A 125,577-nucleotide genomic window follows, 5' to 3' on the forward strand; every position below is an offset into this window, starting at 1 on the left:
AAAGGTTTTCATATAAATATTTTTCATACTATATCTTGCATGAATTCCACAACTGCACAATCTATGCACTCGGTCACCCTAGAAGGAAGGTAACAAAATCTGTCTAATTGCAATAATTGGCTTTTCTTGTCACACATACAGCATAGGTATCATTATGTATAATTTGTGCATAGCTGACAAGGGTAGACACTTGGAAGTAAAAAATATTACATGTCATGGCATCTTATGATTTATTGACTTTTTTTCTGGTCTTAAGTAGTATCTCATTTAGATCCTCAGTAAGGTCTGGTGGTTCGCAAGGATAGGTTTCTCGTACCGTGTTTAATCTATTGACCTGTTGCATGACCTTTTCTATTATAACAAAGAAAGTCGAGAAGGATTATTAATATTATTATATTTTCTACGATCGAATGTGTTGATTATCAGATGGCACACAATTTCTTTCATTGTAAGGACTTAAAAAATAGAAAATCTCCGCCTGTAGTACAATATAATACTGGCGCCTTCATTTTATACTAGTAGTATATCACTTATCATTTTTTTCATATTCATATACTAGTGTCAGAATAAAACAATGCGAACGTCTGTGGATTTGTCCGTATCAAGGTTTTTGCTTATTTTCTAACAATGCGGTCCCGAATCAGCGTTTTTCTTGACAATTAAAGCAATTAAAACAAAAATTATCTAAGATTTTAGGATTACTACTGAAAACAACTGTACCATTTTAGGTAAAATCAAGCATTGAAAGAGTTTCCATTGTGCTTTAATACAAAAAAAAAAAAAAATAGTTTAAACAAAAATTTTATATAAAAAAATAAACAAAACAAATAGATAAATATTAAAAAGATAATTTTTTTTTTTAAATACGAGCCAAAAAACCAAAAGCAAACATTTATATATATATATACTTATATATTTTTTATTTTAATAACATGTATATGGAGCAAAGATTTAAGATATTAGTGTATATAACAGAATCCAATGACAGTTTCTGGATCAATAATGACAGTATTACAGTACTTGGAAAAAACTTGACGCTAGTGCCATAGAGTGTGTCGTGCTTATGAATATGAGCATGCATTGTATTGCGGCAGTAATTTGAGAATAAAAGTTCTGATATTTTTTGTTTCATTTTGTTTCTTTACAAACATTAAATAATACCATCTACCTTCACATTTTATACAAGTTTTGTCAATTCAAAATTCTCTTCTAATGAATTATTCTCTATTAAAGAGTTTGTTTTCCTTCCTTCAGTCATTGTTTCAGTTATTTAGGAGATAACTGTATTGTATTTTAAGCTCCGACGGCACCAATTGGGAATTTGATGGTCGCAAATTAAGTTTACTGGCGACGCGTTAGATAACTGTAAATGTATTTTAAGCTCCGACGGCATCAATTGGGGATTTGATGGTCGCAAATTAAGTTTACTGGGGACGCGTTAGCGGAGACAGTAAACGGGTATTTGCGACCATCAAATCCCCAATTGATGCCGTCGGAGCTTAAAATACAATAAAGTTATCTCCATTCTAATGAAACTGACAGAAAACAACGTTAAAACATGTATTAAAATCTGTCATATGCCGTCTGCGCTTGCGCGTACGTCCCATAGCATTCACGGATGCCATGTAAGAAAGAGACGTTATCCAATCAAAATGAACGTTACAAACGTTGTTGCATTAGAATACATAGTTTATACGATATTTACTTCTGGAGCACTTGAGTGATCACCCCCAGTTTTTGGTGGTGTTCGTATTGCTTAGTTTTTAGTTTTCTATATTGTGTCTTATGCACAAGTAATTGTCTGTTTGTCTTTTTCTGGGGTTTTTTTCTGGTTTTGTCAGGTGTTTTTTTTTTCAATCTATGAGTATGATTGTCCCTCTGGTATCTCAACTCCCTCTTTTACAATTAATTAAAATGTATTTTGTAATTTTCATGGAAACATTTTTTTTTGTAATTTTAAAGAAACTTGTATATTATAATGAATAAAACAAAATTGCGACTTGGATAGTCTAATTCTATTGAATCATAGATATAGGAAGATGTGGTGTGAGTGCCAATGAGACAACTCTCCATCCAAATAACAATTTAAAAAAAGTAAACCATTATAGGTCAATGTACGGCCTTCAACACGGAGCCTTGGCTCACACCGAGCAACAAGCTATAAAGGGCCCCAAAATTACTAGTGTAAAACCATTCAAACGGGAAAACCGACGGTCTAATCTATATAAAAAACGAGAAACGAGAAACACGTATAAATTACATAAACAAACGACAACTACTGTACATCAGATTTCTGACTTAGAACAGGTGCAAACATATATATATGTATAAGTTTTAGAAAAACATTTTTTTTTTTATAGTACTGCGTTTCTGTTTTTCCATTCTGTTTTCTGTAGTTCTGTTTGTTTTTTTTTTCTTTCTCAGCGTTTTTTCTTCCAATTATTGGGTCTCTACAATATCGGATAAAACACATAACGAGACTCAAACTATTTTGATTTGTCTTTTTTTTGTAACTGCGCAATTCACTCGACAACGAACTAGAGTCACACATTCAAGTGGATACTGTGGTTAAGAGAGAGAAAAAAATTCACCATATGCGAGTATGGTCTTGAGAAACGATGATGCACAAATGGCTGGCCCGTGTTAACTAAGAGAGAGCCATATCTTTTAAACGTAAGAGACACCCTTGTAGATTTCGAAAAAAGAGCAGGCTAATGCCGCTACAAGGCAGCTCTTGCACCCGCAAAGTGAAAAGGGATTGCTATAAGTTGCAATAACTTGTTTCCCAATCCACTATAAATAAATATGTTTAAACTAAGAAAAGAAAAAACAAACAAAAAAACACGTGACAATATCTTTTATCTTAAATTTACAGAAATCGAGATGAAAGATGACGGATCTCTTTTGTTCTTATATTACTCGTGTGGGTCATTCTCGTCTAATCTTATTCTCAAATGGTTCCTCCTTTATCCTATGATTGTCATCATCTTGTTTTAAATGAACGTACCAGGAAACCTCGCATAAGACTATTTTTCTTTAATTCAAAATGCATCTTCAAAGAGTCTTATCTAAGCTTTGATGCAAGTTAACGTCAGTCAAAAATAAAAAAAAATAAAACAGAACTAGAAAATCTCTACAACCTGACGGAAAAAGACACTCTTCCCTTTTGTTTCTTTAACACGTTTGAAGTATTTCTAAACATCCTTCTTCAGAAATCTTTTCATTGAAAATCATACTAATTAATATAAAATTTCTGTGTTGTTATAATTATGCTAAGAACACGTTCCATCATTTTATACAGGGTTTTAGCGACATCCTAAATGCATCAAACAGAGCATTTGCATATTTTGTATTTGATGCTTTGGTTTGAAGACGCGAAACCCTTCCCAACTAATTAAAAGGATTAGGTTATAAATATGTTCAAAGTCTGTCATGCATTTTACAACAAAAGATTTTTTTCTTAAAATATAAGAAGATGTATTAGTATTAGTTCTAGGTTTAGATGTTTCTGAGAATTAATAGCAATCTAAGGATGTAATTTATTGATCAATATAGGATCATATACAGAGAGCTCTTACCACAATGGCACACGTCCTTAAAAGGTTTGCAACATTATGCGGTTTTTACTTTAATGGTAAAGTAGACATAATAGGAATTGTGGTCATTGATAGAAACAGATGTACGACGAGGCTGAGGTCTGAGGTAGTCTTCTACGTTCTCTTGCTTTTCCTTTCTCCCACCTCTATTCTCGGTAAAAAACACAAACACAGAAATATTTCAGAAGATCTTTTGAAAAAGACATTTTCAAAGCAAACATTTGAACTTTAATCATATTTTCGACTATTTTATTTTATTTTGTTCAACATGAAATATTCACACAGATGTACGACGACGATGAGGTTTTGGTTAGTCTCTTTCTTTCTCCCACCTCTATTTCATTATAAAAAAAATGACCAGAAATATTTTATATAGCATCTTTTCAAAATTGCATCTTAAAATTTAGCAAACATTTGAACTTATGTTCTGTATGGACCAGATCATTCATTTTTTTTCTTCTCCAAAATGAAATATTCTATTCCGACACATAGCTTTCTTCAGCTTAGTAGTCAATACTTCGGTACTGACATGATTTAACAAACCTCTCTAAAATTGTCCGTTTATAAATTTTGAAATTATTAAGAAACTAAGGTTTCAACTCACTCAGGCAAAGTTGACTTTAAATGAATTTGGCTATTTATTTTAGGTATTTTTTACATATAGCTCTTCAACGGTTTCGGTACTTACACATCCTCGGATTTCATTTTTTTAGCTTTGCACGTTCCTGATAAATGTAAATCTAGAAAAGAACTTCGGACGCATGCAATTATTTAACGTATTGTTTTCAATTTTCTAGATAGAATGCCTGAAAAAGATCTAAAAAGAGTGTTCATCAACACAGTAATTTTGAATTCTACACGCTTCCTTTTTCCCGTATCTCTGAAAAACAGAAACAGAAATATATCAGAACATCTATTGAAAATCATTTTTAAAGCAAACATTTGAACTTTAATCATATTCTTCACTAAATCTCTATCTATTTCAAAATGAACAAGATCGATCGAATATGTTAAACTAAAAAAAATATTTAGTTTTCAATTTATACTTTTTTGTTTTCTTTTCGACTGGCAGGTATGTTTTGAAAATTAGACTTCACGCAAAACATGATGCTTTAACCTCGTTATCATTCCCCTGTGTTAAATCCTTCATGTTATATATCAAGAAATCTCACTGAAGACACCTTGACGATCTTTTAAATTTCAAATTGGCCTTTTTTTTAAACAAAAGGAAAGATTTATCTTCTACTATCATGCATTAAATTGCAAAAATATCTTTGCACATGCACATTTCTATGTGGAATGAATCTCACTTCATAATTACTAAATTGCTGGTTTGTTTTTTGACCTTTATATGGAATATCTCCTTCTCAGATAATGATCATGGATATTCTCCAGTTTGTCGCAACCACAATATTGACGTGTACATGTACCCCCCCTAAAAAATCGAACAAAAAGCGGGGATGGTGGTCTGGATGTTTATGCAGGTCAGTCAGTGTTTGCTCAACGTGTGGCACCCTTCGTGTCACTTTTATTAATGGTGTTGCGTTGGTTAGAGCTACATGTCGTTTAAGTTAATTTAGACATCATGTCTGGTCTGATTCACGCATGCTTTTTGTAATAGTTGAAGCAAAAGGCACTTGTCTATGGAAAGCTATTTACTATTTTATACTTTAATATAACCCATTTCAGTGTATAGGTATTTTTCAGGGGCAAGGGCCTGTGTTTTACTTATATTTCCATTTATTGATATTTACTTTTCAAGTTTTGGTACTGGTTTCTTAGGTGCTGCTGCAAATATTACTCTGCTGTGGTAACTCATTCCAGTATGACTAATATATATTTCACTTACCTCCAAGGTCTTGCATGGGACACATGTATACGTAGTTCTAAGCAGTTAGTTGACCATAAATAAGACATTGGGTTTTATCCGCGGCGCCCGGAAAATTGAAAGTGTGTACGAATCCTGCAAAAGCTGTAGCATGCATTGTAAAACCGTTTAGACCGTTAAAATTAGTAATTGTTCGAGTTTATCAAGCCAAAAGAAGATCAAATTGAAAGAACACGTTAAAAAAAGTAAAAAAAATTAAAAAGAATGAGTAGCGAGGTCTGTCCATAAAAATGACACAAACGGAAAACCAACCTCTGCTACACATAAAAAGTTACAATAAGAAAGCATGGACTCGAGGAATAAATATGTAAAAAGAAATACATACCAGATGTGGTGTGAAGTTACCAATGAGACATCATAACACCAATATCGTGTACTTGGCTGGGGGTGTCACGGAACAGAAGTTCCTTCATAATATAATTTCCAAACGGAACAAATATTCTGGAATATTATTTCCACAGGAATAAATATTACAGTAGATGTTCCTAACGGAATAAACAGTATAGAACATTTGTTCCATCAGGTACAGGTATTGTGACCTTGTTTATAACAAAGTTTCCACTGGAACTTCTGTTAGGTGGAACAAATATACGTTGACAGGGGACTATGGTAAGCACAAGTAACGAGAGACGAATAAACTGTTCTTTAAATCAATTCTTTATTACATCTCCATGCTACTGCATTGGCAGACGACAACTCAACGTAAACATAATAGCTAAAACATGTTCCACGTTTTCTGACATAATAGTATAAATTGTGTGAGGCAGTCCCGATAACCAGAAGACCCAAAATAGGAATATAACATCCCCGCCCCAAATTATAAAATTTGGAAAATTTTGTCTGGTTATCGGAAGTGCCGAACACATTACAATATCATTTAAAAGACTGCTTTCTTCCTTAATCCATTATATATAGGTACCGGGATCGGTGCCCGGGTCCTCCACCATATCGTGTACTTGGCTGGGGGACTATGGTAAGCACAAGTAACGAGAGACGAATAAACTGTTCTTCAAATCAATTCTTTATTACATCTCCATGCTACTGCATTGGCAGACGACAACTCAACGCAAACCCAATAGCTAAAACATGTTCCACGTTTTCTGACATAATAGTATAAATTGTGTGAGGCAGTCCCGATAACAAGAAGACCCAAAATAGGAATATAACACCAAAACTTGAACCAAATGATATACCGGTTAGAAGTTAACAACTATGGATCACCGTATATGCATATTTACTATTACAGATACAACATGAAAAATAAATATGGACAGACAGCAATACTTCATCCCCCATCAGAAAACTAGTGAGGGTGCACCCCCCCCCCCCAAATTAATGACCGTGAGCCGGAACGAGCTTAATGACTTTTCTGTTAAGAAAGAACAAGTACCCTATTCTTTTAAAAGACCACCAGGGATAACAGTCCACACAACTGAAATATTAAAAGTATTTGTTATAAAAAATCAAACACAGAAAACATAATATGAAGTTGAAAACTTGGGTCCATGATTTCCCAAACCATGCCTGATTAACCCCTGTGGTTATTTTAGTTTCAGATCGGATAGTTTGTAATTTATTGATGTAGAGTTAATTTAATATCAGTTGAATTTGTATTGAACCATTTTTATTCAATTGCTTCTTTTATATCATCAAATACAGATAGTTTTCTCTAAGTCAAAATCAGAAAAAAAATAAAAAATTGTTATGTACAAACTTGATATACTTTCACTTTCACTTTGAACACGTGCATTTGTTTACATTTTTCCTACTTCCGGTGTGAGACGCATGACACCAATTTAATATGGCGGTGCTAGGCAAACCGCTAACTTCCAAAATAACATGCACCTGTTACGAATTGGGACATACATGGACACCGTCATGCAAGAAGGCGTCACTTGATGTGATGTTAGAAGTATTTAAGCAAGCAGTAAAGGTCTATGGATCACTGTACGCTGTGAGTTTCACCTCAAATTCGTCATGCACAGATCAAACTAAATTATAAACTTTGAACCCCAAAATAAAAATGATCAAACAAAAGATAAATTATTATTTATAATGTTAACAGTTTGGCAAGCAAATAAAAGGCCCCTCTAAGTTCATGCTGCCAATATTTATCAATGAAGACAACATGATAGTTCAAGTCATTTTTGGAACATCCTTCTCAAGCCAGTCAAGGCCAAACACAAATACATGCTGCTGACCCTTTTTCAAGGTTGCATTTCCTATGCCAGAAAATACGACAGCTCAAGGTCTGTGACGTAATATGCCAAACAATGACTTCATTCGATAAATGACGTCATGACATATTAATGACCGTTACATTTGGGAACCATTGGAGAAAAACATAACATTGTTAAATCTGCGTTCTTTTAATTGAAAGAGATGCAATAATGATGAGAAGCTTGCATAAATTTAACCATGGACATATGTGTCCCTCCGGCAGCAAGAGGGTTAAGAAATAATTCTTTCATGCCATGCTCTATGCTCATTTTAACATGGGTAGGCAAATTATCTTTGCTAATAAAAATCGAGTGTTCATGCCAGGCTCTATAAAATTGAGAATGGAAATGCCAATGCGGAATGTATCAAAGAGACGACGCAGACTACAGCCGAAGACCCATTGGTACAAGATACTCCCGCACCCGGAGTCGTGTTTCAGCTGGCCCCTAAACAAAAATGTATGCTAGTTCAGTGATAATGGATGTCATACTAAACTGTGAAATATACACTAGAAACTAAAATCTATGCTTATTATAAGTTATAACATGGGTTGGCATTATATTCTTGATATTTGTCAAACACTTGGTATTTAAAATGTTGACAAATATAATGCCTACCCATGTTAAAATGAGCATAGAGCATGGCATGATAGAATTGTATCAATTATAAAAGGAAAATTTTGAACTTTTGTACTTGGAAACTGACCTATAATCTGATAATACATGCTCGAAATACAATGTATCACCATTTTGATTAGAAGAACCAAAAAACGTAATGGAAAATCAACAGTTTTTAAAACATAACAAAAAAGAACAGACACATTAAAACCTACTTTATAATGTTTTTATTTCAATTCCTAGCGAGCAACTCCAACAAAAATGTCAATTTTGATATCCAGTGTTGTTCAAAATATATCTGACATTTCAATTTGGCCAAATAAAAATATATGTGTGGTTCCAGTAACCCGACCGACCCTAGTTTAAACCCCCCGACCCTAGAACTTTTTTTTCATTTCTGAAAAATAAATTTCAAACGATCTAATTTTGAGGATAGTGAATTAAAATAATATAAAATTTGTAGATTTCTGTCATTTGAATTTCCATATGAAGTATATGTTATTGGTAAAATGCAAGAATTCATAACAATTTGTTGTCAAAATGCAACAAAATTAATGAAAAACGTAAATGACTGTCTTTATTTTGCAACCAAACACTTTTAAAATGGCCGACTTCCGGTTTTGATGTGTGTAATACTGGAAACAATTTCGGTAAACACGATTTTTTTCCGGATTTTGACAATCCTAAATAAAATTTAGAAAAAAATAAATAAAATTTGCCGACCTACCGACCCTATTTTTCAAGAGTATGTAACTGGAACCACAAATATATTTTTATTTGGCCTTTCATTTGTGATGTCAATCACGTGCAGCCCATGTTTTATTGGAATTAGAAAATGGCTTTGTTGCCAAAACTAAAGAAGAACATCATGTTTGCTGCTTAATATCCACTGTCAAACATTTATTGGTGTTATGGACAAGTTAACAACAATATAAAAGATAAATCCTGTAACAGAGGGTGTACATGTATGTGATGAAGGTGGAGGAAATTTTAACTGTCACTACCATTTGAAAATGAGAGCATATTGGATAGGGACAAATATTTTGCTTTGCAACATGACACCTATGGACCTCTCAGACTGTTTTTGCAAGGGTTGTTGACGTTCAAAGAGTGTGGTACTCTTGACATGATTAAACATCCAAATTATTGCCAGGCATAGTTGCAAAGTTGTATATCCTGCACAGCCAATTGCAAACAGATTCACCATTAAAAGGTTTAACTGTCTATCTGACAGACTGGAATGACCTTATTTTATTCCCAAATCACCATTTGGCAACATGGTGCAATCATTGATATGAATGGTTTCAGTATGTTTAAAATTTATCAGTACAACTCCCTGGAAGGGATATTGTATGAGTTATATGAATATGAAAATAAGGAGATGTACATGTAGTATTTTATTGCCAATTACTCAACTAATCACCAAAGTTCAAATGAAGTAAATGTAAGCAATTATAGGCAACCATACCTCTTCAAAATGAGGTAAACCCATGTACCATTTAGTGATTATCAGCTGTCAAAAATATTGATCTACGCATCCTATCGATTTATTGACATCAACTCCCGGTTAAGTTTCTTGTCAAAACAATGGCTCAAAACAATGTTGAATCATAAATCTTCTAGGCAAAACAATGTTTCTGGGTCTCAGGGGGTACAATCAGGACGCTTCCCAGGGACTCCCGGGTTTCTAAAATGATGCGTCCTGCTCGATTTCCATGTGTCCAGGACGCGTATACGCGTCTTAACGAGAACCCTGTTAGTATGCTATAAAAGAACATGAAACAATTCCATTGTAAAGAAGTTTTGTCGAGTTCACTTCAGCAATTTATTTTTATAACTGTTGCTTAAAACTGATGCAGAGTTTTCTGGAGATACCTATAAGCTAGTTGACACAAAACAACTGAAATCTACATGTATTTGAATTCGTCAAGAAAAAGGTTCATGTAAAAAAGATTTGGTTCAAGGTCATCACTATGCATAAAAACCAAATTAGACACTCTATGGTCAATGCTTTACTAAGCATGCTAAGTGACTGAGTAAAATTGAGCAGGAAATCATATATTATCTGAGAAATTGGGTGATGCTGGAGAACTAAAAAAGGGCTTTCTGTTCAGAAGGCTAAACTCACTGCTAAAGATGAAAAAAAGGTGAGAGTTTTACAGGAGAATAACATATACAATTACATGTAACTGAGAAAAGATAAACAACACAAACAGATAAAGTTTCAAACAAACAGTTTCAAATAAAACTTGAGTATTTGTTTTAAAAGCTTGTCATGAAGACTTGGTCTAAGGTACTCCTGAAATGTACATGTAAGGTGTTCTAGCTCCACTAGTGGTTATGGTATTTAGATACCAGTAAGCTAAATTCTAAAACTATTTTTAGAAAGGATTTTCATATTTATACAGTGGTACATTTTTATGCCCCACCTAGGGGCATTATGTCTTTTGGTCTGTGCATCAGTTCATCCCTTGTCCGTCTGTCCATTTGCAGGTTAAAGTTTTTGGTCAAGGTAGTTTTTGATGAAGTTGAAGTCCAATCAATTTCAAACTTAGTACACATGTTCCCTTTGATATAATCATTCTAATTTTAAAGCCAAATAACAGTTTTGACCCAATTTCACGGTTCACAGAACATAGAAAATGATAGTGTGAGTGGGGCATCTGTGAACTATGGACACATTCTTGTTATCTATTAGTTTTTAATTATAGCAGCATCACAATAAATAAACTCAATAAGGAACACTTTGTTTAAGGAAAATTGATTTTGCCCAATGATTTATAATTTATTTCTTGACAGATTGCTGGTATTATCCAGAGGAAAAATAAGGATTATTTCCTTAAGTCATTCCCAGCACAGTTAGCAAGATCTACAATTTTCTTGACAACCAATGGAACCTTGTTTATAACATTTTTCTGTTTATGGAGGTAGGTACTTGTAAATAAATATAACAATACGTGAATACAGTTTATAATCACTGTAAAAAAATATATCAATACAGTTTATAATCACACTTTGGCTCAGTTGCAATTGGTTGTTAGTATAGGTACTTGGAGCTACATGTTAACGAAACTTTGAGATAAGGTTTGTTTTTTTACCCTTGAATATGTTGAATTTGCAATTTTTTAAGAACAAAAAATGCATCAAATAACTTTCATGTTTAGAGTTTAGTATGACGTTTATTATCACTGAGCTAGTATACATATTGGTTGAGGAGCCAGCTGAAGGATGCCTCCCGGTGCAGGATTTTTTCGCTGAATTTGAGAACTATTGGTGGCCTTAGGCTGTTGTCTGCTCTATGGTTGGGTTGTTGTCTCTGACACATTCCCCATTTCCATTCTCAATTTTATTCATTTGTTCACATGATCATCAGTATTTATCCTGAAATCAAATAACTGCTGTGGATTCATTTATTGTTATGGGTACCAGCTTTTACTGATTGGAAAAAATGTTATTCGAATGAATGTTTTATTTTGTAGTTTTGCATATATATATAAGTGTAAATATAAGATAATAGGAAATTTGTACTTCATTGTACATTTAAAGGAGTAGATTCAGTATAAGAACCCTTTTTGGCCCCAAAATATAGCAGTTTTACAAAATTGTGAAAATGTAATGTTTAAGCTATTTATTGGGAAGCAGAATGCGTATGCTACACAAATATGGGTTGTTTTTGACAATACAATACACATATATCAGGTACTACTATCATTAAGTCATGTTAAATTACTGGTCTTCACTATTTTAGCATTTTAGTTAAATTTTAGACGGTTTTCGTCTTAAATGAAAGTGGCCGCATTCGTGTTCATTCATAATATTGAAATGTAACTTGTATTTGATGATAATACATAACATATATAAAGGTTGAGGATAAACACGAGTGCGGCCACTTTCATTTTTGACAAAAACCATCTGAAAAGTGACAATTTTTTGCATATTTGATGAATTTTCATATTTAAGCTTGAATCGGAGTGTTTTTAATGACTTAATCAGTTAAAATCTTTCACATAAACTAATCGAATCAATTGAAATAGACACTAAAGTGTTTAAAAAGTGTCTAAAATATGACGTTAGATGAACCTGAAATTTGAGGCCAAAATCGGCCCTTACTGTACCTATATAGCTACTCCTTTGTGATTCTAGACTCGAAACATCCCTAAAAAGTTATTGGTATCCAACAAATAGTAATGAATCCACAGAATTGTAACTATATATATTTTTGCTTGTTTGTAAAGGATACAAATAGTATATATCTGGCATCCAACTTTTATTTTAGGCAGTCAGCAAGATTAGAAGTAATCCCCCAAATGGTGCATCTCTTTGTTTTTCAGATTAGGTCTATTTTTCAGATACAATAAGCATTGGGCCACTATATTCAAGATTTGGAATGAATGTAAGGTGTACATATCCTTAATTAAAAGTTTTATCTGACCTTGACCTCATTTTATGGTTTATTGGTCAATGTTAAATTTCCATGGTTGTTTATGTTTTGCAGATCTATACCAAAACTTTTAAAGCAATTATAGGTCAATTACATTTGGTGTATAGAATGATTGCTTTGTGTGCATGTTGTCTGGCAGGGTTCATCAGGCCTTGAACTAGTTTTTATGGTTCATTGGTCCATGTTAAATTTTCATGGTTTTGCAGATGGTTATCAAAATAGATTGTTGCATGTGAGGCATCTTTATCAGGAACGCTTAGAACCAAAATTGGCAGACATTTGTAGATAATCTTTAATTTTTGTTCATGAAATAGTAACTTTACTACTAAAAAATGTTGGACTCTAGTATAAGTTTCCTTCTTTTAGGTTTACAATTTGAGATAAGATTGTTTGTAATCCAAAATGAAAATAATATCAAGTTATTGGTTGTATTTAAATTGTTTTGGACATTGTAAGCCAATCACAGTGTTTTTGTGTATGCTTTTAATATACAAAAAATGTATTCCCAAGAATGCATTAGATTCTGGAATGACAAATGAAAAACAAACAAAGATTATAAAGATTCTTATACTCATTTTTGTCGTAAAGTTGCAGAAAGCTTGACATAGGGAAAGTGATCCGGCAGCGGCGTTAGCTCAATTCTTAAAAGCTTATATTTTAGAAGGTGGAAGACCTGGATGCTTCATACTTTGTATATAGATGCCTCATGTTACGAAGTTTTCGTCCGTTACATGTCCAATGCCCTTGACCTCATTTTCATGGTTCAGTGACTACTTGAAAAAAAAGTTAAGATTTTTTGTAATGTTAAATTCTCTCTTATTACAAAAAAAATGTATAAGTGATAGGATAACTATATTTGGTATGTGCGTACCTTGCAAGGACCTCCTGAATGCCCATCAGACAGTTTTCACTTGACCTCAACCTCATTTCATGGATCAGTGAACAAGATTAAGTTTTGGTGGTCAAGTCCATAACTCAGATACTATAATCAATAGGTCTTGTATATTTGGTGTATGGAAGGACTGTAAGGTGTACATGTCCAACTGGCAGGTGTCATTTGACCTTGACCTAATTTTTATGGTTCAGTGTCGTGAATGGTTATAGTTAAGTTTTTGTATTTTGGTCTGTTTTTCTTATACTGTATTCAATAGGTTTACTATATTTGGTGTATGGAATGATTGTAAGGTGTACATGTCTAGCTGGCAGATGTCATCTGACCTTCACCTCATTTTCATGGTTACAGTGATCAAATAAAATTGAGAATGGAAATGGGGAATGTGTCAAAGAGACAACAACCCGACCAAATAAAAAACAACAACAGCAGAGGGTCACCAACAGGTCTTCAATGTAGCGAGAAATTCCCGCACCCGGAGGCGTCCTTCAGCTGGCCCCTAAACAAATATATACTAGTCCAGTGATAATGAACGCCATACTAATTTCCAAATTGTACACAAGAAACTAAAATTAAAATAATACAAGACTAACAAAGGCCAGAGGCTCCTGACTTGGGACAGGCGCAAAAATGCGGCGAGGTTAAACATGTTTGTGAGATCTCAACCCTCCCCCTATACCTCTAACCAATGTAGTAAAGTAAACGCATAACAATACGCACATTAAAATTCAGTTCAAGAGAAATCCGAGTCTGATGTCAGAAGATGTAACCAAAGAAAATAAACAAAATGACTGTTTAGTTTTGAGTTTTGTTCTTTTTTTCTAATTCTATATGAAATAGGTCAACTATATTTTATGTATGAAAATATTTTATGATCTATATGTCAATCGTACAAGTTTTATTTGACCTTGACCTGCTTATCACAGTTCATTTCTCAGTGTTATTTTTTGTGTTTTGGTCTGTTTTTCTTAATCTTTAAGCAATATATCTGTCAACTATATTTGTTGTATGGAAGAATTGTTAGCTATTCATGTCTGCCTGGCATTGTCCATCTGACCTTGACCTCATTTTCATATGGTTCATTGGTCAATGTTCAGTTTTCTTGGTTAATGTTAAGTTTATGTGACAGCTTTATATTTAGGACTATCAACATAATATCAATGATTAGCAAAGAAGGCGAGACATTTCAGTGTGTGCACTCTTGTTTATAGAATCTTCAGTGAAAATTTTTATGACAATTATTGTTTTCAGAAAAGTAGCAGGTTCTTTCTGTTACCTAGCAACCTTTGTTACAGGGATACCAGCTTGTGCTTTAGCTCTTAATATAGAAAGAAAAAGCAGGTACAGTTGTGTTTTATTGTCCTGACAAATGTTTTATCTCACCCCTACTTCACAAAGTGTTTTGATTAGTTACCATGAATGCAGATACAGAATTTGAATTTTGAAAGTACATGTATCTGCCTAAGAAACGGAAAGTTGAAAGCAATTATGTTTTGTTTTATATTTGGGTCTTATGCAAAAAGTTACTTTTCAAACCAGGGTTGAAAAAAATAAAAAACTTTATAGTATAAATTGAAAGTAATTCTATGCATTGGAAACTTTCTCTATTTATCTTAAAAATTCAAATCAATCATTTGCACTCTTTGAGGTGGGAGACGAGATAAAAAAATAAATTCTAATTTTAGCCCTATTATTGTTGTACCTTACATGTAGTAAAATGTACATTTGTATAAATGTTGTTTTAGATATAGAAATGTACATATATTTGAATAACAGATCTAATGACTTACATTTATACAAGGGTACATGATAGAAAGAGAGCCTTACAAAATCTTCTAGAATATAGATGATAAATTAGGAGGGGGGTCAGATTTTCAAAATGACCTTTTTTTTAGGGGTGGGGGTGTTAATTGCTACATCAATATCTTGAATCTGCTTAAGCTTTCTTTAAAACAGCTAACCTTCAAAATGCTCAATCATTGTATTCTAGGAGCTTTAGAATGGCTGTCACACTATTATGATCTAAAACATATTACTGACTATGATTCTGTTCTCTCCTACAGGAAACTGATTGGTCATTTTTATTACCTCAGTATCTCATTTGTCCCTGCATTGACAGCCTCTTATGTTGCAATACTTCTCGAGAGGAAGTCCAGGTATGGACCAATCATCTTCATTTATTCAAATTTATGTTAATTAACATCCTTCATACATATGCATTATATATACAGATTATTTGATGTTCGGTTTGAAATTTGCTGTACTAATGGGTATGCTACTGGCTTGTATTTATTCAGAATTATGGTAAGTTTTCAAAGCTTCTGATACCAGTATATATTCATTTACGATTGTGGAGAACTCATTTTGATTGGATTGATTGATGACTGTATACAGGAGCAAATATTACAAAAATATTCAAAACTACAATTTGGTAGTGTGATTCACATATTCTTTGTGACAGTTACCACATGTAGAGCAGGATCTAATAACCCTTCAAACTAGAAATATAAGTCCTCAGTACGTTTTACAAGGATAAAGATTATGCAATGAAAGTTCATTTATGTGATTCTTGAGGAATGTCCCCTGAAACTAATTGAAGTAAAATTTGGACTAGATTTTCAGATCTTATATATTCTAATCTTCATTTTTAATGGGCCATATCAGTCAAATCATGCAACTACTGTCTAGTAAAATTTTGCATTTGTCCTTCAAAGTCTGACAAAGATGTAAAGCTCTAAGTAATTATATACAAACATCCTTCATCCCTTGCTGTTACCAGAAATAATGTTAATTATTGTCTAGAGAAAAAGTTACTAAAGCCCTCAAAATCCTAGCTAAAACCCTGAAAGTACTGCAGTAGGATGTTTCATGCAGTTTGAAAATGAATGCATGTACCACAATATATACTAGTACATGTACTTCAAAATATTATTTGTTGCTTCGGTGTAACAAGTCCAACAGCTATTTTAAAGATTTATTCTTATTTTTAGCAAAACTTTAAAAGCCCTTAGTCCCTTTACAGATTTTAAAGATACCTTCTGGACATGAGTAAAGTTAATTGGTTTTCTTGTTTGTTGCCTGTCAACAGACATGCTATATGTATCTTGTGCATGTTGTCACATTTAGATTAGAAAATTTAAAATGGCAAAATATTGTAACTTTTGTTAATAGAAAGTAAGTTTTAAAAGGTGATTGATACATGTATAAGATAAAACTTCACACATGGATTGTTCTTTCTGGGGAAGTAACTTGTACTTGAAGGAAATTTCAATTAAAATATAGAATAAAACCCACCTTCTTTTTTTTTCTTGCATTATTTATCATTCTCCCATGACATCATTCTATTACGTAAAATTACTCAATAACGGAAATAATTTAAGCTCTAAAAAAGACGTGATTTCTCATGACCATATAATAAAGTATGTCTGGTACGTCTTTATTATTATTAATTATGATTACATCATAACATAATCGCTTTAGGGATTATTTTCAGATTCTTTATGAACAGTTTAATGCTGATATTTAAAGCTAATTTTGCATTAAGTAGGAAAAACTTCCGATAAATTTGATTATTTAGGGTAGAAACGTCTTTTTATGTAATTAATAGAACAATTTGCATATGAATGAGTTTGGGTAAACAGGTGTACTTGGTCATTATTTCGTAAATAGTTTAATATATTTTTTCGGCATCATGAATTTATTTTCTGCAGAATTGCCTCTGAAAATTTTCTTGTTATAATGATTGTTTAGAGTAGAATCTAAATACAGCATTTTATTCATTATTGTAGTAATTTGATTTAAAATGACATCCTAGAAATGAGAAGAAAGTATTGTCAACATGATTATAAATAATTTTAGGGATAATATAAGATTCATGGTGATGGCATATTTCTGAAAGAGGGTATACAATAATTTTGAAATATTTATGCCCCCGCCAAATGGGAGTTGGCATCAAGATGTACCCTTGCCTGTCTGCATCCGTACATCTATACATCGATACATCCTAAATTTGGTTTCCATTCTCTTACTTTTCTCTTCCTCTACCAAATGTTTTGAAACTTTAACACAATGCTTTTTACCACAAAAACAGATAAAGTTAGATTTTGGTTGGTGTCTATTTTACCTTTCTAGAGTTATGTCCCTTTACAAATGGAAAAAAAATAAATTTTTGTTGAGTCTTTCATTTACTTTACCATGACTCAACCAAATGTTATGAATCTGATACACAATGCATATTATCACAAAACACAGATCAAGTTTGAATTTTGGTGGCGTCTCTTTTACCTTTCTAGAGTTATGCCCCTTTACTTTCAATTCTGTTCACTAAACTTTAGTTTAATTCAAACGAATGTTATGAAACTTATACACAATGTTTATTACGACAAATTACTCAGATCGGATTAGAATTTTGGTAGCCTTACTTTTACCTTTGCATCCCTTTAAAATGGGGCATGCATCTGTGTCCCATGTACACATTCAAATTTATTTTAGAAGTCCTGATTTTGTACTAGAGGGTAGATAAGCTTAATAGAAGTGTATGTATTGTGAAACTTCATATCGTCGGCCCATGTTGTTATTTTATCCAAGCCTGGTAGATTCAGATTATTCATTTTAGTTGTATCAACAATAAAATCATGTGTGTTCAGATAGCATGCTTTCTGTAATGTTTACAATTTTTCACGACCTTAATGGCGACCAGATATCGATGACCTCGTGCGGACATTTGCAATACTAAGGGAGATAATTAGAAAGACCTGTCTATAATGTGAAAAAAATCTTCAGAATTATACAAATCATAATGATTGAAACTCATGATCATTGATGAAGTTATTAAGGATGTACTTAGGTGAGGTTAGGTGAAAATTAATAAATTAAGAAGTTAAAATTAATACTATAACCTGGAAGAGCATCAATTAAGGATAAAAATAAGCTAAAAATATTAACAGGTCATGGACCTCCTTTTCGAGATATTTGAGATTTAAAATATGGCGGGAAAAGGCTGACTCGGACTTTTACCTTATATTTGCATTGGTATTATTAGTTCTCAAAACAAAAGAAAGAAAATTAAGAATCTTCAAAAATTTTGGTAAATGACCTTTCATGAGCTATTAAGTCTTATATGAAAAAATAAATGGGTGTTATGGGGCAAAATATTTTACATTTTATTGTATGGAAAAGCACCAAGGAGTCCGAACATTTGACACAAATTCCAAAACCTCACTTAAGTACATCCTTAAATGTCTCAAAATCTGTAGTCAAGTCATACAAAACCTCACAAATACCCCACCATTTTGCTCTGTAAATAAAGGATTAAAGTGGGCAGTTCTGTGGGTTAAGATTCTGAAAATTGCCACAGGTGTATTAGCTTTTATAGGTTTCATATCATAACTTTTTGTGTAATTACTTTTTATGAAGCAATTTATACATCCTGGAAGGCCATACTTTTAGTATTGAATGGAATTAATTAAGTATAGACTGTTCCCGCCGATTACAACATCTTAATAAATGACAAAGATTATTACGCATTAAATACAGCACTGTATAGTGACTAGTGCCTGAAAGCTTGTGCAGAACTCGAATAGCAGGTGTTCCATGAACAAAATTTTGTCGATTAATTGAATTTGATGAAGATTTCCATTTATTTTGTACCTGCCAGAGGTATTTATAGCTAACGAGAAAAGAAGTAATTAAATATAATAACAATTCAAACACCTGATCCCCGGCAGATAATTAACTATTGTGGACAAATCAACGAAGAATTTTATACCATCAATGGCGGTATTGTTCCCATGAAATAATGCCTTTCTGGCATTTGATTTAAAAATTAATTGTTTGTGTATTTTGATTCAAAAGGCAAATTTCAGTTGACGTTTTGAATTACCTGTTGCTGTCAATATTTTCAATTCCGTTAAATGATAAGAAATGACTTACGAATTTAACTTTTTTATTAATTTATAATTGGCTGTTTTCAATTTTAAGTAAACTTTTGTGTTCCTTTTTCTAACTGCCAGCTTTGTCAGAATTTTTTGAGTTTTGTATATAACATCACTCCACCCTGTAATGACTAACAAATTGCCTATTAGTAAAGAATCAATTATCCTAATTCATTTGGTCAAATAAGTTAATTACTTGTCTCTCAAGTTAATTTGTAAAAGAACAACAGAAATTAAATTTTGTGAGAAACTAATTTAACTACATAGAAAATAAATAATGTAAAGTGCATAATTTTCATGGAGTTAAAATTTTGAAACTTTCAGTGCAAAATCTACTTGTGAAGTTTTAGTTTAGATTTTTTTCTTGGTCCAAGATTGTGATCATCTAATTCCAACAAATTTACATAAAAGGATATTTCACAATTTTGTCTTGCTCATGAAATTAGAAATAGTAAACCTCTAGCAACTTACTTTCACTAAATAAGTTGCTTTATGTCCAGTGGCAAATATTTCATGCATGTGCAGAATTTTTCTCACTTTACAGTATTGATTGATCCAGTCACTCTAGTTATCTCCCTTTAAGGGATTTTCATTAGAATTATCTCCCTTTTGGGATTGATTGATTGATATATTTTTCTTGCTCAACATCGAGTGGAAAATTTTTAGGAAAAATCTTATCATATGCAAGTTTGAGCACATTATCTGTATTATGTAATGTCCATCCATCTCTATGGCAATCTATTCTAAATTGACAAGTTTTTGAAAGATTTTACAAGATATATACATTTTTGTAGCTTGACTGTTGGCTGTGGTAACCTCATTCTGAATGGTTTAACAATTCCATTTGATATTTAAAGTGTTTAAGACCCAAAACTAGAACAAACAGTCTTTCACATGATTTGATTTCTACCTTTTCCACTGTATTCAAAGATCATGATGTAATTTTCCCTGTCAGTGAATTCAAAATTATGCTGCAAAGTGTACATGTCCTCCCTATAAACCATAATACCTTATACTGATCATTTTTTTTATATTGTAAACAAGTCTTAAATGACGTCCATCAACGAAGATTCATTAAGATTAATTTCTGGATGTCTTCTGATCACGATATTATTATGTCAATTACCGTGGTAACATTTCCTATTCCCAGAAAGCTTTCAATTTTACCGTTAATCATAGGATAATTTTTCAAATTTAAAACCTTTGTTTGATGTTCATTCGTCAGGTATAGAAGACATTTTTTAGAATATAGATTTGATAGCATCATCGTTTGTAATTAGCTTCATCATTTGATAGTGGTATCTGCAGAGAGTCCATCAACTACTAACAACGCTGACAACCATAATAGCTCAATTTTCTCTGATTTTTTTAATGTTATAAACCATTGATATTAAAAGATAAGTTTATCATTTGTATTTCATATAAAAAAAAAATGGTATAATAATCCTCATGACACGGAATTATATTGTCAACCATGTGTTATTGTATTGCTAGTAACAGCAGCTAAACTTCATTTTATCGGGACTATTATATTGTCAGAATTATCGTGGACAGATTCAAAATTATGGGTAATGGTGCGTTACATATTGATACGATCGGCGTTCATGTAATACTACAGATTTCTGATATGATAAAGTCTTTATTACAAAACAAATAAATACCACGGTTCATTATTTACAATATTTGTCGACAAAATGTGCCGTTGAAATTGAAGTCCTGATATCACACTTTTTGTTAAGTGGCAATTTGGTTGGAGTTTATTTGCTGAAAAAGGAAACCGATTTCGTCCATTTTGGGTTTAAATTGATAAATTTTCAGCTAAAATTATTTTATTCATGATTTGTAATGAATAATATTTCAATGTAGTTCGACATGAAATAATTGACATGGGATTAACTTGGCTATTGGGTTAAGTAGCATGACTGAAAATCAGAGGCAACAATTTAATATTATGTGCAAATTAATTTTTTTTAACGCAAATATTTTAAGTAGAGAATAATAAAAAATATGAAATAGCTATCAGCTATATTGAAGTTGAGAAATTTTGTAGGAATTTATGAATTTCTGTTTAAATCAATATACTTAGTAGTAGTAAAATATTATGAACATTTTGTGAAGTCTTTTTTCTCCCTCACTGATTAGTTCGTTAATAATAGCATATATTTTTGAGGCCCCTCATGGGGGGGGGGGGGGGTCCTAGTAATCACATAATCACCATTTTTTTGCCAATATAATCACATAATTATTAAATATTTGCTTATCTTTAGTAATCAAATAATCATAAACTAAAAATAAAGTCCTAGGTAATCAAATAATCATGAAATATTTGGCTTAATAATCAAATAATCATTAAAAAAACGGCCAAGTAATCACATAATCAAAAACCCCATGAGGGCCCTCATTTTTAAAACCTACCAATAAGCCAATACAGAGCACTGAATAATTTGAGTGAGGCCCTTTCACCTGTTGAGTTTTCTAAGTACATGTAGCATGGACTTAGACTACATGTATCTGGTTGCTTGCTTTTAATATAATTTTCTGGACAGCTTTTTTTATCAAATGGTCCATCATTTATTTTGTCTTTGATCAACCTGTCCCAGTGTCAATGGTATTGGGACAGGGTAGGATACCTTTAACTTTGACTTATTATAAATAAGAGAAGAGAATAAACTTTTTCAAATAATTGATGTCATTATTTACATCAAAATTAAGTTGTATTAACTATTTCTACAATGGATCAATTTACATGATTTATAAAAAAAAATTTTTTTTTTTTTAGAAAAAATCTGACATTCATTTCGGATCACTGTTGACATTTGACAAGATGTCTATTTCTTATCAGTGATTTATTTAGAATTAAAATATCGTTCTGGTTCCCTGGTGTGTGTAAAACAAATGTTAAGCTAGGATATCATATGGTCCATATTAGAAAATACATTATAGTCCCAGCAGGCAGCTTAGGTCATTGAGGAAACTTATGTTCCAGTTACATTCTCCATTAAAAAGTGTCAGTGTTTAAGCATGGATCTCTTGTGGTTTCATGGAATTGACATGTTGGATACAATATATATATTGAAAAGTATTTAATATATAGTTGTTTTAATTATTTAAAACAAAATTGACAAATATTTAATGCCTCTGATTATATTGGATATTATCCAGGGAGTGAAAAGTAAACATTGTTTTCAAGGCATGTGTTTTTGTCCATGTTAATTTTACATTGTACATATTCAGTGAAATACAAAGTCTTTGTTTGTTTTGACCCATTGTTCAATGATAATATATCTTAACAGTTTTAAATGTATTTCTTTTTTGTATCACTGGATCCTTACCAAAAAAAAACCAATTCCACGTAAAGTTTGAAAAATTTATGTAGCATTTTTTATGTGTACATTTCTTTTGTATTTCATAGCAATTCAACATATGGCAAAATGAAAGACTTAATTTACCTCAGCAAAGTAAGGGACTAATTTTTGGATCAAACGTGGTTAAAAATTCATTAGACTTGGGGTATTTTGCAAGTGGCCTTAGGAGCTGAACTCAAATTAAAAGCATCTGTGACTTTAAAAAAAAATTAAACCAAGTTGAGAAGATGAGTTTAATACTATGTAGTTTGCTTGGAGGTGACCTTGTGACCTGAGGTAATTTTTGAATGTGACCTTGTGACCTTAGAGAGTGTACCCTATTGGAGCTTCAACTATGCTTCCATCAAACTCTGCCTCATTTCCTTTGGTTAATTTTATGTCCTATAATTTTTAAAATAAGAAGATGTGGTATGATTGCCAATGAGACAACTCTCCACAAGAGATGATTTAAAAATTAACATTTATAGGTCACTGTATGGCCTTCAACAATGAGCAAACTAGTTTACATTTCAGTTACTTTATATATTACTTGGATGATGGTACATAGTGTATCATTGTTAGAAAAATTTAGCATCTTACTGCACTGTTAAAGTAACCTATATGTTCTTTCATTGACTCCGGGAAAGAAATACCAAATAGGACCATTCATACTTTTGTTAAATTGCCATGTTTGGATAAAATAAACACTCTTGTATGTACAATGAGCCTATAAACTAAAAACAGTATAAATTTTATTGAAGAATTTCTTGATTTACAACACCTGGGTTGTACCTGTTCAAAATCAAGTTAAACAAGGCGGAGTTGTGGTTTTATAGTTTGACTTTTTTTATGATTAAGGAGGGGATTATTTTACGGGAGTGTAATTTGAAACCAACGTTTTAATTACCTGTCTTAAAGGTTAACAAATCGAGTGGAATTTGGAAACCGAAACTTGAAACGAGCATCAGTCTTGATGTCCTCTTTGGAAATTGAGACTAGAACCAGATATCGAGCACATTTAGAAATTACGTGTCACTTATTAAAAATGGACATCTGATCTAATATTAAGAATGAAAAATGAAATCTCATGGTTTCGATAATAAGTAACTGTAAACGAAGCTGGTAAAATGATAATCATGGTGATAATGTCAAAACTTTTGACCCATTCAATTATGGGCCACATACCCTTAAACAATCTCCCATGCCAACTTATAAATGTCATAATTGATTTAACTACCTGGGATATCATCACATTGTATGACAGGAAAAAACTATAGTCCCTTTAAATATCATCTCACACCTGTGAATGTTCGACGGGGATTAGCGCTTATCTATTTTTATCATATTTTGGTGAAAAAGTATTTAAGGAATAAAATTGATCGACCTAATTTTTTAAATGTCACCAAATTTTATGTAAATTTTTTACCGATTATATAAATCTGCAGTCGTTTGCGTTAAAAAAGTAGATAAACATAATTACAACAGCAGGTTCTTTAAATATTTTTTTAAAGTAATTAAAAACCTTTTGAGTAGTTTGAAATGGCATGTGTCAGCTATACAGATTAAATTTTATGCAATAAATGTTAGTTTAAATATTTGAAATGAAAATTTATATATACATGGGAGACAACTCCTTTTGTCACAAACTCATCTTTCAGGCCGTGTCATTTCTCTTCTGAGTGCCGTTTTAAGTATCTTAAAACAAACTGTTTACCAAGATGATTAAACATTTATTATTTAAAGCAATATTTGTGTTTCTGAACAAGATGGTTCTATTTAATACCATAAAAAATACAGGCACATGTTTTTTGGTCTTTTTTTTACCTCCTTACCTTTATTTAACACTGATATCTTTGCAAACTTGGTTTTACTTGCTTATGTTAAATTAGTTGAAGAAGGCTCAATTATTAATACACTGCAATGAAGTGATTGTTGTTAGTTGCTTTTAGTTGCTGTATTCATGTGTTATTTTATTGTTTTCCGGTCTGTGTCTCTGTTCGTCCGTCTGTCCCAATTTACTGTTACAAATTGTGATTCAAATGAAGAGGTGTCTCGTTGTTACTCATACCACATTTTCTTACATCTATTATACCGGTAGTATAGCTTGTAGAATATTTTTGCTATAGCACCTTTCTAAGAACTGTCAATGATGAAACTTGTTAATTAAAGCAGATCAATACATTGCATAACACACATTTATGCATACAACTATTAATATTTATTGCAAAGTATAATGATCCTGAGCGTATGTTTTATAAAAAGACTAACACAACGAAGTTACAATGTCTTTTTTTCTTTCAATTACTTAAATTCTATTCATTTTAAAATAATCAGTAATATGTAAATTACTTTAAATTATTAACACATAATTATTTTACAAAATGTTTTTTTTCTGTTATAAATCCTAACCCTTTAGTACTATAAATTTTGTACTCTTTTTCAGGAGAGGTCTTTTAGCTTTATACATGGCAAATATCGTAAGTAAAATTTATATTTCATTTTTCAATCTATATACAAATTAATCCTGACAGGTACAGTATACTGAGTGTTTTGCAATAGTCTCTTTACTTTAATTAAGAAATAATTCTTTCATGCCATGCTCTATGCTCATTTTAACATGGGTAAATGTCTACAAATATAATGCCTACCCATGTTAAAATGAGCATCGAGCATGGCATGATAGAATTATTTCGATTCTAATAGGATTCTAATAGGAATATTTTGACTTTTGTACTTCGAAGCAGACCTATAGTAGACTCTCGAAATGTCGCCATTTTGATTTGATGAACAAAAACGTTATAGAAAAATCAACAGTTTATCAATAAAAAAAGAACAAACACATTTAAACTTACTTTTAAAAAGTTTTTTATTTAATTTCCTAGCGAGCAACACCATACAAAATGTCCATTTTGATGTCTGGCGTTGTTCAAAATCCATCTGACGTTGCAATTTCAATTGTGACGTCAATCACGTGCAGCCCATGTTCTATTCGAATTAGAACATGGTTTTGTACCCAAAGCTAAAGCAGAACGTCATATTAGAATATGGAATTTAGTTCTAATGCAATTAATTCAGTAGCAATGATGTCTCTCAAAACTCTTTTTATGTCCCAATTATTATGCCCCATTTATGGGAATTATGTTTTCTGGTCTATGCTTCCTTTCGTTCATTCGTCTGTCTGTTCATTGTTCTTTTCGTCTGTTTGTCTGTCCATTTGTCTGTCCAGGCCACTTCAGGTTAAAGTTTTTGGTCCAGGATGTTTTTAATGAAGATGAAGTCCTATCAACTTGAAAATTAGTACACATGTTTTTTATGATATGATCTTTCTAATTTTAAATGCCAAATTAGAATGTTGACCCCAATTTTACGGTCCACTGAACATAGAAAATGATATTGCGATTGGGGCATCCATGTACTATGGACACATTCTTGTTTACATTCAAGTGGAAGCAACCCCTTTGGAGTCATTATTTCATGGGTACCAAATTTTATGGTTTGAGGAAAAATCATATCTTTTGGGGAAGTATAATGTCCTTGTTTTGACAAAGTCTGCATACATAGGGGCAGATCCAGCCATTTGAAAAAAGGGGGGGGGTTCCATTCATCTAACCAGCTAAAGATTTGATGTAAACAAATTCCAATCTAATACTATGATCATATGTATGTTGATTGAAAGATGAAATTTGATTTATCTATTCAGGGTGGTCTTAATTACATTAGATGGATAAACATATTTTGGACACAGGGAAACGCTTTTTAAAAAAATATGTTTCAAATAACATGACATAATTTGCACTCCTAAGGGAAATTTCATAAATATACGTCAAAAGTAAGGAAATATGACATTTTATAAATATATAATAAAAATAAAAAGATGTGGTATGATTGCCAATGAGACAACTCTCAACAAGAGACAGAATGACACAAAAATTAACAACTATATATAGGTCACTGTATGGCCTTCAACAATGAACAAAGCCCATACCCAATAGTCAGCTGCAAAGGCCCTGAATTGGCCTGAATGACAAATGTTAAACAATTCAAACGAGATAACTAACAGCCTCATTTATGTACAAAATAATGTGCCAAAAAAAATATGTTAAAAACAGTTTATTATTAACAACACAAACAAATTATGAGTTGTAATTGGAAACAAATATGTTTTTCAAATCGGCAAAGTTTATAAAAATGTGACAATTTATATGATAATACCAATTACATTCTGATATGTATGTTTGTGTTTATTTTCTTGAGTGTTACAACCATTAGAAATGTTGATTTACACCCATTTACACATTTGCAACAATTAACAATTATATTTGTCTATTGTAATAATGCAGGAAGTTGTTGGGCTAAAAAAAATTGTTATGAACAATCGAATATGGATATTTTAATTGTGTAAAGTGCGAAATTATCAAGTTTAAGGGTTGCATGTACTTTATAAAAAAATTGCTTCACTCAGTCTGTGATCTAATCATAAAGTCTATCTGTCCATCCTTCCTTTAGTCTGTCCAAACTATCATTTTAAGATTGCAGTGCTAAGACAGCTTACAATGAAGTCTTGGTCACTCACATCAACTTTACTCTTTGTTCACATGTTCATTATGATCACAACTTTTCTATTGTCATGCAAAATTTCAGTTTCAGCCTCAATATGACAGTTAATTGACCTTCAGCCTCAATATGACAGTTAATTGACCTTCAGCCTCAATATGACAGTTAATTGACCTTCAGCCTCAATATGACAGTTAATTGACCAATGACAGATGCTAGTATAAACCTGGATTATTGTTTTTTCCTGAATACTGCATTTCATTTTCATTATTGATAGAATAGTATAATTGTGCTCTAATCATATCTTAATTAACTTTGTTTTAACTTGTTTTTGGATTCAACTAGTTTTCAGATTTGGCTAGTTTTCGGATTTGGCTAGTTTTCAGATTTGGCTAGTTTTCCTGCCAAAGGTTGATACTTTGATATCCTCCAATCTCCTTCACCTGACTGCCAGGATCTAGCCAAGTGTTCTAGGTATTACTATTAAACACTAAAACTAAATTATTTTTTTTTGGTGTTGTGTCCATCCCTATTTTCATAGGTCGGGTGTGTCTATTTTTCTGTATTGGTCTTTGCATTATGTATACGGGTTTTGCTTTTTGTAATTAGTTAATACTTCAGCTTCATTATGTATATATCTTATATTCATTTGATAAAATTTACTGTTTGCATAGCATGAATTGTTCTTAATAATGAGGATGTTCTTATCCCAAGCATAAAAACATAGCCGTATTTGACACAACCTATTTCAACTTTTGATCTTCAGTGCTGTACTACTTTGTACTTTTTTTCACTTTCGATCTTTTATATCTGGGCGTCACTGGTGAGTCTTGTGTGGACGAGGCGCGTTTTTGGCGTATTGAATTTTAAACCTGATGCCTTTTTGTTATAGATCTATTAATCATGTGTTTCTTTGTCTAATACGTTCTCCTATTTATTTGTATTGTAGTCCTGTAATATTATGTTGTCATTTCAATGTTATATTTAACATTGCCATTAAAGTGCGAGGTTTGGCATGCCACAAAACCAGGTTCAATCCACCATTTTTATCTTTTAAAATGTCCTGTACCAAGTCAGGAAAATGGCCATTGTTATATTATAGTTTGTTTCTGTGTGTGTAACATTTTAACGTTGTGTTTCGGTTGTGTCTTTTGTTTTCTCTTATTAGCTCACCTGGCCTAAAAGGCCATGTGAGCTTTTCTCATCACTTGGCGTCCGTCGTCGTCGTCGTCGTCGTCGACGTCGTCGTCTTCGTCGTCGACGTCGTTGACGTCGTTAACAATTTTTCAAACATCTTCTCCTCTGAAACTACTGAATGGATTTGAATGAAACTTAGCATGATTGTTCCTTAGATTATCCTGCACAAAGTGTGTGCTTCGATTTTTGATCCGTCAAAAAACATGGCAGCCGTTACTTAAAATAGAACATAGGGGTCAAATGCAGTTTTTGGCTTATATCTCAAAAACGAAAGCATTTAAAGCAAATCTGACAGGGGTTAAAATGTACATTAGGTCAAGATCTATCAGCCCTGAAATTTTCAGATGAATCAAACAAACCATTGTTGGGTTGCTGCCACTTAATTGGTAATTTTAAGGAAATTTTGCAGTTTTTGGTCATTATCTTGAATATTATTATAGATAAAGATAAACTGTAAACAGCAAAAATGATCAGCAAAGTAAGACCTACAAATAAGTTAATATGACCAAAATTGTCAATCGACCCCTTAAGGGGTTATTGTCCTTTAATGACAATTTTTCACAATTTGTTCATCACATTTCCTAACTTTAAAAAATCTACTCCTCTGAAACTACTGAATGGATTTGGATGAAACTTAGCATGATTGTTCCTTAGATTATCCTGCACAAAGTGTGTGCTTCGATTTTTGATCCGTCAAAAAACATGGCCGCTGTTACTTAAAATAGAACATAGGGGTCAAATGCAGTTTTTGGCTTATATCTCAAAAACGAAAGCATTTAGAGCAAATCTGACATGGGGTAAAAATGTTCATTAGGTCAAGATCTATCAGCCCTGAAATTTTCAGATGAATCAAACAAACCATTGTTGGGTTGCTGCCACTTATTATTGGTAATTTTAAGGAAATTTTGCAGTTTTTGGTCATTATCTTGAATATTATTATAGATAAAGATAAACTGTAAACAGCAAAAATGATCAGCAAAGTAAGATCTACAAATAAGTTAATTATGACCAAAATTGTCAATTGACCCCTTAAGGGGTTATTGTCCTTTAATGACAATTTTTCACAATTTGTTCATCATATTTGCTAACTTTAAAAAATCTTCTCCTCTAAAACTACTGAACCAAATTCAACCAAACTTCAACTGAATGATCAGTAGGGTGTATAAAAAAAAGTTTGTGCTTTATTTTTTATTTCGTCAAAAAACATGGCCGTCATGGCTAAAAATAGAACACAGGGTAAAATGCAGTTTTTGGCTTATATCTAAAAAAACTCCAGCATTTAGAGCAAATAAGACAAGAAGTTAAAGTATTTATTAGGTCAAGGTCTACCTGTCCTGAAATTTTCAGCCGAATTGGGTAACTGGTTTTTCAGGTATAATGCCCCTGAATTGATGATTTTAAAGAAATTTTGCAGTTTTTGGTTATTATCTTGAATATTATTATAGATACAGATAAACTGTTAATAGCAAAAATGTTAAGCAAAGTAAGATCTACAAATTAGTCAATTTGACCAAAATTGTCAATTGACCCCTTAAGGCGTTATTGCCCTTTAAAGACTTTTTTCACAATTTGTTCATCATGTTGACTTACTTTAAAAAATCTTCTCCTTTGAAACTGCTGTATCAATTTCAGCCAAACTTAGGCTAAACAAGTACACTCCCGTGATATCGCGGGTCCGTGACTGAATTAAAGTATATAACTATGCCTTTAGCCTTATTTTAGTAATTGGTATTGTCATCTGATAAAGTCATGTCGATTATAAGATACACAGTTTTCTCTGCTTTCAAATCTTTCTGTTTGAACCCGTCGACCTGGAACTTATCAATTATTGGAAATATTAATTATTTGGAAAACAAAAGGTCCAGGCTATCCAGGAATGGGGTATTTTTTAATCAACAGCATTGTCCTATATTAGTTATCTTAGAAAGTCTTGCTGATTGCTGAATAAAGCTACAATAGGGAACAATTTGACGGTGATTGAATTTAGTAGTGTCAGCCCTTTGATTATGACCCGTGTATATATCAAAATCCTAAATACACCGTTTGGTGGTGCGCCTGTCAAATGCGGAATGTACAGATAAGGCTATAGCTAACAGGTGAATATACTATTGGTATCGGTATCGGATTAGACCCGGAACTTGTTAATTATTGGCAATATTAATTATGTGGAAAACAAAAGGGTCTGGAGTGGTGTAATTTTTAATCTACACCATTGTCCTATATTAGTTATATGTAGAGTTGAATTCTTTGATTTGTCATTTTTACCCGATGACGGCTGACAAATTGGACCTCGTAATTTTAGTATTATAGATGAGTTTCAGAGTATCTAGTATAAATTTTATATTTCATTTCCTTGTATGTCAGAAACATAGCTCCTATGGCTAAAATAGAACATAGGAGAAAATGATTTTTTTTTGCTTTTGAAGAAAATAGGACGATTCAAAGAACATTTAAATAAATTGAAAAGCCAAAATAATCATTGATGAGAGATTTAACCAAAAAAATTAAGGTGAGCGATTCAGGCTCTTGAGAGCCTCTTGTATTTGAGTGTGAATTCACATTACTATAAGACGTGTCACGGTACTTTTCTATCCAAAATTCATGTATTTGGTTTTGATGTTATATTTGTTATTCTCATCGGATTTTGTCTAATGCTTAGTCCGTTTCTGTGTATGTTACATTTTAATGTTGTGTCGTTGTTCTCCTCTTATATTTATTGCGTTTCCCTCAGTTTTAGTTTGTTACCCCAATTTTGTTTTTTGTCCATAGATTTACGAGTTTTGAACAGCGGTATACTACTGTTGCCTTTATTCATCAGGAGTTAAATACCAAAGCTACTTGATATTTGACACTGTCGGATTCAATGCAGATGAAAAAAATGCATTTCATACATGTACCATAATACTTCCCTAATGATTACATGAATTTCTCTCTTAAATCATTTTAAAAGAATTGTTCACAGTTTGTGTTGTTCGACTTGCTATCTCGTTGACATATACCTCACACCCGCATGTTTGGTAATTCATTGTTGTGCAGTAATTTGTTCTTAACATTAAAGTACATCTTAAGCACAGAGTTTCAAGTGTGAGCTGCATTCCTCGTGTGGTGGTTGCTTGATAGGAAGAAATAGTTTATTGCTCTGTACCAAATGTAGTAACATCACAACGACTTATCTTTTGTCGTGTTTAATACCATTTATAATATATAAAAGGTTTTATCTGTTGCAGATAAATCGGTAGACTTTATATCGCCATGTTTGTTTTTGGTGAATAAACGATACTGAAAGAAACGACAATAAAAGGTGGATGAAAGTCCGCCCCTCACATAATCGTCATTTCACATTATTACCGATTTTGACACGGGTTATACATTGTCTCCTCGTCTCTCCTATGTGTCACCTCAGCGATTTAAATGGAAAAGTAAATTTGTCATCTTATAAATAAATTATTAGTGAAGATTATACGTCTTAACTGAGAGGTATTAAAGAATAAAGACATCCAGCAATTTCAATTTACGATCATGTATAGGTGAGAGATGCCCTTGGAATGAGACAAAAAATCAACCAAGATGGTTACACATGAGAAGTTACGCTTACACATTTATAATTGCTCCTTCACAGATTATTTTAGTGAAATTCATTACCTTTTTTTCATACAAACGACAGGGTATTTTTCGAATCTATTCTACGATAATAATTGGGGGTTAGACAGGAGAGTGATTCTTAACAATCGTCCCACAAAATCTTATTTACACCTTGGCCAACCATGTGAAAATTTTTTGTAAATAACAATAATCTGGGTCCCACTGTCACTTAATCAATGGCACATGAAAAGACTAGTTATAAGCCTTTACAGGATGCGGTAGTTCGTTAAGTTTCCTGTTGATAGTGTCAATGGTGTCATAGAGTTTTTTCGGTGCAGTTATTGAATTTTAAAATTTTCACAAATGCATTATAATTACTAACAAACATCTCTCTGATTTCAGTATCAATGTAAATTTCAGCATTTATATTTAATTGAGTATTACAAATTGAAAACTCGGTGGTAAAAGAACACCGTTCCAAACGTGATTGAATTGAAAATTTCAGAATTAACTACTCATACATAATTCTTATCAGATTCATACAGAATTATAAAGAAAATAATTACAAGATTTTTGTACATGTATTATTCTTTAAAATTGACATACATGAAGTTTTTAAATTACATAAAGGATAATTTTGAAATTTGAAATTAAAATTACGCGTTAATTGATACCAAAGGATCTAGCTAACTGTGCAATAGATAATGCATGAAAAAAAAAATCAATTATGAATTTAATTTGAAGATATATACAACTTGAACTTAGACAAATTTACAAGGTTTTAAATTAGCATTAGAATAACATTGCCAAATCCAGTTAAATTGACCCATGGGACTTCATATTCTTAGACAGATGATGGGTGTCAACCAGTTAGTGAGAAACAACTGTTGATGTTAGAATTAATTTAAAAAAAAAATTAATTAATGAAATATAGAAGCTGAGACAGCACCCTGCAAGAAAAGATCACAAACAAAATCTTGAATAATTCATATTTATATAGAAATTAGCCTTAATTAGGACATGTTGAATGGTTGCTAATGAAGTAACTATCCATCAGAGTCTAAATGACATTGATGTAAGTACCTATAGGTCACAGTACTGCCTTCAACAATGAGAAAAACCCCATACCACATAGTTAGCTAAACAAAGGTCCAGAACTATATATTCAAACCAAAGATCTAATGGTTTGATTCATGTACAAAACAATAAGTTAAGGTGGTACCTAACACTACAGGGAGATAACTCTGTAAAATCATCTAAACGTTTTAATTACGTTGTGTTGTTAAGGGAATATTAAGCTTTTCAATGATCAAAATAAGTGTTTGTCAAACTGCTATATAACCAGTGTAATTTTTCTGATAAAACGGTTGGTTCAAATTCTTTGAAATTTTTATATTTTTGTAAAAGGGTCAAAGTAAATACTTTGTCAAAATTTTTAGAAAATTAAACGAGCCAAATTAATTTTGATTAAAGTGTTGGGTACCACCTTAAAATCAAATATGATAAACAAATGACAACCACTGAATTACAGGTTTCTCACTCACAGAAATTGATACTACAGGCAGATATAATATGTTGCAGGGTTAAACATAATAGTTGCAGGTGCAAAACACTCCTTTTAACCCATGACATTAATTTAACAGTAAAACATCAGAACAAACAATACAAAAAATCAGTTGATAAGGAAAAGCTCATTAGATCAATAAAAAGCACAAAAACCTTAATAAAATGTACAGATCTGAGAGTACTCTCAGTTACTGATAGCTAGTTCAAAGCCAATAAAAACTATTAAAAAGATCTGTTATTGAAGACTAAAATATCAATCTCTACACATCCAACATCCAATGAATTTTGAAGAAAATGGTGGGTTAAACTTGGTTTTACAGCTAGCTAAACCTCCAACTTGTATGACACTTGATTATATTTTCAAATTATTTGTGAAATTGTGTCAAATACTGAACTTAATAATGCAATAAAGTCTCAGGACTTATGTGTGATAACCTTCTCGAAACATTTTCAAATTACTAAACCCCCCTTTTTTTATTCAGGCTACAGAAACACTGTATAGAATGGTTGTAGCCCGGGGGTGGTTTAAACCTGTACCACATGGTGAGGTGAGTAATACATATGTAATACATCTGTGATGTGTATTTGTGTATAGACTATAGATGTGTGAATATCTTTTAATGTGGTGATTAATTGGATTTTATGTGTTATGGGACCGAACTAAAGTCAATTGGTAATGATTATCAAGCATTACCAAATAAGGCATTATTCTTAGATTGCTCTGACATACCATAATCAGTTTTGGGGACTAGTTTGTGTTGGGGCTGTAAGATGTTAAGGGGTATGCTTAGGAAACATGAAAATTTCAGATGATTACTCTGAAAATACACTGATCCTTAATGATGCATATGTTTTTATGTGTGTTTATGGTGTATGCCTGTATAAAAAAGAATCTGTCATGGTTTTTTTTCTTTTGGCAAAAGGAAACCGGCTTGATCATTTAATGAACTAGTTTAACCATGACCCTAATGTCATCATATGTAAATTTGTATTTTACTAGTAATACTGTTGAATTTATCTTAATTTATTTTACTTATGTTGCAGTTTCAGAAATTTACCTTACAAAGATAGATAACTCCGTCTTATAATTAAAAGATGCTTACATAACTTCAAATATTTACTCTCACAATAAGTTTACATACAACAGGCTATTATTTGAACTTGGAATTATTTTTAATTATAGAATTTGCATTATTTCTTGTGTTTAAATTTTTTAATAAATTCTATGTTTATTTGGTGTTATGATGTTTTGAGCGGTTCATAACACTTTCCATAAAATGTATTTTGGTTAGATCGTGTTGTGCGCGGCACAGTACATTCTAGTGAAAATATACTATTTTCTTTGTAATAGAAAGTGTTGTGCGCAGCACAGAACATCATATTACAAAATAAACATGGAATTTATTAAGAATTTCAATAACAAGAATTTAAGCAAATTCCAAAATTAAAAATAATTCCAAGTTCAAATAATAGCATGTTATACATACTATTTGCATTGTCACGATTGTGGAGTAAAAATAACTATTTGTGTATTCATTGATAAAAAGCATTTTTTTTTTTAGGAAAATTGTTATAAAAAGAATACCAAATAAAAAGGGTTAAATTTAGCTCAAACGTCAGTGACAGAATTATCAGTGAAAGTGATTAAAATTAATCTTTTTCTTAAATTATTTGTCTCAAGACATTAAGGAATACAATGGGAAAGTGACTCATTTTCTTTGTTTCACTGTTTTGAGGAATTAGACAGGATTTTTCAGGATATTAGATGTCCAATTTCCCATTTTAATTTCGCCCAGATGTTTGATATTTGTTGTGAACTGAATCCCCCTATAATTAATTGTAAATTAACCATTGTTCCTGTTAGTAGTCATTCTTCCTATGAGTAGGCATTGGGACATTTCAAGCTTAAATAAGTCATTTTAATGATTTTTTACAATTGTGTGGACTCAGTCATATGGTTTCTATGTTATTTGCAATTTCAAAGTCTAGCAACTTATTTCAGCAAAAAAATTTACTTAATAATTTAAGTCAGTAATGATCAATTGAATTTTTATGATAAAATTTTATGTGATTAGATCTCCAAGTTCTAAATGTCATATGTTATAAATAAATTATACAGATAGTTAAAAAGATATGCTGTAACAGCACCAAATTGTCAACATTATTATAGATATATGACCATTTTTTTTAGCCTTAATGGAAACAATATTTTGAAAAGTGACTCTCCTATACATTCTTTTTAAATCTTACGTTCAGAAAATAAAAACTCTGGTTGATGATTTTCATTGTTAGAATGCACTGACAATGTATCTTTCTGTGGAGAAAAGGGGAGCTTGGGCACAATTTTTCAGAGACAATTAAACATTTTTTATTATAACAAAATCAAAATATTTTTTCCAGGAACAATACATTCATTTTGGAAGTCAATTTGTTTAATCAGTTCAATTACTTTCAACAAAAACTAACCATTATTTCCTTCCCCTTCTAAATTTTATTTTCTCCTCAATGAATTTAGAAATGAAACAATTTATTAAACACAAACATGCCCCCATAAAAGACAAAATGTTTGGTGCCTAACATTGTGTTACACAAGATATTAAAAAAGAACATCCTATGCCTTCTAACTACAGTATTAATTTGTGTAATGCAATAATGCAGATTACCGTTTGTTCCTGATTGGTTGGTTTGACTCCGGAGACCCCATTAATAAAAACACTAACTTTTCCCCATAAGGATGAAAAAAGGGAAGCTAACATCCCATAAATCATGTATGGCAACTTAGAAAAAATCTTGACAGCTTCCCCCATGGGTCGTAAACTAGACTTTTGAGATTGATTTTATTAGTATTGATAAAGTGTCATGGATAAACAAAGTCATCCCTGATTGGTTAGCTGTTGTTATATTTCCGACTGCCGTGGAGTTATTGTAAATCCTTAAGATTTGTGTTCAATATGTAATCTTGTATCTTAAAGTTAGTTTGCTTAAATTGTGCTACTGGTGAAATTAATCAGCCCAATTTAACCAAACTATTTACAGACTTTTATTGTTACCCACGGCAGCTTGATTCAATACATTGGGAAGTTTTTATAAAGTTACATTGATTACAGAAAAAACAAATAAATACGTGTCAGATGTCATGCTGCTAAAGTCGGAAATACTTGGCATGTTTGATTTAGTTGTAGGACGAACCGATACCTAAAGCCCATAGGTTATGTATTGTCTAATGTCTGCGATATTTGTGAAATATTGATGTTTTTTAATTAAACCTAAGTTCGTTTAGAAGGATTAGACTGTTTGTCAAAGAAAATTAACAAAATAGAATCAAAATCTATATAGTAGTTTATCTTACTTAAGTAGAATCAATAATTAAATACAAGACTTCCTAAATACTATTGACACATTGACTTGTGCGATTTATCAACACATATTACGTGTGACACATTGATAGCCTATCGTTCATTAATTATTTTGACATGTTGAAATCCAATTTTTCTCTTAATCAAGGCCATATTGCAGAACATGATAGTCTGTTTTCTGGTACATGCAGAACAAACTTGTGGTTTTCAATAGATGTTTCAATTTATTAAACAGGCTAATATTTATTAGGTCTTATTTATAAAATGTGGGCTTTAAAATGTACTGTGTGTGTTCTTATAGAGTATGAAAATCATTATTACAACTTAAGGTGGTACCCAACACCTGAACTAAAATTAATTTGGCTCTAATTATCTTAAAATTTGACAAAGTATTTACTTTGACCCTTTGACAAAAATATAAAAATTTCAAAAAATCTGAACCAACCGTTTAATCAGAAAAAATACACTGGTTGTACAGCAGTTTGATAAACACTTATTTTGATCCTTGAGAAGCTTAATATTAACTTATCCATACGTAATTAAAACATTTTTCTCATTTTACAGAGTTATCTCCCTGTAGTGTTAGGTACCACCTTAAATGGTCTTGTTCTGTGCATGAAAGTGAAAATTAGTTGTAATGCAAAAATTTGATCTGCCTCAGATGAAAATTGACCTTTTGCAAAAGCACAATATGTATGTACCTATATAAGACTTTGATTAATTTTGGAACAATCAAATATGAAATAGAAGATGAATTATTGCCTATTTGTACAGTTCTTAAGGTGGTACCTAGCACTACAGGGAGATAACTCTGTAAAATCAGCAGAACGTTTTAATGACATTGTGTTCTTAAGGGAATATTAAGCTTCTCAATGATAAAAATAAGTGTTTGTCAAACTGCTATATATAACCAGTGTATTTTTTCTGATTAAACGGTTGGTTCAATTTTTTTGATTTTTTTTATATTTTTGTCTAAGGGTCAAAGTAAATAATTTGTCAAAATTTTATGAAAATTAAACGAGCCGAAATTAATTTTAGTTGAGGTGTTAGGTACCACCTTTATTATGATACATTAATTTGCAAACTGTTACATACTTTCCATACAGATTTTTTTCAACCTGGAATAGGTTAACAGATAAATAGAAAGAGTTTCAGACATTATATTCAGAACCTTTGACTCATTTTACAATAACTCTAACGAGAAAAATACTTGTAAGTCTACATAAAATGTATTACTTATGATCAGTTTTTATTGAAAGATATTTTTTTGTAAAAAGGGCCCCATGTGTAATAGATATTCTGTTATATAGTCTTTGTTGTAAATGTTCATGCTATACACTGCATTCAGACTACATTAAAACGGGAGTATTGTTCCTTCAACGAAGAGTAAGATTTCAAATAGATTCTAAGTAATGTAAAAACATTTAATGCAGGTTTAAATGAAAATTCTTGATGAAGTGTCAAATTAAGAAATTTCAATAAGAGCTGTTGACAGTATTGTGAATGAATTGATTAATTAAAATCTCCAATTTAAGTGAAGTTTAGCGTATGTCACATATGTTTTGGGTTTCACGATTTGAATTAACTACAAAAACTCTAGCATAATTTATTGTGAAGTGTGTACATAGTTCACGTAAAGTTTTTTTTACAATTTTTATAAAGAAAAGACTATAGTACAGTAAAAGCAGATATTTTTGGATTGGTTTATTTTATCTTAACATTACTGAAAAAACCTCTTTCTAAAATTTAATCGTTCGTGGCGAACAGAATCAGGTGTAACAATAGGTGAAAAATAGAATAGGGCAATCAGGTTGACCTTTAAGAAATATTCTAATTTAAATTAAGTCTACCAAAAAAAAAAAGAAGACCACTTTACTATTAACAGGTTGGCCCTGAAGAAATATTTTAACTTAAACTGTATAAGTATATTTCTAAACCACTACTTAGAGTATTTTGTTTTGTTGCACTGGAATACAATTGAGAATGGGAATGAGGCAAATGTGCCAAAGAGACAACAACCCAACCAAAGAGCAGACAACAGCGGAAGGCTACTATGGGTCCTCAATGCAGCGAGAAACTCCCATACCTGGAAGCGTGCTTCAGCTGGCCCCTAAGCAAAAATTTATACTTAAGGTGGTACCCAACACTTTCACTAAAATTAATTTGGCTCGTTTAATTTTCATAAAATTTTGTCAAAGAATTTACTTTGGCCCTTTGACAAAAATATAAAAATTTCAAAAAATTTGAACCAACCATTTTATCAGAAAAAATATACTGGTTATATAGCAGTTTGACAAACACTAATTTTGATCATTGAGAAGCTTAGTTTTCCCTTAACAACACAACGTAATTAAAACGTTTAGCTAATTTTACAGAGTTATCTCCCTGTAGTGTTAGGTACCACCTTAAGTTCAGTGATAATGGATGTCATATAAATAACATTGCTTAGGAAGCCCCCTTCCTCATCCTTTACTTCCTATGGATCAACCACTGATATCCACTTCTTACTTTGACTGAGGAAAGAAAAATCCTAATCTTCAAAAGCTAGGAGAATGCATGATGTCTTCATATTTAAGAACCAAAGCAAGTTTTCAGTTGCCTTGATTTGACAAAAATTTGCATATTCTTTAAAAATCTAAATTTTCAAAGGGTGTAACTTATCCTAACACAAAATATAGCAAAAAGCCAGTATATATAAAAACAGTTTTTATCAAATTTTAGATTTTTCATTCACAACTTTACTGTAATGAAGCCAGGTGTTGCATACCTGTTATGTTAAAAAATTGAATGAAAAAAATCTCAATAAAAAGAGTAAAGTATAAGATAACATAATACTGTAATAGATTAACAACCACAAAAGGAGGTGTCCAATTTTAACGAAAAAATTATACGCTCAATATATCACTATGACAGTACAGTTATTTCGGCTATAAAAGAATTAAACAATTTTCTTAAGGTTCTGTGTCAGTTTTATTGGGTATGACACTTTTATTTCCACATGTTTTTGGTAGAAGGGTATTTAGGCCACTTCAAATAATTTTTAGTGTTATAGCGTAGAATTTTGTAAAATGATGCCCTTTATGGTTTCTTAGAAAGTTTGTTTTCGATCTGTAAGTTTGACTGTCCCTCTGGTATCTTTTGCCCCTCTTTATGGGTTCTTAAAATGATTATTTTAGAACAGCTTTGAGTATTTTTAATGAATTGCTTCACTTCTTAAACTGAAAACAGGAACAAAGCAATATATTGAACAGTTCAACTGACCACACCAACCATCATTCAATAATGTAGAGAGGATTTTTTTGTTCTGCTAATTTTTAGCTCACCTGGCCGCCAGCGGGGGACTTAGTTTAACATAGGACCCTATGGGAAATGCATACAAATGACTTCTTCTAGAGAACCACTGAATGGAATGAAATCAAACATGGCATGAATGTTCCTTATGAGGTGCTGACCAATTGTTGTTACTTTGTAGCCGATCCATCATCCAAGATGGCCGCCAGCCGGTGACTTAGTTTAACATAGGACCCTATGGGAAATGCATACAAATGACTTCTTCTAGAGAACCACTGAATGGAATGAAACCAAACATGGCATGAATGTTCCTTATGAGGTGCTGACCAAGTGTTGTTACTTTGTAGCCGATCCATCATCCAAGATGGCCGCCAGCGGGGGACTTAGTTTAACATACATGTAGGACCCTATGAGAAAGGCATACAAAAGTCTTCTTCTAGAGAACCAAGGAATTGAATGAAATCAAACATAGCATGAATAGTCTTTTCCTTATGAGGTGCTGGCTAAGTGTTGTTACTTTGTAGTCAAATTTTATCTGTTTTTATATGATTTCAAAAAACCCATGTAGAGTCAGGTGAGCGATACAGGCTCTTGAGAGCCTCTAGTTTTATTAATCGTGACTAATGAATTGAGGACTATTTGCTACCAAAAGTGTCCCCCTACCTCCCTCAAAAATGAAGTCCCCCTATTCCTCCCTCAAAAATGAAGTCCCCCTATTCCTCCCTCAAAAATAAAATGGGTAAGTATCTTGACACATTAAGAAAGGGTAACGTGGGAAGACTCCAAACAGATATACATTTTTATTTTGGTCTTATTTATTTTGGAACTTTGATAAATGCAGCACTTTTTAGACTCTGAGAGCTCTGCTACCTATGTTCACTGTACAACTTTTGTTAAACTACTTTTCTTAATGTTAGACTTTCATGTTTGCAAAGTATTATCAAAAACAGGCTATTATTTGAACTTGGAATTATTTTAAGTTATGGAATTTGCATAATTTCTTGTGTTTAATTTTTTTAATAAATTCCATGTTTATTTGGTATTTATGATCTTTTGAGCGGTTCCTAACACTTTCCATACAATGTATTTTGGTCAGATAGTGTTGTGCGCGGCACTGTACATTCTATTGAAAATATACCATTTTCTTTGTAATAGAAAGTGTTGTGCACAGCACAGAACATTTCAGTACAGGATAAGCATCGAATTTATTAAAAATTTCAATAACAAGAAATCAAGCAAATTCCATAATTAAGAATAATTCCAAGTTCAAATAATAGCCTTTTCAAAGTACTATCACTTTCTGTCCTCTATGACTAAATTATTGCTGATCAGATGTAAAGGACAAGGTACAATAAGGCCCATTTTTGGCCCCCCTATTTTGTCATTTAAAAAAAAATTGTTTTTGAAAGCTACTTGTTACGTTAAAATATTCACTTAGGTTTGAATTTTGTTTGGATGAACTTATTTTAAACATAATGGAAATAAAAGCAAAAAATGGTTTACAGGATAAAAAATGAAAACTATTTTAGACAAGAAAAAAATATATGAATGCTGCATTTTATTAATGAAAATCATGACAACCTATAAAAACAGGATTTATTTAAAGCATATGTTAAAATGTGAAAAAAGTCACATCTATAAATGAATTCAAAGGTTTTATTAATGTGATATATACTTATCTTGTATATTTCACATGAAATTGAAGTAATTTCTGAATTTTCAGTTATTTTTGAAATATTATCAGTTATTTAGGAAAATATTTTATCAATTGGCCTTAAATTCATCCATTTTTTAAAGAGATTGAAAATGTCTTGAAAAAAGGTTTTTATCTCAAGTTTTATGTCATAAACAGGACCTTTTTCTAAATCAACCTTGACCCTTTTTCCCACTAAATGCACTTTGGTTTTTCATTGTTATCTTAATTTTCACTGACATTGCATGCATTACACATAAAGTACATTTTTTATAAGTTGATGCATAATCTGTGCTAGAATAATTGATTTTATAATAAAGTCACAATTTTAAGGGAGTACCCAAGACTTTGATATGGGTTGTTTAATTTTCATAAAATTTTGACAATTTTGCACTGAACCAGTGACAATAAATACTAAAATTATCACAAAATTTTAACCACACATTTAATGTTTACAGGATCAATTTCATTAGTATATATTAGTAATATAATATTTTATTGTTATAAGATTTAATATAATATTAGTTATATAAAACAAATGTTGTGTTAGGCTCTGATCCTGTCCATAACGTTATAGTATGGTATTAGTTTTCTGTTTTGCTTTTTCCAATCATATTGTGTTGTAAAATGATGCCCTTTATGGGTTCTTGATTAGGTTAATAAAATTCTTATGCAGCAGATTGGCAAACACTAATTTTGATCATCATCTCTTTACTAATATACATTTTGTTGTATGTGATAAAAACTTTTGTGCTAGTTTCAAAGAGTTAACTCCCTTTTTTGTAGGGCATATTTGTGAAAATGTTTTAAAGAAAGAAAAAGTATCAGAGTTATTTGTTGCCTTTGGACTAAATAAATATATGCGTTATAACTTAGTGATTCCTCACTTTTTGCTTAAATATAAATAATGAAGATTGAAATATCACCATAATATTAATTTTTGATGACAATGAATTTTTGATAAAGTATAAATATTTCATGAATTTTTCCGTAGGCAATTATGAACTAATCTCGTCAAGTAAAGGTTATATCGATAATTAGAGTACAAGAGATTATTAGCTAAATGAATATTAATTGATTTAACTAATAACCAATTAGTCAAATTCTATTATCGATGGTGTTGATGTCAGGTCAACATTTCTTTGTGGTTTGTGGACATATTTTTCTTTCTATTTAACCAGGCTTTTGTTTCAAAGCAGGTATTGTCAGCTTGAAGGCGAAGTATTAAAATCCTTTCTTTGTGGACATATTTTTCTGACTATTTAACCAGGCTTTATGTCATATCAACTTCAAGACTGAAATATTGAATCCTGAACCAAATTTACAAATTTTTAGATTGGCTAGGGTACACATGTCGAATCTTTCATTTTTAGCTCACCTGACCTGAAAGGTCAAGTGAGCTTTTCTCATCACTTGGTGTCCGGCGTCCGGCGTCCGTCGTCCTGCGTCCATCGTCCGTCGTCCGTAAACTTTTACATAAATCTTCTCCTCTGAAACTACTGTGCCAAATTTAACCAAACATGGCCACAATCATCCTTGGGGTATCTAGTTTAAAAAATGTGTCCGATGACCTTGCCATCAAATCCAGAATTTTTTAACTTGATTTTACTTTTTTCAACTTTGCCTAATAACTAGGATAAAAGGGGAGATAACTCAGATAAAGTGATTCTTTTGTGTTGTGAATTTACTATTGTGTTGCAAGAACACAGATTTACGCTTGACAAAAGCAAGCTAGATAATGTATCCTCTTGCATTGTGAAGTCGCTGATAACTTCTCCTCTCACATTGTGACGTCGCTGATAATGCCTCGTCTCATTTTGAAGTCTTGATACGAGAATTACAGAGCAACAGAGCAGGGTGATATAGGCAAAGGGAAGGACGATAAATATTATTAGAGCTATTTTCTCATATTTTATCTGTAAATTCTATGGTGTTACTTAATTAAGTTTTCTTTTTATCCCAAAAGATTGGGTTTTCCATGCATAATCTATACAAAATCTGAATATTTTGCACAACATTTAGGAAGAAAAGCTGGATGACCGATACTTTTTATTATATTTAAAAAAAAAAGGCACGATAAGTATTGACCTACATAAATTGGACAAATATTTAGACAATTCATAGGTTTTTCTCCTATTGCAAAAGACAAATACCTCTTGTCATCATGTCCATGTGTGTTCTCTGTTGTTGGATTGCTATCCTAGTAGCAAAAACCTGACATCTCTTTTCATTTATATGGTACATTGAAGTTTCCTCCTTTTTTGCACATTATTCGATCTTTTAAGACAGAAAAACCCTGCCAATCTAATTCTAGATTAATAAAAAAACGCTAAGAACATTAGTGCATTTTGTATGCACAATCTTGACAAGCGAAATATAAATTTTAAGCTTATCGACTTTTTCATGAAGTAAACATTATCGGGGAAGACATAAATTGCAATTACAGTTTTCTGTCGGTTTTGTGAATGTAATTGCATAATATGATTATATCGATGGATATTAGATAATCAACGCGGGACAATAGTTCCTTCAAATTACAGATGAGAACGAAGATAATCGTTGCTAGACCATAATTCTTTTTGAATTACTGCCTATTTTATATTTTCTGCTGTTCCAATTATTTTTCAAATTAACAGGAAGTTTTCTGAAGATTACGAAAGTAAAAAAGTTTCTGAATAACTGGTAATGACAATTAATGCAGCTATATGAATTAATATTTGGAAAACCAGTTTTACTATGTTAGATTAAAAACACTTATTTTATCAATAAGAGATTGCATTTAAAAGGACTAAACTCCTCAACAGAGATTTTAAGGGAGCTTGCTTCTCAGTTTCAAAGCTATAAACTTTTCAAAACACTAGCATATATTGATAGGGGATTAATAAAGGAATCAAAAGAGCAAAAAAAATATATAGGTCACCGTGCTTGTTTTCGAGATATTAGCCATTGAAATTTTGGCGGGAAAATGTTCTCTCTTGACTTTTCATAGCTTTATCATTGACAAGTTTAAGTCTTCAAAAACTATTAAAAAGTAGTTAAAATTTAATAAGACTTTAACAGACAGCTTATCATTATACATGTAAAAGAATTATAAAAAGAAAAATGGGGGTCACCGGGCAAATTTTGTTAAGGCATTCAAATGGATAAAACCAGAGGATTCCGAAAATCTGACCAAATTTCTAAAACATGACAAGCGAGCTTCCTTAAGAAGTTTACATTTATATGAGATTGCTACAAAGTTTTATTATATCTTGATTCTGATAAAACTTTGTCATTACAATGGTACACAGATGCTGAACTTGTCCACATTTATTTTGTATACTGTAAATTCAGAAATTATTGCGAGGTTTTTATTCTTGCGAAAAATGAGAGAAACTTAATTGTGAATCCAATATTTTAAACTCGCAATTTGAAATACTTCATATAAATTAAACAGGATTTTTCTTAAAATCGTAAAAATTAAATCACATTTCAGTCTAAAATGACAAAATCCCAATAATATATGCACGCAATAATTTCTGAATATACAGTACCTTTTAAAAAATAGTGTTCTTTCCAAGAGCATTAAGCATCATGATAATTTAATGCTAGCACTGCTTGAATTTGTTTCTATATGAAATGATTTTCTTGTAAGACAAGTGTTATGGATGTGATGCTATAATTTCTAGTTACAAAATGATATTTCAATTTTCCGTGTTTACAAAGATGCTTATGAAATTTGTGTGGACATTTTTATTTTTAGTGCATCATAGAGGTCGTTGCAATGTGATTATTGTCTTAGTTAAAATTTACTTGTAAGTCTTCATGGAAATGATATTTTTTTGCTGAAAAATTCGTTAACAAAGGACAATTATTATATGCTATACATGTATATCATAATAAAACAACCGTGGTTTTCATGCACCTTTAAGAGGCGCAAAGGGATGAATGTCTTAGTAATTTTTTGGTAAGTTTTTGTGGAAATGAAGTTTTTTTGCTGAAAATTGGTTAGAATAAGACGATATGCTCTATACCTTAATAAAATAACTTTGTTTTTGTGCGCCTTAGAGTGATAATTGTCTTCGTAATTTTACTTCTTTAAAGTCTTCATGGAAATGATAATATTTTGCTGAGAATTGGCCAGCAGATGGCTTAATATGTTGTATACAGTAAGAAAACATTTTAGTTTTTTTCCTGCACCTCAGAGGTGCAAAATGATTATTGTCATTGTAGTTTTAGGCAAATCTTCATTGAAAATTGGTATGTGGTAAACCTTAATAAAACAATGTTGTTTTTGTGCACTGTGGAGGTGCTAAGTGATAAACTCTTAGTCGTTTTTTCGGTGTATAGGAGGGACAAATATGGAACAGGAGAATTAGGTAGAAGATTGATGGTATAGGTTATCTATGATAAGGTCTCTGACAGGCTATAATGTAATCTTTATACACCATCAAAGACTGGAGCCGAATGATAAACATAAAAATGGGAAGCCATAAGTCAGACACTGACAGAATCCAATAGTAGCTAAATCTGATAAAACAACAGCTAGTAAAACTGACGCAGATATTTATAAATCCTGACAGTTATCTTAACAACAAATTTCTTCTTGTTGCCAGAAATGCTTTCAGCTTGACAGGTTCTATATCTGTGGAAAAACACCAAACTGACTTTGATTCATCACACTAGCAGACGCACGATAAAACAGCTGATTTTAAACTTTGAAAAACAAAATGTGAATTATTTCAAATTTTTGCTAGGAAATGTGTTTTCTTGAGTTTTTTTTTGTGATTCGGTGCAGATTTCTAATGAAAAACCTGGTTATTTTGTCGATGGTAATCAATATGAAGAAAAGCAAATGTTGCTGTAATTTTATCTAGACATTTTTTTTATTAAGAAATTTGAACTGTAATGCATACAAAGACTTTGTTACTTGTGGTATTTCTTAAAGTGGAAAAGCTTCCTTCACCGAATTTGAAATGCTGTTCAGAAAATGCAAAAGAGTTAAAAACGATCCAGTAAAGTTTCATTGGTCCAGGAAAAGCTAAACAGGTTCTCACCATGTAACATGGACGGTTGAATATATGATTAAATCTTTAGTTTTCTTCATAATTATTAAATGTATCTTAGGGATTCATATCAATGAATTAAAGTCAGATGAAAGTTAGGAAAGAACAATTGTTTATAATCATTCCAAATTCATGAAATAGTGACTAAAATCTGTTTACTTTTTTTTTTAAAACATTTGAAAAAAATTATCAATTAGTGCCAATTTCTTACATTTTGAAGTAAAAAAAAAGATTTTTCAAATTTTTAACAAAAACATAAATCTTGTTTCTTGTCTGTAATAATTTACTCTTTTTGAAATGTTTGTGAGGAGGAAAAGAATTTTTACTATTTCAACCAGTTGCCCTTCAACTCCATTTTACAGAAATCAAAACCTAAAGAAACTGCATTGTAAATGTGTGTGCAGCAGGTCAAGTCTTTATACAGAATGTGATTCTGAAATTAAGACAAAAAAACAACATTAGGAAGTCTTTACAAAGCTTGATTACTGTCAAAGTGAAACCAGTCTGAAAAAATATAGATCCTGAACTGCACTCAATTGGAATTATTACATCAGCCAATGAATTTCAGCCTTCTCATTTTTGAAGGTGTAGATCGAATCAGATTATCGCAAGCAAATCTTTGTAGTTTAAAGATTGAAGTAAAACTTATTTGTTGATATCTGAAGCACAAATTGCAAATGTGCAGTATAGCTGTGTTTCACAAGCTGGTGGAAAGGTATTATCTGCAACATAGAAGATGAATGCAGTTCACCTATGCTTTACACATGCCGAAAGGCTGCTAGTTTGCTGCATGCAAACTCCCTCAATTTTTATTGTAAAATCCCTGTCACAACCTCAATCAGATAGTGAAACCTTCTGCAAGGAAACTCATAGCTGGACATACTAGTTTAAGCAAGCCACAATTTCTTTATGTTCCTGTCCCATTTAGTTGGAAGAAAGTTCAGTGGTCGTCTCACGGTCTGCATGAACCTTGGTGGATAAGTTGGTCTCACGGTCTGCATGAACCTTGGTGGATAAGTTGGTCTCACGGTCTGCATGAACCTTGGTGGATAAGTTGGTCTCACGGTCTGCATGAACCTTGGTGGATAAGTTGGTCTCACGGTCTGCATGAACCTTGGTGGATAAGTTGGTCTCATTGGCAATCATACCATGTTGATTCCTGGTAGCTAGTATATGTATTTCACTAAACAATTTGGCTTTAATACAAAATATATATATTTCAGATTAATTTTTTATGCCCCACCTACGATAGTAGAGGGGCATTATGTTTTTCTGGTCTGTGCCTCCGTTCGTGCGTCCATTCGTCCGTGCGTCCGTTCAGGTTTTTGATGGTTGAAGTCACATCAACTTGAAACTTAGCACACATATTCCCTATGATATGATCTTTCTAATTTTAATTTCAAATTAAAGTTTTGACCCTTATTTCACGGTCCACTGAACATGGAAAATTATAGTGCGAGTGGGGCATCCGTGTACTATATGGACATATTTTTTTTAATTATGTGGTGCAGCCTTCCATATTTAAACATGTTACTCACTGGAAAACAAACTGTTGTCAAATAACTTTCAGCAATTTTGATGGAATACATGTCCAATATTTTAATTATTTTGATGCATTATTAATATTGTTTATTATATTAAATATTCAAACATCTGGAGTGATAAGGCTATTTGTCATTTCAATGAACTCAAATAAATATTTGTTGTTGATGGTTTCAACTTTGTATGAGGGTGTGGAGAGGGGTATTATGAAACATTGGAATGAGGGGGCAGGAAGCAGGATTCAGCTGAGGGGTGGGAACTGAGGGAAGAGGGATTAAAAAAAAGGATTTATTAGAGGAAAAATTGACTACTTTTTTTCTTGAGTAAGGGAGAAGGAAAGTGGATATAGGGGAGGGAATTATGAGTAGGGGAGATAAGTGGGAGTTGGTGTTTGTGGTAGGGAAGTGAGAATCAGGAACCCCATGTCCACCTCCTCTTTTATCTCAGCGGCCATACTAAAGAATTTCTCTATTTGTCATGCTATTCAGGTTTAAAAGTATTGTTTCAATTTCTGTCATATTGGATTCTAACCTACCCGTGAGCCTGTTCTGGTGCACTCGACTCCAATCTTAATTGTCTTAAGGATGTCAGTTTTTTTTATCTAAGGTTGGTGGATTTCTCAAGAACTCTCCGGCTTTCTCTACCAAGAAAAACTGGCCACCATAAAACAGCCCAAAATACAATCCGTGCAGGGGCTGTTTAGCTTAGTCAAAGTCGGTTACAAAAAACTTCCATGATCATAGCCAAAAGAAACAAAATAAAAAGTGGCTTTAAACACCAAAAATTAATCAATCAATACTATAGAACACTATTTTTATTTAAAACATGAATCAATTGGATGAAGTTTTTAATTTTTTTTAGGCCAAATAAAAATATATGTGTGGTTCCAGTAACCCTACCGTCCCTACTTTTTCGGCTTAAAAATAGCCTACCCTAAAGATTTTATTGTCATTTTTCATTAAGCACTGTTAAAGTCAGAATGTTGCTCCAAAACTGACTCAATGTAAAAAAAAAACATAAAATAAAAAAAAAATCCCTACCTACCTACCCTAACTTTTTTTCAGATGTAACTGGAACCACACATACTTTTTTATTTGGCCTTGTATGAAATTACATTAAAAGTTAATGCACAAACTATTATTACCTCACCTCAGTACAAATTCAAAAATATAAAACAAAAAACTGAAAAAATAATGTTAGCTGAAGGACAAAAAAACCGGAAGTATTTTAGAAAAGACCGTTAAGATAATGTTGAAAATATTTAGAGACAGAAACCAATACAAACTTTTACCATTTCTGTTAACTCTGGCAGCTACTAATATTGGCTTCCTCCTCTTTCACAGGTGAATAAGCACCTGCCTCATATTTGAAATATTTTGATAGGCGGTGGTGAATTTGGTCAGTTCTTTGATATGAGACTGCAAAGTGTATGACCAAAAATCATATGCATCCTGTTCTGCAAGTATGTGTGGTGATTTTCAAGAACCAGACCATTCATGTTACTTTTGTTTCAGGAATTATTATAGACCATGCGAAACCATCATTGGTACCATTGACTCCTAGTTTCAGGAAGATACCTCTTAAATCTGTTTGATTCAGATGTTTTAATTTTGTTTTTAAATGTTTCTGAAAAAAATGAAAATGAAGTGTTTAACATTCATAGTCAAATGAATTAAATTAAGGGATTGATTAAAAAGTTTTAAAATAGAGGTACTGAGAGTTAAGTTAAATTTATGATATTTTTGTCACAGCAGAATAAATATTGAAAATGACTTAAACATAGCACCATGTATATTTTGTACTCGTGATAACACTTAAAACATAATCATATCTCAAGCCAAGTTTACAGTCACTATCAAAGTTATTTATTTAACACTGTTCAAAGTTTTCTTTGACCAGGTTAACTTCATAATGGTCCTGTCAGTCAAATAGGTTGTCACTATCAAATGTTTTTTGAATGGTTGAGGAAAAAACTGCACTACAATTGGATAATTTTAGTCGCTCAGGTCCATCCAAATTAGGATGAAATTCTATTCCATGATCTGACAAAGTTTTCTTTTAACAGTTGTTAAAGTATTTTTTATCAAAGATTTTGATGAATGAAGTTTTCTTTGATGAATGTCACTATAACAAAAGTCCATCAAAAACTTTGACCAAGAACATTTTCATAGTCAGAGATTATTATGTTTTTAACAGCAACTATGTCAGGTTGAATAATAATTATTAAAGACAACAACACTGCAAACTACCTCTAAGTAAATAAACTCATCATAGATACCAGGACTAAATTTTATATATACGCCAGACGTGCGTTTCGTCTACTAAAGACTCATCAGTGACGCTCAAAATCCAAAAAAGTTCAAAAAGGCAAATAAAGTACGAAGTTGAAGAGTATTGAGATCCAAAATTCCTAAAAGTGTTGCCAAATATAGCTAAGGTAATCTATGCCTGAGCAGTCTTACAACTAAGCCCGAGAAATCACATCAAAATGATGTTGGGCTTATCATCTGCACCACTTAGAAAAACACCATAATTTCAAATTAAACTGTCACTCCAATTAAAATTTGTTAGATGACAGGAAGCACATGTTATTTTATCCTGATCCACAAGTGGTAATTGTTGCATACTAGTAAATGGATTAAAAGTAAAAATACACGACACTGCCTCCCCCTTTTTTGAGAGGTTTTATATAAAAATGACCCTCCTTTTTATAACATACTATATAAAAATGCAATTACCTTTGATAACTATATATTGATTTGGGGTATGTATGATCTTCATTTCATATAAGAATATGTTATTCAGAATCTTAAAATATAATATACTAAATTAAACTAATATATGAATTAATATGTTCACCTTCAGAATAAGTTCCAAATGTCCCCCCCCCTTTTTTTTCATGGGAAAATGGTTCATTATTTAGGGAATCACTGATGACTAGAGTGGCCTCCTATTAGGTCAGTCAGAGACCCCCCCCATTTTACAAAAAGTTCTGGATCTGCTCCTGACTATAGGTGCTGAACGTTATGTTACATGTATATTAAAATTGATACATTTTTTAGGCCAGAATGGCACACCCCTACCATAAAAATATTGAGGTATCATTTAGTATCAATGGGATCTATAAATATATCCCATAGATGAGAAAAGACCTAATTGTTCTTCTTGTATTCTTTTTTTTTTTCTTCTTAACATCTTTTGACAATCTATCAATACATGCAATAAGAGGGTGTGGCTGAGCTCTCATAGTATTTTAGTAACAACAAATTAATGTATATGTAATGAACTTAATTAAGCTGTTTAAAGCCCGAAGTACACCGCTTTTTGATCAGTTTGGTGATGAAGAAAGTCACTGTATGGTTTCTCTTTATCTATGAATTTATGACCATATATTTGACAAGAAGCTGTGATGACTTGCAGATGCCTAGCCTTGTTATACTTTTTGTTACAATTACTTGAAATGTCATTAGGTAAAGAATGTAAAATGAAGGTCAAAATATAAAGTGTTTTACAATTTTTAATGTTTCCATATCTTTACTTGTAATTCATTTCAATTGATCATGTTGATTTGTAATCAAAATTCATGACAGGACATTAGGTTGTAACGCTGTGGTACAAGAAAATTCAGGAATTAGAAAGGAAATTTATAAATTTTTGGAAGATAATGGACAATTAAGGGGAATGGCATAGACTGAGGAGTACTTGGACAGAACGAAAAATATAGGAGGTGGTGAATGGGTAGTTTATCAGACGGGAAATTATGCCAAAACGTAGTTTTGACTCTGAGAGTTTGGATTTAGCTAGATCTAAATATCCTAATCCTAAAGACATTCCATACATTGGACATCAGTGGGAATGATGTAACAAAAACAAATCATTATGTGTGAATATCCAGTGCATATATGTATTTTGATAATAAAACTTCTTTCTCTAAAACTAAGGTCATTGTCTTTTCTCAGTTAACTGTTATCAGATGTGAAACCACAACCTGAACTGTTCGGCAATTATATCTGTCACAAGATGATAACATACTGAAGCTGTTACAGATCATACAAATTCAGTCCGGACTGAAGATTTTCGGGGTTTAAATTTACTGAAATTTACCATATTAAAGATTCAAAGCTTAAATATAACATATAAAACTATGAAAAATAATACATTATTCAAAACTCATGCTTCTTCTTTTTAATATCTGATGAGGTAATGTGTAGATGTAAAACTAAATCAGAATATTTACTTTTTACTTTGTAATTTCTTTACTTGAGGGTTTATCAAAAATTTACACACTCAGTTTTTGTTTTAAACATCTGTTTTATGTAATATCATCTGTCCCCTAATCAGTAGTGGATGACATATTTATACCTCTACTTAACCATTTTATAATTGAGAGAAGATATGAAGTTTTCACTCTGAAGGGCTTAGTTGGAAGACTGTGAGGTAGAAAAGCCTTAGTATTTCAAAAAATTCAAAATTTTACAATTGTTTTTATTTACATTTTATGATATTGAAAGAAAGTCTACTGTACAGTGAAAGAGACATTAGTTGTCCAACCTCTAAAGGTTGATTTATTGGTCTGTTGAACTTTCTGTACTTGCATGGCTATTGTTTTGTATACATATACATGTATATCAGAAGTGTTGTGGTTCATATAATATGGGAGGAGCTTAAGACTTTTGTACTTTTAAAAGATGTGTAAAGTAAAAGATAAGAAAACATGTACAAAAACTCCAGAGAAGAGATAATTTTAAGAGATGGTTTGATTCTGATTTTCTGCAGAAAATTAATGAGGGCCATGTGTCCATGATACTACACATTTTTGCATGATAACATGCATTTTATCTTTGTTCATTTAAAAAAAATTGCATCAATGGTATTGAAAAAGATGAAGATGTGGAAGGATTGAAAGTAGAATTTTGGAGGGCAGGTGAAAAAAATATTTTGAAATATGCAAATGTACAGTAATTTATCAGGGGAAAATGTCTTATGAAGAAAATAATTAATGTATGGAAAGTGCAAATTGAGTCCAAACAAAATTGATACAATGTTTCCTGCGTCTAAGTAGAAAAAGAGGGACTGGGTAGGTAGTTAGGTAAAACAATTTTGTTTTGCATAGTGTATTAGATTTTTATTTTTTAGAAGAGAAATGCTTTGTGATTTTCATAAATTTTCTTAAAATGTCGATTGTTGTAGGCAACAGAAACAATGTTGCCTTAAAAACCTTGTTGGACAGTCACATAATGGTTTAAACTAACTTTATGAATCTTTTTCTTTATGAATCTTTTTCTGCTTTTAAAAGAAAACATATTTATAGAAAAAGAGAGATAATTTAAAAGATGAATCATGATTCAAATCTTAAAAAATCTTAATTGTATTTCAATAAAAAATGTTCGAAAATCATGTTTGATACTTAGGCAATTCTTTAATATAATTGACAAAATATCTGGTTTTTCCACAAAAATCTTGTGTATTGATTCAAATATTATTTGTAGCTAATTAACGAAGACCAATTAGTAGACAATGGGCTATAAGCCGATTACGTAAATGTTTATACAGTAGAAATCGTTATAATTGGCAGAATTCTTAACTTTCCTTGTAATCTGTCAGCAGTCATAGCTAATTTTCATTAAATCTTATGTATACAACAACCAATTGCATTCTTTTCTTTCCAAGGGTTTGTATAACATACAAAATTAGACATTCAGCAGTCGACATCAATCTTTCATCGGTCCTGAAATAAACAGAAAAATTCTGCTATTCCTATCAATCTTGCAGTATCAGATTTTTGACTTGAAGAAATGTCTGGATTTGATTGCTAGGATTAAGGTGTGAAAAGTGGGGCCATATGATATTTTGGATGACAGACTGGCACTAGACTGGAATTGGTTTTGGCACTGCTTCTCATCAACTGATACCCTGAGTGACAGACAATTGGAACCATTCCTGCAACTGGTTTTCCTGAACTGATACCCTGAGTGACAGACAGTTGGAACAAAACCATGGCACTGGTTCCAGGAAAACCATATATATCAGTAAATAAATAGAATTATTCTGGGCACTTTACCAAAACATTCAATGATCCTTCTTGACACTGGGTACCACAAACAGATTCCCTTACAACTGTTTCCAAAACTTGATTCATTAACAGGAAATTTGAATCATTCTGGACACAGCGGGTACCAAAACTGGTTTCCTTTATACAACTGTTTCCAGAATTTGATTCATTGACAGGAAGTTTGAATCATTCTTGACATAGGATTTTGGATTAGGTATAAACTCTGTGTAAAAGAATGAACACTTTATATATACACATGGAAAAAAGTATTGCAACACCTTGATTTTTTAAAACTTGAAAAATCAGCCTCTTTTTTTGGATGAAATATAATAAAATATGTGTATAATATTATTGAAACATAGTTTATGATAACATTGGCATTGAAACGAACAAAAAATGTTTGAAAAAAAAATGATTTATATAACCACAATTTTAATAACAAAATGAAGTGTTATTTGTACAAAAAAATGCATTTTACAACTTTTACTGTAGTCGAACTTTACGATGTCAGACATTTCAAAATTAATCTTCAGATGACTGTTCACATCATGGTTGATCGTTATACGCCAAAGAATTAGTACTTTGTGCGCAGCCTCCATTCAAACGGATAACCGCATCTAAACGTCTTCTGATTGCTTCCATAAATCGACTAATTTGTTGCTAAGGTAGCAGCAACCATTTGTGATGAAGGGTATTGTTTATTTCATGATGTGTTTGAACTGGGGTGTCCTTTCGCGCACTTTCCGCCAAATAGTGTCCCAAATATGCTCGATATGGTTCAAATCCGGGCTACGATCGGGCCAAGGAAGATGAACCGAATTCCATTTGAACATTGGATCTTCCTCCACGATGCTAATTTCCAACTTTTGCGAGCTCTGCACTACATTGGATACGTAAAACTGTGTGTCTGTTCGTTAGCAACGGTCTCCGAAATGGTCTTATTGCACGATAACCAGTAGCGATGAGTCGATCTCGAACAGTTCTTGTTAAAAGCTTCCTGGATGGCCACCACTCTCTTTTTAGGATTGACTTGAATGCAATGGGTTTTCTTCTGACCAACCTTCATTATACTTGATTTTCCCTAGCAAATGGTATAGGGGGTCTTCGTTATCTCGGAAGGTCTTTAACAGCGTTTATTGCCTGATTTTTATTCTCAAAACGACTTATAGTGGAATGGTGATGACCAACAATACATTCAGTTGTTACAATGACATCCCTGCTTCTCTTATGCTGATAATATGCCATCTTGCTGCAGTTAAGATTTGTCAAGGACCCATTACAAGGTGTCAATCACATAACTTAAAAAAACTTGGTTATTTAAAGTGTTGAAAACAATGAGGATAAAAACATCTGTTTTGCTGTTTACGGGTACAGTAGCTGCATGTGCAGATAAAAACTTATCGAGTCGATATTTATTGATTAAACTCAGGTGATACTTAAATAATGTTTAATTACTTCTATTTTACCAAATTATATCACAAAAAAATTAAGAGTGTTTTTTTTAATTTCAATTTCAATTAGGTGTTGCAATACTTTTTTCCATGTGTATATTTGAATGTTCCTTTGGTCTCCTTGACAGACAGCTCTCTTTAATTCTCAATTTTTTCAATTTCAACTTTTGAACTCCTGTCTAACTAATGAGACCTCTATTTGCCTGAAACAAGTTCCACCAAACATTACCCATAAACTGCAGCCATGAGTGACATTAGATCAGCGAGAGACAATGTGTGGAAGAGCCAAAGATTTTTGTTCTGCACCTCCATCTTTCCTTCATCAATCTTATCTCTTGATAGATTTTTTCTGTTAGAGAGAAAAAATGGCCTGACTATCCCATCATTTATCTTGCTGACAGGCTTGATTGGAATTTTGATAGATTTCTAGAAAATTTGGATTTTGAAGAAAGATTAAAACTTGTCTGAAAAGATCTGCTGAATTTTCTCAAGTTTAAGATAATTTATCAAACATTTTTATGTTGTATAATCTTTTGCAATACAGTCAATTTTTGTGCTAAACGCAGAAATTAAAATGGCCCTACATGAAAAATATATGAAATATGAAATGATTCAATTGAAAAAATGTTAATTTATAACAAAACAATTTATGGAAAACAAATATGAAAGCCCATGAATCAACAACAACCACTGAACAACTGAGGCTCCTGACTTGGGACAGGCACATAAGAACATTTTACTCAACATAAACATATATGTTACCAACCAATTAGGGGTCTTGGTGGCCTTGTTGTTTAAGTAATTGAACATATAGTGATGCAACTTTAATTATCATTAGCCAGTAAACACTGAGGTTGAGAATTTGCACGGTGGGTGCACTTGACTCCGAGATTGAGAATTTGCACGGTGGGTGCACTTGACTCCGAGGTTGAGAATTTGCACGGTGGGTGTACTTGACTCCGAGGTTGAGAATTTGCACGGTGGGTGTACTTGACTCCGAGGTTGAGAATTTGCACGGTGGGTGTACTTGACTCCGAGGTTGAGAATTTGCACGGTGGGTGTACTTGAATCCGAGGTTGAGAATTTGCACGGTGGGTGTACTTGATGCCGAGGTTGAGAATTTGCACGGTGGGTGTACTTGACTCCGAGGTTGAGAATTTGCACGGTGGGTGTACTTGACTCCGAGGTTGAGAATTTGCACGGTGGGTGTACTTGACTCCGAGGTTGAGAATTTGCACGGTGGGTGTACTTGACTCCGAGGTTGAGAATTTGCACGGTGGGTGCACTTGACTCTGAGGTTGAGAATTTGCACGGTGGGTGCACTTGACTCCGAGGTTGAGAATTTGCACGGTCGGTGTACTTGACTCCAATCTGAATTGACTGAGGATTGTCATTGTCCCAACAGATCGTTGGTGGTTCTCTCTGGGCACTCAGGCTTCCTCCATCAATAAAAAATGAGTGCCATGAAATAGCACAATAGGGTTGAAAGTTGCATTACAGGGGCAGATCCAGCCATTTTAAAAAGGGGGGTTCCCAACCCAGGACAAAGGGGGGTTCCAACTATATGCCGCCATTCAAATGCATTGATCAGCAAAAAAAAGGTGGAGGTTTCAACCCCCAGAACCCCCCCCCCCCCCCTTTGGATCCCCCAATGCATTAAACATAAATCAATCAATAAATCAATCTAATGATCTAATTTAACTTTCAATTTCATAAAAAAATAGTTTGAAACCAATGAAATAATAATAAAAAAATAACCTGAAATTCCAAATATATTACTCAGTACACATGATCCTAAAGTTTCTGGAGCAACAGATCTTTCAAAATATTCCTTCAACAGTCTTACATTTCAAATGGATCTCAGATTATCCTTTAAAAGAAATTTCAGAAATAAACTTTTTTTTGGAAATGAACGTTTGATTTTCATTCATTTTGCAATGCATATTTAAATTTTTTTTTATAAATTTCCAAACATGAAACCTGATGTGTATGTATCAAAGAGAAATATTAATTGTTTGGCCTTTATCTTTATTTATGATAAAAATAAAATGACAATATTACTTTTTCATATAACAAAATAAAAAGCAAAAGCTGTGTATCAAAACCATACTGTATCTTTCCCATTTTTTCTGAACGTATTTTTGCCATTTTTCCGAGAGAAATTCTGTCTACTGAATCATGACCAGCAAGACATGATTTAGCCAACAATATTTCTATATAACACATGTATATATAGTCCACATTTGCTAGAGGTTGGAATCTCATAAAACGTGTTAAACTCCACCACATTTGTTAGCCTGTCCCTTAAGTCAAAAAGAAATACCTGCTCCAGAAGGTGGGCTTCAGCTGGCCCCTTAACAAAAATGTGTACCGGTACTGTAAATGCATGCCAAAATGTCTGAATTCCAGTAATCTAGAAGGGTTTAAAACAGCTAAGTTGTATTTTTGTAGTTTTTTTTTGGGGGGGGGGGGGGGATTTGATCTAGTTATTAGTATTGTCCAGTTTTGAATAAAGAGACTGATTGTAGTAATCAAAATAAAGAAGAGAAAGTACTTTAACATTTTTATGGTTTGACAGTATACTTAAAACATCTCAGTTTACATCTTTAAAAAAAATTGTAAATATTACATAATTCTTGAGAAAAACCAATAAATGTCAAACAACGAATGGCAGGTGAGTTAATACAGTGTGATGTCAAAGGTCATGCCAGAAAATAGTTGTATAGCATCAGGATTCTGGAGAAAACAGTAGCAGACTCATAAAAGTACAGGGGTTATGTCAAAGCTTTCAACACTTTTAAACTGACAGGAGGATCTTGGGGCTCAACACAGGGTACTTGGGCTGAGGAAAGGGAATAATGACTGGCTATTGATAGTTGTGTAGTCAAAAATTGGACTATAGTTTGAAAATTCAGACTGAAATTAGGATTCATGAAACCCATTACAGAAATTGTGTTAATTTTTTTTTAAACATCAGGATGAATAAGTCTCAGTGGTGGGTCTGATTGGGGTCTATAAGCATGACGCGGGATTGCCAATTTTGTAAGCATGACATGTGAAAGTAAATTTTTTTGTACCGTGAAAACGGGAAATGAAGTCTAGTGGGACACGGGAAATTACAAAAAAATGAGAATTGCTTACGTACATAGTGTAAGCGGGATACAGGAATCTGACAAAACAGTAAGCAGGATCCGGGTCAGAACCCCCAATGAGACCCCCTCTGAGTGCATTAGGATTGTGTCAAATCTTTCTACTTCTCTTAATTTAGGTTTTAAAATTCATTGAGAGTATAGTGTTTACCTGGGTGTGCAAAGGTTGTTCAAAAACCTTACATGATATGGTTTAAAGGTCAGAACCACAAATTCTCAGAAATTGAAAATGATTTATCTTGTTTCTTGTATAACGACTTATATTTTAACAAAATTTGAACACTTGAAGCATTAATTGTTAGGACATATTATCTTAAATCTATAATATAGGACCTGTGTTTACCACAATTCAATAAAATTGAGAATGGAAATGGGGAATGTTTCAAAGAGACAACAACCCACCATAGAAAAAAAAAACAGCAGAAGGTCACCAACAGGTCTTCAATGTAGCGAGAAATTCCCGCACCCGGAGGCGTCCTTTAGCTGGCCCCTAAACAAATATATACTAGTTCAGTGATAATGAACGCCATACTAATTTCCAAATTGTACACAAGAAACTAAAATTAAAATAATACAAGACTAACAAAGGCCAGAGGCTCCTGACTTGGGACAGGCGCAAAAATGCGGCGGGGTTAAACATGTTTATGAGATCTCAACCCTCCCCCTATACCTCTAGCCAATGTAGAAAAGTAAACGCATAACAATACGCACATTAAAATTAAAATGTTTATATTATGTTTTTTTAGCTTCACAGACAAAATTAACAGAATACAAATTAGGAAAAAATATAGAAGATGAAGAAAAATGGTCGATGTGAATTTTGTATCCCTGAATATCTGGTTTCTGCCCTGAGTCACAGAAGATAGTTTTTTGGACTCTTTTCCACAATATTTTGAATTAGAAATGAAGTACTTCAGATTTAAAAACTATCGGTATGGGCTTTGTTCATTGTTGAAGGCCGTACGGTGACCTATAGTTGTTAATGTCTGTGTCATTTTGGTCTTTTGTTGATAGTTGTCTCATTGGCAATCATACCACATCTACTTTTTTATATCTTCCTTCAAAACCTAAATAGCAAAACACCTATGGCTCGTTGATTTTGCTTGTTTAAAAATAATTTGAATTTTTCAAAATTATATAAAATTGTATTATCAAGAAGGGGGAGAGGGACTGATATGGGATGAATTTGAATAGCAATGAATGTGTTATGTTTTTTAGAATTTTTTTTATTAGAATTTTAAAGCTGTCATGATTTTGACCCAGAAGATCAATGATTAAATGAAATTAAACACCTCACTATAAAATACTGTGAAATATTGAACAAATGGTATTAAATCACAAATCCAAGCATTTATATAACAATTGTGTGAATGTTTATTTTCATTTTTCTTTCTGAATTATATATTGTTTGGAAGTAAGATGGTCAGTAGGAAGATCAAAGGTAATATGATAGCTGTATGGTTAAAGAATCTGGTAAATTTTATATTTGAATTCTGCAATTTTAATGAGTGAAAACCAGATATTGTGGTTTCATATTATTGGGTGTAAACTAGCTGTCAAAATCAAATTTCAAATATCTGAAATATTACCACTGGTATTAAATCTAGACTTAAACTTGGAAAAAGTGAGAGAAAAAAAAAAACAACTTTTTTAGTGTTTAAAGGGAGGTAACTGCAATTTTTAAAAATAGATGGTGTTTGTTTTAAATCTTTTAATAACCTTGACCGGTTTCCAAGTTATATAGTTTTGAATATTACATATGTATAATTGCTGAAACATTTAAAAGTTGTCTTATGCTCAGAAAAATGCAAGTGATATTCTATTAAACATTCCTAACATTTAACAACATTGAGGCTTTGGAATGGGCTATTTGAAGACAAAGTTTTAAATTTACATGACTACATGTATTTTAACCTCTGACTGTTCAAGCAATAAGGCAAACTGAAATTTACTTTTATAATTGATCAAATACTTGGAATTTTTAAAACTATACTAGCTTCCTGAGATTACTCAATATATGTATATAGTTTTTACCTCATGAAAAAAAGTTTCTAATTTTTTTTTTTTTTTTAATTTGGTTATATTAGAATGCCAAATTGAATGTAAATGTTGCACTCTACCAAGTTGTGTAAATTTCTCTTTTTCTTAACATATGAAAGGAGTCTTTCATTTGTCAACTTGACTTTTATAAAAGTTTTAACGTGAGGACATTAATTTGAAATAAATGGATTAGTTGACACAAAGCATTTAGTGTAAATTAATGAGAAAAAGTTCAACAATTTGTTCGTTGGCAGGTTTTTTACTGTCGGAAAGAATCCTGTAAATAAATTTAATACAATTGTTACAACATTGCCGTGTCGGATTAAAAGTTGATAAATTACGTAGAAGTACATTCGTCTTTCTTATTTCTGTTGACTTAGCCATTGTCTTCGCAGTTTAATATCATGTGACTGAGTATAAATACATTACATTCCTCCTCATTTTGGAAACGTTGCCTCGGCAAAAGTCATTTTTTACGTCTTTTTTATGTTTTTCCTGAAACCTTTTTAAGCCTATTATGTGCTGTTCTCGTATGCTGTGAAAAATGAACGGCTATTTATTACACAAGTTTAGCACGGCTTAAAGTCGTTTTAAAAACACATAATTCCATTTTTATAATCATCTTTGTTGACTTAGGGGAAATTCATGGTGTTAATTTTTATCGATATGTCTTGACTCAACCCTGATGTTGGGATGATGCAAAATGTTAAAAAGTCTTACAAGATACTGTGTATCTTATACTGTAGTTTAAATGGATTATTTAGGGGGATACCGTTCTTATTCAGTTTAAGTTGATTATTTAGAGGGATATCCCTATCCCTTCCATTATCATGGCAGCCCTTATTTAAGGGAGCTGGCTTGTCATGTTTTGGATTTTTTTATCAGATTTTCGGAATCCTCTGGTTTTATCCATTTGAATGCCTTGAAAAAATTTGCCCGGTGACCCCCATTTTTCTTTTTGAAATTCTTTAACATGTATAATGATAAGCCATTTGTAAAAGTCTTATAAAATTTTAATTACTTTTTAACAGTTTTTGAGAACTTTAACTTGTCAATGATAAAGCTATGAAAAGTCAAGAGAGAATATTTTCCCGCCAAAATTTCAATGGCTCATATATCGAAAACAAGCACGGTGACCTATATATTTTTTTTGCTCATTGGATTCCTTTATTAATTCCTTATCAATATAAACTAGTGTTTTGAAAAGTTAATTACTTTGAAACTGAGAAGCGAACTCCCTTAAGTTCCCAGAATATTGTTTATATTTTTTTATGAAGTCAGTGGATTCATGTATTTTTCTTGGGGTCTCTACCAATTTTCATGGATATGGGAATAATTGTATATTAAATTGATTCTTTATTCCATAGTTCCACAAATTCTGTAGACATACCTGTAGAAAATATGGTTTTTATCTGCTTATGATCCCCTGCTAAAGATGTTCTCGAACAGGATTTTATCCTTGCATTTTTTAGAACTTTTCTAGAACATCAAGAACTGTTCTTGAACCTGTTTAGTGAGCAACTAAGAAGTTCTTTATTATTTAATTTCAGGTTCTAGAACTCGATTTGTTCTTATAATTTTAGGTTTTTTAAACATCAATGAACAGACTGAGTGAGTGTACTTAAAAATCTTAACCAAAAGCAGGGTAATTCATCATAAAATTTATACTTTATTTTAAGTGTTATATTTTGGAGGATGAAATGTTCTGTAATTATACAGATTTCTAAATTGAATCGTTCATGACAAATAACATTGGGGACATCCATCAAATACGTTCACATATTAATAATTATGAAATTTAATTAAGTTGACTTATAAGTTCTCTATTTTCACAGGAGATGATTGATGCTGGCCTTAGTGAAGATGATTATGGAAAATTAGATTTGAGTCATATTTTCAGCAAAATTGAGTTTGATTTTTAGTCCTTTTCTTGAAGAATCTTTGAAAACATAGACGTTGATTGATTATTTAGGGTAGTTCTTAATTGAAAGAGTTTTCATATTTGTAATGATTTTTGTCTGAAAAATGGTACCAAATCTAATTAATTCGAAGAAGAAGAAAAATTTTGGAATAGAAAACTCATAGCTTGCTGATGATGAAATCTGTTTAAATCAGACCTTCAAAAAAGCAAAAATATTTTCACAAAATTGACTTTTTATCATTCTGTATTGTGGATTATTTTCGTGAAGTTTGCATCTAGACCATTATAAAGATTCTAATCTTATAATCTAAAAACGTCAAACTTAAGGGAAATTAAGTATGGAGGTCATTTCTTGATCACAGAATTTGGGAAAGTAAGTCCCTTTCAAAATTTCTCTCAAGAAATTTGCAGTACTGGTATGTGTTTTTATACACAGATTTTGGTAATTTTTAATTTCTTTAAGATGAGAAATGATAATGCAAGATGTTCAATTAAATGGCATTATAAATTTGTTACATTGAATTAAGTGGAAAGAAAAGTTTTTAAAATTGAAACAAAAATTTATAATATGTCTTATTTTATATATATTTGGAAAGTGGATTGTAAGTTTGAATGCCATCATCATACATGTACCATAATTGACTTTCCCTGCCCTGAATTATTTTTTACTTTCATATTTTATATTATTAAAATATTCTTTGATACTGTTTCTAGAGTTATTTAAGAAATGACATGAGGAAAACCTGAAATTATAAAATGCTCCCTTAAGCCCCAATTTCGTTATGTTAGAAGAATCAAGCAATCATCATACATGTACCATAATTGGTCAGACTTTCTCTGCCCTGAATTATTTTTTAGTATTTTTACTTTTATATTTTATTTTATATTTTAAATATTCCTTGATACACTGTTTCTCAAGTTATAGTTAAATCATGAGGATCACCTAAAATTATAAAATGGTCCTAAGCCCCACTATCTTTATAAAAGAATTGAATTCCAAAAATTAGTTTTATTTGGCCTTAGATAATCTGAAGTCTTGAAGTTTTTCAGACTTTCTGTCTTCCTGCAATCAACAGAATGATTCATTGTTTGTTATATCCTTCTGCTAATCTTTCCAAATGTTCCCAGAAGAAAAAAAAGATTGAAAATTCCACTGGTGTTTATTTTACTACTGTAAATTATATGAAAGGTTAAAGGTCATAAAATTAATCATAACTACTCAATCACTTCATGACAGAGGTCATAGGCACTGCAATTTGTCAAAATATTAAATACAGTACAGGATTATTCTCATGGAACTAGCCACTTTTGATTTTGGTTTAGGGAATGACTTTAAAACAAGAATTATTTGAATAAGAAAATAGCAAATCAATAACTGGTGCTTGCCTATGAATACAATTTTGTTGCTAAAAGTAAAACACTGACAGATAAATGGTAAAAACCTGTAAAAGAAGTGCAAAACAACAATTTGACTTTGGGTGGTGTCACTTTTATTGTGGGGCTGATGATCATCTGTGTCCAGTACCCTTTATAACTAACGTTATCTGCAAGCAGGGGCTGATGATCATCTGTGTCCAGTACCCTTTATAACTAACGTTATCTGCGAGCAGGGGCTGATGATCATCTGTGTCCAGTACCCTTTATAACTAATGTTATCTGCAAGCAGGGGCTGATGATCATCTGTGTCCAGTACCCTTTATAACTAACGTTATCTGCGAGCAGGGGCTGATGATCATCTGTGTCCAGTACCCTTTATAACTAACGTTATCTGCGAGCAGGGGCTGATGATCATCTGTGTCCAGTACCCTTTATAACTAACGTTATCTGCAAGCAGGGGCTGATGATCATCTGTGTCCAGTACCCTTTATAACTAACGTTATCTGCAAGCAGGGGCTGATGATCATCTGTGTCCAGTACCCTTTATAACTAACGTTATCTGCAAGCAGGGGCTGATGATCATCTGTGTCCAGTACCCTTTATAACTAACGTTATCTGCGAGCAGGGGCTGATGATCATCTGTGTCCAGTACCCTTTATAACTAACGTTATCTGCGAGCAGGGGCTTATGATCATCTGTGTCCAGTACCCTTTATAACTTACGTTATCTACAAGCAGGGGCTGATGATCATCTGTGTCCAGTACCCTTTATAACTAATGTTATCTGCAAGCAGGGGCTGATGATCATCTGTGTCCAGTACCCTTTATAACTAACGTTATCTGCAAGCAGGGGCTGATGATCATCTGTGTCCAGTACCCTTTATAACTAAAGTTATCTGCGAGCAGGGGCTGATGATCATCTGTGTCCAGTACCGTTTATAACTAACGTTATCTGCGAGCAGGGGCTGATGATCATTTGTGTCCAGTACCCTTTATAACTAACGTTATCTGCGAGCAGGGGCTGATGATCATCTGTGTCCAGTACCCTTTATAACTAACGTTATCTGCGAGCAGGGGCTGATGATCATCTGTGTCCAGTACCCTTTATAACTAACGTTATCTGTGAGCAGGGGCTGATGATCATCTGTGTCCAGTACCCTTTATAACTAACGTTATCTGCGAGCAGGGGCTGATGATCATTTGTGTCCCATCATTGTACACATTCTTCATTTATTGCATTAAAAACACCTGAGTCTAAGACCTTCTTACATCTTTGTATAATCCAAGAACCCTACAGTGGCGGATCCAGAACTTTTCCTTAGGGGGTGGGGGGGCTCTGACTGACCTAAGGGGGGCCCTCTCCAGTCATTCTTCAGTGATTCCCTATATAATCAACCAAATTTTTCCCAAGAATAAGAAAGGGGGCAGCCCCCCAGGGCCCCCTGGATCCGCAATTATGCCAAATTTACTTGCATAGAGTTGTTTTATTTATATTTTTTTTAAGGTAAATATCCCTATCCTTCCTACCAAACTCTATTAGGCCACTGTTATTCATAAAGTTGTCTAGATAACCTTGCCTTCTGCTTACGATATTTTTCAATTTTTATTTTTTATACCCCCGCTTTAAAAAAGGGGGGTATACTGTTTTACCTCTGTCTGTCAGTCCGTCAGTCCGTCCGTCAGTCCGTCAGTCCGTCCGTCCGTCCGTCCGTCCGTCCGTCCGTCCGTCCGTCCGTCCGTCCATCAGTCCGTCAGTCAGTCCGTCCCATGAAACTTTCTCCACATTTTTCTCAGGAACTACACATCCACCCTTTCTGTAATTTGGTATCAACATTTATATATGTCAGCCATACCGTGTGATGCGTTTTCAGATTCATCACTTGACAACTTCCTGTTTACCGAACACTTGTCTGATTTTACACATGACAGCCAAGTTGAAAATTTTCGTCACATTTTTCTCAGGAACTACAATACAAGGATTTCTGAAATTTTGTTTCAGGATTTATATAAGTCAGCTATACCGTGTGATGCGTTTTCAGATTCATCACTCGACAACTTCCTGTTTACCGAACACTTGTATGATTTTACACATGATAGCCAAGTTGAAAATTTTCGTCACATTTTTCTCAGGAACTACAATACAAGGATTTCTGAAATTTGGTTTCAGGATTTATATAAGTCAGCTATACCGTGTGATGCGTTTTCAGATTCATCACTCGACAACTTCCTGTTTACCGAACACTTGTATGATTTTACACATGATAACCAAGTTAAAAATTTTCGTCATATTTTTCTCAGGAACTACAATACAAGGATTTCTGAAATTTGGTTTCAGGATTTTTATAAGTCAGCTATACCGTGTGATGCGTTTTCAGATTCATCACTCGACAACTTCCTGTTTCTACAATACAAGGATTTCTGAAATTTGGTTTCAGGATTTATATAAGTCAGCTATACCGTGTGATGCGTTTTCAGATTCATCACTCGACAACTTCCTGTTTACCGAAACCTTGTATGATTTTACACATGATAACCAAGTTAAAAATTTTCGTCATATTTTTCTCAGGAACTACAATACAAGGATTTCTGAAATTTGGTTTCAGGATTTTTATAAGTCAGCTATACCGTGTGATGCGTTTTCAGATTCATCACTCGACAACTTCCTGTTTACCGAACACTTGCATATTTTTACACTATTAATATTATCCACTTGCGGCGGGGGTATCATCAGTGAGCAGTAGCTCGCAGTTTCACTTGTTTATCATGCAGGAAGGTGTCGCAGGGAGGTGTCAATGCAAAAAATTTGAATAATCATATGCCATTTGCTGAGGGTATTTTTTTTTTTGAATTTTCATCCTACGAAAAGGGGCCTGTCAATTAACAAAAAATTAAAATAGCCTTCCACATGGACTTCCTTATTATTTCGACAACTTAGTACTTATAAGGAAGGAAACATGAGTAGGATTAAACAATAGCAAGAAATTTTTTTTTTCGTCTTTTTAACACAAAAGTTTTTAAAACAATTGTATGCACATTTAAGCATGCATTTACTGTTCCCATCTGCTCACAGTAGCACTTATAGTTAACAGTCGGCATATTTCACATCCGCAACATATAATTACGCATCATTCCAGAATACCAAATTATCTGAAAAATTTACACGGTTACATAACGGTTGATTAAGCTGCTGCAGATCTTCCCAAGTTATTTTTTTTATTCCATGCAATTTTCGTAAATTAGTAATTCCCAAGAGCAAACAATACCAAAGAATTCAATCAGTCTTAAAATGGAGAATTTGGCAAAAAATTGATTAATTTTGAACGCAGCTGTCAAAAATGATGAAATTGGATCCATTGGATGAAAGACAATAAAATACTTAATTCTACTCGAGTTTGGAACTAATATTATGGATATGTGTAAAATCAATGTCAACCAATAATGTCCTGGTTTAGTGAAGTAGAAAAGAAGTTCTTATCTGAACCTCAATGTGTACAGTGTCAGTCACCAACTATCTTCATTTATGAGAGGAAAGTGGGAATGGGGTTAATGTTGAGACACGTATAATTTTTTTGTTATGCATAAACAAATATTTATTTTTCAAAAGTATTTGGAATACAATTTTTTTTTTACACAAGTTGAAGAAAATCAAATTGGTCTGTAAATAAAAGTAAGTTTCTAAATAAATTTGTGTCCCCCAATTGTTTTTTTAAATGAGTAAAGATGTCCCCTTACCTGATTCAAATTAAATTATAGATATTTACATCTTTAAGTCAGTTCAATTACTAATAAGGATGGAGGTAACAAAAAAATCAGGAAATTTGAGAATCACAAAGTTGAACAGAAAGAATTGCATAAATTGATTTTAAGTATTTCGAAAGGGAAGGGGTATATGTTTTGCAAGTGTGGACGATTGAGTTTTTTTTAACGAACTTGACTAGTTTATAACACAGCCCTTGCATGGTCATTTTGCTTGCTAATATCTCCCACTAGTAAAGGGTATGTCATAAGGCCACAATCATTAACGAATTTTAACTTTCGTAAAAAGATACCACTGCCACGACAAATTATATATGTCTTACTCTTATATATTTAGTGTGATTCTTTACTTTGACTTAAGAACAATTAAAATTGGCATCAATCTGTGCAAGTACATCCTTATTATCTTAAGTTTATTATGGGCAGGATTTAAATTCATGAAAAAGTAGGAACTTAAAAGATCAGAATTGAAAATTATCATAAGTCCTGATAAAAAGTTTACAGTTTACTTTTACAGTTCCGATTTATAGAATGTTTTGTAGCTTCTGGTTAATTTCTAAAGTTTCAAGTTGAAGGTTTAGATTGGCTGATAATTAAATCAGTTATGACAACCATTGAGTAATCGGTAGAATCTGTCCGTCTGCTCAATCTCAAATGCTGACATTTTTGAAAGGCCCTATAAATAAAACATATATAAATATTTATCTTGAGTTAAAATATTTTGACTAATGCAAAAGTCGCCACAGTTAAATTCTGAAACATTTGTCAAGATTTTTTATGGATAATTTTTTTCTTCCAAAGGATTTTTTTCGTTTTGTTTTTTGGTTCATTTGTTTTTGATATAATCTGGGGATTACAAAATTTGCCATTTAGAATTGATGGAAACTGTTTTTAATTAAAAAAGATTATTATTTAAAACTGCATGTTTAAATTGATTTATTATTTTAAACTGCAAATTACATCCAAACTCAATTATAATCTATTTATGTAAGCTTTTGGAGGATTTCCACATTTTCTCTTAACATGGCTTGCTTGAAAAATGATAAGATTAGACATGTTTAGCACAGAAATTTAGGTGCAAAACTTCCAATGTCTGCCTCATAAACAATGACAATTATCTCTAATATAGGCGGGAGGGGGGTGAGCACTCACTAATACTGGTTTTATCCTGCCTCATTTTCTTTGTACCTGTCCCAAATTTACTTAGGAGCATGTGTATTCAGTTTATAAGTTGTCCTTGGTTCATGACTCAGTCATATTTGTTCTGGTAAATTGTGTTGTTAGTTTTTCATTTGAATTGTCTTCATTTTTTATGTCAGGTCTTTTATATCCGACTATACAATACAGGTTTTGTTCATTATTGAAGTACACAACAGACCACTCAACCTCCAATTCCTCTTAAAATAGACTCACAAACAAAGACAAAACAGAAACACATGGACAAAAATAGCTGGTGGCTCAATGGTACAGGCTCTGAATTTAAGATTTCACCTTTAGATAACAATTTCCCTCATCATCAAACTGCCCATTTATAATTATGTGACTGATATGCCAGATCTGCAAAATGATCTGACCAAAAAGTGAGTACTGGTAGGTGCAGAGAAAGCTCATTAATTAGAGAATATTTTTTAGCCAGACCTTGTCAAGTAAAATGAATTAAGCATTACAAATGTAGAAATTAATTAATTATTATGTAACATTTTTATGTATAGACCGCCATAATTGTCATTTGCATATTTCGATATATCATGTGTTGGCAATATGTGTAAATTATTGTCACCCTCCATAACAGTCAACATATATATTGTTTACGTGTATATCACAGCGTGTCAGCCGTGTATCATTGTCACATACTGTATGGTAGGACATTTGTATGTGTCAATTTCACCGCTGGAGCCAAAATCGTCACTCTATCGGAATGTTGGCAAAATCTGTGAAAGGAGTTTTATTTATCCTGTTACGTGACAAGCTGAACTTTTTACCAAGAGAAATAACTTGCATGTTAAAATGCCAGCTTAACCAACATTCTTGTCTTGTGAACAAAATTGCAAACATTTTGTGTGACACGCCATTTAGTAAAGTTCAATTTTCAAAATGCAGATTTTTTTATAACTTTGTAACTTGATTACCAAAAATAAAAGAAAGAGAATTTTTATTTTCCTAACTTAGGAAATTAAGTGGACACTCTTGGCTTAATGTTACTGAATTACATCCAAAAATTAATTTATTTCAACATTTGAACATACATAATTGACTTCAAGATTTCCCTCACAATGTATTTTTTTTTTCATATCGGCGTATATTTGAAATTCTAAAAAAAATACATGTAGTGTATATTATCTAATTTCCCTTTTAATTTTGCTTCTATATGGTGAGTGAGTAATTTGGTATTATTTCTTGCATAAAGTTGAGAATGGAAATGGGGAATATGTCAAAGAGACAACAAAATCAGACCAAAGAGCAGATAAACATGACTTTCTACAGAATTGATAAATTTCAAACGTACAAGCCCTTATGTAGATTCTCAAAAAGATGAAATGGATAATTATTTTCAGTTAAATTTTGACTTAATAATGGTGCTTATTTTTTTTCAAGATGGTTAATATAAATAAATTCATTTTTTACATGACTGTCAAATGTTTTTATCATTTATATATATATATATGTCACAAGTATCATGTTTTTAAAACTTAAATGACAATACAGAATTGTATATATAGGTTTAATCGACAGTGAATATTAATTGCCTGTCAACATCAATAACTCTGTTCAAGAAGGATGCGGAAGGTATTTCTCTCATGGTTTAAGGAGTCCACTAGCATCAATAATTGGCCACCATGATCTTTAGCATTCAAATTCAAATTCTTGATTTCCTTATTGCAGGGCCCATTTTTGTATTACAAAACTTGACGCTTTCATTTGCCAAAAACTTTCATCCAATCTTTTATGATATAGCGTACAGTGCTTAACAAACAATTACTGTAAATTCAGAATTTGTTGCTTGGAATATAATTGCTACTTTTAAAGAAAGGACAAAATTTTGAGATCCTGGGGAAAACAATGAAAAGCGTGGTCAGTGCTAATATAGATATCAGAATGCAAGGTCGTATTATTGCAAGCTCACCAAGTCACATTACTTGTTTAAGTAAAACCAGAGACATATATACACATATATGTGTATATATGTCTCTGGTAAAACCTTACAATATTTCTGAATTTACAGTACTTTAGATACCGCTGAAAAAGGGGGGGGGGGACCTCCCTGGGAAGATCTTATTCTGTTTTTCTGTTACAAATCATGATGTATTGTGTTATGCGTACATGTTATGCTGCCCATCAAGGGCCCTTGATTGGAGTAATAAATATTCTTATTCTTATTATTCCTAAGATATCATTAAATTCCCCTTTTTCCCATCCCTACTGCATCAGCCACCTGTCACAACTTAACATTGAAAGCATTATATTTTGGAGGAGGAAGTGATGGACACCCAGGTTCTTGTAGAATAATCAGAGATAATTTAGATAAATAAACAATTTCCTAGTTTGATTGTTGACAGTAATTAAGAAAATTAACAGAACATGTGAGTGGTGTAAGTGTGTGTGGTCCTGTGTTTAGGAAGACCTGTCAGACGATTTTAGGATAAATGTCATGATCTCCCAACAGTTAGTACTTGATTACATTATAAAAAGCTCAGTACACATAATCTCCATTATGCAGTCATGTGCAAAAAAGTACCTTGTTTTCTTTTTAAGACCAAGATGGGTCATCAATCTTAACATGCCAATCAAATTACAAAACTATGCAGTTTTTTTCACCAATTCTTGATGTAATTGAAGTATGTAAACAATTCTTGCATTGTTACATTTTAAAAGTTTTTGTTCACTTTTATATGCAAAGTTGGAAAAGAGAGTTGTCAAAACTGAGATTTCAACATAAATTGAAAAATTGTAAGAACAGAATCTTTTCTCCCCTGAAGTAGGAAATCTTGTTGTTACCCTGATCATGACTAGATGAGATTACTGAAATGTTTTTTGTAAAAAACTGATTTGAATACTACGTTTGGTCAGATTGGTCTGCTATTTGGCTCAATGTATTTCCTCTTTTAAATCTATATATGGTTTTGAATATTCCACAATTCCCTTTTTCAAATGAATTTTGATTTTATTTCTCTAGAAAATGCATGCACAAAGCTGCTATTTCAAAAAATTTCCAGTATTTATAAGAGTTACAAAAGATTTTTCATTTTTACACCGAAGTAAGGAGATTGATATATATGTCATTTGTATATATATTTTTTCATTATAAGTTAGTGCAAATAGTTCAGAATGAATCTGTACACTGCAAAGTTATGACTCAGTTTTAAAAATCAAAATCTCTAAAATTTGGTGTTCAGTACTTGTATTCTATTTTCAATGCCCCGCTGAATGGGAGCGGAGTCCACCATTAAGTTTTACCCTTTTTATTTTTCTGGTTTCTAACCAGGTATTAGTTAATTAATGATTTACCTGAGAAAATCTGTATGAAGTAATTGATGTCTAAAAGAAGTCGACATTGTCCTTTTGAAGTTGATCTCCCAAGAGACAGCAGATATTATAATTACAAAATCGCAAGAAGCCTCAGGGCAGAAAACGGAGATCTTACAAAGAAAAAAATTAATTATTTTTACCATAAGAAGAAAAAACCTATCATAGAGTTGAAAAGAAAGAATTACTTTAAAGAGCCCTGTAGAAGTTTAGAGAAATCTGCGATGAAAGACTAGAACATCGTAATTATAAATTGATAACCGATTCCGCTGTATGATGTTCCGAGCTAATCAGGATAGAGAACCCTATCATTTATTGACAGTGAGAGATGTAGAGACGGTCTTAAAGATGATTACGGGGTATGGGTTCATTATCTTTTGTCTCCATTGCGTTGGTTGCGGAACTTGACCTGTCAGAAAATTGACAGCGACCAAGATGTCATTATTATCTTATAATTTTCTCATATTGTTCATGCTGAGTTGATTTTAGGTCTAATTGCATCGCTGTTTACAAAGATCGTGTGGCTTTTATCTTCTCAGTTGATAATTCCGTCTTTGGATTTTATGGTTTTTCATTCAGCCTAATCAAGGGTGTTCACTTGAAGATCTTTCCCAAAGAAGGAATTAAATCATAATAACTCAGGTTCTTAAAAAAAAAGTACTGTTGAATTATTCTTGTACCAAATGATACTGAAATAGCAGTTGTAAAGCTGTCATTAAATTTTTTTCAAATAGATAGTGAACCCAATGATATCGAAACAGAAATCTGAAAGCCGTCATTATTTTTTTTTTGAAATATGTATTAAGACTTCCTTGTTCATACCACCAATTAAGCTCACTTCCAGAATATTAATTTACTACATTAAACAGCTAATTTACATGATTTTCTATTTCAGAATCTAAAAGATTGTAGATTATTTCATACTTTGTACCCCCTAAAAAAAATAATAAACAAAGTCGTTATCATTTGTTGAATTCCCAAGTTGTAAGCCAATCACAATGTTTTGGTGTAAGCTAATGAAAGTATTACAAAGAATTCACTAGATTCTGTATTATAGCTATTATTGAATTGGACAGTGATACTAAAAAAATCCCAATTAAAATTTGTCTGTTAATTTAACATATATAAATGGTATTTTTATGCCCCACCTACGAAAGTAGAGGGGCATTATGTTTTCTGGTCTGTTCTTCTGTTCGTCCCGCTTCAGGTTAAAGTTTTTGGTCAGACAGTTTTTGATGAAGTTTAAGTCCAATCAACTTGAAACTTAGTACACATATGTTCCTTATGAGATGAACTATCTAATTTTAATGCGAAGAGAGTTTTGACCCCAATTTCAAGGTCCACTGAACATGGAAAATGATAGTGCGAGTGGGGCATCCGTGTACTGGGGACACATTCTTGTTTTAACAGAATTTGTCACAAATATTTGCAAATTTTATTTTATAATTTCAGGTGATACTGTTTAGTATAGCATCAGCTGGGTACCTGTATCTATTCAGGTAAGAAAGCGGTCAGTTTATGTGCAGTTAATTGTCCAGTCCAAGTTTCCTGTACCTATTCTGTTGTATTGTATTTCAGTGTTCCCTAATTTACTCATTTAAAAATTTAATTCCTCCTTTGGAAAAAATCTCCAGAGACGGAATAAAATCATATTAAATCAGCAGCAGAGAAATGACAAGTTGCAATGTATTTGTAATGTGTATGTGCAGTTTATGTGTTATCACATAAGCAACACGGCGGGTGCCACATGTGGAGCAGGATCTGCTTACCCTTCCGGAGCACCTGAGATCACCCCTAGTTTTTTGGTGGGGTTCAGGTTGTTTATTCTTTAGTTTTCTATGTTGTGTCGTGTGTGCTGTTGTTTGTTTGTCCTTTTCATTTTTAGCCATGTCGTTGTCAGTTTGTTTTAGATTTATGAGTTTGACTGTCCCTTTGGTATCTTTCGTCCCTCTTTTAAAACAGTGCAGACACCTTCTTCCTATTTATCATATAATTTGAATTAGGAATAGGGTATGAAATTGAAAATGGAAATGGGGAATGAGTCTAAGAGACAACAACCCGATCAAAGGGCAGAAAAGCTGAAGGCCTCAAATGGGTCTGCAACAGAGGGAGAAAACCCTGTACCTGGAGGCGGGTTCAGCTGGCCCCAGTATTGGTCTAAACAAAATGTGTACTAGTTCAATGAAAATGGACATCACACCAAACTCCAAAACATATAAATGAACTGAAATTAAAAAAACATACATGACTTAAACAAGTTGAGGACAGCTCAACTCCTGACTTGACAGGCACAAAAGTGTGGCGGGGTTATACATGTAGTGTGAGATCTCAACCCAACCCCCCTTTACTTCTATCCAATGTAGAATAAACAAGCTTGGTCAGGTTGTTGTCTCAGATGGAGTATTTAATTCTTATTTACAAAAACTAAACCAATGAGACTTGGTATTCCATGTACTGCATCTTAAATTACATATTTTAATCTCATTAATATTGGAAATAAAACATGAAAATATATAGCTATTAGTATATTTATTGGTACATTTTACAATATTAACTTTCAAATCTGATGTACTTAGAGATTTTTCTAGGTACAAACTGTATAAAGTGTATAACATGATATCATTGATAAAATGATCAAAGGATGAAACTTACAAGAAACGTATGATCAAACGGAAATTTTCATTAGAACAAACAAACAGATTTCTTAACTTTTATAGTTTTAAATGAAACTTAGGTAAAATCTGTTAATGTTAAAGATTGACTGTGTAAAAATTAGTATTACTGTTTGAAATGCAAAATTTTATTTGCAAGTAGAGGAGTAATATAAGATATTCCAGGAAAGAGTTGATATATAATGCTGCAGTCGAGATAATGATGGAATAATCACACTTAATTTCACTCATTTAATTTCATCTGTATTTTGTGTAAGAATTTTGGAGGATTTTTTTTTATTATTTTGCAGTTATAAAGTTTGTGGGCAAAGGGAATTAACTTAGTTTAATATTCTTATCGACATAAACCAGCAGTTCTTGATAAAAAAAATTATGAGACATTTATCTTTTTTTTTATTACTTTTTTTCAATATGAGTAATGTAATGCAATTTTTTTGTAATGGAAAAATTGAGTTAAAAAAGAGATGGCTGATTTTTGTTGAAACTGTAGTCAAGTGAATAAATGAGATTTACAGTATAAGTTAATTGGCTTCCTGAATCTTCGCACTGTGCTTTGAAAAATAGATCATATACTATTACTTATATTACTGGCTATCGGTGCGGCAGATATAGAATAGGATCTCGGTGTGTTCCTAATTGGTATTAAAAGCAATTATGTTGGCTGCAATGACCACAGCTTATTTTTGTCTACCTTTCCTATTGTCGGATTTTGCAATCAAGTCAATAGCCGATTTTAGTGACAGATCTAAGGACTTATGAAAGACGGTGTAATAATTTCCAGTAAACAGTATAATATATACTAAAATTTGAAGAATCTTTGCTATAAATTATATATTTTCCAATAAAAGAGGATGCTGAGCTATAACCCTATCTAAGACCCTCCTGATCCTGCCACTGGATTTGAATCTGTGTTACCAATAATGCATCTGTTTAATCTGGGGGTGTGGGTGGATATTGGACAACATTTAATTTTATGAGTCGGCAAAACAATTTTAACACACACTTTTCCATATAGAAATATAATTATCGTTTTAATAACTGTTTACAGTGACTTATTAAAAGACAGTCACTCACTGAAGAACAGTGGTTTATTGTGTAACAAATGCAACATGGCTCTTATATTATGTCCATTTGACTGTGTGACCATTAATGCATATTATTAATATTTAATGATATTTTGTCATAATTTGAGGAATTCGAATCACAAATACATTGAGGATGCCAAAATGGCCTGTAGGAAAAGTGTCATTTTATAATAACTACCATTCAATAAACATGTAGATAAATGTCAAGTAACACATTGTACTAATCGGGGACTATAATGATATATTGTTTTTAAAATAATCTATATCTCATTGTTTTAACAGCTGAGATATGTTAATTCAGTTATGATACATATATGATGCATAGTGGATTTTAGGGGTCAAGAGTTTAATACTGTAAATACAGAAATTATTGTGTTCATTTATTATTGCAATTTTGTCATTTTGAACTAAAATGTGATATTAAATTTTTGCGATATTGAGACATTTTGTTCTAATCATTTGAAAAATTTCAAAATGTGAGTTAAAATTATTGCGAATATTAACCCTGTCTCATTTTTTCTCAATAAAAAAAAAATCACAATAATTTCTATATTTGTAATTAATGTTCGTTGGATACCGATTTGCTGGTCAACTTGTGAAACCATGAATTTGAATGTTAAAAAAAACCCACAATATTTTATTAAGTTTTATATGCCAACTTTGGCCAAACCCTGAAATTAAATATCCACGAAAATGGAAATTTTTCTCAATCCACGAAAATTGGTATCCGTGAAAAATATGATGAATCCTCATGTATATGACTTTGTATTTGATCATCAAGGTGACATCTTTATATTTCTAACTTGATTAAATATTTATTCATGCTTTAATTAAGTTTCTGTTGTGTCAGCAGTGTTTTTCTCTTTGTTTCAAAGTTAAATTTTCAATTGGATGAAGATTGATTCATGGTTTGATTAAAGCATTTTTAGCCTGAAAGAACAATTTTCACTACCCCCTTCAATTTTGTTAGTGTTTTGTATGATTTGTTAATTACTTAAGCTGTTACTCTAGGCTCAGGCTTCTTGGTGCAAAACAAAAATGTCCATTTGTGTATGGTGCTTAATTTTTCGCAAAGAAAGTTTTATTTATATTAAAAAAATTATAACTGGTATGATTGGCAGTCATGAATGAGACACTTATACGCCTCCATGCAAAGACCAAAGAACAAAGTTGTTAACATCTACATTAACATCTACATTGTTTGGCCTTCAACAATGAGAAAATCTCACTATCATAATTATCTTTGTTATAAAAAAGTAAAGAAGATGTGGTATGGTTGCCAATGAACCAACACTCTATCAGCTTTAACAATGAGAAAACCATGTTGTGTATGATCATTTATAGTTTTGTTCCTTACAAAATTTTCATTATGATCTGGTTTGTTTATTTTAAAGTTAGTTCTTTTTCAGTAGAATTTTATTTATTGACTTTCAAAACGATTTTGTATGTATAAAAAATAATGCATGTATATATATTTTAATCCAGTTGTATTTGTTAAGATTTTGACTTGAAGTGTTGGTACTTTGTAAACAATGTCATCGTATATAATTCCTGTGTTGTTCTGTTATGTGGTAAATATCCTCCTTGGCAGGAGAACACCATAGCAGGGTTGTTAGAAAAATAAATTGTCATACCTATTGTAAAGTTATAAATAATTGAGTATTATTTGTTTAATGCCCAGTGGCAAATATTTCGCCTGCATTCAGGTCAAGAAACAAGATACATTGTGGACTCAGAGGTTTAAGAAAATTCAGGAAATGGAACTTTATAGTGGATCTGATAGATGTCAACTTTTGTCTTCTTTTGGCCACCTCCTAACAGTCTTTCATGTCCAGAGAACAGTACACTCTTACAGGGCACAGGGCTGATGTAGTATCTGAACAAATTGGATTTTATTTTCTGAATTGTTGAAAAATTTAGTCTTTTAAGAATCTCTTGTTAATGTTCCTCTATGCTGAAAAGGATATTTCATAATGAGATGGACCATGACTAATTTTCAATTTTTAATCAATTTGACTGGTGGGTAATGGGATCAAATTATGATACACTGTTCGTTTCATTGGTACTTGTAATACTACATTTGATCTGCTTACCCTTCCGGAGCACCTGAGATCACCCCTAGTTTTTTGGTGGGGTTCGTGTTGTTTATTCTTTAGTTTTCTATGTTGTGTCATGTGTGATATTGTTTGTTTGTCTTTTTTCATTTTTAGCCATGGCGTTGTCAGTTTGTTTTAGATTTATAAGTTTGACTGTCCCTTTGGTATCTTTCGTCCCTCTTTTTTGACTGTCACATACTTTAGATTTCTTTTCATTTTAATTGTTTTACATTTGTCATTTCTGGCCTTTTATAGCGTGCTATATAGTATGAATATGTGTAAGATAATTATTCAGAAGTGCAGCTGACTATGCAGTATGGGCTTTGCTCATTGTTGATGGTTGAGGTGACCTATAGTTGTTAACTACTACATCATTTGATCTCTTATGAAAAGTTGTCTCATTGGCAACCTGGAAACAGCTAGCATCCTCTTATTTTCTTAGATGCATTGCTCACATGCACGTTGTGCACTCTCTTAATTGTTGCTTTGTTTTATTTAGATGAGAAAAAAACGTGTAAGATTCAATACGTGTACCTGGAATTAGAACAAATTTTGACAATGGACAAGTAAGCTATTATGTATACCGTGTGTGAATCATCGCTGAACAACTTCTTTCATCTTGCTTTTAACATGAGACATTTGAAGGGATAGCTGATTGAATAAATCCTAACCTGACTAGAAAACTAAATCAATACTTTTATAGTCATTTCAAATTCTGATATTCAGTTTGGATTTGAAGTTTAAAGGAATTTCAAGTGAATTTTTATTTTTGTTTTGACATTTTAATAAAATCTTGCATTAAATTTTCTTTGAAGTTTGATATGAGATGAAAGACGCATAAGCCGTTTCTGATAAGACCTTAACGATGCAATGAGCCTTTGGTATTCTGCTGTTCCTACGATGTATTTATACGTTCAATTTTCCGTTGGAAGGCTGCACGTTCCACGACTTGTCTGTCAATATATTTAAAACCAAATAGGTTTTGATAGAAAAAACAGGTTCAAAAGTCAAACTCAGTCTAAATATTGTAAGCAATCGTAACATCAAGCAGGGTAACGTGTTGCAGTATTCTGTCATTTGAAGAACCGATGAACACTCAAATGGACTAAAGTCAAGTGTAGTGTTTATTTTGTTTGTTTGAATTAGAATTAATTAACCCCAAGATATGGTGGGAAGTTTCCCTTGAACATCACAAGGTCAATAGATCAGAGTTGTTCTGTTTTCATTTCAATAATGGATGCTACTTGATCTGGATTCTCAATTTATTTGAGTCCAATTAAAGTATGCTTCAGATATAAGGTAGCACTTGTGCATTTTCATACAGACATTTTGCTGCTTTTGATTTTGTTCCTAATGCCCTTCTTATCTCTTATAGGCATTTTTTATTGATATAAGTGGCTTTCAGAGGACATCAGCACTCAATGCTTTTCTTCATTGATTGAAGTGGCTTTGAGAACACCAAATGTCATTCAAACAAAAAACAAACTTTCCACTTCAGATTCATTTTATAGAAAAAAATTAGTAGAATTGAAAAAAAAGAGAATTTTTGTTTACAGGTAATTTTCGAATTCAAATGATTTTGATTTCCGTTTAGATTGATTTCAAAAAAAAGTTTATTGCTAATTCTCACTGAAATTTGAACCTATAATAAAGGGATCCATTTGTTTGAGTTATTTCCCTTTATTGAGGGCCATTTATTTTCTATCTAATGATTTTGACTTGATGATATGTGTCTTACTTCACCTTTTACAGTTCATCAAAAATTCTAACCAACTTGAAATGGCCCTCATATATATCAATAAAGGGAAATAACTCAAACAAATGGATCCCTTTATTATAGGTTATATCAATTCTAACTAATCAACTCAGGGGCAGATTCTGCCATTTTAAAAAGGGATAAAATGGGAGTTCCAGCTATATGTCCCCATTCAAATCCATTGATCATCCAAAAAAAAGGGGGGGGGGGGGGGTTCCAACCCCTGGAACCCTCCCCCTGGATCTGCCACTGCAATCTGTCTGAAAAATAAGTTACTGCCTTAATTGTATCAATATTCATCCTGACAAATTCAGTATTCATGTACTGAAGAGCATATATATAGCCAATAGTTTTATATTTGAATCTAATTTCTATAAGAATGCATTTGATATGCTAGAGCTTCTCATATTTATAAATTTTCCAGTAATATGAACACACAAGAACGATTATTTTCAATTGAGATTTAATTTTTTGAGGTTTTGAACATGCAATTTAATAAAACTTGTAGTAATCTGTTAAATAATTAAGTATTTTATTGGTGAGATTAAATATCATGTTATTTGATGCATGTTATTATTTTTCATTTTGGTTGCAGCTTTTTGTGTTTGTTCTGATTTGAGACTTCGTTCAGATGATACATATTCTTTCATGTTGGTACACAGAAGGCAGTCTGCATATGCATAATGGATGATATCAAAATTATAACAAGATGTGTTTATTTCTTCTTGTAAAATGATTAAACAAGCCAAAATTTCTGTCCTTTCAGTTTGGTCTAGATCAGCATTGGATGTTTATGACAGGCTTCAACTGAGGTGGGGTCAAATTAGCTACGGAAACATTGCACTAAAATATGGTCCTCATGATATTTTTTATTATTTGCAGACTCTGCAAATTGTGAAAAAATATCATAAGGACCATATTGTAAAAAGCTACAGTTTGAGCCCCTCATGTCTCAAAATCTATGCACCATAATTTACTAAAAAGAAGTCCATAAGCAATTTTAGGAACAGTGTAGTACAAAGGCAGTACACCATGGTTGTCAAATTGACTATAGTCAACCACAGTTGATAAGAGCATGGTCAACCATAGTCAGATGTTGACCCTGGTTGCAAAAGTGTAAAACCATAGTTGACCATGGTCACCAAAGTGTAAAATCATAGTTGACCATGGTCACCAAAGTGTAAAACCATAGTTGACCATGGTTTTCAGCACATCCAGCCATGATTTGACCATGGGTTATCAATGGTTAGCGATGGTAACATGGTCAACCATGGTTGCATTTTGACAGGGGAACCCTTTATTGCTCTCCTTCATCTAATAGTTGTAATTAAACCTTCTGATGCAATAAAAGCTCACTTTTAATTTGAGACAAAACGTAATCTCCTTATACTATGTAATAGAAAAGATGAAATTAATGTATAAATATGGACAAACAAACAAGATAAATGCACAATTACCAATCATGAATAGAAAGTGTGATATTTAGACATAATTTTATCCGCTTGGATATCTGACTTAATAGCAATATTACCCTTATAATCTCTTTAAGCATTGATACTTAGTCTTTGCAATGAAGCAATGAAATAAAAAAAATATGAGTTAATGAAAACAGGAATACATGTATATTTAACCAACATACTTCTTACTTATTTAGTGATCAACATTTTTTGGTGTACTGAAGGGGGAGGGGAAGACTATTGATGTTTTTTCAGTCATCTTAATTGATATAGAAAATTAGATGCTGTGGTATTTGAGCTTTTCAACATTATCTTTTTACATTTTGTGAAATTGAAAAAGTGAGATCTGAATATCCTGTTCACTTGTCCTTGTACTATAGGAAGATGATTTGAATTTCTTTCCCATGATAGATTGTGGCCGTATATTTTATATTCTTTGTGACACATTGTCCGGATTAGTGTCCCAGTTGTTATTCAGCATGTCAGCTTCTGACTAATACAACTGACAAAGTACACCATAATTCTGGGACAAGGCACATGGCTTTAAACTCCATTCTTAATGAAAATAAATTGATTTTGTATGTGGTGGATATCGGCCAGATTGATACGTTATTTCCACGGGAGAGTAAGAATGCACTGGTAGTCAGATAAATCGTTGATTAAAGGATCAATTGGTCGTCATTTACGTAGTGACAAATTGCCGTGATTTTATCTGCGAAAACAGATCTGAAAGGAAAAAAGGATAAGCAAGCAAGAGGAGAGGGTTTAGCGTTATCTCAAAAATTGATTTGACACGGAAATCGTTGGTGAAAAGTAAAATTAAATTGTTTTCTCACTAAGTTATTAGACTGAGAAAGAACTATGACAGATTTATTAGAATTTATAGGTAAACAAATTGTTTAATATGATAAATCCTCCAAAAAAGTTAATTATAAATGACAGAGAAGAAATATTGTCTGAGAATTTGTGAAATTTATGTTAACTGAAATAAATCTGTTTTCGTTTTATTAAATTGCTTTTAATTACAGTGTCCAGGCGTCCAGTTGTAAGTTTTTGCGGAAATTAAGTTGGCAACAGTTATTTTACAGACATCAGCAATTGTCTCTCTCTGTTTCTAATACCCCCCTTTTTTCCAGCAATAAAAAAACAAACAAAATAAAACAAAAAAGTACTGGTAGGCTCCAGGCAATATTAGGTTACTTAAAATGCTTATTTTTTTTTACTGGGGGACAGCTAAACAAAACAGCAGTTTTATAATTCATACTGAAAAAAAAGCAATTATATTGTTGCACATGTTACAATTTTTTTATTACATGCATTACTGTTGTTCCATGTTGATGATATGAATTTTCCAGTTACAATAATCATTATCATAACATTTTTTGTTTGAATTAATTATGTATAGAATATCTAAGGAACTTTAGTTTCATGTTACCTTTAGCTTAGATATTCATGCTAATTTTTCAGAAATTGAATAATGATTTTTTTTCTAAGGAATATTGGATTTTCAACCTCAAATTTTTTTATTTTTTATTTTTAACATAAATAGTAATTTAATAAGAAAAAAAAAGAGGGTTTATCCTTTGAAATGATAACATACTGTGGATTTTTTTTTTTTTTTTTTTTTATTTTTTGTGAAAAAAAATTAATCCTAATTATTTTATTTTTGTGGATTTTCCAAAATTTGCATACTTTGAACTATAGAAAATCTGTGCTAATTCACTGAACATTAGGATTTGTGGTCGACTTATACCAAATAAAATAATGAATAATAATAAAATCTCCAGTATCTATTCTCTGCAGCTCATTGTTACAGTAATTGACAATAAATAAAACCTGCACAAATAACATTTTATTGCTCATTTTAGAAATCTTCTAAAAGCAGGTTTAATTTTAAACTGCATGTATTTAATTATTGGGAAAAATGATGATTTACCAGCCGATAAAAGTATTACGATTGTATCATTAGAATCTATAGGAATGTAAAATGTCGTTAAAATATCCTCGTAATTAGTTTTAATGGATTTCATAAGCCGATAACGATGCTCACATGAACTCATCAATGATGTATAATCAGTTGTTATTTTTTTTATAAACTAATAAAAATTTTAAATAAGAATGAGAAAATTGTTTTTGATTTTTGAAATAAGTAAGTATTGGGTATCGTAATAAATGCAGAATCTCTGCACAATTTTGGTTAATCTTCATCTGATATGTTTGAAGTTTAATTTTATGGTTGCAGTTTAAGTTTTAAAGGGTATATGTATATATAGACAATAGTATTTTACTTTTTTTTAACCAAGTTTTCAAAGGGAAAACCAAGTTATTTATTTGGTGAAGCAGGCCAGGTAAATAGGTGGAGGCAGGCAATAGCTATATTAAAAGCAGCTTTCAAACAAATCTTTTTTTTTTTTTAATTTTTTTTTTTTAATTTAAATCTTTTTATACTATTAATGATTTTCATTTTTTCCTTTCAGGAGTTATGGTTCTTGTTAGATTGAAATTAGCCTTTACTTTCCTACCAAATCCACCCGTTATGTATATTATTAGGATTTTATATTTCTTTCATTAAAAGGGTTGTGACTTTAGAGGTTGACATTGTTCAAAGGAGAAGGTCTATTGATATCAGGGTTGTTATCTTCAAAGAGTAAGGCAATTGAAGACTGAATCCAGAAATTTCTTTTTCTTTTTCTTTTTTTCCTTTCTTTTTATATCTCTGTATTCAGAGAGTGTGTCAGGGCACAGAGGAGAAAAAAAAGACTGAATGAAAATAAGATATTTTTGTACAACTTGTTTTATGAATTTTATTGAACTACACTGTACACCACTTAGTTTCTCTGCATAATAATATACATGTACAAGTTTAATTTTTTTGTGCCAAGCTGAGGATTTGACTGATAAACAAATAAATAATAAATGAATAAATTAGTTTGAATCTGAGACTGTCAGTTACAGACATTACTGCATTACAAAAAATATACCAGGAATGCATATTTTTCAAAAAGATTTATAGTATTGGACTTCAAGTTTATAAGTAAGGGGGAATAACTCTAATAATTTAAATTTTTTATTGGCAGATGTTCAGCCATAAATCATCTAAAGAATTTACCTTGTCACGAATCTAAGGTAAAAATTAATTACCGACTACACCTTAATACTAAGGTGAAAACAATACGATAGAACCATAATAATCCAAACATTTTTAATTTGGACCTGACGTTAGGTAAACCTATTACAAGTATCAATTAAATACCAAAAACAAATTTTATATCCTCATAGCTTGTGGTAGCTTAGAGTGGGGGCTATTTTATCCAATTAATCAGTTTTTAATGATATTTCTGTGTATTTTGACAGGAGGACGGAATATTATGTCAACAAAGTAAGACAGAAAATTGAAGAGAATTCTTCGGAATATTGGGGTTTTTGTTTCGGTTGTCCTGTTGTTACGTGCCTAATAACGAGACGAAATCTGGTTAGTTTAATTTGAATCTCGTTCTTCTTAAAGTAATGAAAATGAAATTAGAATTTGTCATAATTTTAATAAACCTGTGCAAACATTGGGAGATCCTGAAATTTTTGCATTGTCATTTAATAGACTTCGCCGACTTGCCTATGGAGGAATTTGTAAATTGAATTTCTCCACATATTGTTTAAAGAGGTGGTTCATTTTAAATATGAAATAGATGTGTGGCTTGGAAGCTTTCTTATGGATCTGAAACTTGATATTTTTCCCTCCCTCTGTAACCAAAACTAACAAACAAAAGGAATAAAATAGGGGGTAGTAGGTTAATTGAGATAGGAATGCAATGATGCAAACTTGCGCACAGTAAATAGGTTACCAAGATTTCATATAAAACTGCCCAAAAAGTGCACTACTCTTCAAAGTTTCTTTTTGGTATCTCTAATATATACATTTTCTTTCTCCGGGCACCCTGGCTTCTTACACCAATAACAACTGGCCTCTACGAAATAGACCAAAAGTGGGGTTAAAACACCAACAATTAATCAATTTAAAGACAAAATTAAAAATAGCATTTGATCAATTATTATGTAGATGAGGTGTCCTGTTATGTACTTTTTTGCAGCAAGTGACATAAAATTGAGAATGGAAATGGGGAATGTGTCAAAGAGACAACAACCCGACCATAGAAAAAACAACAGCAGAAGGTCACCGACAGGTCTTCAATGTAGCGAGAAATTCCTGCACCCAGATGCGTCCTTCAGCTGGCCCCTAAACAAATATATACTTGTTCAGTGATAATGAACGCCATACTAATTTCCAAATTGTACACAAGAAACTAAAATTAAAATAATACAAGACTAACAAAGGCCAGAGGCTCCTGACTTGGGACAGGTTCAAAATGCAGCGGGGTTAAACATGTTTATGAGATCTTCCCCCTTCCCCCTAAACCTCTAGCCAATGTAGAAAAGTAAGACATGTTTACATAATTTTCATTGATTTTGTAGGTTACAAGGGAAACGACAAATTTAAATGTTTAATACAGTACAAAGTTTTTATAGGCTATAATGTAAACAAACATTTTTGAAAAACATGCACAAAATCAAATATCGATGAAAATAAGTTTTTTCCTCTATTTTATTCTTTGGTCGGCCACAGGTTGTTGTCTTTTTGACACATTCCCCATTTTCATTCTCAATTTGATTATTATTTAAGAGTGAAATGATAAAAGTGAAGATTAAAATGTACTTGCAAAAATTCACAAAAAAAATGTTAATAATGCCCCTCCCCCTTTCTAACCATCAGTAAATATTTTGGCAACCAGTTACATTATTCATATCTATTACCAGCCTGTCTCAATTAATAATTTTTTTGGAATACTCTTGTGGTCAGCGCATGCATAAAAAATAACATGCAGGCAAAATGACCACCAAATAATTTTCGTTTAAGCAAGAAATACAGTCATGTGACAGCACTATGTAGAAACAATAATAGAACTATCTTTAAAAAAGATATCCGACGTATTTAAATTTGAGTATATGTTTAAAACTATCATTTCGATAACCTTCAGAAGCACAAAGATACTATTTAAATAATGTTTTCTCTGTTTGTGTTCAGTATTCTCGGTCCTCGTATCTTTCTGTTTACATTCACCAAAACCCCGCGGAAATCTCACATGCGTAGGTGCGCTCTAAAAGTCATATACGTTCGTACAACAAAGTTTACATTAAAAATTATGAAATTGTCCCGAATAAACAGCTGTCATGGATGCAAAGAGCTATTGGAGAAACAATTATTTTAATAAAAATATAAATCTTTGTAAGATCTAGTTCAAATATTTATATTTTTTCACTTGCTTTCCATCACGATATAATTAACGAGACGTTTTTTCAAACACAACCAAATCACCCACCATGACAGCATTTTGTCCAATCACAGAAAGGATTTTAAGGATTTTCGAGCATGCATATTCTGTTGCCATAGTTAAGCATCCTTAAGTTCAAAGGTCACAAACCAAAACTATACCGACTACGTTGGAAAAATGTTTGTTAGAAAAAAAGTATGGTAGCCTATAACATTGTCTAGAAATTGATGAATGAAAAAATGAATCTCGACATGTCTATATGTAAAAAGTATGTTTTTACATTGTATGATCAATTAAAGAATAGTTAATGTCTTATTTTGAAATAGTATACATGTTTTAAAATCCTAAATGATTAATTGTAAATCTTTTTAACTTAACCTTCCTTCAAGTTGTAATTATTTTGATAGACATTTACATGATTTTAATGGTTGTACAAGACATTTATTTATAGACGGGAGGACAAATACATCAGAGAGGAGGGGCAATGTGACATGCATAACTAACTTGAGGGGATATCTACACCATGAGTATGGGTATCATAAATGTAGATGTATGGGTGGAAGATTGTATGGGTTGGGAATAATCAAATTCAACCAACAAGGGGTTGATCTTGATGATTGAATGATAAATGGCTTCCAGGTGCAAATATTACTTGTTAATGGATGATACAAATTTATGTGAAATATTCAAATTCAAATGTTTATTGACATATAAGCTTTAGACAGTAATTAAGCTTGTGACAAGAACAACATAATATTAATAGAACAGTTCATAAAAGAATTGCTATAGCTTTATGATCCCTTCAGACTCCCTTTATTCCTTAAATGACTATAACCACTAAATATAGTGAATTTCTAATCATCCCAAAAAGGGATTTTTAAAGTTAGATTTTAAAAAGTTTAGAGATTCTCAATTTTTTTTTAACAACCAAAAAATAAACAATTAGTGCTTATATAACATTTGAAACAAGGCATAAACTTAAAAGGACACTCAAGTCTGCATAAGAGGCTGCTAATATCTGAGGGTGGTGAATTTCCAAAAGCCGTTGTTCTGAATACATACATCTGTGTATTATCAATGACTGCATTGATTAATTGTCTGTTATACATCACACGAACATAAACATTTCAACTTTTGTTTTAAAATCGGAAGGAAAATGTGTCATGGTTTAAAAGCTTTGCAGTGTCTTACATAAACCAGATGAAACAGGCTAGACATGCAGGGGTGCTCTCTAGGGGCATGATTTATTTAACAAAAAACAAAAGTTTGGTGTCTATAGAGTCAGGTTTGTTTCAAATAATTTTGATAGCATGGAAGAGATTTTCACAAAAGGGGGCACCTCCATTCCTAGAAGTCCAGATATCTATCTTTTATAAACAGCTAGAAGGGTTGGCTCTCTTAATAAGGTCAGTTTTCTCTGGTACTGAGGATTTTCTTTATGTATATTGGTTTCTGAAAATAGGACGATGTGGCCAATGAGACAACTCTCGATCACAGACCAAATGACAAACAACTATCGGTTACTGTACGGTCTTCATCAATAATATAAAACCCAAACCCCAGCTATACACATTAGAATAATTTAATTTTGGATGTAACACGTCTTCTGATTGGCTGACGTTATTTTGTTATGAGCCCATAGACATAATTTAGTCATGTGACCGTGACGTCATCAACGTTTTTTCATGGTTTTCTACGGTTTAAAATGGAATTTAGAATTAAATTATAAGAAATGACTGTAATATTTTTTCTGTTTATTCGAAATAACATAAAAAATGTGGTGCACACTGTAAATAACCCGCTACGCGCGTTATTCAGTGTGCACCACATTTTTTATGTTATTTCTTCATAGACAGAAAAAATATTACAGTCATTTCTTAAATAATTATCAAGTAGAATTGCAAATATTTTGACAGAAATTAAATTGAACTATTGATAGTCCAATACAGGAATTTCTAATTCCAGAGGGAAAGATTTCCTGTCTAGGATGATGACCCTTCTGAGCCACATTAAAAGCTGTTTGACCATTGGTTCATTTTGTTGGCACTTAAAGCCATTATTAGATTATTTCCTTGCTAATAAAAAAAGAACAGCAATTGTTTATTAAATCTGGGTCTATTAATTGATCCATGATATAAATATTTATATGCTGGAATCACTATTTTTTTTTTAATTGGCTGCTATAAAAAATTCATGGAGCATTTATTCATTAAAACTTGCATTATGATTTCTCTAAGGTATTGAAAAAACTACAAAAACTTCCTACTTAAATCTCGTCTGAGGATTGGCATTTGAATTAAAATAGGGAATTCTGGAGAAAAATCAGGCTAGTCAATAATGTATTGTGTGGTAATTAAAGTTACCAGAATGTTGTTGTTTCTTGAATGAAAATAACAATTCAGGTTTGATATTGACATTTTTCATTATATGCACTTTAAAAAAAGTCCAGTTTTAATTATTTACATTTCATTTATTTAAAATTGACCTGCTTAATAATGTCCTGAACAATGTATTACTGTAAATTTAAAAATTATTGCGTGCATTTAATATTGTGATTTGGTCAAATTAGACTAAAATGCAATTCTAATTTTTATGATATTCAGAAAAATCCTGCTTGATTCATATAAAAAAAAATTAAAATGTGAGTTTTAATTATTGCGATTATAATCCTGTCGCATTTTTCGCAATAATTTCTGAATTTATAGTAGTTAAGTTTTAATTATTATATTGACCTGCTAAATAATTTCCTGAACAATAGGATAATTGATTTATAGCAAAAACAAAAAATAAATTTTTAATAGGAACTGTTATTTAAAAAAATTATTCAAACTAAAAGGTTGAAAAGAATAAAAGCACCATATGTGGTTTGATTGATTGATTGATTGGTCTTAAAACCACTTTCAACACTATTGTGCTATTTTGTGGTGTTAAGTTTTTGTTGGTGGAGGAAGCTGAAGTGCCTTAGAGTCTTATTTAAAAATTCTCATTTTCAATTATATAGATGTGTGTTTCTATGTTGTGATGATACACTATTGTTACTATTACTAGGTAAGGGTGAAGGTTGGTACCTATTAAATTTTTTAAACCCCCTTTATTTATTTGTTTGCACCTGTCCTTAAAGTCATGAACCTGATGTTCAATAGTTGTCATTTTCGGCAATGGACATTTGAGCGCATTGACAGGACATTTGAGCGAAAAAAAAAGGACGTTTGAGCGCCAAAGTATAGGACATTTGAGCGCCTAAATTTTAGGACATTTGAGCGAAAATAAGAATAAGCGTAGGACATTTGAGCGAAAACAAGTCTTGGATAGAGAATTGTCTTATTGGCAATCATACCACATTTTCTTACGAATATAGTTCATTAAATGAGGAGTTTACCAACAAAAAGATTAAAACATATTTTAATTGTAAAAAACAAAGCACTAAAAACAAAGCACAGTCATAAAACAGGAGTTTACCAACAAAAAGATTAAAACATCTTTTAATTGTAAACAAAGCACTAAAAAGAATCAAGCTCTTTGTATTGTTGACTAAGTCCAACTTTCTGGATTTTTCGCCACCAGGCTTGGCCTAAGTGAAACCTACAGCATTTGATCTCTATAGACGGGAAAAAATCCTTCATAACTTTCATTACCCGTTCTTCAAAATCGACGTGTACTGCTTTCGGTTGAAGTGTGTGACCTTGATCGGAACATAGCTTGACAATTGAGGAAAAGCAATTCACGTAAATTTCTTCAGACTTTCCAGGAAGTAAGCAGAATACAAGAGGGACATAATTTCCTTTGTTATAGCCATGAATAGTATATAACTGTTTAAAGAACTTTGGGCAATATTTGTAAGTACCATCCATAAAAATTTCCGGCACACTGCATAAACATTCAAGATTGGTTGGACACGTAAGAATAATTATTATTTCACTTAATAGATATATATATAAGAATTTTAGAACAAAGAAAATTTGCATAGCCAATGAATTATAGTAGAATTGATTGGTAAATAGAGATCAACTTAGGATTTCACTTACATAAACCAGCCAGAACCGGTCGAATTACTCGGGTGTGAAATAAAATAAAAAATATTTATAACTAAATCTTACTTTTTTTTCTTACTTTTAAAAAAAAATCTTAATTCGTGTAAAATTATCAGGGAAAATTTCGCTCAAATGTCCTGTCTGAAAACTCAGGTAAGGTTAATATCCCGGCGCTCAAATGTCCTATGAAGTCGGCGCTCAAATGACCCTATGTGCTTTTTTCTTTTTCGCTCAAATGTCCTATGCCCGTCATTTTTTTATGTGGTTCTTCTTAAGTTCTTCTTGTTTTTTATATAGATTATAGACCGTCGGTTTTCCCGTTTGAAATTTTGAATGGTTTTACACTAGTCATTTTTTTGGTGCCCTTTTTAGCTTTGTGTATGTCATGTATGTTACGTGAGCCAAGGCTCCTTGTTGAAGTCTTTACTTGACCTATTATGGTTTACTTTTACAAATTGTGACTCGGATGGAGAGTTGTCTCATTGGCACTCATACCACATTTTCTTATATCTATCAACCACTTTACTACTGCAATATTTATCTGCTTACAATAGTTAATTCAATTTGACAAATTTTAACTATTTCTTGTGAATAACTATATTTAATCAAAATAATTCAAATTTACAAATTTTAACTATTTCTTGTGGATAAATATTTAATCAAAAGAGCAGCTATGGCTGAGTCTTTATCATCATAAAACCCAGCAGATAGTCTGACCACAAGGAAGTCTGGAGGTTGTCCTGACGTGACAGTTAATCTCAATGATTGACGATTGATAGCTGAAACTGACAAGACTCCTGGCCCAGACATAAATTGTTTTTATTTATATTGGTAAAATAATGGTAACATTGACAGTAAATCTTGTGATAAATTTCTTTTATGATCAGAAAAGTTTGTGGGTGGATCTTGTAGAAAGTAAGCTGAACAATAGAAAGGTTTTAGCTGTTTAAGATTTCATGGCTGAGGGGAGATAACTCAAATTAAATTAAAAAAAAATTTTAAGCTTTATTTGGGAAAAAACCTGTTAATCAAGCAAAGTAAAGCCTGCAATAAAGTTCAATAATAAAAAAGAAAAGCATTAGTATTTGAGAACAAACATTTATATATGCTTTATCAAGTGCTCATCTAAAAACACAACATGACATATTTTAACAAGATATTCCATGTTAAAAAGTTAGCAGGGATATTTGTGTCCTTATAGGCACATTCTTCTTTTATTTTATCATATTTGGGAGGAAAATGTAGTGTGAATGAGATGAAAGTAAAAAAAGTACTATTGACATCCATTTAGAGACAATTATTTATTTAATTTTAGCAAAGGTACTTTTACATTTCTAAACTATTGTATAGAACACTTCATAATGGGTTTTTCTCTTCTGTATTAGGTATATTTATCCAATAAATAGAAAAGTACCTACATTTTCACAGTACAAATGTACTTCAAATTGGAAAAGTGAAAGATAATAAAACCCTTGATATTTCCCTGACCGTTTAAAAAGTAGTAAAGTGTACACTGTTTTGTGAATTGCTATTTTTTTCCATGTCCTGGGATATATGGAAATGAATGCTTTCACACCATGCATGCAGTATTTAATTCCCTTATTAGAATAATTTGGATGAAACAATTGAAATATGTGAACAAATGATCGTTTCCTTCCCATTTTGTTACGATCCCGGTATCAAATTATCGGTGGAAATGTCAGACTCATAGATGAAAATGATGATAGATAACCATTTATTTAAATTAAGGTCACATGATAAGGGCGAAAAATTGTCCTCGCCATTAAAAGGTTTCGTCAGACCATTAATCACCACGGCAATCAAGCTTGTTTCTCCCACGTTAAGACTAAAGTTTAGAATGAATGGTCATTGTATTTGGAGAGATATAGGATATATAGTAATCTTTTAATCAATTCATTCTTCTAAGCTACTGTAATTTAAAACGACTTTTTTAATAAAATGTTTTTGGATACATTTATTTAGTGACAAAATGAAAAATTGTTACATTGATTTTCACATATTCCTTTCCTGAAAATGTGTTCAATTTCTTAATTGTTTTTAAAAAAAACAAACTAAAACATAAAAATACTAATTGATTTGTCTCTGAGTGCCAAAATAGACAAATAAAAAACATATTTTCACTTGTACAAGAATTATTTTCACTCAACATTCCAACCTCAGGGTCTGGGAAATTGGGCAGATATTTGATTTCTTTCACAGTTCTCAGAAATAGTTTTCCTGGTGAGATGTGTCCTTAAGGAAAATCTGGAGGTCCACCCTGTTGTGATTTTGCCAAATTTTGGTGGTCAGGACTTACAGGCCACAATATAAAAAAAAGACTATGTTGTATGATTGCCAATGAGACAATTCTCCACAAGAGACCAAAATGACACAGAAATTAAAAACTATAGGTCAAGGTATGGCTTTCAACAATGAGCAACGCCCATATCGCATAGTCAGCTATAAAAGGCCCCGAAATGACAATGTAAAAAAACCCAATTCAAACAAAAAAAATCTAACAGCCTTATGTATGTAAAAATTCTTTATACAGACTTATAACCATTGAATAACTAGAGAATTAATGTTAAAATTAAGATCCTAAATGAGTGAGTTGTCGATTAAAAATTGTGTCATATCTGTATTTTGTTATACTTTAGATGATATTTCAATTCTGCACCAAAACCACCCCCGTTAAAGTATGCAGAGAACTCACAAGAAAGTTTCGGTTTATAATATCTCTCTTTTTAACTGTCATTGCAATTTAAAAGTGATTTCATATGATTTAAACCTATACACACTTTGAATTATCATAATTGAAAATATTTTATTTGAATAAGGAATCGTAAAGGATGAATTATGTCTAAGAATAAAAGTTAATGGTTAAATTGATGTTAAAAATCTTTAAAGGATTTTAAACATTAAGTTATCAGCTGCCGATTTTTAATGTCGTTTTTTATGCCGTTATCGAAATCACAATTGAAAGTCCTATTGCAGTACAGATTTGATGGTTTAGTGCGTTAATTCTGTCATATTAAGTCATATATTATTATTTCTAGTATTGATTGGTAGTTTATTGTTAGTCCCAGTGTAGTAGTAGCACTGCTAGGAGTTTGTCCTTTTTGCACTCAACACTGTTAATAATTTTTGTTTCAATGTAAGCATCTTACAGACCAACATGGTTAATTGATTAATTGTTTTTTGCTCAATTAACGTCCAGTGGCAATTATTTCATGCTTTTTCAAGATAAAAAAACTTAATTTACAAAAATTTCAAGGGTTTATTATACAATGACCATCTAAGGTCATTAGTATACCGGCCAGCATTTATATGAAGGGCCAGAATTTTGGACAGCCATTTGAAAACAATTGAATGCTAGTTAGGGACAGAAATTTTGCCTTGGAATTAATCTTTAAGTGACGCATTGACCCCACCAAAGAGTCAGTGCATTAAGTATGGAAATGTAATGCGGCAGTTGAAAATGTGTAAAATTCATTCTTTTATGTGATTTACAAGAAAATGTTTCATTTCTTGCAACAGACACAGAATAATAAGTTCAGATAATGATAATACAAATTCAATACAAAATTAAGAATAAAATTGGTTAAATCTATTTTTTTTAATATCAAACATATGTCTGAATCGTAAAACAGTATTACCATATATATTTTTTTAATTGTTTGTCCTGACCAATGACAGTTTTGATACCTGTCATTATAATTAGTTATATCTATTCTGGCTGTGAAGATAGAAGTAAAACCAGATGTCACATGACAGTCAAATAGATCACATGATACAAGAAGTAAAACCAGATGTCACATGACAGTATAGATCACATCTCTAATTATATCATCTATTGTTATTTATTTCCTGTAACAGATGTTTACTAATAGCGTGCATGACTGAGTATGTCAGTGTGTAAGAACTAATTCGACAATCAATTGTATTGCATCTTTTTAATTTTACATATATTGGTTAATTTAAAGGAGTTCATTATTGTGTCCATAACTAGATCTGGTTATTCTCAGAAGTGGATCTAGGGGGTGGGGGCTAGGCAGGGGCTTGGCCCCCCTTTCTTGGAAAAATTTGGTTAATTATATAGGGAATCATCACTGAAGCCTGACCTGAGAGGGCCCTTCTTAGGCAGTCAGTACCGGTAGGCCCCACTTATTAAAATTCTGGATCCGCCATTGATTCTTACTCGGGTTGATAGCTGTCTGACATAAGAGAGTTCTGGAATAGTTGCTGGTCCAATGTGGAGGTACAAAAAGTTGTATCACATGACATTTTTCTATGCACCAGCCTAGTTTTTATACGACCGCAAAATTTTGCAGCTTCACTTATACAGTTCTTGAGTTATGTCCCTTTATAACATTGTATGCTAGCGGCATCATCTGTGTCCCTTGAACAGATGAAAAAAAAATTGGGGGAGGGTGTTCAATTTTTCAGATTTCAGAAATAAAAAAAAAATTCTTCACACTTTTTTTTTTTTGAGAGGATTAATATTCAACAGCAAAGATAGATAGATAGATAGATAATTTTATTAACCAATCATGGTGCCCAAAATTTGAGCTATACAATCAAATGAATTACAAAATAAAGCACAGAAAATGATTAGAATGATTAAAGTACATTTAAACAAAAAACCACATGAATACACATTTACACTAATTAACCTGATTGCTCAAAAGCAAAAAAAAAATTTTAAGTTCATTAGACCTTATTCATTCTGTGTCAGAAACCTATGCTGTGTCAACTATTTAATCACAATCCAAATTTAGAGCTGAATCCAGCTTGAATGTTGTGTCCACATTTGCCCCAAATGTTCAGAGTTCGACCTCTGCGGTCGTTTAAAGCTGCACCCTGTGGAGCATCTGGTTACACTTGCAATTTAAGTCAAAATAAAGATTATGACCCTGACCAGTTGAGGCTTTGACCTCAATTTGCTGGTTGTGAACTAAGAACCTCAAAAGAAAAGTCTCAATCTCTATCGCTTGTGGTTTACTGAAATACAGAAAGGGAAATAACTCATTTTTTACTCTTTAATTAAAATACTGAAAGGGAAGTAACTCTTTAACTTTAATACAGAAGGGATTATAACTCAATTTTTTTTTATCTCTTTAATTGAAAAATATCAAGGGAAATAACTCTTTTTTAAACTCTACTTTCAATACAGAAAGGGAAACTACTCCTATAAAACTCTTGATTTAAATATAGAAGTGAAATAACACTTTTTAGACTCTATTTAATTAAAATACGGAAAGGGAAATAACTCTTTTAAAACTCTTGACTTAAATACAGAAAGAAAATAACTCTTTTATAACTCTTTAATCAAAATAAAGAAAAGGAAATAATTCTTTTCAAACTCTTGACTTATATACAGAAGGGAAAATAACTCTTTTTAAAACTTGACTTATATACAGAAGGGAAAATAACTCTTTTTAAAACTTGACTTATATACAGAAGGGAAATATATCTTTTTAAAACTTGACTAAAATACAGAAAGGTAAATAACTCTAAAAGGAAGTTACTAGATTGCTTGTATACAACAACCTGTGGATGTAAAGTTAACAATTTGAACCTCAAAAATTAAACATTATCTTCTACAGTTGCAAAGACATAATGATAACAGAATTAATAGAGTGTTCAGGGAGATGAATTTAGTAAAGCAAAGTGTTCCGGTTAGCAGTGTCAGTTTGAAAAGTCATTTGACTGTTCCATGTCATATGGGGAAAACCCTTCTTGACATCTTGCACTTATAAAAAAAAAAGTAGGAGGAGATTAAAACAAAGAAGTTTAGTTAATATCACTATAAAAGGTTTAAAGGAATGGTAAAAAAATCAAATACTTTTATTGACAAAGTAGTTGAAATCAAGTGTACTCAGTTATCTCTTAATTGCTGTAATATGTTTAACCTAATATTGCTCTTTGATAATTTATAGCCATGATATACCTGCATATTGCCTTTTATGGCCAAAAAAATGGTTTACAAGGTAATTTTTTGAAGATGGTCAAAATCTGCAGTCAAAACATGAAAACTTGGATACACTTAATTATTTTTATTTTTTCAAAACCTTAACCTTTTCAAATTTAAAAAAATGTTCTTTATTAAAATAATGATATTCTAAGAAAAAATTTTGTGTGTCGTATAGCTTTGATTGAAAAGTTCATAAAAAAACACTTCAAATAGTTCATGATTTTTTCATAAAACATACATGAGCCAGTGGTATTGTGTGTTGTTAGATTGCTGTCTTGAAAGAGAATAACAAGCAGTGGCGTGTCAATGGGGTAGGGGTTTCAGGGTTGGAACATGGACCCCCCCCCCCCCTTTTTTGGACAATCAGTGCATTTGAATAGGAACAAATGGTGGAACCAAACCACCCTTTATCCTGGATTAGGACCCCCTCCAACCTTTTTAAAATGGCTGGATCCGCCCCTAGCAAGGAAGCCATTAGTTGTGATAATAAGGTAGTCAGTCGTTGTACTAAATGTTGTTGACTTTTAACATAAGTATATATAATATGTGACAGTTACCATTAAAGCTGGCGTCAGTTGTAAATAACTAAGTACTAACATGTAATTGTAACTACCAATGTAACAGATATACCGTCTGTCATGTACTAATGTTTGTCTTATTAATTATGTCATGTGAACTTGTTTTTTGGTCAGACAAGGTCAGAAAGACCAAAGATTTCAGTGCAATCCCATAAATGTCATTTTATTAATGCACTCGGCTTTAAACATAACATATTTCACCCACACAGAGAGTCTAGGGATCAGGTCAAAAATTCTTCTGAAATATAGGTATTAATATGCTTAAGTTGTAAACGACATTTAAATAAGGTTGTGAAAAATGTAATTGTACTTAGGATTGATAAATAGAGAAGAGATAGAAATATGTTAGAAATGTGAAATCTTGTAAGATTTTATGTAACTTTACATGTATACAATGTTGGACTAGCAATTCATATCATGCATTCAAAATCTAACCTATGAAATAATGCCTTTCTAAGAGGGTTTTAATAAGGGTACCTTCATGATAAATAATGGTAAAATGACATTGACAGTATTTTTTGGTGCATGGTGATAAAATGTACACTTACTTTTAGAGGATAAGAAATTCGACTGAATTTGACGAATCACTCTGGTTTAAATTTTTCTAAAAATGGCACTAACAATAATTATTTGAGACCTCTTAACGATTCATGTTTTGATTTTAACAAATTAAATGCTAATTATAACAGTAGCTGAAAATAATCATTTGATGCCTGACGTAAAAGGGCATTACTTATAACCCTCTTCTAAGCTGGGTAGAAGGAATTTTTTTGGGACATCAGGATTGGACCTTTACTTTTGACAGAATTTGGTATTTAATTTTTTTTATATCTGGAAAAGGAAGCTTCATTTTTTGGGAATTCAGGATGAAACACTTGGTACAACCTCCCTTTCAAGAATCAAGAAAGGGTGCAAAGGTCACATTTTTAAATGCCATCTGCTCAAAATGATGTGCAGTTTACCATGCAAATTCAAGTAGTCTATAGTATTTTTAGTATGATATAATTTTTGATAAAGTTATGGTATTTTAAAATAAGAATATTTTACTTTTTTTTTCAAACTCCCACATATTTTTTTCATTTTTACTAACAAAAGGTAGTCATAATAGAGAACAGATGATAAAAATCAGTACAGGAAAACTTTGACTTTTATAACTTGCCTCATAAAAGGCCTATGTGAACTAATATGGACAATGTATTTTTTTATCAGAGATCTTTCCACCCCCAAAAAACTGACAAGTACATGAATTACATACATTGTAAAGTTGTATTTCTGCTTGTACTAAAGATGTGTTAAGATAAGGAATCCTATAAAACAGAGGGGGTAACAGTAATTTCTGTCACATGAACAGACAGGGAACAAGACTACAGAATGTCAGACCTTTTTGATAGCAAACAGTTAACTGGTCATTTATATATGTGTAGAACATGTATTATTTATGATTTGTTAGTACATTTTATGTACATAATTACATTGTTTAACAAAAGCTAGCAACAAAATTATTTCTGGAAGCCTATAGTGTTGAGAATTTGCCATTTTGGAAGAATGAAAAAAATGCATATTTAATTATGACATGTTTTTTGTTGGTAGAATCTTTTTTTTTTTTTTTTATAGTTTTTATACGACCGCAAAATTTGAAAAATTTTTCATCGTATATTGCTATCACGTTGGCGTCTGCGTCGTCGTCGTCGTCGTCGTCGTCGTCGTCGTCCGAATACTTTTAGTTTTCGCACTCTAACTTTAGTAAAAGTGAATGGAAATCTATGAAATTTTAACACAAGGTTTATGACCACAAAAGGAAGGTTGGTATTGATTTTGGGAGTTTTGGTCCCAACATTTTAGGAATTAGGGGCCAAAAAGGGCCCAAATAAGCATTTTCTTGGTTTTCGCACTATAACTTTAGTTTAAGTTAATAGAAATCTATGAAATTTTGACACAAGGTTTATGACCACAAAAGAACGGTTGGGATTGATTTTGGGAGTTTTGGTTTCAACAGTTTAGGAATTAGGGGCCAAAAAAGGGCCCAAATAAGCATTATTCTTGGTTTTCGCACAATAACTTTAGTTTAAGTAAATAGAAATCAATGAGATTTAAACACAATGTTAATGACTACAAAAGGAAGGTTGGTATTGATTTTGGGAGTTTAGGTCCCAACAGTTTAGGAATTAGGGGCCAAAAAGGGACCCAAATAAGCATTTTTCTTGGTTTTCGCACCATAACGTTAGTATAAGTAAATAGAAATCTATGAAATTTAAACACAAGGTTTATGACCATAAAAGGAAGGTTGGTATTGATTTTGGGAGTTTTGGTCCCAACAGAATAAGGGGCCCAAAGGGTCCAAAATTAAACTTTGTTTGATTTCATCAAAATTGAATAATTGGGGTTCTTTGATATGCCGAATCTAACTGTCATGACTGTGTATGTAGATTCTTAACTTTTGGTCCCGTTTTCAAATTGGTCTACATTAAGGTCCAAAGGGTCCAAAATTAAACTTAGTTTGATTTTGACAAAAAATGAATCAGTTAGGTTCTTTGATATGCTGAATCTAAAAATGTACTTAGATTCTTGATTATTGGCCCAGTTTTCAAGTTGGTCCAAATCGGGGTCCAAAATTAAACTTTGTTTAATTTCATCAAAAATTGAATAAATGGGGTTCTTTGATATACCAAATCTAACTGTGTATGTAGATTCTTCATTTTTGGTCCTGTTTTCAAATTGGTCTACACTAAAGTCCAAAGGGTCCAAAATTAAACTTAGTCTGATTTTAACAAAAATTGAAATCTTGGGGTTCTTTGATATGCTGAATCCAAAAATGTACTTAGATTTTTTATTATGGGCCCAGTTTTCAAGTTGGTCCAAACAGGATCTAAAATTATTATATTAAGTATTGTGCAATAGCAAGTCTTTTCAATTGCACAGTATTGCGCAATGGCAAGAAATATCTAATTGCACAATATTGTGAAATAGCAAATTTTTTTTTAATTAGAGTTATCTTTCTTTGTCCAGAATAGTAAGCAAGAAATATCTAATTGCAAAATATTGTGCAATAGCAAGATTTTTTTTTAATTGGAGTTATCTTTCTTTGTCCAGAATCAACTTAAATCTTTGTTATATACAATATACAATGTATATTCACTTTTTACTACCAACTGATAAATTAAAATAATCTTTACCATTCAGTGATAACAAGCAGTTTTTTTACATCTTAATATTTTATGATGTATTTAAATGAGTAGTTATTGTTGCAAACTCCATTAGAAATTTTAATTGAGATTAGTTTTGGAATAAGGGAAAGGGGGATGTGATTAAAAAAATTGGGTTCAATTTTTCTCATTTGAAATTTCATAAATAAAAAAGAAAATTTCTTCAAACATTTTTTTGAGAGGATTAATATTCAACAGCATAGTGAATTGCTCTAAGAGAAAACAAAAATATTAAGTTCATTAGAACACATTCATTCTGTGTCAGAAACCTATGCTGTGTCAACTATTTAATCACAATCCAAATTTAGAGCTGAATCCAGCTTGAATGTTGTGTCCATACTTGCCCCAACCGTTCAGGGTTCAACCTCTGCAGTCGTATAAAGCTACGCCCTGTGGAGCATCTGGTTACAATTATTTTCATTGACTCCAAACCATTGCCTATGACTTTCTCATTTTCATTGACTTCTAAATCATTGTCATTGCCTCTTAATCATTGTCTATGACTTTCTCATTTCCAATGACTGACTTACTCATTTTCATTGATTTGTACTCATTTTTACTGACTCGCTCTCATTTCATTGTCCTCGACTTCTACTCATTTACAATGGCATCTCATTTATTAGCTAACCTGGCCAGAAGGGCCAAGTGAGCTTTTCTCATCACTTGGCGTCCGTCGTCCGTCTCCGTCGTCGTCGTTAACTTTTTACATTTTGAACTTCTTCTAGAGAACCACTGAATGGAATGAAACCAAACATGGCATGAATGTTCTTTATGAGGTGCTGACCAAGTGTTGTTACTTTGTAGCCGATCCATCATCCAAGATGGCTGCCAGCGGGGACTTAGTTTAACATAGGACCCTATGGGAAATGCATACAAATGACTTCTTCTAGAGAACCACTGAATGGAATGAAACCAAACATGGCATGAATGTTCCTTATGAGTTGCTGACCAAGTGTTGTTACTTTGTAGCCGATCCATCATCCAAGATGGCCGCCAGCAGGGGACTTAGTTTAACATAGGACCCTATGGGAAATGCATACAAATGACTTCTTCTAGAGAACCACTGAATGGAATGAAACCAAACATGGCATGAATGTTCCATATGAGGTGCTGACCAAGTGTTGTTACTTTGTAGCCGATCCATCATCCAAGATGGCCGCCAGTGGGGGACTTAGTTTAACATAGGACCCTATGGGAAATGCATACAAATGACTTCTTCTAGAGAACCACATAATGGAATGAAACCAAACATGGCATGAATGTTCCTTATGAGTTGCTGACCAAGTGTTGTTACTTTGTAGTCGATCCATCATCCAAGATGGCCGCCAGTGGGGGACTTAGTTTAACATAGGACCCTATGGAAAATGCATACAAATGACTTCTTCTAGAGAACCACATAATGGAATGAAACCAAACATGGCATGAATGTTCCTTATGAGTTGCTGACCAAGTGTTGTTACTTTGTAGCCGATCCATTATCCAAGATGGCCGCCAGCGGAGGACTTATTTTAACATAGGACCCTATGGGAAATGCATACAAATGACTTCTTCTAGAGAACCACTGAATGAAATGAAACCACACATGGCATGAATGTTCCTTATGAGTTGCTGACCAAGTGTTGTTACTTTGTAGCCGATCCATCATCCAAGATGGCTGCCAGCGGAGGACTTATTTTAACATAGGACCCTATGGGAAATGCATACAAATGACTTCTTCTAGAGAACCACTGAATGGAATGAAACCAAACATAGCATGAATGTTCCTTATGAGGTGCTGACCAAGTGTTGTTACTTTGTAGCCAATCCATCATCCAAGATGGCCGCCAGCGGGGGACTTAGTTTAACATAGGACCCTATGGGAAATGCATACAAATGACTTCTTCTAGAGAACCACTGAATGGAATGAAACCAAACATGGCATGAATGTTCCTTATGAGTTGCTGACCAAGTGTTGTTACTTTGTAGCTGATCCATCATCCAAGATGGCTGCCAGCGGAGGACTTAGTTTAACATAGGACCCTATGGGAAATGCATACAAATGACTTCTTCTAGAGAACCACTGAATGGAATGAAACCAAACATGGCATGAATGTTCCTTATGAGGTGCTGACCAAGTGTTGTTACTTTGTAGCCAATCCATCATCCAAGATGGCCGCCAGCAGGGGACTTAGTTTAACATAGGACCCTATGGGAAATGCATACAAATGACTTCTTCTAGAGAACCACTGAATGGAATGAAACCAAACATGGCATAAATGTTCCTTATGAGTTGCTGACCAAGTGTTGTTACTTTTTAGTCGATCCATCATCCAAGATGGCCGCCAGCGAGGGACTTAGTTTAACATAGGACCCTATGGGAAATGCATACAAATGACTTCTTCTAGAGAACCAATGAATGGAATAAAACCAAACATGACATGAATGTTCCTTATGAGGTGCTGACCAAGTGTTGTTGCTTTGTAGCTGATCCATCATCCAAGATGGCCGCCAGCGGGGGACTTAGTTTAACATAGGACCCTATGGGAGTAAATGCATACAAATGACTTCTTCTAGAGAACCACTGAATGGAATGAAACCACACATGGCATGAATGTTCCTTATGAGTTGCTGACCAAGTGTTGTTACTTTGTAGCCGATCCATCATCCAAGATGGCCGCCAGCGGAGGACTTATTTTAACATAGCACCCTATGGGAAATGCATACAAATGACTTCTTCTAGAGAACCACTGAATGGAATGAAACCAAACATGGCATGAATGTTCCTTATGAGGTGCTGACTAAGTGTTGTTACTTTGTAGCCGATCCATCGTCCAAGATAGCCGCCAGCGGGGGACTTAATTTAACATAGGACCCTATGGGAAATGCATACAAATGACTTCTTCTAGAGAACCACTGAATGGAATGAAACCAAACATGGCATGAATATTCCTTATGAGGGGCTGACCAAGTGTTGTTACTTTGTAGCCGATCCATCATCCAAGATGGCCGCCAGCGGGGGACTTAGTTTAACATAGGACCCTATGGGAAATGCATACAAATGACTTTTTTCTAGAGAACCACTGAATGGAATGAAACCAAACATGGCATGAATGTTCCTTATGAGTTGCTGACCAAGTGTTGTTACTTTGTAGCTGATCCATCATCCAAGATGGCTGCCAGCGGAGGACTTAGTTTAACATAGGATCCTATGGGAAATGCATACAAATGACTTCTTCTAGAGAACCACTGAATGGAATGAAACCAAACATGGCATGAATGCTCCTTATGAGGTGCTGACCAAGTGTTGTTACTTTGTAGCCAATCCATCATCCAAGATGGCCGCCAGCAGGGGACTTAGTTTAACATAGGACCCTATGGGAAATGCATACAAATGACTTCTTCTAGAGAACCACTGAATGGAATGAAACCAAACATGGCATAAATGTTCCTTATGAGTTGCTGACCAAGTGTTGTTACTTTTTAGTCGATCCATCATCCAAGATGGCCGCCAGCGAGGGACTTAGTTTAACATAGGACCCTATGGGAAATGCATACAAATGACTTCTTCTAGAGAACCAATGAATGGAATAAAACCAAACATGACATGAATGTTCCTTATGAGGTGCTGACCAAGTGTTGTTGCTTTGTAGCTGATCCATCATCCAAGATGGCCGCCATCAAGGGACTTAGTTTAACATAGGACCCTATGGGAAATTCATACAAATGACTTCTTTTAGAGAACCACTGAATGGAATGAATTCAAACATGGCATGAATGTTCCTTATGAGATGCTAACCAAGTGTTGTTACTTTGTAGCTGATCCATCATCCAAGATGGCTGCCAGCGGGGGGGACTTAGTTTAACATAGGACCCTATGGGAAATGCATACAAATGACATCTTTTAGAGAACCACTGAATGGAATGAAACCAAACATAGCATGAATGTTCCTAATGAGATGCTGACCAAGTGTTGTTACTTTGTTTCCAATCCATCATCCAAGATGGCTGCCAGCGGGGGGCTTAGTTTAACATGGGACCCTATGGGAAATGCATACAAAAGTCTTCTTCTAGAGAACCACGGAATTGAATGAAATAAAACATAGCATGAATAGTCCTTTCCTTATGAGGTGCTGGCCAAGTGTTGTTACTTTGTAGCAAAATTTTATCTGTTTTTATATGATTTCAAAAACCCAACTACTCATTTCCCAGAACTCATCATCATTTGCATTCACCATTGCATCCTTACAAGTTCTGTGTTATCTTTCTTTTAGTCCTAGATTCTTTATTCTGGCAACACAGTCCATCCTGATGATGGTGTTTTTGTCTACATTCTTGTCTCTGTTGAGAGATTCTAGTCGTTCTTCTGTTCGTCATCCATCTTTTCTACATTCCTTCCCTCTTATGATAGATATCTACAGATAATTTGGCAGTACATACTGTAGAATACTGTGATAAGTAATCAGACTGATTTATTGACTTCTACATTTAATTGATCAAGTGCCAGTCTAAGATGCTTCAATTATCTTCTCTTGTCAAGGATTGACATAGAATTATCTCCCCTTAAAATAAATTGATTTATCTAATTTTGACATAATGGGAGGTTACCGATTGCTTCATAAAAAACATAGTTGTAAGAATAGATATTTGTCACTTGTATGCACTTGAGAATGAAGTTCTAGAATCTTATAATTTGACAAGTGTACAATGTTTTATGCTTATTATCTTGTAGGAAAAAGTTTTATTTATGCTTTAAAACAAAGTTATATATATGATTTTTAATGTAATTTATTTACATTACTACCGCAGACTTGAGTAGAATCACTATATGTATTGTCAGTTGAAGTAATTAACTAATATAAAAAAAGAAGATGTGGTATGATTGCCAATGAGACAACTCTCCACAAGAGACCAATATGACACAGAAATTAACAACTATAGGTCACTGTATGGCTTTCAAAAATGAGCAACGCCCACACCACATAGTCAGCTATAAAAGGCTCTGAAATGACAATGTAAAACAATTCAAATGAGAACTTAAATGGCCTAATTTATGTACAAAAAATAAACAAAAAACAAATATGTAACACATAAACAAACTAGTTTACTTTTGGAGTACATTACTGTACAGATTTGCTTTGACCTTGGGGTGTTTGCCAGATTCAATTTAATATTGTTTGCAGTTACAATTAAAGAGTTAAATTGTCCCCTAAAAATAAGAATAAATTTGCAAAATTGATTCAAATCCAAATATTAGGGAACTTGTTTTGCTCATTGTTGAAGTATGTATGTTGAACTTTAGTTTCCTTGTCATTTGATCTCTTGTGAAGAGCTGTCTCAGTGTCGATCAAATCAGGTCTTCTTATTTTTATATTGACATGTATATAATTTTGACGGGTTCAATGGAACTAATGTGTCTCCTGTGATTTTTGCTACCAGTGTAAAAATGAAGCACTAAACACCTAAATAATAAGTATGTTATCCTGGTCAGTATTAAAAAGGGAATGGATATAAATAAAAGATTTAATCTAGGTGCTATCTCTGTGTTTTGAAGAAGCCTTCATTAAAAAATCTTGCCTCTCAAGAACAAAAAAATCTAATTTTTATTTTTTTTAAATCAAACAATTTTTGATATAAAGAAAAATAAACTATATATTATAACTGTTCATTTTTGTATTGACAACTTAACACATTATTATATATCGTCCTGAATATGCATGAAATATTTGCCACTGGACGTTAAGCAACCAACAATCAATCAATCATTATTATATAACTAACAGATTGATAATGTGTAATAATACATTAAGAATTAATTAAGGAATGACTGTAATATTTTTTCTGTCTATGAAGAAATAACATTAAAAATTTGGTGCATACTGAATAACGCGCGTAGCGGGTTATTTAACAGTGTGCACCACATTTTTTATTATTTCGAATAGATAGAAAAAATAATACAGTCATTTCTTATAATTTAATTCTAAATTCCATTTTAAACCGTAGAAAACCATGAAAAAACGTTGATGACGTCACGGTCACATGACTAAATTAGGTCTATGGGCTCATAACAAAATAACGTCAGCCAATCAGAAGACGTGTTACATCCAAAATTAAATTATATGTCAATAGTAGCTCACCATAACTGATGTGTCACAAAGATACTTATATGGATGTAACATGTGTAATCATAAAACACAGGTCACAGTTGAGATTCAATTGCATTAAGATTTAGATAGATATAAGGAGATGTGGTATGAGTGCTGATGAAAAAAATCCCATTCAAGAAAATTTTTGCTACAAGGCATATTTAATAGGCTTATTATTTCAAATTTGAATTATTTTTAATTATGGAATTTGCATAATTTCATGTTTTTGAATTTTTGATATTTTAATGTTCTATGGAGCGCACAACACTTTCTATTATACAATATACACAAATGAAAGTGGTATGTGATAATCAACATGTTATAATACAGAATAAACATGGATTTTATCAAAAATTTCAAGCACAAGAAATTATGCAAATTCATTAATTAAAAATAATTCCATGTTGGAATTATAGCCTGTTATTTAGTAACTATCAGTGTTAAGGTAAAATGCTTACTGCATAATAAAATAAAAATAGAGCTAATGTTAAAGCATAATAACTTATATTGTGTTCAGGTGATTTTTATGAACAAAGTGTTGATGAACACTTTATGTTCAGGAAATAATTCACCATTCACTGATTCATGAACATTTGTGCCCATTTTCTGTATGTAGGTATTAAAATGCATGAATACTTGTCATTTCCATTGAATTGATGTAAATTCCAGCACAGCCTGAATTAAATACATATTCAACATAGACATATAGAATAAAAGTTTAATAGATCTTAATAATGAAGATACAGAAATAATTCTCAGTATGAAAATACAGTGATGTTATTGGTTTCTTCTGATTAATGTAATAATGTTTTTTTCTTTTATTTTCAGGAAAAACAGTCTTCCTAAATCAATCCTGTCAACATTCAGGTTAGTGGCATAAGGGAGGTAACTCAAATATTATCTTAAATTTTATCATAGATTGGATGAAATTTGTATGTTTAAAAAGTATATTGCATGGCATATGGGCTTATAATCATCAACAGGCAGCACATTGGATTTAGAAGAAAAAAAAAAAAACAAACAAAATCCCCTTTCCCTATAAGAAATTAAAAAAAAGTTCAAAAACAGGCATGACAGGGCTTCACAACAGAAACAAAGTTTAAAATGGATCATTCAGACTGATGAGATTGTAATATTATAATGAAATTTTAATCACACCTAGTTATATAGAGGAAAAAACATTTTCCATTTGGACAGGCTCTCAAGGATCATGATGTGCGCTATCAGACATTATAATAGACAAAAAAAACTGAGACTAGGTATGTGTTGCAATAGTAAGAACTTGCATTCTGATGTTATATGCATTATTCTGTATGCAGATTTTCATGAAGTCGCAATAGTTAACCTAACAATTTTTGTCCTTTGGTAAAAAATAAAAAGAGTATTAAATGCTCTATATAATTACAGTTTAATTGAGAATGATAAGTACCGGTAACAGTTGCAGGTTTTAAGATTATAATTACTATTTTTTACATTAGTAAGCTTATAGGAAAAGATGAGCTTCCATCTACAGCTTTATCAGAGGAAACAGAAAAACAGGAACCAGTTCCAGTTAGACATAATGGTTTCCAACAACAAATAAAACAGAACAAATCAATACAGACTGTGGTCAGATGGTTGAAAGATCAAAGTAAACATAGATTATGTCAACACAAAAATAGCTGTATTTATTACACACTAAAGGTTAGTTTTGTTTTAGGGTTATTCTATTTGTATCATTCCTGTAGACATTGTAAACTAGCATGTTAAAAATCCAGATTAGCCTATCAGTCTAGTATAAAGCATTATTTTCATTAAACATAAACATTTTCTTATTCTTTAGTGCATGTAATTTTTTACACAATGAAAATATGGAGATATGGTATGATTGCTAATGAGATAACTATCCACATTAGTTTAAATGAAGTGGCTGTAAGCAGTTACAGGCAACTGTAGGCCTTCAACAATGAGAAAAACCTGTACTGTTCATTAATAACCATTTATCATAATGGTTGATTGATTGATTGTGTTTTAATGCCACTTTTAAGCACCACTTTTGAAATATTTTGTGGCAGTCTGTTTTTATGGTTGGAGGAAGCCTGAGTTCACCAAAAAAACCCAACCACCTTTAATAGGAAAACTGATAATCCTAGTCAGTTTAGATTGGTGCCCAATGCACCTGCACCAGCTTGTTCCAATTCACAACCTCGTCATGATCATATAGATGAAATACTAACTTGATCAGATATATTTACAAATAGGCATTATTCCTGAGAATGAGTAGTTTCTTCTTCATTATTAATCACTAGCTTGTCAACACTTACGTTCAAACCCTGCAAATAACAGATACTTTTGACTCCATTTTTAATTGACTAGGATTTTTAGTTTTCCTACCAAATGTGGAAGGTTTTGTTTAGGTCCTCCGACCTCCTCCACCCGATCTCCTCCACCCATGATATAGCCGGTAGTGCTGGAAGTGGTGTTTAACACCAATCAATCAATCAATATTCTATGGTGGGAAAATGTAATACCTGATTTACCTGTCACAGTGAAATCTTACATGATTAATTAGAAAGAACTGATATGGTGTATAATTTGGTGTTTACATAAGATCTTCTTATTCAAATGGAAGTAATATTGTATTGTAACAAAATGGGGGTTCTTTGAAATGGAACTTGTTTTCCCTAAAATTGTGTGATGATGTTGTTAAAACCTTACCGTTTATTGACTGTTTTTATTTTATATTTCTTGTACAACTTTGTGTAAACATTGTTAACTTTTTATTATTCTTAACGTCCATGTTTTGAATTTATATTCGGAACTCCCCTCGATTGTTCATGTCAAATGAAGTACATAAACGTTTACCAATCGTTCCGAACATTATTTTGGTAATTACCAATTCCGGTTTTGGTAGTTTAGGTATTTTTCACCACTGGTAAATGGTAAACCATTTAGGTAATATTTTACCATAGTATAAATACATTGGAGGAAGCCAAAAAGGCTTCAGTACGACTTTACCCTGGGCAAGTGACACACGCTAATTCCAAGCGATTGAATAAATCAGAAATAACCAGATTATTTCCGTATAATGTATTAATGTTGGCTTTGCTTGTTAGTTCCATAACAAGTTGTATTTAGAGAATTACTTCTCGAGAGAAACGTTATCTTTTGACATTGAATTTGCGTTACCATTTGCCGATTACCAAACTATCTTGTTCGTAAACTTTCTAGGTATTTATGTATTATAGTTCCGCTATCCATTTTCTTTACGATATTCTAATAAAGTAAGGTATTTATTTGTTAAACTAGAATACTGTTACTTAAGTTATTTATTATGTGTACGAATTGCTGATATTTATTGCACGTAAATACAAGTTAATTTTTATTCGACGAGTCTGTTATTCTTACTAAATCCTAAACGGAACCAAACTAAGATCTATCAGAATACCACAACGTACCACAAAACCTATACAGAACCAACTGTGGATCTATCAGAATACCACAACGTACCACAAAACCTATACAGAACCAACTGTAGATCTACCTGAATACCACTTTACCAAAGAAGAGTCGCCAGTTATAACTTTAGTTCATATATTCCATTCTTATAGCAACACACTAAGGGTTCCAATATTTATAGTTAACACCAAAGCCTGACCGCTCGGTTATCGTTACAGTATTTATGACTGTTCTTCATCACAATTAGGAGATAACTGTATTGTATTTTAAGCTCCCATGACATCAATTGGGGATTTGATGTTCGCAAATTAAGTTTACTGGCGACGCGTTAGCGGAAAACAGTAAACAGGTATTTGCAACCATCAAATCCCAAATTGATACCGTCGGAGCTTAAAATACAATATTTTATCTCCATTCTAATGAAACTGACAGAAAACAATGTTAAAACATGTATATAAAATCTGTCATATGCCGTCTGCGCTTGCGGGTACCTCCCATAGCATCAATTGTCAATTGATACCATGTAAGAAAGTGACGTTATCCAATCAAAATGAACGTTACAAACATTGTTGCATTAGAATGTGACACTGAAGCCTTCAAAACTGAGCAAAACCTAACCCCTGACTGCTTGAAGTTCGTGACACCTAACACCTGATGAGGTGTTAAACATGTATAACACTACGTCTGTCCAATGAAGAACATAGACGCAAAATATTGTCAACAAATTAGAATGTAACCAGTAAAAATCTTAAAACATATTGCCATTTTTGGGCATTGTAAAATACACAAACAATTTAAACATTTATAAAACATTTTACAAACTGCAACAATATTTATAATTTTAATAAAATCACAATTTAAAAGATGCATTTTATATTTTCAGGGTTTATTACGTAATTTTTGTATAGGTTATGGAATTCAGGGTGTTGTGAAAGTCCTGGGGTCGCTGACAAAAATTGTCAGGACACCTAGTGCCTTACTACAAGCTATTAAACATAAAGATAACTTTAACCTTGGTGCTTTTCTGGGTTGTTTTGTAGCAATATTTAGGGTAAGTTTAACAAATGTCAAAATTTTGTGAAATTTCAGTTATTTTTGCATGAACTTTGTCATTGTTCAACAGAACAGAGAAAACAATTTGGATTAGATTTTCTTGTTTTAAGTAAATGCTACCTAAAAAAATTGCTATCACTAGTTAAGATTCAACGTTTTTATTTTTGAAAAACTTACTCAATAATAAAAATTTGACAAAAACTTTAAGAATTACAGTACCTTTTAGAACAATTTATTAATATACAGTTAACTCTCGTTGTCTCGAACTCGGTTGACTCGAAATTTCGGATGAGTCGAAGTTTTCACTTGGTCCCGAACTTTGTTTCATATAAATGTATGTAATTCGACTCCTGATGAGTCGAAATTGGATGAGTCGAACTAAATTTACGATCCCAAGGTTAACAAAAGCATTAACAATTCATTATATATCTCGAACAAAACACATATGTCAAAATATGACCTCGGGCATTTAAATGGATTGAAGAGTTAATCTGACAATACACGTGTAATTAAATTTCCAGTCACTGACCACTGTATTGATTTATGACATGCTATTTCCACTAGTGTTTATCTAAGATTATCTTTTATAGAATTTTTATAAATAATTAGTGATGCATTGTTAATGTTCATGAAAAAGTATTTAAAATGTTTACAAAACAATTAATTGTGATTTACACTAATGAACTTGGGTGTGTATAAAGTAAGGATTATGACTTCCGTTGATGATCACCTAAAAACTACTCAATCGGCGTCTTTAATCTTGTTGTATTTGCTTTTGAAAAGAGTGAGATAAAACAAAATGAAGAGGAATCTAAATTTTCTAAAGTCTCTTGTATGCGAGAATAAACAATTTTGTCAACTATAAACGACCTAAATAACAGAACTATCGATTGGAAATCACTCTCCTGGATAAAAAGCCATAGGAAAAGGTTGTAACTGAAACAATTGAAAAAGTAAAAATAATGTTATTATAATAATGAAAGACCTTGACATAAGTACAACGATCGGATACCAGAATATCGATCCCCTTATAATATTCAACCGGATTTATTTTAGCTTTACCAAGCTAAGCAAGAGTTGTGTCCCTTGTTCTGTCAAACTTCCGGTTTTCGTTTGAGTCAAACTATGTGTATCTCGAAATATTTCTCTGGTCTGGCTGACTTCCAGATAACGAGAGTTGGTTGTATTAGTTTTTTTCATTATACAGATAAAGAGATGTAGTATAATTGCCGATAAGACAACTATCCACCAAAGTTTTAATGTAATGAATATATCAATTATAGGTAAACGTGTAGCCTATAATAATGAGAAAACCCATACTGTATAGTCAGCTTTTGTAGACCCCAACATGAAAAATATGAAACAAATAAATTGAAAAAATTTGTGGCCTAATTTATAACAAAGCAATTTACAAAAAGCAAACATGACAGACATGAAGCAGTGACAACCACTAAACTACAGGCTTCTGACTAAGGACAGGCATTTATAGAATGTGACAGGGTTAAACTAGTTTGCTGGTCCCAAACCTGTTTATTGTATAAAAATAATATTCACACAATTTTTAATGATGAAATATTTTTCTTGATATAGGCTGTAAATTGTTTACTGCGGTGGTTACGTGATAAAGATGATAGTTTACATGGTATGGTGGCAGGATTCCTAGCAGGGTGGTCTATGCTATGGTATAAAAGTCAAACTATAGCTTTATATGCAGCATTTAAATTAGCAGAGGTATGTATCAGTAAATATATAACTTGATGATAGAATGGGGTCTAAAATGCATCAATTTTGGGGCAACATTTTACTGATGGTCTACCATCTAAAGGTCAATAATGAAGATATGGAAAATGCAAATTTAATTTCAAGGTCAAAAATTAGTTTTCTTTTTAATGTTTACTTAAGGTAGTACCCAACACTTTCACTAAAATTAATTTGTCTCGTTTAATTTTAATAAAATTTTGACAAAGTATTTACTTTAACCCTTTAAGAAAAATATAAAAATTTCAAAAATTTTGAACCAACTGTTTTGTCAGAAAAGTTACACTGGTTATATAGCAGTTTGACAAACACAAATTTTGATCATTGAGAAGCTTAATATTCCCTTTACAACACAGCGTAATTAAAACATTCAGCGAACTTTACAGAGTTATCTCCCTGTAGTGTTAGGTACCACCTTAAGAAGGTGATAGTTTAAAAGTAAGAAATTATCCTGTCTATATTTGAATTCACTCTTATTACTATGAATATATAATGGTTGAAGAAAATGAATCTTTTCAGTAGCAATAATTTTGTATTTTAGATTCTGAAATTGTTAACTTTGTAAGTGAAAAAAAGGAATATTTTACCATATTTTAGAGATTATAGTTTTGTCAGTTTTACTGTCAGAGTTTGTTATTCTCTGGGCACTCTGGCTTCCCCATCGATAAAACCTGACCGCCACAATATAGCCAATAATGCTGAAATGACGTGTTACAATAGTAATCAATAACCCAGTCAACCCAAAACTGGTTGAAAATTAAAAAAAAAATATGATTTAAACAAAATTGCCTTTTTAAAACTAACATTGCATTACCTCATATTTAAAATGGAATATACCTAAAGAATTGAAATTTCAATTTTCAAATTTCAATGAAAAATGCGACCGAATCTTCACCTTCTTGTGCCATTTCTCTTGTATATTTACAAAAATTACAACGATTTTAATTATTCTATCTTTCTATTTCAGATTTTATATTTTAAAGGAATATCAAAAGGATTAGTGCCATATATAAAGTGTGCTGATATAATAATATATTCTCTTTCTACAGCCCTAGTCTTTCATGCAGTAAGTTAAATATACATATACAAAAAGATGTGGTATGATTACAAATGAGACAACTCTCCATGAGAGACGAAATGACACAGAAATTACCAATAAGCAAAGCCAATACCACATAGACAGCTTTAAAAGGCCTCAAAATGACAATGTAAAACAATTTAATCAAGAACACTTACAGCCTTATTTGTGTTCAAAATAATGAATCAAAAAGAATTGTGTTACAAAGCAACAAACTGCAATCACTTATTTGCAGTCTCTTGACTTGGGACAGGCACATACATTATTGTAGACTTAGATATACCAGTAAACTAATTATTGAAAATTTCTGGAAAATATGCATACAATTCTTAGAGAAAAATTTAAATTCTAATGCAATTATTTTGTATCAATGGTTCTGATTGGATGACAGTTAGCGTAAAATTCTCTATCTCCTTGTCTGTAACTAAGGAAGCCGACATTTTAAATTGCTGAATGTATTGACATATAATTTCTACAATAATAAGCCAAAAAACTCACATGTTGCACCTAAAAATCTTCTTTTTATAAAATTTTATTACATTTGAAGCGGCACAGAAACCAGAAAACACCTGGTGTTCATGATTGATGCCGGAAGCATACCTAAAACGTCACCTAGTGTAGGGACAAAAGAATATAACATCTTTTTGCAGAATTTTCTTTAGTGAAGATTTTACACTGAAATAATGATTGAAATTTAACTATGAACTTGTTTTGCATTAGAATAGAGATAACTGTATTGTATTTAATGCTTTGCAGACGTCCATCGGTTGTTTTACTGTTGCAAATACCCGTTTACCTGTCTCCGCTACGCGTTGCCAGGTAAACTAAATTTGCGACAGTAAAACTACGGATGGACTTCCTTAAAGCTTCAAATACAATACAGTTATCTCTTAAATGTAAGTTATAAATAATGTCACTTTTTTCAGAGTATTTGAATACTAATATACAAATTTCTGACCAGTTTAAATGAGTAACTCATCTCATATTATTTCAAAATAAATTGTATTACAAGTTTTGCTTTATTTGTAGGCTGTAGTGGAACCTCACAATCTTAGACCAGCTTACTGGAGATTCCTGTTAAATGTTACTGGTAACAAGTAAGTATCTGGGAGATCCTGTAAAAACAGTAACTTTCGTTGAATTTCAGAATGAAATGTGATAGTGCAAAGGATATAATGAACACATACTGAAAACCTAAAAAATTCATCCCGATGATAACAAATTCAGAGAAGACCCCAATATTGATACCCCCACAAAATTGAGTAATGCTGTGCTTGCTTCTACGTGATGCAATTTGCAGTATGCATTACAAATACATTAATGGTTGAAACACAAATCTGTGGATAATGTTGAGGTGCAGTTTGATAAAGAAAAGGTCAAGTCTTATGCAACTTGTATGACTTCCATGTTTCATTTAGCAGATTTCATCCAAGCTGTTTAAGCATGAAATTTGTGAAATAATGCATGCACTTTTGCAACTCTAAATTGATTCATATGACTGGGATCTTGAATGAATTTTCCGGTATTACAAAACACATGTGGTACCTAGGGAAGGCACTTTGAAAAGCACCTATAGAGTAAATTTTAGAATTGTATTATAATGTATAGAAAAATTATTTGACACCAACCCATAGTTGAAATATTAAATTGCCTTTCCTGGATCCAATATAAAAAAAATAAATTTGGTATTATTGCCAATCAGACATCTGTCCACCAGAGTTAAAATATAATGATCTATTTAAGCAATTATACCAATTAAACTATACGACTTTTAACAATGAGAAATACTTGTAGCATACAGTTGACTATGAAAGACCAATGTATGTTTTTATGAACAAATCCTATGTATGGTTTGATTAAAAAATCATCTTTTTTATTATGTGACTTGAACATTTTACTTTGCTTAACACATTGCATTTTCCTGTGTCAGTTTGTCATCAAAAGCTTTGAGTTATACAATTTATGACATCTTTTTCAGATTTGCCATGATGAACAGACAGATATTGGTCCCTCACTTACCTAATGCAGCAAATATACAACCAAACTATTGGCCTGATTACAACCTACTTCATACAAACCTCGTCAAACCACCTAATGCAACCAGTGTCATCAAATCAGTTATTAGCTGATAATTGTAAAGATTAGGAACAAATATTTAAATTAACTGTACATGTTTAAATTAATTGTCAAATGAGAATAACTTCATAAGAATATATATTATATATTATAATTGAAACTGAGTTGTAAAGAAGGAAGTTAAATAATGGCATTGTTAGCCTTAATTTATATTCAAATCGAACTTTCACTTTTAAAATTTTAGTTTTTGCCTGAATTTAAATTTAGAATTTACTTTTGTTTGGTATTTGCATTTTACATGTCAAATTCATGCAAGAACCAATTTATCATAGCATCAATGAAATATATATATATGTGGTTTTGTCATGTCTCAGTGTTCCCGAGTCCCAAAAATATGCCAAAATAAAAAATTCAAAATGCTCCATTTTTCTACCTAAACAATATATGCAAAAGACATTAAAGTTCAGAATTTGCCAACAACTATTTTAATTTTAAATAACATTTTAATGGGAAATACACAAGATATTGCAAAATTCAAACTTTTAGGCCTTATAAGGTGCTTTGCTTTAGGGCTTTTTTGGAGTACTACTTAAAAAGATCTTTACAGTGATAGCTTTGGATTTTGTTATTTGTCAAACCTACAGCTGTGTTCAAACTTTTCTGCTAGGCCAGAATTTATAAATCCTTAAAGGTGTAGGTTCTTTAATAGTAAAATAGCTTAATCTGGCAACATAATTTGAGATATTTTCTGTGAAAAGTGTTTATAGATGTAATGTTCATGCATAGGATTATTTGATTTTCATGTAAAAATAATTTGTTTTGTAGATGTCAGAAAAAAATGTTCTTTGTAAATCTTGATTTTGTAGCCTTGACAGTTTTAAAGTACAAGCCTATTTTCTCTTTGCACTGTTTTTGTACAACCGCAAAAATTGAAAATTTATTGGTCGTATATTGGTATGACGTTTGCGTCGTCGTCGACCGAAGACATTTGATTTTCGCACTATAACTTAAGTATAAGTAAATAGAAGTCTATGAAATTTAAACACAAGGTTTATGACCATAAAAGGAAGGTTGGGATTGATTTTGGGAGTTTTGGTCCCCACAGTTTAGGAATTTGGGGCCAAAAAGGGCCTAAATCAGCATTTTTCTTAGTTTTTCGCACAATAACTTTAGTATAAGTAAATAGAAGTCTATGAAATTTAAACACAAGGTTTATGACCATAAAAGGAAGGTTGGGATTGATTTTGGGAGTTTTGGTCCCAACAGTTTAGGAATAAGGGGCAAAAAAAGGACCCAAGTAAGCATTTTGTTTTGGTTTTTGCACAGTAACTTTAGTATGAGTAAACAGAAATCTATGAAATTTAAACACAAGGTTTATGACCACAAAAGGAAGGTTGGGATTGATTTTGGAGTTTTGGTCCCAACAGTTTAGGAATTAGGGGCCAAAAAGGGTCCAAAATTACACTTTTTTTGATTTCATCAAAAATTGAATTATTGGGGTTGTTTGATATGCCAAATCTAACCGTGTATTTAGATTCTTAATTTTTATACCCCACGCAACGAAGTTGCGCAGGGTATAATGTTTTTGACCCGTCCGTCCGTCCATCCGTCCGTCCGTCAGTCCTGTTTCTTGTCATCGCAACTACTCTCAAACCACACAACAGAATTTCACGAAACCTTTTCAGATAATAAGGACATACTATGTAGTTGTGCATATCGATGGGAAATTGCGATTCAATTTTTTTTCTAGGAGTTACGCCCCTTTGAACTTATTTACTTTAATGTACTACTGCAACAGTTTGTCATCGCAACTCCTCTCAAACCACACAACAGAATTTCACGAAACCTTTTCAGATAATAAGGACATACTATGTAGTTGTGCATATCGATGGGAAATTGCGATTCAATTTTTTTTCTAGGAGTTACGCCCCTTTGAACTTATTTACTTTAATGTACTACTGCAACAGTTTGTCATCGCAACTCCTCTCAAACCACACAACAGAATTTCACGAAACCTTTTCAGATAATAAGGACATACTATGTAGTTGTGCATATCGACGGGAAATTGCGATTCAATTTTTTTTCTAGGAGTTACGCCCCTTTGAACTTATTTACTTTAATGTACTACTGCAACAGTTTGTCATCGCAACTCCTCTCAAACCACACAACAGAATTTCACGAAATCTTTTCAGATAATAAGGACATACTATGTAGTTGTGCATATCGACGGGAAATTGCGATTCAATTTTTTTTCTAGGAGTTACGCCCCTTTGAACTTATTTACTTTAATGTACTACTGCAACAGTTTGTCATCGCAACTTCTCTCAAACCACACAACAGAATTTCAAGAAACCTTTTCAGATAATAAGGACATACTATGTAGTTGTGCATATCGACGGGAAATTGCGATTCAATTTTTTTTCTAGGAGTTACGCCCCTTTGAACTTATTTACTTTAATGTACTACTGCAACAGTTTGTCATCGCAACTTCTCTCAAACCACACAACAGAATTTCAAGAAACCTTTTCAGATAATAAGGACATACTATGTAGTTGTGCATATCGACGGGAAATTGCGATTCAATTTTTTTTCTAGGAGTTACGCCCCTTTGAACTTATTTACTTTAATGTACTACTGCAACAGTTTGTCATCGCAACTTCTCTCAAACCACACAACAGAATTTCACGAAACCTTTTCAGATAATAAGGACATACTATGTAGTTGTGCATATCGACGGGAAATTGCGATTCAATTTTTTTTCTAGGGGTTACGCCCCTTTGAACTTATTTACTTTAATGTACTACTGCAACAGTTTGTCATCGCAACTCCTCTCAAACCACACAACAGAATTTAACGAAACCTTTTCAGATAATAAGGACATACTATGTAGTTGTGCATATCGACAGGAAATCACGATTCAATTTTTTTTCTAGGAGTTACACCTCTTTGAACTTATTTGCTTTAAGGTACTACTTCAACAGTTTGTCATCTCAACTCCTCTGAAACCACACAACAGAATTTCACGAAACTTTGTAGATAATAAGGACATACTATGTAGATGTGCATATCAACAGGAAATTACGATTCAATTTTTTCTAGGAGTTATGCCCCTTTGAACTTATTTGCTTCAATGTACTTCTGCAACAGTTTGAAATCTCAACTCCTCTGAAAACACACAACAGAATTTCATAAGGACATACTATGTAGATGTGTATATTGACAGGAAATTATTATTCAGTATTTTTTCTTATACAATTTTTTTTTCTTATACTTATTTAATTTCTCCAATGACAATGTGGGGACGTGGGGTATGTGAGCGTGCTCACTAAGGTTCTTTAATTGTTCCTGTTTTCAAATTGGTCAATATTAAGGTCCAAAGGGTCCAAAATTAAACTTAAGATTGATTTTAACAAAAATTAAATTCTTGGGGTTCTTTGATATGCTGAATCTAAACATATACTTAGACTTTTGATTATGGGCCCAGTTTTTAAGTTGGTCCAAAATTAAACTTTGTTTGATTTCATCAAAAATGGAATTCTTGGAGTTCTTTGATATGCTGAATCTAACCATGTATTTAGATTTTGGATATTGGACCATAATAGGTAATTGTCTAATTTAAAATTTTTAAGTTTTTAAGTTTAAGTTCTTAGACCACATTCAGTCTATGTCAGAAACCTATGTTGTGTCAACTATTTAATCACAATCCAAATTCAGAGCTGTATCAAGCTTGAATATTGTGTCCATACTTGCCCCAACTGTTCAGGGTTCGACCTCTGCGGTTGTATAAAGCTGTGCCCTGCAGAGCATCTGGTATTGTTCTGTTTACTAAGTTGTTAAGTTGTATATAGATATTCATTGAATTATGCAAATTCATCAATGATTAAAGATGAAAAGCTGTGTGTTAATTAAAGACTATTGTAGGAGGTATAGCAATTTGAGATATTCGATGTTTACAATTGATCCAGAATTATAGCTAGATCATAAGTTGCAAAATTTAATCATTGGAAAGTATAGGTTCTTCATTTTAAAGCCCCCTCTGCAGTAGAGGAGACCTTGTCTGTTCAGAAATTGGTTTCCCTTCTAACTTTAATCGGCCTCAACCAAATGTTGATGAAACTTACTGTGGATCCATTATTATTCGTTGGATACCAATTTTCGTGGATTTCGTGGGTACCGGGAAACCACGAATTTAAATATTCAACAAATTGTAAATTTTTTAAAGGAATATATACATACTTTGTAAAAACCACGAAATTAAATATCCACGAATATGCAAGTTTTCCTCAAACCACGAAAATTGGTACCCACGAAAATAAATGAATCCTCAGTATATCAAATTTGATTATGTTTTGTGTCACTTTTACCATTATTGAGTTATGTCCCTTTGTAAAGTTATATGCACATGAAGGCATCAGCAGTGTCCAATGGACAGACATATTCTCTGTTTGTGTCTTAAGGTTGTTTTATACACATATGACAATCGGAATCTGTCAGAACAAAGTGGATATTGGACCAATAGTGAGGCATTATCTTTATTTTTGGTGCACTAGCACTGGAATTACCAATCAACTTTTTAGTTTTTGAAATGCATTTAAAAGAAATGCATTCTGTCATAAATGTCTGTAGGCAATACATACATGTGTAAATGAGATGAATTTTTTGTATTAAATGCAAAGATATATAGTCAGCATATATATGAAATATGCAAGAAAGTATCATTGAATATATTAGATTCAGCACAGTATTGACTTGTTTGTGTACCTGTATCTGTGATAAATATATAAGGAGAACCAAATTATTTTATAATAAAAAAATTGAAATATTTGTATTCTATTATATTTCATCTCTTCATATTCCGCATTATACAGTGTTCTGTGAGAAACATTCTGTCTGTCTGTCCGACCTTCTGTCCTGACCTACTTCTTAAATTACTTCAAACTTTGTAGAATAGCTAATTATAATATACAATTACATTACATTGTATCACTTTTTCTGCACCAAATGATCATTTCAACAATAATGTCTCTTCAATAAAATATTTGAAAATCCAAGACTTATCAGAAGAGTATACAAACTAAATTGTCTCCCCTGTTTTACTGAGTTATCTCCCCTGTTTTACTGAACTTTATAAGAAGGTTTAAAGAATCAACATGCACTAACATTTATCATCATTAAATTAGGAAAAGGTCAATTGAACCTTCAGTCAGCATGTAAAGGTCACATGAATTCTGTTGGGCAAAAAGTAAAGCATGTACTATTTAGTTTGATCTAAATCCAATATGGCTGTCAACACAGCACCTAGTTTAACATACGACCCTAAGGCAATTTTGTTTAGCTTAAACAAAACAAAAATCAAATAAAACCAAGATGTGTAGGGTTTTCATTGGATAGTGGATATTATTTTGGTTCGGAACAGACATCCAAGATGACCACAGAACATAGGATAAATTCAAACAATTTTTATTCTCACAAGAATAAAGCTTATTTTCTTTTGTACATACTTTTTGAATGCATTTGCTTTAAATCAAATATAAAAAATATCTTGCATTGTGGGCCAACACGACATGTCAATATGTATTTCTAATCCATAGGTGTTCAAACAAATAAATGTAAATGAAATTGTATGAAAGCTTTGTCTTCTGAACTACCATATAGCTCAGCATGTGTATTAATGTGCCATGTTTCCCCACACATCAATTCTATTTTAGTGAATGCCTTTGAAACATTATCTTCATAGTCTAAGCTTGATCAAATCAGTTAATATGACATGATGGCAGCCCGGAGATAAATAAGAGGGAACCGTCCATGGAAACTTGGATTCTTTCATATCAGATAATCTGAGTACACAGAAAATGCCTTCTTGAACTTGATAATTATTACAAAAACCAGCATCTGCATAACATACAGTTTTAAGTCATCAATATCATGTTGACCTGATATTTCCTTGAAAGAATTAAAAGTTGTATACCGCTGTTCAAAGCGGGATAAAGATAATAATAATTGTTACTTTGCCTGCAAAATTGTTAAATAAAATTAGTAGCAGCGTAAACAATTTTTATGAAGCTTTATATTTCGAATGGTACCTGAATGCTTCATACCTATATACAGATGCCTTATGTATGTTATGAATTTTCTGTCTGCATATATCCATTGTCTTCATTTTCATGGTTCAGCGACTACTTAAAAAAAAACCACCGAGATATTTTGCCATCTGATTTTCTTGCAAGGTCTTCCCAACCGTGGTCTCATTTATGGATCAGTGATCGAAATAAGTTACCTGTTTAGGTCCATTTCTCAGATACTATACTGAGATATGTTATATAATATGTCAACTATGTAGTCAGGTTTCACCTGACCTTGACCTCATTTTCATTGATCAATGATATTTTTTTGTTTTTTGTGGGTTTTTTTCGATACTATCTGACCGTGACAAAATTTTTCATGTTCTTTGGTCAATGTTAAGTCAGTAATAGGTCAACCATATTTGAGGTGTACAAGTCAGTCTGGCATGTATTATCTATAGCCTTGATCTAATTTTTATGGTCCATTGGTCAATAATAAGCTTTCAGTTTGTTCTGTTTCTTGGATACTGTTAGGTAACTATATTTGGTATATGAAATGATGGTCAGTTGAACATGACTGTCTGTAAGGGTTCAGCAGACCTTGACCTCATACAAACTAATACATGAAAACTAAGCAAAACTTTTAAAGTCAATGGACCATAACTGAGGGGGTGGGGCCAAATAATCTCCATGGTAATGAGATGTGCTTATACTTGTACAACTGCATACCAAATATCTCTGACTTACCACTAGTGGTTCACCATAAACTAGACCTGTTCACAATTTGACACAAACTAATACATTGTTGACGTCACTGTGGCCGCCGCTGGAAAAAGAATACCTATGTCTCGCTTTTTTACTCCGTCAAGCGAGACAAAATACCAAAACAAAACAAGTCAGTTTTCTTTAAATGTATTCTCAACATATTGAGTTATATCACAGATTTCATAACAAACACATTTCATCAAACAAGAGACAAATTATTTCACAAAGTCACATTTCGAATTTAATAATACATGACATGATTAATTAAAAGATTATCCTGTCCAAAGGAGTAAATGAAAACAGAAAAGTAGTTAAATTGAAATTTCAACTTTGAACCCATACTTAGTTTTACTTTTTTATGGATCCATCACTTTTAAAAGAAAGCAGTGATCCAATAAAAGCTTTGGTAACAAAAGTTAAAAAAAGGTCTGTAAGTTCAGCACTTGGTTAAAAGGGCTAAGCCTGTCCTAAATTCTTATTTACCGGTAATATAAATCTAATTTTCGTATGGTTTATATTGTACAGATGGGTACAAATACCTCTACACAGAAACTTATAAAATTAGGTTAAACACAATTTTTTTCAAAAATAACTTGAAACAAATTAATTTCATAACAATAAATGTTTTGATTAGGACAAATAAGCTTTATGTCTATTAGCTGCAAGTTAAAATACAAGCACTTTTAATATTTACAAGTTTTACTCAGACTTAGTTTCACGCACTGCACACACAATGACTAGCACTGTACATTAATAAATGCATAAATACATTTGTAACTAGAGAATAGCTTCACAAACATAACTTGAAAAATTGTTAGATTATCTTAAAATAGTTATTGGAAGACAAAAATGATAAATAACTTTTCAGTACAAAATTTTAACAACAAAAATTTGATTGAGTGATACATTTGTAAGCCAAGCAGTAAAGAGAAGATTGATTAAGCATATTTAGAGAGAAATGTTGCAGTTTTTACAGTATTTTGATTTTTTAATAGTATTTACTTATACATGTAATATATTCTTATACATAATATACATTTAAAATCAAATTACTCGAAATGTACAGTATGTGAAATAAAGCCATTCAATTCCATTTTTCCACATATTTGTAATGTTTCATATGATTATTGTTTAATATTTTGAACTCAATTCGATTTCTAACCATCCACTATTTCAGAGTTATCTTAGTTGATAAAAATTTGATCAAAAATAATTTAGAAATGTAGAGAACAATTTTTTGTTGTTGTTAAAAATTTACAATTTTGTACCACTAGAAAGAAGATAGTGAGAATAAAATGACTTTTTTCTACATGCATTAGTTAGTTTAAATCAATAATGTAAATTAAAAATTAAAAAAATGAATGTTTTTGTTAATATAAAAACATTTTTTAAAAATATATATGTAAAACTTAATAACTTATTTCATTATTCTCCCTCCCCCCCCCCCCAAAAAAAAAAAAACAAACAAACCAACCTACATCAAAACAAAGCAAATAATTCAGATCTATGCCCAGATACTTTTTTTTTTTTTTAACTCATTTCAAACTCAAAATCATCTAAATAAACACCCTGTATGAAAATAAATTCACTATTAGTTAATATTAATATGAAATAAATTAAACAACACAATATTTTTTGATTTTAGCATTAACAGGAGTTACTTCCCATTATAAGAAGAATTGAACCAGAAAAAGCCTGGAAATATTCACAATTTCATAGTAAACTTATGTTCTAGTTGCAGAACTGTCATAGATGAAAATAGCTTAGGAATGAAAGAATGCCAAAATAATGTTATTGTATACATAATACAGTGTTTTGATAGCAAATATGTGAAAATGTAAAATAAAAGGGCGTATGACATTTGCGCCAATTTTGAAAATTTTCTTTCTTTCATTTGCGCTGATTTTATATTTTTTCCTAATTGGATTTACAGGTAAGTTACAGGTAAGTTCATACTTTTACATTGGCTGAGCACAGAGTATAAAGACAAATCAAGTGACATTCCAATTGGTAAATGGCTATC

The 125,577-nt window shown here is 32.1% G+C and overlaps 1 protein-coding gene across 4 annotated transcripts; it reads left to right on the plus strand.

Moving 5' to 3' along the window:
• The first annotated feature begins 7,266 nt into the window (after window positions 1-7,266).
• LOC143049851 (transmembrane protein 135-like) lies at window positions 7,267-117,489 on the plus strand. 4 transcript variants are annotated; one of them, XM_076223598.1, is made up of 14 exons: window positions 7,267-7,438; window positions 11,121-11,248; window positions 14,906-14,995; window positions 15,718-15,810; window positions 25,375-25,408; window positions 34,313-34,378; window positions 74,479-74,525; window positions 108,153-108,191; window positions 108,803-109,007; window positions 111,646-111,813; window positions 113,406-113,546; window positions 114,541-114,639; window positions 115,681-115,748; window positions 116,630-117,489. In XM_076223598.1, the coding sequence occupies exons 1-14, from the start codon at window positions 7,286-7,288 to the stop codon at window positions 116,778-116,780; spliced, it is 1,482 nt and encodes a 493-aa protein (XP_076079713.1). In that variant the 5' UTR covers window positions 7,267-7,285; the 3' UTR covers window positions 116,781-117,489. The 4 variants fall into 4 exon arrangements, with proteins under 4 accessions (XP_076079713.1, XP_076079715.1, XP_076079714.1 ...); XM_076223600.1 differs by lacking the exon at window positions 15,718-15,810; XM_076223599.1 differs by lacking the exon at window positions 14,906-14,995.
• Window positions 117,490-125,577: the final 8,088 nt, after the last annotated feature.

Source organism: Mytilus galloprovincialis, chromosome 10 (assembly GCF_965363235.1).
Source record: "Mytilus galloprovincialis chromosome 10, xbMytGall1.hap1.1, whole genome shotgun sequence".
Classification (NCBI taxonomy): domain Eukaryota; kingdom Metazoa; phylum Mollusca; class Bivalvia; order Mytilida; family Mytilidae; genus Mytilus; species Mytilus galloprovincialis.

What these genes read in the sequence shown, in the direction of transcription:
- LOC143049851 (XM_076223598.1), top strand. Translation starts at nt 7,286, where the DNA reads ATGGCGGTGCTAGGCAAACCGCTAACTTCCAAAATAACATGCACCTGT. An exon ending in CTTCTCGAGAGGAAGTCCAG is followed by an intron (nt 15,811 to 25,374) that starts GTATGGACCAAT and finishes ACTCTTTTTCAG; the next exon opens with GAGAGGTCTTTTAGCTTTAT. An exon ending in CAGCATTTAAATTAGCAGAG is followed by an intron (nt 113,547 to 114,540) that starts GTATGTATCAGT and finishes TTTCTATTTCAG; the next exon opens with ATTTTATATTTTAAAGGAAT.